Genomic DNA, 144,179 nt, shown 5'->3' on the forward strand with positions numbered 1-144,179 from the left:
TAGAAGAAAGAAAACAGACAACTGGAAGGAGATGATGAAAAATGGGCTAAGGGAGGAGGAAGATGTAAAAGGTGGGAAATTAATTGGAAAATCCACTTGGGGCTAAGAGAGAGGCTGAAGAAGATATAGGAGGACACAAGTGTAGGAAGGTTAGTGTGAAATACAGCTAGTTCTGGGTACAGGCACCAATAACGGGGCTTTGACATCTGGCTCTGAGTCTCACAGGTGACAGGAAGAAACACCTGGAGGAGTGTGGACACCTCCAGAGAGGCTGGAAAATGTCTGAGCTCTTTGTGGTCTCTATGGAAAAAGACACAGGGGAAAATAGAGCAGGGAAGGTATGGAGGGGGGTCCCTTCTCGGACATGCCCCAGAGATCAAGCCTGGACAGGTGCTGCAGGAGTTCCTGCTTTTTCCTGAGGGGCTTCAGGGTTTCTGGCAGGACTGAGAAGCCCAGGTCAGGGATGTGGTTCAAGCAGTGAGCAGGGCAAACTCAGGTGGCTCCTCCAGAACATCCCCCTGCCCAGACACACACCTCCCCTACATCCCTCTTTGCACCACCCTGCTGCTCTCAGCCCATGGTCCAGCACCGCAGGGCTACCTGAGCAGGAAGCCAAAGGGCTGCAACCTGTGCTGCTCTGCACCCCTACATGGCACACAGATATTTGGGAGCCAGAGGACTGAGGAGACTTCTGAGCTTGTCCAGAAGCTCAGAAGGGTGGCTGTTCCCTCAGATCCAGCCCCACAGTGACAGCACGTGATGCTCCCTTTCTACCAGGTTTTAAACCAGATCCACACAGACAAAACTGGGAGCACTGTTTTGACCTCTCCTCCTATCCCTGTCCTCTCCCCTGCACTGAGAATATTTTGGCCAGGGTCTTAGCAGCAGAAGGACATGCCCCCCACTGCTTCTCCCTTTGCTGAAATACTAACCAGCACACCACTTCGGCAAGGAGACAAATGCCTCAGGTTCAGAAAACACATTTTGGACTTTTAAGAAGAGTGAAATGAGGCAGCTGCCCATTGTGGGCAATTTAGCTTAATGTGATATTGAATTCAGCTGTTTAATACACCCAGATGCTCCAGCAGTGAGTGTATAAAAAACCCTCAACTTCAATAAGTAATGAAGATATGAAGAATTTTTTTCTGTTTGTTTCCTTTTTTAATGAAAATGGCAAACTATTTGCTACTGTATATCTGCATCAGTTATTTAACATGACATCTTGCTGTAGTAATAATCCATCAACATCCAGTATTACATATGGATTCATAAAAGGGTTTATGCTTGTGTTGGTGCTTTTGCTGTCTGCCAAACTAATTATATACATTTTACAATAAATTATACATATTGAGCTGAGAACCTGCTGTGCTAATTGCTCACATTTTTGTAGGGGAAAAATGTGATCATGGAGTGCTTTTTTCATTTTAAGCATATTGAGAACATGGCAGAAGAAGATGCTATATCTTCAGTTTTTCAGAGCTGAAAAATCAATATTTAGCCCTACAATAAGTAAAACAAACAAAAAAATCAGGAAGAGAGAACTGGGGGGAAGCTTTCTCTGGTGTGTTCTTGCCCCTCTGTGTCTTCAGTTGGTGAGGTATGGAAATGCAAACACAATTTCAGTACTGTGGGTGTTCCATGAAGTGAAGACCAAACTTCTACTGTACCAAAAGCTAAGGGCACCTGAAATTCCTCCCCAAATCAGGACCCCACAAAGAAGATGTGAAGGAGCTCTGCATCTGCCTTTCTTGAAGTTCTTTGTTTGCTCTTCAGCAACAGTGATATGTAGTTATGAAATACAGCTTCAGTGTTCACAGAATTTCTGTGAGTAATACTTTAAATATTATTTTACAGTTTATTATATTAAGTCCAGCACTTGCACCAATGGCTTTCAAGTCCTTTTAGGACAGAATCCCCATTCTGCTCCCTACTGAAAAAAATGTAAAAGATCTCTCTTGATTGAAAAGAAAGAGAGGACAGAATTAAAACTCCAGAAAATCTGAACAATGGCACCAAGTAAAGAGGTAGAGCCACATTTCACACTCCCTGAGGAACCTTTCACATCTCAGTCAGTCCAGTCTTCTTGGAAATGACAGAAAACATAGAATGGTTGAGGTTGGAAGTATTCTCTAGAGATCATCTCGTTCACCTGGCACAAGCAGGGCCACCTTGAGCCCATTGCTCAGGACTGTGTCCAGATGCCTTTTGGTCTCCAGGGGACCCAGAGGATTTGCCTGATGGTGGAACAGGGAGCTGGGCACCCAGAACCCCTCGCTGGCAGCAGCACCTCTCCCAGCCCCAGCAGTGAGTACAGGCACTGCCCTGGGCTGCGCCCCCTCTGGCTGCTGCACGGTTACAGCTGTAACACTTTTTGGGTGGTTTCCCATCCGTGGTGCTGCTCCTGCAGCTCTCATTCATGCAGCAGGGCCCTGTGAGATGGGCAGAACATCATCACAAAGGCTCTGTGGTCACTGGTGCCAAGCAGTCACCACACCTGCTGTGTGGAGCACCAGCTGAGGCTGGACCAGAGCAGGCTGCTGAGACAAAAATAAAGCCAAACACTGAGGACAAGTAAATGCCCTAATTTTTTAAGACATGCATTGGAAGGGGTGGTTCATCTTGTACTGCAGCTGTTACCAGGCCAATAAGAAAAGCAAGGAATAAAAGCAAAAACCAAAGACATGGCTAAATCGCTCAAGTTGAAAAAAAAAGAAAAAGAGGACTTTTTAAATGAAGGCATATCAGCTAAAAGAATCCCCAAAGATTAAGAGTAACATTTACTACAAATGTGTAGAATATCCTGGTCCTCAAAACACTATGAGCCCATATCATGTCTTTGATGGAAGAGATTAGAAAAAGACCCATAGCATATACAACAGGGAACAGGAAAGCAGCATTTCCTAAACACTTTAAAAATGTGCACTTTTTTACCCTAGAAAAACAAACTATATGCTGTTCTGATTGATTTATTATCTCAGCATTGCCCTTCGGGCTCAGTGGATATATTAACATTAAGCAGGTAAAGACTTAGGAATAATTTAAAATAGAGTTTACAGCAGCTGCAGATCTGACTGAATTCTGCTGTGAGATGGTGAAAAAGGCAGAAATGCTCTGTTAAACTTAGAGAAAAAGACAGTTGTGTTTAAGTGTGTTAGTGAGAAGAGGCTGAGGCTCACTGTGGCTGTGAATTCTCTGCCAAGCTGGCACATGAACATCATGGTACATTCGGTTTGGTCTCACAGAGAAGGTCCTTCCTCAGAGCCTGACATTCCTTCCCTCTCCAAAGAGCAATGGAGGATTTTTCCCTTTCACCAAGGAGCAGATCAATCAGGAATGAACTTAAATGCATGACACATGTTAAACCCACCAAGTTACATGCACTGTATTTGGTTTTCCTTAAACATTGTTTCTCTGTACTTCCTTGCTAGCCTTCAAAGTATGCCAAGTACTCTGCTCATGCAATATCTGGTTTCAGGCAAAGCAGCATGGCAGTTTGCCTGAGCGGAGAAAATATGCTTGAAGTCGGCATTCACAGGCGGCTTCAACATCCTAAGGAAAATGTTTTGTTTTTGTAGCCTGAAAGTATGTCACAAACATGAATAGAATTATACACTCGCTCTCCCTCACCCTCAATCCTCTTTACCTGAGGAAAAAATTATACACTTCCAATTACAGGGCCAGTTAAAATCAATACAAAGGTGGGAGAAAACAGATCATTTTTCTTATGGAAGTAACTGTTTTCATTAATTTTTCATTAGTCCTGCTTTTGTGGTGCTATCCATCACTGAAGAAGCTGGTATGCAGTAGATTACATTTAGGTTATCTTACATGCTTCCAGGATTTAGTAGATATTGCCCGATAAAGCTGTGAGCTTTATGGCTTTAACTTACATCTATCAATAATGCATCAGAAGAGAATTTTTCTGCAGAACAGCCGTCCCTGATCCAAGCAGCTTTCTCTGGAATAGCTGCACTGGTTACAGCAGAGATGATAGCACAGCTTTTACTCATCTAAAGGCTTCAACTGTGAGAAAGATGAGTGGATGCTTAAGGAGGAAGATAATCCATGAGGGTTTGAGCCCTAGTTTCCCACTGTTGTAATTTTTATTGTGGAGCATTTGAAGCTGAGAGCCAGCTGTGCCTTGCCCCATCTCAACAACCACACCTGGAAAACATTCCTGCCATCCTGGCATGCAGCAGGATTTTGTTGTGACCACTGTATGAATAAACAAGGCTCTTTCACAAGTTGCACTGGTTCCTTCTCCCATTTTATTGCCTGAGTTCTGTATTAAGGAATATAAACATAAACAGAAAATGATAGTTCCTGTTGAAGAGCTGAGGCAGAGAAAGGAAATTAAATATGCCATCAGTTGACTTCACTTAAAACATGTAAGGTAAAGGAAATTTTATTTCATTTATTTATTTTTCTCTCACTTTGGAAAGAATTAGAAAAAGAAATCAGAAGGTGTGTCAAGCCTAACCTGGTTGTAATGCTAACATTTTAAGCTCATTCAAACATCCCAGCAATGCCTTCTATGTGCTTGTATAGCTTCAAACTCTCAGCTTAAAAAAATAAATGTGTCACAGTTCCTCCTTGATTTCCAACTCTTTCTGTACTGCAAGAGGGCTTGTGGAAAAGAGGGATTCCAGATGTGCAGCTTGGGACCCAAGTGAGTGGCAGTCAAGCTTCTTCAGCCTCCCCAGCTGCAAGGTGAGTTTATTGCTGCCTTCTTCCCTTAGAAGTAGAGAGATGCTTAATTGAAGCTCTGTACAATGCTTTGAAGAGACCAAGAGCTGCATTAGGGCCAAAGTTATTACACTTGAGCTGCCCAGGCACAGCCCCCAGCAGAAGAAAAACAAGCCTCCTGAGCTGCAGAAAGTGAGGGAAAGAAATGCACAGCTGCTTTTGGTTTTAATGTAAGCCACCCAGAACTGAAGTATTTATTCAGAAGCAGCAGGGATTAGTGAAATTATGGCTCCAGATCTTCAGAACAAGCATCCGTGCTCTGCTTGTTTTGCCTTTTGTTTTTGCAATTTCTTGGCAGTTAATCAAATGAAGTATCAAACATCCACTGCTGAGCCTCACTGAGCCCTCTGGTTTGACCTGCAGTCAGAAAGAATGCAGTACATTAATTTAGGGGACTTCACCATATGCAGTTTTTGCTTTAAGTCAATGTCACCCTGTCTTTTAGACTGCATCCTAATAGTAAGGAGGCAAGGCCAGCCATCCCATGCTTCACATTTTCCTCAGGAAAATTAATAACAACACTGACAAGCTACATAACAGAAGCCACAAGACCATTTAGGGTTGTAGATGAGATCATTTATCAGTCCAAACTCCAGAGCACAGAGACAAATGTCCCTCTCTCCATCTCTCCTCAGACCAGCAAGCTAGAGCTGTGCTCTGAGGACCACAGGACAGGGATCAATGGGCTGGGCCGTGGCACCAGCACTCCATGCTCCCCAAGAAGCACAAATCCAGCCTGCGCATTCTGGCAACAGCCTCTCCAGAGAGAACTCATGTATATGGGGCTTTAATGAGGCTGAGAGAAAAGAGTCTCATCAACCCATACTTCCTCTGACCTGCAGAGGAAAATACTGTATTTTTAGAAGCAACAGAGATGACACACTATTGCTGTGGATGCAATGGCACTGACAGCCCATGGCCACACTGCACCCCTTGGGCTTCTGACTGGGGTGTGAGGCAAGTTCACCATGAGTATGGAGGGTAGAAGATGAGATCTGGCCCATAATCTCCAGCATCACCTGAAAAATATTACACCCTATTATTTTAGGGACACAGGACTCCTATTGGATCCCTAGTCAAAAAAAGTGAAACAAACAAACAAACAAAAACCAAAGCAGACAAACACTCCTCCCAAAAACACAACAACAAAAAACCAAACCAAAACAAAACTCCAAAACAGATTCAAGGAGAAGTGGGCTTTTCTCCATGTGTCAGATGACATTTCCATTTCTGGAAATGGAGCCCTTACTTATGCAAACAGAAGATGCTTCAGCAGGCTAGCACTAGGGTTTCCCCACTGCATCAATGCTAACATCCTGGTTACCAGATAGCTGAGCTAGCCCAGCTTACAGGAGGATGAACTTGTGTACTATGTGCCTGCATTTTTTCTTTTTAAGAGGAGTTAGGGCTATGATTTTAGCAGTTTCAGCCTCAAATAGAGGACCCCTTTGCTAAGTCAGTTTTGGGGTCTTCAAAAAAACACATCAATGGGGCAGCAGCCAAAGCCAACACTGGGACCTGGTGCAACATATTGATTTTTGGTGGTGGTGATCCCTCCAGACCCTCAAGAAATAATAAACCATTCAAACCAAAATCTGAGAAAAAGCAACTGGTCTACAGACCCTAAGGATATCTTGGTTTCACTTCCACTGTAAATAAACCTCAGGCAGCTTGAATGCCGACGTACAAATACCAGTTGTCCATAGAAATAATTCATAATATAGAATTCTGCAGTGAAGTAATGACAGATGGAAATAAATGTTTTTATTTCTCTGAAAAACTGACCACTGGTAAATAAAAATGCTTTTCTCACCCCCTAAAATCCAACCTTTCTCCCCCCCAACTCATGCAATGGAAACATTAAAGAAAAATTCATTTGACAAGTCATTTGGATGTCAGTAAAAACCCTGTAATTAGTATAGAAATCAATTTTTAAAGCTTGCTGCAAAAAATTATGCTTATGAACAAAATGTTTGACTTCAAATTGAATTCAGTGCCTGTTCAGCATAAAGGAAAATAATTGAATGGGTGGCTCAACTTTCATGTTTTTGGAGTTTACTAAGTTTTCCCCATTGGTTTTCGTTATGCATTTTAGTGAGCATCATAAAACAATGTGTCAACTTGCTGTGCCAGTCAATCACTGAGATGATCAGCTTCCTTCTGTAGACGTATGGCAACAGAGAGGAGAATCCTTCATTGGGTCAGACTGCTTGGCTAATACCTACCTGAAGACAGAATAAATTAGTAGCACCTATTTATCTGTACTGCTTCTGGAAAGAGAGATTAACCCAGTGACAAAGCAGGACTTCACTTTCTCCAGCACAGAGTAAATTGGCTCAGTCTCCAATGGGACACTCAGTTTTAAGGTTCACCCAAGCATGCCAGGATCCATACTTACATTATGCAGCTGTTTGGTACATTCAGGGGAAGAACTACACCCTGAATCAATGGCTGTTGCAGAAATCCAACATTCTCATTACCCAAAGAAAAGGTGAGGACTAAATTCCTCTGCCTGTGTCTCACTGTGGGAAGGGGAGTTGGTGCCATCTGCAATCTCTGCACGTCTGCAGGAGTTCTCCTGGCAGCTGCTTAACCAACTTGCTGAAGTACCACGTTGGCAGCTACCACTCACTGCAGTTCTGCCTCTTGTTATTAAATACACCAATGGCATAAAATGGACTCAACACTTTCTAATAAAAAATTAGATCAATTTAGATGTCAAAATCACTAACCTCCAGAGACAAGCTGACAGTAATCTGGTCCTTCTTGGTTCCCCCCCACTCCCCCCACATACCTGGAGAAATTGCTCATTTGTTTGTTGATCAGTTTTTCTAAAGAACATTTTAAAAACACATGATTATAAACCTCATTTGCAAACAGGACTAATCTCATTTGCTCTCTAAAAATCTACAGCCAGTTTATTCCTGCATACATTTTTCATCAGCCATTACTTTGAATAATCATGACCTCTTTCTCCATGACCACATTGTAACTGCAGAGACATTTACATTCAGGGTCTCAGAGTGATTTTTGACTCCATCAACAACAAAAGCAGGCTTGGTGAAAGAATGCCCAGCCAGCTGAGGATTTGGAAGGAGCACAGTGGTATCTTTAAGGTCATTGACTTGGACAGGTACACGCTGAGCAAGCAAAACCACCAGCAGAGCACAACTTGTTGGCTTTGGGAATCAGATGTTGGAGAGCATCAGAGGCAAAGCTCCTGTGCAGAGGCTGCAGGCAGTGTGGGCCCTGCCAGCACTGGGGGGACACCTTTGGGGCTGCTGATGCAGCAGGCTTGCAGAGCCTGCTTGCCAAGGAGCAGGAAAAGGAGCTGCACTCCCCCCAGCTCCAGCCTGCACAGCAGTCTCTGAAGAATCACATCACCTTGCACTGGGACCCATGGACTCTCAAACCCATGGGGACCAGCATCTTTTTGGACATCACAAATTTCATCACTTCCAATGGTTTGAAGATCTGTTAAAAATATTTATTTCCCTGGGTTTTAGCTTTCCAACTTCTATGCAGACTAACAACCAAATTGTGGGCAGTAAGAGCAAGCATTTGTTTATTTTGTAAGAGGACTTCTTGCTGCTAATTGAAAACAAGCATTTTCAATGAGGCAGCTGTTTCAGTACTGTGAATAGACAGATCAGCATCACATTGAAGATCTAATAACCCACTAATGAACCTTAATTTTTAGAGGCCCCTCCCTTCCCCATTTTCACACTTCAGTAATTCCAAACCATTGATATGTGCTGCCAGTTATTTAAAGATGTCCTCAGACATATTTTAATAAAACCCAGAAAAAAATGTAACTTTTTTTTTTTTTTAGTTAGACTATATTGGAAACCTTGTTACATGTATCTAACAGTTTCTCTGTTTCTTTTCTTAAATAAATAGCAAAGTGTCACCAAAATGAATGGAATGCCAGCACCATTGTGTTGATAGAAATTTCCACACTAGGATGAACACAGAGTCATATTCTGTAACAGTGCATAAAAAGAGACTTTGGAGGAAAGGCGGGGGTTGCTGGTGCATCAACCCATGAGCAGTCTGTGCAGTGGCATCGGGATGTGGTGCCTCTGCAAAACCTCACAGGCCTGGAGCCTGTGCCTGCAGAGGTGGCCCCAGTGAGACTCTGCAAGAGAGAAGCTGGCAGGGCTGCCAATGCAGAACGTGGAATTACTGCCTGCTACCAAGGGACACAGCCGATGGTAACACAAGGGGCTGGCCATGTCACTCTCTGACAGAACAGCTTGAAAAGAGGGAAATGAGCAACCTGAAAACCCAACAGGCTGACTAACACTCAGCAAGGCAAGGGCTTGGAGAGTCAAAGCCACCAACTCCCTAATCAAGAGGGAATGATGCAAGAGGGAATGATTCACTGTTACACTGAAGGTTACAGAACCAGGTGTCATTTTTTCATGGGTTTCCCTGGGCTGAGCTGGTGTTATTTTCACGTCTGACCAACAGTTTCTCTTCCAGCTGGGACAGTGCTGAAGGAACAGCAGCCATGTGCAGCACACCAGAAGATCCCTCAACAGCCTCTGCTGCCTTAAACTCACTCCACCCTGCGCAGGCAGCTCTGCCTGCCCACTGCCTTGCCCCTCTACACGCTGGAGTGCAGTGTAATCCCACCTCTCTGCTTCTGTTGGCTTAAACCAGACCCTTGTTATTTTAAACAGGAGTTTATTGTATTTAATACATTATAAAATTTGAAAAAATTGTAGGAAAGCAGCAGATTCAAACCAGAGCATCTCTACCAAATATTAATTATTCTGGCCCCCTTTGAAAAACACAAAACAAAACAACAAAAAAACTCATTCAAAAGAAAAGTTAACCTTTCACATCTGTGAGGGCTGACAAAAAGTGTGCGACTTCTGTACAAACTACATTTAAAATTTCAGCTTTCCAATGCAATGGATGGTCATCTCCTGAACACCTGCCCATCCACCTCTAAAAAAGACAGACATAAACCTCCATATGCAAATAAAGTTGACTCAAGGTGTGTACACATTAAAAAGTGGATGGCTGTTTGGCAATGAAAATGGGTGAAGAACAGTCCATGAATCCCCCCCTGGCAATGGCTTGTACACCATTAAGTTGGGCCCGGAAGGGCCTGGGACACTTAATGGCCATCACAGCACCAACCTCATCTACCACATTCTGTCATTGCATTTCCTACCCTTTGACATATACATACATATATATATGTACAGACATACATATACATACATATTTTTTTATGTGTGTGTGTGTGTGTGTTTTCTTTTATACCTTGAGGTTATTATTATTATTATCACTACTATTCCAAGTGTTCCCATATGAATTCAGGTGTGGTCTCTATATTTGATATAAATGTGTCTTTTATTCAATTTTAGTTCCAGGACTTGTTTGGAGTCCAAACTGCACATGAAATGTCCCCCTTTTTGTTTTTCCTCTTTGTTTTTCTTTCTTTTTTTTTTTTTTTTTTTTTTGCATAAAGAAACATGTCCATTTTAGTCCAGAGGCTCTTGCTTTATTCGAATGACAGAGGGTGCACGAGATGTCCTTCTGAGTTCTCGTCTCAGTACGTATTCACTGAATTGGGAAGAGTCCACCCCACCTCCACATGAGCCAACAATCTCAAACCCTCTTTGCTGTAACCTCTCAAGTACCTGCAAAAAAGAGGAAACAAACACCAATGTGTAAGTAAATTAACAGACTATTTGCTGTCTGATGATAATAACTGCTGTTTTCAAATGGATTCAACTAGGGGGAAAAAAAGTGGTTACATAGCTTAACTGTACTGGATTGATTTCTGCTGACTATGGCCACTGAGCAGTGAAAAAGAAAAATGAAGAAAAATTTATTTTATTTTTTTAGTATTGTCAACAAATCCAATCTTCTGGCCACAGAAACAGGACTAGAAAAACATATTCTCTGCTTTACAGAATTTACAACACAAAAGGGCAAACACATGATTGCACAGCAGATGCTGAGCAAACACCACAATGAAATGGTGACAGTGTAGATAACAACAGTCATAATTTCAGAAAACCTACCATGATATTTACTAGAGACTTAAAAACCAACTCTTTGTTACTTCTATCATCATCTAGACATGTTCTGGGCATCCTTTGCCTCACCTGAGAAGGTAACTTCCTGGGGTTTACCAGGGTCAGCATGACAGCTGCCAAACCCAAGGAAGGGGCTGATGCTCCTGGACCTCAGAGGATGTGGGACCCTCTACTCAGCATGACCAGACCTCACAAGGGCTGTGCTGGAATCAGGTGCCTACCATGGCTTCCCCAGCTGTTTCACCAGTTGTCAAATTGGCTTGCATGCATGCTGGGACAACACTGGCAAGTAGAATGGCAGAAGACTGCAAAGGACTAGGGCAGGGGAAGAAGCAAGCTGAGGTTTAAAAATGCTTCAAAGAAGACATGCCATGTCTTTACATTAAATGCTTCAGGTTGGCAAATGTCTTTCCAAAGTACTAGAACATGGCTAATTGCACAGCAGTCATAAAAAAAAGGAAGGGATAGGAAAAGAGACCTGGAAACAGTGGTCAAAACGTGAGTGATCTTTAGCTTTTAACAATATATGCCAAAATCCCCTGCTCAAATGTGTCAGTGCAAGCCACTGGAAAAAAGAACATGAGAACTTGGGTCCTGAGAAAAACTGTGGTGGAAACAGCTCTGGAAACTAGCTCAGCCTTGGACAATCCATTGGTCTGTACCTCACCCTTCAGGTCTATTGGCAGTCTCCCATTTTTATTAGTACTGGGAGATACTTATTCCTTCCATTATCAATGTGGGATCATTACACAAGCTTGTACATATTTTGCCACTCTGACTGTACATATTTTGAAGCCTGTATATATTTTGCCACTCCAACTCAGGTTTTTCACATCAATAAATATGCTTTGTAATTCTTATTTGTGCAACAAAAGTGTAAGCATTAGAATAAGTGACAAAGTGTTGAAGGACACAACTGCCTTGATAACTATCCTATGATATAGGATATGATATCCTATGATATGTATCCTATGATATAGCTAAGCAGCCATCCTTGAAACTTCTTTTCAGCTGTAATCTGACATCTAAGGCTGTCCTAAATTTGCATTAATCTCTATGACAAACAATTTTGATGTTTCAGCATGACAGTCAAGGCCAGTAAGAGACAACTGTCCAAGCATAACATGGGTTAGATAGGTCTAGATAGGTCTATCTGGACCCTTGTGTTAAGTGCTAGCACAAGCACAGTGTCTGGCCAGCCTTCAGTGTGCCTCAGTGCTTCATCTGGAGAAAAAGAGGCTAGAAGGTCAGGGGTGACCTTCTAAAACTACCTGAAAGGAGGCTGTAGCAAGGTGGTGTCAGGCTCTTCTACCAGGAAACCAGCAACAGGTCAAGAAGAAATGGCCTCAAGATGCACCAGGGGGCATTCAGGTTGGGTTGGACATCAGAAAGAATTTCTTCACTATGAGGGTGGTTCAGCATTGGAATAGACTACCCAGGGCAGTGGTGGAGTCACCATGCCTGGAAATATTCAAGAAATGACTGGATATGGCACTTAACGCTGTGGTTTAGTTGACGTGGTGGTGTTTGATCAAAGGCTGAATTTGTTGATCTTGGAGATCTTTTCCAGTCTTAATGACTCTCTGATTCTCTACCTGGACATTGGGACCTGGCAGATGAAAAGATGCCAAGCTCAGCTTGCAAGCCTGTTCTGTAAAAGAATTCACACATGAGCCTGCAGCATTTAGGAGGTGTGTTTAAACCAAACAGCATCGATTGTGCCATTGATGATTTCACATGGGAAGTGCTGGCTATGCTGGGTGTGCTAACTAGGGGCAGGCAGGTGTCTGAGGTTGGTTGCTTTTAACCAACAAAGGATAAAAACATAAATCTAATGCTCAAGTTGATTATAATTATTCCAGGAATTACCTGCATTTGTCTCCCAGATTTTTTCTTATCCATTTCATAACATCTACTGATTTTAGACATTACTACATTGCATCATAGAATACTTTGGGTTGAAAGGAGCCTTTAAAGATCATCAAGTTCAACCCCTCTGCAGTGAGCAGGGATATCTTTAACTAAATCAGGCTGCTCAGAGCCCTGTCCAGCCTGATCCTTGAATATTCCCATGGATGGGACATCCACCACCTCTCTGGGCAACCTGTTCCAGTGTTTCACCACCCTCACAGAAAAATTTTCCTCCTTTTATCTAGTAAAAATCGACCTTATTTTAGTTTAAATCATTATCCTTTGTCCTGTCAATTGCAACAGGACTCTACTATGCTATGAAAAAATCAGGAAAAAACACTGGAATTGAAAGTGAAGGGTTTTCCCTATGATCAGAGAAAATTCTAACACTACTGTAGTTTGTTTGCAAAGAGATTTGAATTGATACATGAATTAAATGGAGATACATGAATTAAATGGATTAAATGGTGACACATTAATTAAATGGAGAAAGACAACTCGACACACAGAAGTTAAGTAACTTGCTTAAAGCCTCCAGCTGATTCTGCTCACCAAAACGCTCCAGTGACATGGAACAGGGTCAGTCCACTGGCACCTGGCCAGCATCTCCCTTTCAAAAACTGCAGGTGTGATGTCCTACCTGAACTGAGTTGAGGTGACAGTATCCGTTCAGCGGGAAGCGGATGACGTGTGTGGAGTCGTGGTTCCAGCCGGCGTTGACAGAATTACACATCACATCCCCGATCTCCGGGAACACCTCCTCTATCAATGACTTATCTCCACTCAGTGTAATCCTCTCGCCGAGATCTGGGGCCACTCGCACCACCAGGCACTCGCAGGACTTTGAGAAGCGGCCGCTCTCCCGGTCCTGTTTCCACCGTTCCATCTCTCCTAGCATGGGCTGAAGCTGGAAATACTTTGCTTCTTCATATAGCAAGCTGTAGTCCTGAAAGACACACACATTCAGAGAGGCATTGCTAATGTGGTGCTTAAGGTAGATGGATATTTAGGCTGCTTTAGGAACCCCACTGGACAGAGCTCCTCAAGACTTTGTAGGAGGGTGCAATAAAGTAACAGTGCAAGCAGAAAATAACCATTAGCTCTCGGGGGCCTCTGTGGTCACAATGACCCTGAGATGTGTTAGAGAGTCTCTTCTCCCAGCCCGGCAGTTGAAGAAGGAGTCAGGATTCTTCTGTTCTGGTTCTCAAGGTTGTTTATTATTTCTTATCTATAACATTCTTTCTCTGACCCGCTGAGGTCTGTCTGGCAGGTCGGGCTGAGGCACACTGACTGCCTTCAGAGGCGGTGTTATCTTTTATACTAAAAACTACATGTCCATTATTTACAATAATTTCCCAATACCTATCACCTATGTTAGACAGTGTGTTTCTACTCTAAACCAATCTAAAAGTGCAACATCACCCAGAAGATGGAAGCTAAGAAGAAGAAGAAGGAAGAAGGACAAGGCACGGCCAAATCCCTCCATCTTGGATTCTGAACCCACATTCTAAAAACTCAAAATTCTACATTTTCACCCTGTGATGAATTCACTAACATTCTATTCAAACTCTTGTGGCTTGTACATCTTCATACAAAGTTGGTAATTGTTTTTTCCAAGGGCTAAAATCGAAGGCACAGGTGTTTTTGACTCCTTGCCAAGGTCTCCGAGCCCCCTGTCAGGGTCTCAAGTCCTCCAGGGCAGCCAGAGAAATTTCCCGGGTTCCAACAATCAGCTACTTGGAACACGATGAGTATAGCAGCACTTGCAAAAGTAAGGCTATGCTTGCTTAACTCCCTTCTGTAAAAAAAAAAACCAACAAAATCCTACTTTTCCCCATATTTCATCCCCACAGTGATGTCATATAATAATGATCTCATTGAACAGATGGAACAGAATTCAATCAGGATTCAGAAAATTCATCATTAGGATCCATTGTGTCTTACAGCAATACTAGCAGGCATTATAACAGGTATAAGAATGTAAATGAGGAAGCCTGCAATGTTTGTTAGTGTAAAATGATTCAGATATTTGCATAATGTTTGCACATATTAGTGCATTTTAAAAATTAAGTATTTTTTAATACTTCTCTGTTTTGCCACTAGTATTGTTTACTACATCATCTCAAATGCCAGAGCAGAGGGAATGCATTTCTAGGCATAGCCACTGCAGAAGTAATTTAGAACTGATGATGTGGAATCTGCCTACTGCCATTTTTTAAATCTAAAAAACATTTTAAAAAAAATCTTGTTTTTCTAGGTGTGAGAGCATAAAACCATTTGGAAAATATTTATACAGAGAAAAGAGATACATGAGAATTAGGGATGAGAGAGAAAGAGAATGACAAGAGAAGCCTGCTAACAGTCAATATGGTCCTGAATTTGAACTAGAAACCAAATACTTGATGAGGACACCTAAATCATGGTAAAAATACTGCTTACATTTATTGTGTAACAAAAAAGTAATGTAACCCATATATTTCTAAGAAACAAGAAACACTGCTCATTTTAATCACTGTTTTTTTTGTACACCTTAAAGCATAACTGGGGAGGACACCCCTTTGAACATCACAGTTGGGTGAACTTGCCAGGAATTACATTTTTAATTTCAACACAGCTACAGTATATTTATGTGTTTAAAAAGCTCTACATATGTAATTTCTTAATATTGCATGAAAGGTGGCTTTTCCTTTTTCTGTATTTCTGATTACCTGCAGGAGAAGTGCCAAGAGCAGCACAAAGCCAGACCAAGGCTTCAAAAGAAGGAAATGATGCTTATCTGTTTGCTCCAAACTCCCACATTATTCAGGGAGATCTGCCCTTGTCACTATGGGAGCAGCAAGGATGTGTCTACAGCAGATGATTCCAAGCTTGCTGAAATACAGCTCTTGAACTCAGCCTCACACTTGTTATGCCCAAATGTCTGAAAAACTGTCTCAGCTACGAGGGGAAAAGGAGTGAATACCAGAGTGAACTGCTCCATCCCTGCCTCATCACCCATCACCTCTCCTGTTCCATCCCAACTGCTGCATTTCCTGCAGTGAACCAGGTGCACTGATGTGTGGTCATTAAGTGAAGGTAAGGATCTGTTCTGATTGAAGACACCACATATACACCCTCATACCTACTACATAAACATCACATGGATTCTGAAGCTCTGCCTCTGTAGGCTTTTTCTGACATTGAACCTACCACTAATTCAATTTGTTACTAAAACAAAAAAAAAAAAAGCAGACTCTTTATTAAAGTTTAAATAATAAACATAGAACGATTCATTCCTGACTTCTCTAAAACTCCAAAATTAAACTTGCAGTATGCATTCAAGAGTCTGAGGGAGAAAACAGTCTATGACTTAATGCCCAAATATTACCATGTGTGCAGTTTATTTTGTCAATATTGTGATTCACACACCATTTTCTGAATTTCAGTGTGGGAGTGAAAACTGGAACTGCTGCGATCACTGGGGAAGCATAAAAATGGATGAGAGGACAAATAATTAGTAAAGCTCATGAGCAGTCAGTTGCAGATTGTCACTTCTGTTTCCATGAGTATGGTACAACATTTAATTTCCCTGGGTCAAATCTGGCAAGGTTGCTTTATTACCACTATAGCCAGCAGGAGAAAGTTTAATATTGATGCCACTCTAGGAGAGGAAGACACCACTTTAGCAACCCCATTCTTACTTGAAGAGTAAGCCCTGCAAGTCAACCTTCCCTATCCAGGGCTCTGTTTTGACTACACACCAGATAGCTTTACCAAGGTACTTGCAAAACATCCAAGTCCCTTGAAATCTCACCTTGAAATCATCAGGAATGAGGAGTTTTGATGTCCTTAAGAAATTCAAGATATATCTGAACATCTGCCCATCTCTGTCGATGAAATAATGCTGCTTGAGACTGTCGAGGACAATGGGCTCTGTGCCATCGAAAAGCCGGCCAATTCTGGAGAGGAAACAAGAGACAAGGAGCACAGTCAGACCAAGCTCAGCTCAAGAGCTGCTCAAATAGTTCAGCACTACAAAACCCTCCCATGCAAACTTCACTGAAGCAGCTCTGTGGCTTTGTTTCATTAGAAAAAGGCTGATTTCAAACCACTGTGTAAGCCACATATTTTCCAGCATAGCCTCATTAAGTTCCAAGCAGCACAGCTGAGGAGGTGGAAGGGAAGAAGCCAGGCCAGAAGCCTCTCCCACCCACCTCAATGCCCCAGTCTGTATCTCATAAAATGACAATCCCTCAATTATTTTGGACACCTCTTTTGATAGTCCCCTTCAGCACAGCCCATTCCCTCTAGATGCTCCAACGCCCTGGACTGACTCATTCTGCTTTATAGAGCACTGCATAGGGAACTTGATTTAGTTTGGACTTAGTTTGGAAACTGTACCTGGGGAATAGTTTGGTTTGGTTCTTTGCTTGGTTTTCACTTGTTTTTAAACTCAGGTCACTTTTTGGATACCATCTACTGCAACCAACATTAATTAGGGCAGGCACAGCTGACGTGCAGCACATTGTGGTAACATAAAGATGAGGGTACAAAGTTGATAACATTTCAATGTGAGGTAATGCTTGAATGTAAAAGTTAAGTGCTTGTGGCAGGTATCAAGCAGAACACTCAAATAATACAGAAAAATGTCTCAGCTTTTAGACACCACCCACTGACCACCAGAACCACGCAGCCACCTAGAGAGCCTCTGCTTGGCAACAGGTCTTGCAACATCAACCACTGAGTACACATGCATTTCTGGATGTGGGCCTCCCAAACCAGCTTTAGTTAGAGCAATAGGAAGGGCTGAAAAAGCCAAACAAAACCCTCAAAGTGACACCAAATAAATGTTTTGTTACTGCACTGGGGCATTTGCAAAACACTCCTGAGTCACTGGTGGTTTCCCAATGAAATGAGCAGGAGTGACTGGCAGGTCTGATTTTGTGTGCCTGTTCATATGTCTGTATGTGCAATGTGGAAATGCTTTTTGGCAACAAACAGTCATGGCACACTGTTTTTGTTATGTTTTAAAAGCAGTGCATAAACAACAAACCCCCACTACCAGCAATAAAAAAAAAAAAAGCCACCAAATACTCAGAGGTGCACAAAGCACCCCAGGCTGAGAGATGCCCCATCCAGTGGCCACCAGAAGGGGATGTCCAGAAGCGATTCAAAAGGCAAAAGACAGAAGTGGGCTCCCAAAGAGGGGGAGGCAGCAGGGCTTGCAGCAGGGTCTCAGGGAACTGCAGAGGGGCAGGGCTCCAGGCAACCATACACTGTGTTGCATCAACAGCCAAATATCCTCCCTTTGAAAATGGCACAGGCAACCCAAATTGAGTTTGGAACAACGTCTGTGCCTGGAGCAGGTATATATATAAGTTGTGAACCGAATACAAATCTCATCTATAGCTTCTCACCAGCTGGGAGGAGATCAGAAAACAAATAAAACTCCATTAACCCCAGCTGGCCATTTACAGTTCTGTAATAAATGCATGAATCAATTCAAGTTGCATGAAATCTGTAACATATAATGAATGAAATATATTTTGCATCATGAGCAGGTACAGAACAATTTTTTTTCAAAGCCATCCCTTGAACTATTTGAGCTTTCTTCCTCAAAGACTTGTTACTGCCTGCCCTGCTGCTCAAAAGCTGTGACAGCCCATATAACACAGGCTCCTGTTCATGTGGTGTATGAGCCACATTTTATGTCTAATATGGAAGTACTCAGCATTTAGAATTAATTTTCCCTTATACTCAAGCATGTCATCTTCAAATTTATCACGGAATTCACACACAAAACATGTATTTGGCCAAGTCAGTCATTACTGAAATGTATAATTGTAATTGGTTTCTGCAGCATTTTCCTAGTTCTAAATTACTTATATAATTACATATTTTAAACCTCTAGGCTTTTTGTCTCCATTTTATTAATTGTTTAGAGAAGAGCAAGATAGTATCAGAGGATGGAGCCTTCAGACAAAACCTCATAATGCTGAGGAGAGTGCTCAGCCACTGGGAGTGCTACCTGGGACCTGAATGGCTTTGGGAATGGACTGGAAGTGTTAACAGAAAGTGCTGCCTCAATGCTCTGCTGCTCTGCAGCAGCAACAGCAGCAGCAGCAGCAAAATCCCAGGAACTGCAAAGTCCCAATTCTCTCCTGACTCCCCTCCCAGGATCAATCTGCAATATATTTTCACATATTAAAACAGCTTTGGAAGGGTAGACCCCCAGCAGAGAGACTTCTGTAAAGAAAATTAATTTTTTTTTCCTTTTCAGATGGAAAAATGTAGATTCCAGCACCCTTCATGTGGCCTTCAGGGAAAAACCTGAGGTACTACTATGGGATCCAAATCTGGTGACATGGTCCTGCTCCTAATCTGCATTTGCTACACCCAATCAGGAGAGGAGAGTGGGCTATGCCAGGATCTGGGGAACAACCAGCATCCTCACTTTCCAGCATCCTCACCAGGAACTCTTGTGTTCCTAGGGGCACAGTGGGAAGCACTCTCTCATGCCTCACTTTGTCACCTCCTCTGTACAAAACAATTTGCTCACCATCCTCCCTGCCACCCAAAGCTTTAGTGGGTCTCACACTGGGATTATACATGCTTAAGAGACACCACCTTGCTAGCACAAGAAGGGACTGGTAAGTCATTATAATTTCACTTCCCAAGAAAACCTGAAAGATGTTTTTCCCCATCTCCTTCTTGACAATGATGACTGGCAAGGACACCTTTCTGTTTTAAATGACAAATATGTAACAGCTGAATGGAGTTTCGAGACAGGAGAGCACTTTGAAGGAGGCTTGCAAAATAAGATGATAATTATATGCAGAATTAGCCAAATATCAAGGGTAAAGGATAAGAAACTTCAGTCCATTTACAAGAAAATGTGCTTCTGAAATATTTAATTAAAACTAACAGGCTGGAATTTTCCATATATCAGGAAAATTAACGTCCCATGGGTTGAAAGTGTGACCTCCAATGGGTAATAATTAATGTCTGTGGCTTTAAGTATCATATTCCACTGTCAGAAATCGAATGCTTCAAGGGTTGAAAATATAACCAGTGGAAAACCCTGCCTCCATGTGAGAATTTGGTTTTACTTAAAGGACACAAACTAGGTATAGCTACAAGCCCTTGTTTACTGGAGAAAAAACAACAGGGAATGGAAAATATCATTGTTTTAATTCCATAAAATATTACAGGGATGGATCTTTCTTCCCACAAATCAGCACTCCTGTAACAACATTTCTATACCAAAAAGCTAGCATTAGAAGATGATTTGCTTGCAGGATTTCTCAAATTCTTCAGAAAAAAGTCCTATTTGTCAAGTACAAAAATATACTGTCTGCAGCAGAACTGTATACATAGTGTGTTTATAGCCTTGATCTCTCATTGTATAAATATTTAAATATATTATTATTATACACATAAAGAGAAAAGACTTCACTTTAGTATATTCTGCCTCAGCTGGATATGTGGGAAAGCAGCAATAATTAGGAACAAGATGGCCAGTAGTAATTAAACAAGTCAGTTATTGCAAAATTCTCTTAATGCCAAAAAAAAAATGACAGAGTTCTACAGAGTGTTTTAATGGCTTCACTGGACAGAGCTAAAATTCTTCATTTCTGTAATCAAAAGGATCCAAGGAACATGGAAAACCTGCAAGCCTTGATGTTTACAAACATGCAGAATATTACATTACTTTCAAACTAAGGTAGAAATAAACATTTCTTCTCTGAGAAAATACAGGTTTCTTATAATTGAATATATTCAGTATATAATTTCTTATATTAACATCTTTATCAAAAGACACTACAAACTAACTGAAAATATTTTGCAATACACTACTTTCAACAGTTCTGAGCTGCCAGAGTCCCATGCTTCCCACATCTTTCATGGAACAAGAAAAAGGGAGGAAAAGTGGTGAGAAGTCCTTTTTTTAACCCATCAGAGGGGGCTGTGCAGCAGGAGGAGCAGCAGTGATGCCCTGGAACCTGCAATCCCACACTAATGGCAAGGCAAGTAACTGCCTGGATTTCACTGAGGGAGGATATTCAGCAGCTAGCAAAGAGCAAAATACTCATGAAAACACATCTCTTTCCCTCCAATAATGAATCACATGACGAAGTAAATGTATTTTATTTGAAATCTTACTCATCTGGTTGGAGCCACTGCAGCAGAGTGATTAGGAGTTTGGTCCTTAAAAGTTAAGTGCATGTTTTATTATCACATCATTATATTTATGTGGCTAATGGGAATGCTTATTTAACACTCTGGAGTGTGTGGAGAGTGAGCTGTAACAAGCTTCTACTTTTCTTTTCCCCTGCAACTTTTTAGTTTGAGCCATCCTTATTAATTTATTTTCATTTTCTTTTACTGAGTGCTCAAAGGCAATTTGCATAAGAGTCCATTATAAATGAGATCTGTTTAATGGTATGCTCATCTCATGGCCATTTAATTTTACTTCCTTGTATGTCTAAATTATATAATTTTGCACTGTCCCCTAGCAGCTAGTACAGTTGAAGTGGTCTCCATGCCAGTGAGAAATGTTATCCTACCCAAGTGGAGAATTATGAGGTTTCTATTCTTTTTTTTTTTTCAGAGAACCACTTTGACAGTATCAACCTGCTTTTCTTTTTTGAATAACTCACATAATTTGTATCCACAGAGACTGAATACGTAGCAACCTTTATAATTCTGCATAACAAAAGTTGGCTCATAAACATAACAGAATACATTTGCAATTTTCAGAAACATATATTACAAAAACCACACTTTAACCAAATACCCTGTTGTAATCTCTTGCTCTCAGTGCTATTATAATTCGTTCTTATCTTTTTCTTCTTACATTTAATTTAAGGTTTCATGTCCATGAGTCTCAGGAATTTCTTGGCACATACAGTTCCTACATTATGAGAAGATGGATTAATACAAATAATTATAAAGCAAAGGTAACAGGAAAAATGCATTAAAACCTAAAAGCTCATTAAATCTTCTACAGAAAAAGTATTTATATAGGAGCCAAAATTACAGAGAAGAATGTACGGGAAGAGGTATTTAAACACCAGTTCTTACAAGATGTAAAAAAAAAAAGTTACAAAGTTACATGGCATTTTAAACAACAGATAAATGCCAAATACTGAGTAAAAGGATGTCAGACCTTTGTAGAAATATTTGCTAAAGATTAAGGAACTGAATCATTTACATGAAGAAGATTTCAAACATCTTAAGATTATTACTTCAGCATGACAGTAAAAGAAAAGGTAGGGGCAAACTCAGAGGGCTCATAAGGCATTTAGAAGGAAGTGAGATAGATAAAAAGTGGTGAATAATCTTAAAGGCAGAGCAAAGCATGCGAGGAGCAGATGGGAAGGATCTGAAATGATGAGTGACATGGTATCATCAGGGAACACACTAGAGACAAAAAAACCCCAAACAACTAAGAAAAAAGAGAGAAACATGGGATTTGCTACAACCTGCCTGATCAGAGGGAGCATCAGGAGCAAAGATGAAAACCAATCAGACATATTACAAAATGAACTAATAGCTGCTGGATCTAATCCAGATGGACAGACTGACACATTAACTGGAAAAGTATGAATTGCACAACATGGTGTAGTCATGTTACAGGAATGCTACTGACACGAGAGCAAACTACGTCCTTCTACGCCACAGATGAGCATGGAGAATGAGAGACAGGTATTGAAACAACAGCAGAACAAACTGCAAACACAGGGGTGCATTAAAAAATGGATGGCCAAGGCTCCACAAGTCAGTAGAAGCTCCCTAACCTCTGTTTGCCTGAAAAGGAAATTTTTCCAAAATAAACTAAAAGCTGTATTTTCCCTGCTAAAGAGGTGACCTAGCCACCTAGGAGTTTCACACCAGAACTAATGATTACACCATGAAATAGAGCTAATACAGCAACTCCCCTGGTGTACAGAACATACTGGTTGACAGTCAGTCACCTTGGTGGGTGTAGGGTGCCTGAATGTTCCACAGAAGCCAGTCCAAAAATGCAGTCTCTGTCACTGGCTTCCCTTGGGATGTTCAAACCCTCATTCCCAAACCATGGAATCAGGACCATCATCTGCCCAGACACAAATGGCGCTGGTAGAAATGCTGACATTTTAGAACAAAAAGGAGTAAATAGTTGGGATGAGATGTTGAGAGCTGTTGACTCATGACCAGAGAACAGTATTTGCAGGCAGATGGAAACCATCTCCCACATTGCAAGATGGCAACAAGGGTGAGGCCAGGAAAGCACTACTATCCCAGACCATGGATGGGCCAGGGAGTTTCTGTTTACCATATTCCTTCTCTCTCTGCTCTGGTGTACCAGGGAGATGCAGAACTGATAAGAGGAACAGGCTGAAACCCTAATCTGCATTTTTTCACACAAGGCTGGGCAGGTAAGTGTTTTAAAAGCAATTTCAACACCAAGTCATCCAAACCTCCTGGATCTTTAGATTGCCTTACAGGCTTCAGATGTGGCTGAGAGGGGTCTAGCCACTGCTCACCAGTTGTTCTCCCACCCCAAACCAGAATCTTTACCCCACAAAACCCATCACTTTTAAGAAAGTGAGGTTCCTCCATCTGACAGACACTGAAGTTGCTGACACTTCCCAAGACATGTATGGACCATTCACTTAAGAGCTGGACTCAATGATCCTTGTGGATCCATTTCAATTCAGAATATCCTCTGACTGAACACATCCTTAATCCTCACAGTTTTGCTTGTCTTCAGATACCAAACACACCTTCAAGTCCTTTTGCTACCATACAGATATGTCTCCAGAAATCTTAAGCCTTGCAATCCCCAAACTGGGGGATTGCTTGGCTGTTTCTTCAGTCAAGCCACAGAATGGTGCCACAGCCCTTCTCTTCCTCTAGGACTTTGAGACACTTCTGGGACCAGCCAGCACCCTGAGTGACACACCTGCCAAATCTTGGAGACTCAGAGCAGGGCAGGAGGCTGCAGATACCTGCCATCATCCCTCTCATCACAGGGGGCAATTTGCTCGAGGTATTTGTGAGGACATCAGGCAATAAGGAGCTACACACATGGGCTTCCCTGCACACCCAGAGACCATAGCCACAGCACCAGGATTTTAGCCTTTTAAAATGCCGTCTCTACTTTTCTTTCTTTTTAGGCTTGTGCATGCACTGGATATACTGAAGAACAGTCTACAAGCCTTTAAGCCCCACATCTCCTAAAGCGTTTGGTATCTTGCAAATAAGTCCTTAAAAACTTTCTAGTTTTCCAGAGCATATCAAAACCACTTTTCCTAAAATCACTTAAACCAATGAAATGTTAAATCAATTATTCATGCAAATACTTTTGCCATCTCTGTTTTTTGTAACCAACTTTTCTTGGCAATGATAACATTTCACAGAAAAATTAACAAACACTCTCTTTGCTTGCCAAGATGATTTTACTAAGCTTGAATCCGATTTCATTGAGGTATGTTATTTGTTTTATCTTGAGGGAAGCTGCCTATTAAGTTAGTAGCAACCGTGTCCTTTTGCTTATGATATGGTTATTACTGAGCTATCAGGAGTACCTTTAAGTTATTAGGGTGCAATGGCAAATTAAGTACTTTGCGTCATAATTAGCTAATAACTTTTGAATTATATTTTAATCATGTTTAAGATGGTCAGGTTGGCTGTGGGTGCAGATAATGGAGGATAGGAGCAGAACAGGAGTGTTTATCATTCAATACCAAAAGCCAGAAAGTAGGTAAACTGGTGGATGCACAACATCCCAAAGGCCATGATAATCTATATATTCAGAACACTGAGCTCCTTCACAGGCAGCAAAATAAAAAAGTAGAACTTGTGTCTTAGGATCACATTTAAGTAAAAAGCAAAAAATATATCAGTTTCAACTCAGCCTCCAACTGAGGCTGTCAAGTTGTTTTTTTTTTTTTTTTTTTTTTTTTTTAATAAAATGATGGTTAACAATACCCATCCTCAAATCCCTGTTGATAAACCTGTTCATGCAGACTCCACAAAGAGAGGACACCATTAAAGCAGCTTGGAAAAAACTACCAGAGCCATTTCCCTTTCAAAACTCATGATAAAGAAAAACCAAACAACCAACAAAAAACCTTCTCAGAATAGGGGAAATCCTTTGATGTATTCCTTTGTACATCAAGTTTGCCCCTCAGCTTTCATGAATTTCATTCAAACCACTACTTGTTCTCAGTATTTCCTCTGTATCCTTGAGAAGACTCAGCATCAAAATTCCACATACGAATCACTGGAAATCAGGAAACACTCCAAGTTTCTCCATGAAATTCCTTAGAAAAGTAATGGCAAAAGAAGTTCTGGATCCAAACCCAATAGAGATCCCACTACAGCATGTATATGCTTTGTAGAATCAGTAAGGTGTTGCTAATTCTGCCCCTTTCCAGGATGTTACTTTGAGAACCTGGCATCACTCTCACATGCCTGGAACCTCTTTCTGTATAAATTACAAACATGGCAATGAAACCATAATGAATTAAGCTTTCCAAGATCTTCACAACTTTGACTACTTAGCCAGAAATCACATCTATGTTGTTTTGTTAACTGCTGCCTTCTCTAAGAGAAAGGACAGCGCGTTTCCATAGACAAGACAAGAACACACTTGCCTTTCCCTTTGCAAGAGTTGCACAAGCTCCTTCTTCATTGCAGCCCATAAAAGCAGGAGACTGCACAATTAACCTCTGTGTGCTCTGTGGGGGATTCTACAGGAATTGCTTCCTGAGAGAGAGAAAGAGGCCACTACTGCATTAAAGCCTAAGTAAAAGCTTCCCATTAATGAATAAAATTCAGAGAGACAAAGCACTTCTAAAACTTTTAGATGTCTGTGTCTTAACTATGTTTGTGCCTGTGTCCCCAGGAAACACCACCCTCCAGAGACCAGAATGAAGGAATGAAGTATTCCCAAACATCCTCACTCTTCTGCTTTCAATAAATACCCATGAAAGTCACACACAAACTTTGCAACATCCTTTGGAAGCATGGTTCACGCAGAGGACAACAATTTGCTGCTGTTAGCTTGTGCAGCAGAAGCCTGTAAAACACATTACCAGGTCCCAACCCTGCTGCTGAGCTAGGGCTTGGACTATCAGGTGACAAATTTGCCAGGGAAGGTGGAAAAGATGTTCAGTCTGCTTTTTAAAATCCCTACACAAATAGACAAAGGAAAAAAAAAACGCATGTGAAAAGAACACTGTTAAGGTAGTCAAAACAAGCTTCACAAGTTAAGGTATGTCAGATATTAGAGATGCTCCTGCAAGTCACATTTGCAAACCTCCCTTTGTGTGAAGGATTTTAGACTTTAGATTTTAATGATCCAGTCTTTCTCACAGCACCCTGAACTTGGCACCCAAGCCAGGTAGAAGCCAGGGTTCTACAGCCTAGCAGGCTGCTGCCCATGGGACCCCTGCTTTATCTGCTGGAGCTCTAATGGATGAGGAAGGGACTGCAGGAAGGGAAAATGGGTAAAGTAGATGGGGGCTGACCTAGAAAAATGGACTCTGTCCAAGCATGTGCCAGATTTCCTCTGTGATGCTACCAGTAAGCACACCTGCCTTAATTTTTAAGCTCCTTTGAGTGAAGCAAGAAGGGACCAGACTAAGGAACGTTGTGAAGAAAGCACACAAGAATGACTCTTCAGAACAGGACTCAAGTAACAGGTAGAAAATACAGCCCAAGGGACACATGCTGAACTCAGGAGGAACAGGAGATGCTGATGACATGTTTAGTAAATAAGCAACACATCTCTCTGCACAGAGGCAGGCAAATGTATTGCAGATATAATATTATTACACATATACTATGAAAACTGCAAAGGTTACCCTGGCTGTCCAAATAAGGCTCTTTTCCTATAAAGCTTACTTTAATTGCAATGAGAGAAGCTGCAAGGCCATCTACCAATAGCACATTTATTATACTTCAAATATTAGTGTTTTCCCTTGCTTACTTAGCCCACCTGCTCAGAGATTTCTCTCCCTAGACAGAAAGCATTACTTTTAGACTAACATCCTAGATTACAAATTCTTCTAGAAGGGCAATCCATATAGCATAAAAGCATACACAACAGAGGCAAGGAAGAAGGGGGTGTTATGAGCACAGAATTAAATATGGGAAACACAGGACCATACACTGCTCTTTTCTTGATTAACTCACATCCAGTACAATTACATTGCTGTGATTCCTCATGTGGACACATACAAGTGTCTACATAGAGAAACGTGTTTATACCCGTACAACTCATTCCCATGCATTTCCATGTTTAATCGCTTCCATGCTAGAGGTTGCAGTGATTTATGCACTTCAGTAACTAGAAAAATCACACCATTAACCAAATCAGTTCATACAGAACCTGTGTGCTAATCAGTTAAGAGGACAGGAAAGTCCACCTAAAACATCTTAGACAGTGGCTCTGAGCAATAAATAATGCTTATTGCACAGGTTAGAAATGCCAAAGCCACACCTGAACATTTTGCTGGTGGTGGGGTGATAAAAAAACACACAGATAACATTATTTCCATTGACAAACTTTACATATACAAAACAGTGGCTTTATTGTTTATTAAATTAGAGGCTGCCATGGTGTAATCATCCCTGCAGCCATACCAAACCCAACAGTAGGTCAGATGCAATCCTGTGGAGGAGGCAGAAAGAGGAGAAAGGAAGAGAAGTGAGACACAGCACAGAAGCAATACAGCCCCATAAACTAGTGGTGCAAGGAATAATTAATCCATGGATGTGAAAACAGATGCCGTAACTGTAGAAAGCAAAATCTGCAAAAATACCACATGACAAAATAAAGGTTACAACACGGTTCCTTTAATAAACAACATCCAGGATGTGATTCAGCTGCCTGTTGCCACTTGAGATACTCTAGGGCATCCCAAAGTGCTGGGTGATGGCACAGGGACACTACTGCAGGCTTGTGCCCTGCTGGAGCAGCCACAGAGTCCAAGCAGAAACTGCACAGGCATTAGCTTCCCATGTCAAAGTGAGTGTATCCCACTCACAAAAATGACCAGAAACTAACTGTACCAAATTAAACAAAATCTAACATTCTTCCTAGACACTCATTTCAATTCTTAAAAAGTCAGGCTCTATTAAATAAAAAATTAAAAATTTATATGATATTAAATTCAGAGCAAAAGTCTGTAGTGCTCCTAAATTGTACAGGAATTTGCAACATTTTAAATTTAAGAGTTCTTTTACCCAGCAGGTCAGGTTACTCTCACACAGAGGAGCTGACTGGTCCTAGCTTACTCCTGAGCTACAGCTGCACTACAGGAATACAGGAATACAGAGGAGTGACATCCAAAGTCAAATTTAGGAGCCCTGCTTCCTAAATGCAGGCAGTCAGCCTCAAGTGTTTCAGCAGGGTGTTGAGGTGAGCTGACTGTAGAATCAAGCTACAGCCCAAGGACAGACAGACACTGCCGTGGAGGGCAGCCCACCCACACGGGGCTGGCTCTCATGCACGCACACCTTGTGCACCACCGCAGCAGTGATCATGCACCCCAAAGATTGCAACAGCTCTGTCATGCAGCTATTAACAAATGCTGAATGCAGGTGGGAAATGGTCTGTGGAGAAACACTCAAACAAGCTTAACTCCATCAGTCTGGAGGATTTACAGCAGTGAGGATGTATGTCCTACATCCGTTGTGATCTTCCTGGTGGAAACCAGCACAACCCAACAGTGAAAATCTTCCTGGCGTGGTTCCACGCTGCTAGTAAACAAGAAGATGCCTATTAAGCTGAGCACTGCTTTTGAACTAATAGAAATATGCTGCTGATGAAGCAGACTACTGCTTGAGTTTGTAGGTTTTCATTATTTCATTCACTTAACTGTGAGGCTTTTCTCTAAAAAGAGGAAAATATAGCTACACTTGGAACAATGGAAGCAAAAAAAGAACCATTTCCTAAGGGTCTCTCCATACTGCATCTGCCCTTTTCCCCAGATGCTAGTAACACCACACAACCCTCTTATCAATAAATTAAGTTGCAGCTTGCACTAATACTGAAAAAAAAAAAAACTGATCAAGAATGAACAGGGTTGCGTATACCAAAAGACAAGGATTTCCTTAACAACAAGAAGAAAAAACAGCTAAGAATTTACTGAGAAAAATACTGAATTTCAAACCTACAGTTTTTTAGAACAATGCAAGTTCCAATACAGACATTTTTGGGAACAAAAAACTGTTCCAGAAAATTCTCCTCCCCTCTGTTGACAATCAAACACCTTACAACCACCTTGCATTATTCCCTCCACATGTGTACTACTTAGTTAATACCAATGCTTTTTGCTCTGTATGTGAATGTAATAAAATTTTAATTTCGCAGAAATCCAGGTGTCTTGGTAGATTTCTGATTTTTTTTTCTCTTTCCTCTCCCCAAGGCATAGATATAAATTGTTTTCTGCTATCTTTACAGGAGATCTACAGAACCACGTTATCGAAAGTTGCAGAAGACTGAAAATAGTTTAGAGTAATCAAGAGCTGCACTGTTTCATCAAAGCCCCATCTCTCCAAAAGCCACTGGTGTTGCAACAAACAGTTTGGGGCTATAGTTTGATTTTGATTATTTTCCATTACCTTCCTAAAAACCTCCTCTTTTCGTGGCAGGCAAAAGCCAATTAGCACCATGAAAGGAAGAAGTCTGGAGAAAGATAATGTGTTAAAACAACCAACTTTAACTAGGAAGTCAGACCATCAAATTAAATATTGCTAACCACCCTATGCACAAGAGTCTGTATTTATTTGTTTTAACCTCACAGTCAGTGATGGAAGTTGTTAGTACAGTTCTTGCCCCCTCACTTTTGCACAGCTTTTCTTCCCTCAGTGTATACCACAAGATGACTACCCACAAGTAATGACAGGAGGCAAAATGGACCTGGGCTGCCCAGTTGTCCAGCAGAAGGCAGAACCTGCTGCTGAGCACCATGATGGGTTTTAACAGGAGGGAGAAGGCACCTGAGGTCAGACTGGGCTCTTGTATCACCACTGGTACTGCAGCAGCACATTCAACAAGAGCAGCAAGAGCACAGGGCTCATTTGCTTGCAGCTGCCCCTCGAATCAGATGCTTTCCCCAAGCCCTACTGCTCAGCAGCTGTGCCCACTCCATCCCTGAATCCTGCAGCCCACCCAGAGCTCCAGCCACAGTGGGTGCAGGCACATAATCCATCTCTGCTGCCTCTAATTGCCACCAAGCACCATCCGTGTGCTTTGATGTCAGAAGACCTCTGGCAGAGATCTGCCCCAGGGATTTATGCTGCAGTGAAGAACAAGTCTGACACACTCACAGGGGTAACACAAAGGCAGCAACAGCTTTGCAGGGATCCCTGAGAAGTGTTTACAAAGAACTGAGCCTCACAACAGATGACAAAACTCTGCTTCAAGAGTTGGTTGATCTTCGAGGAAAATCCTCTTCTAAACAAATACTGAGGGGCACAGAAACAGCCAGCATGTGACTGTGGACAGCAGCTCAGGCTACTTTGCAGGACTGAAGTCAGACACAGCATGTTTGCACCTCATGGTCTGTGAACACAGGCAAAATTAAATTCCACGTCTAATTTTGGGAGCACATCACTGGCTTATTATTTATTAGAAATAGAAATTCAGACATGACAAAGAAGGAGCTTCACCTCAGCTCTGAAGCAGGGAGAGCTGACAGCAGCACATACTTGCTGGCTGAAGCATGTGGAGTCAATTCAGAGCAGGGGCATCAACTCCCTCCACACTACCTGCCCTACCACTGCCAATATTTTGTTACTACGGCAGAATAATATTAGGACATCAGTGAGGAAAATAAACTCTGTTATGATGGATGTGCATTTAGTCAGCAACATGCTACAACAAACTTGACCTTTATTAGGACTAGATTTCACTGACTGCTTTTTTGGGACCTCACTCCATTTATTTTGTTCTGTCTACAACCTCGGCACTTTCCAACTGATAAAACTTTCATCACCTTCCCCAGTGGAAGCACACTGCAAAGAAAAATATTCTGGCAGGCAAGGTCAAGGGACAGAACCCTTTCTGTGGTCCTTCATAGCAACAGAAAGGATTATTTGAAGAAATACTCCCAGAAGAGCTGCAGATGAGCTGTCCCAATGTGAAACAGCCTAGCACAGCCCAGCAGAATTTCTGCAGGCTCAGGTTCAGGTTTGCAGATCAACATGACTCATTTTTCCTGTCTGAATAGGAACTGCACTGCCAGCTTTACGTTTTTACACGGTACCAAACCTGTTATAAGTTCTTCATCACTTCCAGGGCCATTCATGTTTATCATGGTTCCAGGATTTCATTAATAAACAAAAGGAAGAAGGGCTTATGCCTCTGATTGAACTACTTTGCATTTTAATAGGAAATAATAAACTGACACACATGGAAACTAAACACAATTGAAAGTTGCACCCATACCAGTTGTTTCTATTTTAAAACCAGCGCTTTATGCCTTGTAATGATAGCAGACAGCAGCAACTTCCAATAGCATCTTTTTCATCCTTCATTTTGTTGAGCCTACCCAAGAGAGAAGCATGAAACATACCTGATTAGGGCTTTTATTTCTATTTCCCAAGAGGGGAATTAAACGCTCACCTAGAATCAGACCTCTGTGGTCTGGAGAGCAGCATCCATTCAGCTACACCATTAATCCAAAGTGGAAGTGGGAAAGTGCAATTGTAGCTCTGCTGATGAGTTTATCGAGGTTAGCTACTAAGCAAGAGAAGGCCAGTATGAGAGGCATGGCCCAAGGCCCAGCTTTATGAGACTGCAATATTAGAACTGGGAAAATGAGAATGTCTGATGAAAAGTGGAGCCTCCAAATATGCTTTAGCTACAGAAAAGCAGCAGTTTTTCTCCTTTCCCATAAGCTCTTCCAAAGGGGAAATAAGCAGGCAGGTATCCTTCCTGCCACTGTTTTGACAGCTTGTATCTGCCTAGAATAACATTTGTCACCACTTCCCTACACATGCAACGATGGACACTGGGCTTTTCTCTGTGGCAGCATGATGGAGCCAGAGTGGCTCCCTATGGCATTACTGCAGCAGGGCTGGAAGCTGCCATGAGCAGAGCACCACCCTCATCAGGTTTTGAAAGGCCAGAGGGAAGATTATCACTCAGGGGAGCTCATACACAGGAGAAGCCAGTAAAGCAAAATTAAGCCTTAATATTCTGCAAAGGATAAGGACATTGTTTTTGAAAATGTTAGCAAGGCACGAGAAAAACGTATTTAAAAGTCAGCCACTGGCACATCAGGAATCAATTGTGCTGGGCAGCAAAATATTCAGAAAAAATATAAGATGAATATAAATATAGCTTACATGTTTGAAAGTAACCATTAACTGCTTTTCACATGCTTTATGGCAACTTCAATCCTGTGCAGCTGTAGCCACAGCACTTGGAGAAAAAGCAAAACATCTCATTGTTTCAAACAAACATGAGCAGTTTCATGTGACAAGCTCCAAGTATAAAATGAAAAAAATATTTCTAAAACTCCCACATTACACCACTAGTAAACTAGAATTTCATAGCAAAAGTGAATAAACAATAGATTTTGAGGCTGGAGAAATTACCATCCTGGTGATATCTAATCTCTCCCCAGAAGTCAAGAATTAAGACTAAACCCTTCCAACATAGATATAGCCTGAAATTCTATGTTAGAAGTATGTCCAATTGCATTTGGCAATCCTTAGCCAAGAGAGAGGCTGAGTATAATTGGATGAATATTTGAAGTGCTTCATTATTCATGTAGGAAGGCTAGGTAAAAAGTGTTTTGTAGTCCCAAGACACTGGAGGGTGTGTGTTATTGGGTAATAACCAATTAGGAATGTTGACAGCGCTCTGCCTTTGGGATCACCCTGGCCAACAAAGCACCTGGGTGTATGTTGTTGTGCAAAGGCACACACCCACTGCCTACTGCTCAGTTTATTTAAGCTAGCCTTTCACCAAAGGAAATGGAGGACACCCCAAAGGATGTGTGTTTGACAGCTCAGTTACATTCAGAAATAGTGCTTCTTTGTTGTTCTGTCTTCCAAAAAACACCTTTATATAGTATTTCTGAAAATAGTATTTCTGAATTACTGATGCTACTGGTTATTGAAAACAAATTCCAGTTCTTCTGTTTTACTGCTTATAATCCAGCAAAAGAGCAATATTCTTACTATTTCCAGTAAGCAAACACTGATGGCAAAAGATTGGCTCCTACCCCTGTAATCTGGTAAAAAACTCCACTGTGCTGCTATAAATACTTCAAACTCAGAGCAACAGAAATCAATGATTTTCCTTTCATGCTAGTCTAAGAAAAACATATGAATCATTAGTACAGACATGCAAAGATTTTTAAAACTTCAGCATTTAAAAACTAACAGTCCTGACACTTGCTCACAAGAACCAGAAATCCAACACCAATTGAGGTAATGATAGAGCAGTTCAACCCTATCACTACTTCCCACCACAAGGCTAGAAGGTAGTCATGGTACAAACACTGGTTTTTATTTGGTCCTTTATTTTCTTTATCATTGTAATGAAAAGAAAAAAAAAAACCCTGCAAATTTATGTTCTCATTGAAAGCAAAGACATTACCATACAAGCCACCTAAAAGGACTTTCTTACCACAAAAGAAACACTCAAAACTTTTCCTGAAAGATTTGCTTTTCAAATATGCAAAATTCAGTACGTTATAAGGAGGAACACATCAGTTTTTCTGCAGCTCTCATTTTCTGGCTTGTATCACATTTAGCCTGTCCTGTGGCACTGAGAGTACCTGCAGCATTTTCTCTGAAATCCCCCGAATGCCCCCTCACCCTCTCCCCCATGTATCACCAGGACGATGATGTTTTGATGAAGCATCAAGCACGGGCCCTCGAGATAATGGATTCAGTGGGATACACTTAAAAGATCATTTTTCTCTTTTGTATTGACTGCTTGCACTGCTCTAAGACAGGAAGGGCTTTCATTTTTTATGTAAGCTGCAAGACCCCGAGGGTCCTCTAAACTGTTTAAGAGGGATCAATTTTCAGATGGGTAGAAGGGGCCCAGCAGACCATCACAGTTTGGAGCACCTTCTTCCCCTCCTATCACTGACAAGTTTGGGCAAACCTAAAACCAGCTCCCAGCTGAGCCACTCTGGCATGGCAGAGCTTCCCACTGTTTGGGATTTGTGGTTAGCACTCGAACAGAACTATAATTTATAGTGTGCATGGAACAAAATAGGAAAAAAAGTTTCACAGAAGCAAAATAATCACAGGGGCTGACAGAGAAAAACAGCAATAGAGCTGCTAAGCAAAGCAGTGCTTGGCACTGGCGTAGGGGCAGGAAACCATTACCCCATGACACAGGTTTAATGCAGTGACATTGCTGCAATTACACCCAGGCAACCTAACAAAACAAATTTATTGTACGGCACAAAATATTTCCAATTCAACATTGCAACATTTATTTTTTAATTGCAGAACAAAGAACAACTTTTGGGGTGTGGAAGGACATAATCCATCATTTGCTCTGAAGTGACACACTTATGGCAAATGCTGCATATTATAACTTTCTATGCCACAATAAGCAACTACAAGCAATTTCTTAGGCAAGGAATGCAAAGGGTTTGGGTGTGGTTCTGTGAGATACTGCTTATCCCTCCATCTCCCTCTGTGTCAGCAGGGAGCCAAAGGCAAGCCACATGTTGCTGCACTGGGACTTCAATCACTCCTGTTTTGCATGTGTCACACAGCTTGTGACAGCCTTTCACCTGCAACACGCCTCATGTGGAAAGAGTTTTTACCGTTCAAATATGGCCTGAACGAGAACTTAAAATACAATTTTTAATTAAAAGGAATGGGATGTTAATAGGTCACTTAAAGAACAATTATGTCTACCATTTGATTGACAGGCTTCTCACATTTTATCAAGAAAACCCCATTGTGGTCTAGGAGGTAGAATTTATCTTTCTAAATTGCTAAACTGCAGAAGCATATCCCATTGCATTTAACACTGCTTTGTGCAACTGTCTCACCTTCTAAACACACCCTTTCATCTTTCTGTTACTCTCCCCCTTTACCTCTTTTAATCCTTTGCAAACAGAAAGTTTTTGATTCACAGAAACTGAATTGCCAGTGTTGCTCTCCATCACCAAATGCCTGTTCTGCAAAATGCAGCAGCGTGAAGACATTGCAAAGATAGGTCTTCAGTAATTAGCTTGGGTACCAGACGTGGCACAGCTGAGTTTGCTGGAAGCAGGAAAAACGAGTCCAGGTGGAGCGTCGCGCTATATTGCTTTGAGCACCTGAGCTACCCAAGTGTCTGCACACACGGCGCTGCACGGAGGAAGGACTGGATAGCAAAGTGACTGTGAGCCCACTGCTCTCCTAAAGGCATGTCCCTACAAAGCAGTCCACAAGTAGCAGCTACAAGGTCAGCTTATAATGCTTTCAAACGGTTACAGAAGCCCATTGGTTCTCAGCAGGCAGAAAGTGCCTTGAAAATGCCTAGAAAAGTGCCCACATTTTCTGCAGAGAGCTGCAGCTGTGCTGGAAGAGTCCTACAGACCCAAGGTAATGCACACATCAGGGCTAGAAACCAGTTATTTGATTACTGATTTAAAGACTCAGTGAAAGGAATCAATGTGAATGAGTCTCAGAGACACCCCTGAACTGATGTCACTAAGAGCAAAAGCAGTATCTGAGATATCCTTAAAACATGCTGGTTGCTTACCTACTCTAAGACAGCTCACTATTAACAAGAGCCAGAAAACCATACATGTGTGGGGGGAAAAGGACAAGTAAGCCAGCAATGTGCTTTGATCTGGTCAGGTAAAGATCACTTGGGACCTCTGTGAGCTCTGACTCCTTCCAACAGAAATAAAAAAGTGTGTATAAAAAAGAAATTAAGACAAAGCAATGAGGGACTTCAGTTGACAGAAGTAGGGCCAATGCTCAGAGCAGAACAGGGACAGAAAAAAAGATACTGAAAGGCAAGAGTCAGACATCAACATCTTGCATGGTGTAGACAAAGGCAAAAAAAAAGGTTGAGAACAAAAGACAAAAGGAGAATAAAGCTTGCCAGATGACACTTGTCTGGTTATGATATTTGAATAAATTGCAGACTGGTTGAGTTAGAGGAAAAGTTCACATAACAGGAACTGGTGACATTCCCTTGGCCAACACGGCATTTGTGCCTTATTTGCATTTAAATGACTGCAGATAACCATTCAGTCCTGAGCAGTTTTCACCATTTCCTATGCAACCTCTGCAAATACATCCCCAAATGGCAAGCATACTTGTATACATGAAACCCAGCCAGAAGGCTGATCATCACCAGAAAGAAGTAAGCCAGAAGTTGGAATCTATATCCTAAAGCTTCAAACACACCCAAGAGGTGGCCGGGTGTTGACGGCAAAACTGGAAGCCAAATGTATTTGCTTCTGCAATTATGTATGTACTAGATGCCAATTTGCTTAGCAACTACATTGCAATTTATGAAAGACCAATGAAGTACAAACAGTTTATGTGGGAGCAGAATGAAAACCTTGTGCTAACATACTCCTTGCCATCAGGAACCTGTACCTGCTGTAAGTACAGCAAAAGGCAAAACAAACCACCGAACCTCATGATCATGGCTCAAACCTGGGCCCTATGAGAAGTGACCAATAAGCAGAATACTTCAGTGCTACCTCAGTTTCTAATGGGATTTTTTCTTATTAGGTCTGCGAGACCCAGAGACTCAGAAAATTGTTTTATCTTCCCAGGTATTGGTCAGGCAGAGTGAGAAATACTGCTTGGGTGCCTTCAGTCTAGCTTGTGAAACCATGCTATTGGGCAGAAAAATACAAAAGTTGTAAGGTTCCCATCCACAAATTTCCATCCACCAAGGATTCCAAGCAGCCTTTGCAATCAAATGATTTCTCAAAGCACAGGCCCTTAAACTAGTTATTGACAACCTCCCCTCTGCTGGACTTACAGGCTGATCCAATCCCTACAAACCCACACAAGCCAACTGGCAAAAGAATGCCTACACTGATTATATGGCTATGGATTTTCTTCTTTCCCCTCAAGAAAAAAATGATTGTTACTTCTGAGGATTACTAGCCTCAGAAATAAGGAGCTGAAGTTTTTAGCTTTCTAACACTCCTGAATGTAGACACTTATTCCTCTGAACATATTTCCTTATTCACTGTCATAGCCAGGCAGCCAGAACAAGCATGTAACAAACCCCTGTAGCATCAAGTCTGCACATCTACTTTCCCTGGCTCTGCATATATGCAAAGAGCTCTCCAACAATCCACTATCTTGATTTTACTGTCATTTTACAGATTTAAGTGCAAAAGCATTGAACAAGTACAGGACACTGCTTTTTACCCTACAAGTAAATACACATAAGCTCACTTTTACTGACATTTAGAACAAGAAGACAGACACCAATTTGTGGCCCCTTTCAGTGATGACTCACCAGCAGTTACTGACCACATGATGTGAGAACCTGCTAATCTGATGGTGCCATTTCTTTCACCAGTCACCAGCCACAAGCAACAGCAGCAACTTGCTGACCTTGCAAATTAAACGTTTTACAGGACTACAATTTGAAAAATATTTACTTCTACTGAGGCAACAGTGATGACTGACCTGTGGTGATCATTAATTGAGGCAAAATGAGGTCAATATATACCCTAAGTTCAATATACATACCTAGAGCTACAATTAATCTTGGTTCAGCCAGGACCAGAAAATACCCCTCCGAGCTCTTTATTGACAGATGTGTGTTGCAAGAGAGCTCTCTTTAAAATATCAGTTGTGCAAATTCTCTGAATTTCTTTAAATAGGCATGAACCACAGTATCATTCACAATTCTGTCTCCATTTTCTTTCCAAGTCTGTGTATGTGGTTACACCAACCAACACAACTGTACTGCCTGACTGTGTTCAGTCTGGTCCTCATGAATCAACAGTTAATTTTTTATTAATACATGTTACTGATGATACCAACATCATCAACCTCTATCTCAGTTACTGGATCTATAAATATTTATGCTTAGAGATAGTAATCTTTTACACTTTCAATCATCATCCCAAAGCACTCTACAAATTGCTTTTTTGTTAACCTTGGTAGGAAGCAAGTGAAGCTCAAAGTTAAATCAGTTATCTTGGGTCACAGAACAGGTCAGTGAGAGTCAATGTATTTCCCTATCCCAAGCCCTCACTTTTCCTTGCCACAAGACCATGCAGCAATCAAGTGATGAAATATAAAAGGTGAATAACGAGATGAGTTAGACAGGATAGATAACAAAGACTGAACTGACCCTCTGCCAACTTCTTCTGCCTCTTTCCCTCCTGCCAGGAATGTTACAAAACATTAAAAAGCTGTGACCTGGACCATTCATTCTAATACAGCAGACAAAGCTGGTTACAGCAATACTGAAAACTTTCACAGAAGGTTGCTCTTTCACAGAAGCTTGCCCTTGATGTTGCTATTCTAGAAAGCTACAGATAGAGATGTTCCTCTCAGGAAGATAAATCCAAATAAGGAAGGTGAAAATAAAGATGCAGTAACACCCACTCTCTCATTTTTCCTTTAAAAACCCAAATCACCAAATGCTCATTAGTTAGAAAATTTTGTATTTCTTCAAATTTAGCACAACTTAGAGCAGTTTGAGAAGTACTTTCCAAGGTCAGCACGAAACTTGTGACAGGGCTGCTTTCATGGAGCTGCTACAGAGGGAGGCCCATGCAAAGTGCAGAGCACCCTCACCTCAGCAGGTCTCCTACAGCATGGTGCTTCAGTTTGCAGGAGTTTGAGCTAAGGGCCATGTCAGTTTGTTTTGGACCTGAGGACTGATAGCAGAAACTGCCAAGCAGTGCTCTTCTTCCAAGCAGTGCTGCCTGATTCACAGCACAGCCTTGGAACTCTACCTACACAAATTGTGAAGGATAAGTCTTTCTTGCAAACTGTCAAAAAAAGGCCAAGGACAGTCTGGGCATTCTCCTAAGTAATTCTGTGCTCTTGATGCAAAAGAAACCCTTACCAATAAAAAAAAAAAATGCCAGTGTCCTAACTGGATCCAAGTGTGTGAAATTTAATTTCCCTGAGGGCTGAGAGTGAAGATTGGGTAAGAAAACTGGGACACGAATGGATTGGTTCATATGAAAACCTGAAATTGCCCTGGGCAGAAATATGGAAGGATTGTGAAATACTGTATAAGAAGAATCCATCTTCATATGCAGGGAGCAACTCAAGATGGGAGATGTAGCAACACAAACAGATACTCCAAAAGGTTCTACAGAGTTATATACAAGGTTTTAAGTGATTTTTTTCCCATTCTGTGGTGGGAATATGTGATGTGGCAATCCAATGCCATGGCATTATGCAAATATTTGTACCAGATGACTTGGACAGACCTAATTAAAAGTTCAGATGCTTTGAACATACAAGATATACAATACTGCTGATATTGCTGATATCAGAGATATCAGACAGCTGATGCTTGTATGATCAAAGTTCAACATCTTCCCATTCAGCTCGGATATTCAGTTGAGGTTGTCTCAGCCTGGTACACAATAACTTCTGGTAGATGCCATGCAGACAGCATTTAGGCTGAGAGATGTAGGAATGCTGACTCCAAGCAAAGGGCTCGATCCTGCTGCAAGATGATCATGCACTGGAAGGAGAGTAGGCTGCTTGGGTTAAAGTATCAGAGCTAACCAGCCAGTGCTTCCTCTCCTATAATCATAAACCTAATACCTCAACCTGTTCTCCTCAAGCTTTTTGGTGACCACAGGGAACAATGGCACTGCATGCATGTGCCTGAGCTCTTGGGGGAGAAAAGCTCCTTTAGCAGACCCTCGTCTTGGATCCTTCTTTCCTGGAATAATTTTTTCCCTGGGCTGTGGAAAAAAAACCCTTTATTTTCAAAAACCAAGCAATTTTTTAAAAAAAATTTGTACACCCAAATCTTTAGCAGATAGCTGACTGTTGCCAGATACCAACCTGAAGATCTGGTAACTTCAAGTAAACCAAAGGTTGTACAATCTGTGCAGGGCTGAATGCACCAAGGTCTATGGTCTCAGTGGAGAGAGCTACATAGATGGCTGCATACCTGCTCCCTCCTCACACTTAAAAAAAAAATTGCAATTTATTTCAGCAGAGAGACCTCACATTAGGTCTTCTTGGTAGACAGGCTGATTCAAACTTAGGCTTCTTCCCAAAGCCTAAGTCTGGCAAATTGTATTACTGAGCTTCATGAGACCATGTTTGAAGCATTTGAGTTTTCCTTGTGAAAACAATAGGTTCTCCCTAGTCTAGATTATAACTGGGCTCTTTGAAATTATATGCTACTAGATTTTAAAATTAATTTTGAGAGCTTTTTTAAGCATTATTTTAGCTTCAGAATTTATAATTCTATGATTACTCAATTCAAACCATCCATTAGATAAGCTGCTTGTCTGTCAGATTGCTTCACTGAATCAGCTTTTGCCCAAAACATAGATTGGTTCTGATTCTTTGGCTTCTTCAAGCACAAGAGCATTTGAGAGAAACCCACAATTGTCTTTCCAAAGCAAAGAGCAGGGATCCAGCAACAGTAGCAAGACACTTTTACAGTCACACCAAGGTTTCTTTGGAGGGATGAAAAGGCATCTGTCAGTAGGCATTTTACATGTCAAGGCACAAACCAGGCTGGGGAACCTAACAGAAGAATTATGGAAAATGATCCCTTCAAGCTACAAGTCTTTACCTGATATCATTTAAGAAACTCTTTTTCTCTTTTTTAAAGTACTCTTTCCAATTCGTACTCTACTGTCCAAGAAGAAGAAAACAGCGAGGTACTAGATGAGGGCTATTGACTCCAAAAGGAGAAGGAAGAGTGCACTTGCTCCAAAGCAGAGACTGCTCCATCAGAATAGGTCTCCCTCACACCAGCAAGTCAGAGTGACTCCAGAGCTGCTGGTTTGAATATCACCCTTTCAATCTCACAAAGAAAGATGACTCTGGTACCTGGCCCACAGATGAAAGGTTCATTTTAGGCTTCTGGCCCTTAGACTACATGTAATACGAGTCAGAAACCTAATGACTTTCATGTCTCAACCTGTTACATGCTGGAGCCTGTAACTGATGCTTTGACTCATCCCTGGAGCAGTGCTCTTTCAGGCAAGATAATCAAGACCTTATTTTTCATAGACAATACTTCATATAACAGTAAGTCTCAGGAGGTTTCAACTGGCCCAAAAATATCTATGAGACCTTCCTTAGTTTTGATATCATTCACACATGTGATATTGGCAGAAAAAGAAACATACAAGCAATGTTGACAAAAACCTTGTGAGTAATGAAGTTAGAGTCTAGCTAGATATGGAACTGACCAGGTCAGGCTTCAAGAAACAATTTGTATTAATGTCTAAATATTACTGGGTAATTTTTACCTAGCACTCACTCTATATAAGTATGTACAGATATATATACACACGTATATACATCCCAGCCCTCCACTGGAAAAAAACCTCCTGGCAAAATCTCAGACAAAACCCAAACAACTATATCATGATTACAGGCATATTGCTTCATGTCATTGTCTTGACATTCAAACGAGTATAGTAATTGCTCTTTTGAAGCTGCTAATGTTAAAAAAAATCTCTCAAGTTCTGGAAGTGGCTGGGAATTCCAGGTTCTAACAGCTACACTGGAAATATTCACTCATCAAGAGGTTCAAAAGACACTGTCAGAACTGAAACACAAACACATGTCAGAACGACTTGAAGCAGAATGACTATAACTCAGAGTTTGGGTTTTCTTTAAATTATGTTTGAAGAGCTTTTAAAATGTTTAATTTATTAAACTGGCTTTGATACTACAGGCATAGCTTTCACTTTCAAGTGCTACAATGGCTCAATTGAGCACAGAATACATTAAGCTTAAATTCCACTGCCACCAGACACATTTTTGAATGACATTTTAGTGTTTCTTCACTTGAAGTAATACACTCTCTCTGTGAATTTGACATGAAAACAGAAGCAGCAGCCTCTCATTCTGCGCACACAACAGTGTCAGACACCATCACTGCTCCAACAACCAAAAAACCCACGAAGTCATCACAACTACTAGGAGCTGAACACAAGAAACTTCTAAAAAAAACCCCAAAAGAACAGATTTGGTTTTCTAAGAACAGCTCAAATTTTCCCAGACATTTCTTCAATCTCTCCTGGCAGACCCAGGCTCTGGCATGGCTTCTTTTGCTCCCCTCTGCCGGGTTTCCCTGAGGAGACTATCTCAAGAAAGGCCATGTGCCTCGCTGTGTGTAGGGCTCTCTTCCTCCAGCCCTGTCAGGAGCACTGCTTCAGCCCACCCAACACTGTGAGCTGGCAATGCAGAGGCAGCAGCATCAAGTGAAACCCAGGCTTTGAACCAAGTCACATCCCATGAAGTGGGCTTTGTGCCCTTTGAAAAGGTGGGTCAGAGCTGTGGGATCAAGAAACTGAAAATCTCCCCCCTCAGACTGGAGAGAACACAATGGGAGCACTGCCTGCCCTCTGGAGCAGGACTGGGCAGCAAAGGGCAAGGTATAGATTCATACTGTGGACACAATGACTTCTTGCTGTCTCATGACCAACCCTTAGAGTTACAGTACCACTGCACTGCTTGTCTGCCAGCACCACCAGGCAATGCCCACACACACTGCTAAATGCACTCTAGATTTCTCAGAGATGCACTCTTGTTTTAGCTACTCTACAGGCACCCTTTGCTCACATATGCAGCAGTTCTCTGACTGCTTAATACCAGTGAGCTACCAGAGTCACAAATACTTCATTCAAAAGGTATATGAGAGTTAAGAGCCCAATTATTTGAAAAGTCCTAAAAGTATTCAGTTAATACTGTCCTGGAGTTTATTTCATTCAACCTTGCCTTTGCCTCAAGTGACACATCTGAGATGGCGTGTTGACAGCACAGGAGAGCGGTTACTGTTCCAAAAGAAACAAAACAAATACTCCAACACCCCCACCATTGGGATTAAATGCAGTATCACTACAGTTTTTGTATGTAACAAACCACAGCATGGGTGCCCTGGCACAAACCCAGAATCCTAGGTAGTAGAAAGTAAGTGCTCTTTTCTCCTAGCTTTGTTTTAGTACACACACATCAGGATTTGCAGAAGTGCCATTTGTCAGGAACACAGTGGAGCAGGGAAACAAAAGTCAGTCTCTAACTGCCTACTAACAAAGAAAGCTAATTTAATTTTGAAACAAAAGCAGCTAAATTCATCATTCTGAGACAGCCCCAGGACGTCCAAGCACGAAAAGAAAGAAAAGGAGTTTGCCAAAGACATGCAGAAGAAGCTTTTTAAAGTTACCTGGAATCGGGATATTTTGTAAGCGTGGCCAAGCTGCTGGTATACATGTGCCCACCCACATCAATGTGAACTGGTGCGTTGGATTTTGTGAGCTGTGCTGGAGTGGGGATGCCTTGATTGTTCAATGGAGATGCAGGGGATCTAGTAATCAGAGGTCTTGACATATTGGGCCGACTGTCCTGTGAAAAGATAGACCTGGGTTAATGATCTCCTTAAAAACCTTACAGAAACCCCCAGTCTTGAATCAATAGGACTGTCTCATAGCCTCAGATTATGACTTTTATCTTAGTAAAGCACAGACAAATATTCGGCAGTTTTTAAAATGAATCCAGCTCCGAGAGTTTGAAATGGCTACATTTTAAATGAGTGGGGCAAAACGCACTGATAGAACCCACAAAGAAGAAATCACATTCAAAACCAAGTTTTTCCTGAACACTATTCGCGACACTCAATCCATACCAACAAAAAGGGTCATTCTTATTTTTAAGAGCTGATGAAAGCACTGACAGAAAGAGGTACAGACAAAAAGACTGAGAACAATATTTTTCTCAACTGAGACAACCCCAGGTAGACTTTCTGTTCCTTCCCAACCAAGCCTTCCGTCACTGCCGTACCACCAGAACAGGAATACAAACCCTCAACTCCTCCATCCTGCACACTCTTCTCTTGAATTCCCAATTCACATAGCACAGGAACAGAAGCAGAAACACCTGGACTAGTCAACTGCTCATGGACTGCAGACCACTGGACATCGACAGCCTTTGAGAAAGACATTTTCCATTTAAAAGTTATACGTATGGCGACAGCTGCCCCGGCGTGCCGCGCATAGGCTGCAGGTCTGAGCGGCTCCCCGGGCTGAGCGCGGAGCGGGAGCCGATGCTCCGCGGATGAAGCCAACTTTGGGAGCGCTGCAGCAGCGCGGAGCGGAGCCGATGCTCCGCTGATGAAGCCAACTTTGAGCCGCGGCAATGGGAGCGCAGCAGCAGCGCGGAGCGGAGCCGATGCTCCGCTGATGAACCAACTTTGGGAGCGCTGCAGCAGCGGCGCGGAGCGAGCGGCGGCCGCCTGCGCGCTGCGGGCGGGGCAGGGAAGGGCAGGGCAGGGCAGGGCGGTGAGCTGGAGCCAGGAAGGCAGGCGGCAGGCAAAGTTGGGATTAAAATAGAAATGCGTTCTCGAGAGCGGTTTTGAGACAACGCCGCTTTCGACTGAAGGACAGATCCACGCGGGGTGGAATCTTATAGGGATGCCCTGAGAACTAAAAGCCCTTGCAAATGACCGAGTTTTACATTTAAAAGGTAAGCAAAGCAGCGAAAAGTCAGATACACTTCATCACAAAACTCCCTTTGTTCTTTCAACACCGTCTTTCAGCTGCACAGAGTAATGTATTCCTTGTAAACATCTCCTCGGAGCCAGGCAGCAAACCTCAGCAAAGCGGAGCGCGGCCATCAGAGAGAGTCACGGGGCGCTCGGACCAGCCAAGTCCGCCGTCCCCAAAAACCAGCGTTTCTCCATTTTTCATGGCTGCTCAAGGGCTCAAATCACAAAGGCAACGTGAGCCAGGTAATCGTCTGGCTGAAATGATTTACAGGCCAGCGTTGCACGATAAATCCGAATAGTGTGTAACAAAAGGCATCTATAAACCACAAGGTACTTAACTAATTTTCTTTCATACACAAAAGCAAGCTTCGGTCTAATACTGATAAAAACTAAGGGAATGGAGAAAAACATCTAGTTTAGATGTTGGGGGAGAGGGAAGGGTTGGGTTTCTTCTCTTTCTTTATAAGCAGAAGTTAATATAAATCTGCAGAAATACCAGGCTTAATCACTAAAATTGCTGGAGGAGGTGCCTGCAGCGCAAAGAAGACAAGTCCAGACAAAATAAGGTACACACGCTATGCAAAACTAATGTCTGCTATAAATGCTATGTGGTACAACCACCACCCAAGATGCTACTGATCTGCAGAGCGGTATTTAGTAAAATAATGAAGAAAAAATTAAAAACAACAACTACAAAGGTGAAAGTAAGAAGTCAAGGACTGATACAAACTAGGGGTGGGGGGAGCATGCATTGGACGATTAGCAGGAGGAAAGCAGCAGGTCTGAGGAACACATTCCAGTACTTAAAAGCAGACAGTTTGGCAAAAATAAAGATAACATTATCAATGCAAGTTGAGACTAAAACAAAAACCAAATTCTGTAACTTGTACGAGACGGACACCAGCATGTCCCTTCACAGGATCCTCTCTGGCAGAAAAAACATAGCTCTCTTGCAATTTAGCACAGTGCAGCACCACCGAGTCTGTCACAGTTTTTCAATTGGACACATTCTCCTGTATACCCTGCCTGGGGCTGCTGGAGAGAAAATGAACAGATTTGCAGGGTTAATATTGTAGTTAGGCTGGAACCTCATTCAGTGTAGCTGTGATAGCACTGGCTGCACAAAACAGTAGAAGAATGTGTAGTATAAACATCACTGCCAGGATGGGAGATAGGTTGGAGGACCGTGGGCATTTTAAAAGGCAAAAGTATCCACAAAGCATAAGAAAAGGGAACCAGTTTCCAAACCCAAGTCATAACCAAGTTGCCATTTACATAGTTTACCTACCAAAACTCCCAAGAAATAAAAATGCTTTATAGTAAAACCTTTTGCTCTTTTATTTCATCCTCCTCCTTTTCAACGTTTCCCCTTCAAGTTACCTGTGTTTATTGTGTCTCATGAAACAAAGTCCTTCTTCTCAGTGGCTGATATTAAGTACAATAATGCTAACCTTGCTCCAGTCTTAGCCCACAAAGCACATTTCCCTGCATAAAAACATTCAGTATAATTTTGGAGATACTTTGAAATTAAACAATTGTATTTCTACTGCAGTTGCCCCAGAGAAACTAAAGCAAAAATGGGATTCAGAGAAGCAAGTCCATGAAAAATTCCCATTTTTTCAATGTGGCACAACTCAATAGAACTGTCAGAGCACAGAAGATCACCATCCAATGGGTACAGCATTTAACAGATCAGAGTTATATAACTGCATTAGTTAAATCACTGTATTGTTCAGCTATGGAAAGGATAACACAGGGGCAAACAGTCTCTGAAGAAATACATGGCTTGGGTTGGATTATTGCAAACGTGGAAATGAACAAGCTTTGGTTAAATGTAATTAAAACAAAGCACTGCTGGTAAGCTAAGTTTCCACCACCTAATGTGATTACAAATACAATTCCTTAGCAAGAATTACAGGTGGAGAGAAAGGAGTCAGAGAAATTAAAACTCAGTGGGCTCCAGCAAGCTATCTGGAACAGCTGACAATGAAAATAATCAAAAAGCCCTTCAGAAGCCTTTCCTGGTGTCAGGCAGGTGAGACATGAACCCAGGAACGGGTTCAGAGCTCAGCCACGGCTGTTCCCACACAGGAGATCACAGAAGTTGTTGTCTGCCTTGGGAACTGCATCAGCTTTGTTCATGAGTGGGGCACAAACCATGGCCACCACCTGCACTGCCTGGATGGGCAGTGACCCTCCTGACCTGTCAACAGGCTGACCCTTCATAGCTTTCCTTCTCAAACATTTTATTATTTATCCTACAAAAAAAAAAAATTAAGTAAAACAGAAAATACAGCTTTATAGGAGTTCCATGGACCAAAATACTTCAAATACCCTGTAAAGCATTTATCATTATTAATATCCAGATAATTTCCTCCCCCTCCAACTTTCCAAAAAAATTAGTTCCCACTTTCACTCAGAATGAGTGAAACTATGTAATCAAAAATGCCAAAATCTGTGCGCTAGGCAGGCTAAAGGCCATTAGGTTGTCTAAAACTTTTCAGTTTTGGTTTAGCACACAAAAGCACTGCTCTTAGGACAGTTTGGGGCTCCTCTACTTCCTTGTTGATACTTGAAGGAGTCTTTCCACAACAAGCAGCTCACAGGCACAGGTCTTTAGAGTATATCTGAATCTGCTTCACATTTTCTGCTCTAGGCAAGCCCTCCTGTAGGCTCGACAAAAGCAAAAGCAGCCGTACTTTAGCTGCTCCTCCTGGGATTTACAAAAATCTGTATAATTTAGAAGCCTTCCTACCAAAGGGGGGCAAGGATCATGGAGAAGAGCTTACAAACCCCTCCTCCCCTCCCTGCCTTTTCTCCTACACCATCTTCTCCCCAGCTCCTCTCAAGAACATTGTTAAAGAGTAAGCCTTTACACCTGGGTTGAAACAAACCATAGTAGCTGCAGGGCTGAGATGTGCACTCATGCAACTGGTCTTCCAAATGACAATAACACAGGAACCATGTCAATGTTCTGGCAGCAAGTGGAAGGAATAGGAGATATCTGAAGAACATGAGTCACTACAATGTGCTAAGTGTACAAAAATCAAAGAGATGGGAGGCTTACTCCTCCCCTCAAAATATTAGCATTGGTGTCCTAAGTGTTATTTACACTCTGTGGTCTCAAGTAAAGTCATCCTGGTTCCCTTCTTAAGACAGAAACCTTGACAAAAACCATGCCACCACAAGACAAGCCAAGCTCAGGCACAGAAGGACCGACATTCAAGTACAAACTGTCTGCTTGACTCACCAGACTGTGAGGATCATTTTATTTTGCAGGTCAAGACACTGCTGGCTGGAATTATTTTAGCCAATGTCTTCCCTGTAAGCCAGCCCAGCTCAACCAGAAGTGTATATGCTACTCAGTAGCAAATATATTCCCTGTCAAAGCCCCAGCAGTTATTATTGCTGAAAGAAAAGAAATCAAAACTCAAATTTACACATTTCTAACTCCCTTGGACTTTTTGAGGGAGGTGAGGGCAAGCTTATCTCTTCTAGACATTAGAGCGAAAAATCATGCAGTAGTTTATCCTAAAGTATCAAGTCAGTCTGTGTTCATTATCCTTTTTACACCACAGAGAGACATGAGACAGATGCTTCTCCTCACAAAAGCTTGGTGCCCAGGAACAACTGCAAACAGCAGTTAACACATCCACATCAGCCACCTCCAGCAGAAGAGTCTGCACACATATATCCCACTGTATGGGGAATGAATCCAAAAGCAAACAAACTTCAGAAGCTGGTGTCAAATCCCTTCTCCTCCAGAACAGAGCAGAAATCACTCAAGTGTCAGGGACATCTGTGTGCCTGCACTCTGAAATAAACAGCAGGCTGATGCTCTGGGGTGCCTGTGGGATGGGGGAAAGTGCAGCTTGAGAACTTCATCCAAACCAGGAACATTAGGACCGCTCTTGGATTTGGCTCCTGCACAAGTGTCCCCGTTTTGAAGATGCACTTTTTCAAAACAAACATTTCATTAAAGATTAAAAAAATAATCATCATCAGGTCTCACCACAATGCTTGGACAAGTACCCCCCCACCTTTTTTTGAATTCAGCAAAAAGAGTTGCCACAACAAAGAGGCTGGAGAAAGCATTTATTCAACATAAACAATATCAGTATAGTACAAACAGCGCTTCTGGAAGGTATAGCAAGCAGGCAGAGATACAAAGCTACATGTCCAAGAAACCCAGGTTTCTGGAAGGGGAAAATCCCATCCTGGGTACCTCTATGGGCTGGTGATGTCCTCACACCAAATTCTCTAGCTGTGGCTCTGGTACTCAGCATCTACAGATGACACCAACTGTGCTGACCCCTCAGACAGAGCCCTGCAAGGTGGTCAGAGATGACCAAGTGCCCCACACAGAGCATGCAAACTGCATTTTGATCTCAAGGTGTGCATGCCATCATGGCACTTTCTCTTCACCTTCATTCTGAAGAGCCCAGTGGCACAAAGAAATTGCTCAGATCTTTGTCAAAAAGTCTTTACATGTAATCACATCCATCCTTTGCTTCTGCTTCTTCACCCTGACACCAATGGTTGGTAGCTCCCTGAGGACATGGTTGGGCTTTACTGCTGCCACTGGGCCTGCAAAACAAAGAAACAGCCCATTGTTTTCCCCAGCAAAAATATGCCGATTGCACTGTCATGTTTTGCCTTTCATCAATATAATACAACTGCCCTTTCTCTCACAGCTGCAAGGTTTAGGATTGCTGACTCTGAACATTAGGAATTATAAGACAAAGCTCCAGAACAATTGTGTTTGAGCGTCACACGAGAAACAGGCCCAAAACACAATCAGCTGCAATTCAATGCCACAGTAAGCTAAGACACCAGGTCCACTGAGACTCAATAGTAGTGCTAGATTTATTATTCTAAATCTCTAAAGCTTCATTTTAAACCCTGAATGTCTGTCAATATACAACAGAAGGTCAAATTATCCTATGCAAGACTGTCAAATACAATGGAGAGCTTGAAAAGCAGGAAGGTTTTCTGGATATGCTGAGCCACTGAATTGCAGAAGATCTACTATGCCAAGCAGCTGCTCACTCCTCACACCACAAGTGCCATGCTTGGGGCACTCAGTATTATTTGCAGAAATACATGCAGCAATGCACTTTAGAAAGGTGGGTGTCACAAGGCCACTTGAGAGAGGGGACAGAGATACCCAGAAGGGTCAGTCCCTCATAGCCAGAGTGTGGGGTATAGTTCATTGTGAAACAAAAACCTAGGCTGAAACTCTTTCCTGAAGGTGTCAGGAACAGTATTGGGCTGTCCTCTCTGTATCCTGAAATAGTCCAAATGCAGATCAAGCCTACAAAGGTGATAAACACACCTCTGGTCACACCAGAGTGGCCACAGCAGTGGAGACTGGAGCACTTACCTGATGGGACAGTTTTAACTGGTACATTCTCCTTGTCCCAGAGTCACTGTCCCTGGAGTGGAGCACTGATCTGGCCCCTCAAGATGGGGGTCCCTTGCAGCACATCCCAAATTCTGGCTGCTTTCAGCCTTCTCCTCCTGGAGATGCTGGCACTGCAGAGCACATACACACACTAAGTGCTGCAAACGCTGGAGTGATGTGGTGGCATTTCCTTGGGAAAATGAGCCTTGCTGGGATTTCAGAGCTGACCAGGACCTAGAATAAATGACACAGGTGCAGAGAACCAAATGCAAGGCAAAGGGCTGAAGGAAGTGAGGTATTTGTTTGTGCTTGGTGGAGAAAGCTGCCTACCTGGAGATGCAGGACAGTTAAAAACCACCCTTGGACAAGAGCTTGGAGGCACCTTGATAATTCCAGAGCTCAGGAGCCAAGTCTATAGCACACAACTAGCTGGAGCAGAACAGCTCTAACCACACTTTCATCAGAAACTCGTCATTGAGCCCTTAAGAAAAATCTTTAAGTGGAGAAAAAGAATTCATGGATAATGGCAGAAGTCAAATGAGGGCCTATGCCTACACCAGTACAACAGTAATGGTGAGTTCAAAAACCTGGCAAGGTTTACAGAGACAGGATATATCTTCTCAAGTGCTTAAGAAGTTCTCAGAAAACCTCCCTAAGCCTCGAAACTGCAGACAAAAGTTTAATACCTCCCTCAAAATATAAGTTTGCACTCTTTATGGAAGATTAACTCAGCCCCTTGCTTGTTTGGGTGAGTAGTGCTGAGGTCAGCCCAAATGTTGTCATTTATTACATCTCTGTTCTTCTGCACTGCCTACCCATTTCTTCCTTGGGTCAAGCACAGCCCTTCTGTAGGAGGTGGCAGATGTGCACACTTGCTGTGCTTGGGTCAAGCAAGTGGCAAACATGGCCAGCACAGAATCTGACTGAAGCCGCTAACAGAAGCAGGATCTTTGGAATACATCCAACCCAGTGTATTATTAAAAAAAAACAAACGAAACTTGGGGGTCTAGCCCAGATTCACTACCTCCAAACACAAACACTTTGGCTTTCACCACGGAAGGAGAACTTCTACAGCCTTAGAGGTGCCGATTCAATTCTCACTCAGCAAAAGCGCCCATTTAATTTACAAGTAAAACCGGATTTGAAAGCTGCTCCCAGTAAGTGCACAGCACACCACTGCCCACCTGACACTCTAATCACAGGGTGTTCACCCCAGGATGCAGCAGGCAAAAACATCCCCTAACCATGCTGGAGGACACAGTGTTTAGATGCAGGAGGACATGGGACCAAAGGTAACAGACTTGCCATGATGTTGCTAAGGGTGTCCTATGATACAGACAGACTGGACAGCTGACATTTCAGGCCACTTGCTCCACCAAGGGCTTGTCTGTTCTGCACCAGCATCTACCCAAATTAGCAATGAAACCAAGTTAGGAGTGACCAAACGAAAGTGTAACTCCTGAGCTGGAACGCCTGAGCTGGACATGACCAGTTCAAAATATTTCATGAGGTACACAATGCAGTGTAGTGTACACAATGCAGTGCTTCAGTCACCTTCACTCAAACTTCTTTATTCTCACTTGCAAGAGGGGACAAGTATCCCATCAGATACTGCAGAAACAAGCCAGTAAGCATGAAGTGCTCCCTTGTCTGAGCACGGAATGATTGCAGTCATTGTGGACACTTAAAAAAAAAAAATAAGGAAACACTATTAAAAGATGAGCAGTCCCTGGGAAAGGCTTCCAGGTCTGAAGAGCCTTCAGCAGCCTGGCAGCCCTGCCCACAACACTACAGCTAGATACTAAAGTCTTTGCTTCTGCTGCCCTGAGGACAGTTTCATTTACTTTCCTTTAAACCTGGAAAATAGGTCGCTTTTCTTCTCGTACCTCTATCAAACCTCAGGTAGCAGAGAAAACGTGAATTTATTTGTACTCCATAGGAAAGCAAGCACACACAAAGGGAGCTCCACCTTTTACAAAGGGCAGAGATGACAGACTACTTCCCCACCATACAAGGCTTCACTCATTCCAGTGAGAAGCATAGATCCAAATATCTAGGACCACTTCATCCCTGCTGCAAGAGGTTTGCCATGCCAGCTACTTTGCAGATAGCATACATAAATGCTCTGGGGCTCCATTCAGAGTCTACAGCTCCTCCCTGCAAGAGACAGCCACTCAGTCAGCTCTCCCCAGTCCCAGGGAATAGCCCAGCACAGAGCACTCAACACCTCCCAGTGCTTCTGAGAGGGATGCAGCATCTGCCAGCTCATCTCCTGCACCACTGAAGGCAGGAATGTGACAGCCACCTTCACCACACTTACATGGGGTTTGGGCCAGGAACAGCTATGGGAATGAACAGGGGAACTCTGAACACTGGAATCCATCTTTCAACTGTTCCCAAGTAGACTGCTTGCAGCTTGAGATTTATTAATAATGTAATTTTTAGTCAGACTTTTCACTCAAGCGCTGTTGCCTTTTATCCACTTCTAGCAGGCACTCTACACATATTTTGCAAGAGTCTTCACATCAGGAAAAGGGAGAAACAACAACAAACACTCCCTCCTGGGTTTAGAAGGAAAGGACTTCTCTCTGCCAGAACCATGCTGGTGTATTTGAATGCAAAGTCAAACAAATCCTCACAAATGGTGCTAAGATTTGAGTGGGAAAGAAACCAAGTGGTTACGTCTTCTTGGACCAAATTTGCTATCTGTCCAATAATCTCTGGTGAGAAGTAACACTAAAAAACAAGCATTGTTAAAATCTGTTTTGTTTGCAAGGTAAGATCCTATCAGCAGTACATGAATAAAGATTAATGTCTTGAATTGCAGTCGTATCTGAAGATTTCAAAGACCCATAAAAATGTAGACTTCAGTGGGATAACTGGAAGATTGTCATGAATTGTCAGAATTTGAGAAATGGGTTTTTCTTCTTTAGATTTGACTCACAAACTGAACAAAAAGAAGCCTGTACTGCCTTATTTGAAGTCAGTTTACACTCCAGTTTGAATAGCACCTGCCCTTGGGTATGTTCCAGAAGAACATCTACCTTTCCACAAAGGGAGGCTAACACCCATTGTAAAACTTCCAGAGGCACATTAGATGTCTGTTCTCCCCCCAGCGATTTCACCCTTAGAAGTAGAAGGAACGCTGCCAGTTACAGCCTGTGCTGAGGAAACATGAGTTATAATTTTACCCTGGGAAAATTGCTGAACTGGGAGCTTCTGGTGTGGCATAGGTCTTGCCTTCGCAATCCAATGGTTCTTTTGATTCAGAGAGGCTTTGAAAGGGTGGTGATGAAAAACATAGCCTCTCCCTTTGAATCAGCCAGCCGCCTGCTTTCCTTTGCACTTTTAAATTTGGTTTATTAATTTGCCTAGGAGCAGAAAGAAATAGCACTGACCCATCTAGAGAAGATATCTACTTCAGACTGAACATGAAAACAAAAAACCACCCCCACCTGTGTACTATCTGAAGAATTTTGTATCTAGAATTACTTTTACCACGCTTAAGAAAAATACAAGAAAGTCTTTATTAAGGTCTCCTGGCCATATTAGGAGGAAAAGGTAAGGGACAAAATAGAAGGATCTGATAAAACCACATCTTTGAAATGCTGTAAGACGCAAGAGCTTTAAGCACTCTCCAGATGTTTCTTGAAGCAACTAGTAATAAAATATTCTCAGCTGGAATTGCAATTTTGAAGACATTGAGTCCATTTGGTAATTATGGCAGTAGCCAGTAAAACAGATAGCTTCATCTATAACCTGACTGCAGGAAAAAGTGCTTTGAAGCCACACATTTGTAATTATCTAATTTATTATAAAGATGTAAACAGAACCACAATTTTGAAAATCACAGCTCAGTCTCATAGAGCATTAGAAATAAGGTGTGAAATTGTAATATTAAATTATACATTCCTCACTCTGGGATCAATGAAACACCATGAGGAAAAAACCCTGACCTTCAGGACCCCTGTGTCACTCAGTTTTCTTTCTTGCTTTTTCATCTACTCCCCTTCCAACAAGTCTCTGAAGCTGAACTTAGCAAAGCAACGCCCCAGTCTCACTAAAATGATAATTTATCAAAACCCCACTAGAGGGACAGGGACTGCCAAGAGGGAGAACAGTGCAAGGAAAGGGTGAGAGTTGAACTGACTGAGATGACAGGCTTTTTGGAAGTTCTTGTCAGGATGGACTGCAATAGGGAGCGTTTACCCTCCTCTCCCATGCTTTTCCAGGGCTTGCTGGGAATTTTTCCTCTCCTCTTGTAACTCCCATTAAAATTATCAGCCTACAGATTTCATAACAAGCAGGAGAATGAAAAACCCCAAACATTATCGTGAGAGAAATCATATTATGATTAACTATTTCAAAATGCCTGTGGGTTACTTAATACCTTGGGACAGGCAGCATAACACCAGAAGGGTGTCACTGTATGGGGGCAGGAAACAGCCCCCTGCTAAAAATATGCAAGAGGCAGCACTCAGCAATGGGGGCTTCTCCCCAGAGCTCTGGGAATGGGCTATGCACGTGGCACATGAAACCTGCACTCAAACCCATTGGTGACCCAGACACTTCTCTATCCCCGCCCTACTCTAAAATCTGTCCACCTTTGGATTTTAAATCCCTTACAGAAGCAGGTATGTTTCTGGATGGCTGGTAGGGAGATGCTGAAGTCCCAAACTAAGCTAAATACAGCTGTGAGTAAATTCAAAAGGCTCCTTCAATGCAGTATCACATGAAGGTTTTTTATTTCACTTTGCCTCTTTTCTGGTGTTTGGAGTTTTCTTAAATGCTGAAAATGTATTCAGGGAGGAACAGAGAAAGTCATATGCCCACCATTCCCTATGAGGGTCAAGCAGCAATTCTGTTTTTTTAGTGTGAAGGGCAGGATTCAAGGAAAGGAGAACACAGGAGTCTGCTCTGGCAGGCAAAAAGAGTGCTTGGCAACACAACGACCATATGGCACATGAACAAAGCATATTTTAGATCTGGTTCATTTGATTCCATTATATGTAAAAGATACTCTAAGATCCATGGCTAAGAAATACAATTTTGGTTATTGTTTTCAGACCCGTAGGGATTTCCCCAAGTAGTCCTTGTAGCTTATATGATAAAAACATCCATTTGGCAGCTAATTTTAGCATTTTTTACCCACAGGGGTGATTAACCCCAAATCTATATAACCCTGTGCTATATGCTAACAGCAGCCATCATTGCCTCTGCCAACTTCATGAAGCAGCAATCCACTATTTGGTTGTGGACAAACAGTCTCTGCTAAATAGCTCGGCAAACTCTTAATTTTATATTAAAAGGCTTTTACTTGATCCAACACCAAATCAGACCATGCATACAACCTCAGAAGAGTGGATGAAATCTATGTTATATACAATATGCACTCCTTTGGATGGCATAGCCTGCTTCTAAATCTGTGCTAATACCTCTCTGGTCATTACTAAAACACAAAACGTCAGTGGCTGGGCAGCAAAAGGACCTGAAAATGTTTAAAGAAGCAGCAAAACCCATGCTGATCAATCAAAGATAAATGTCTGTCTTGTTTTCTCTAGCTACTAGCTTTTATTGCCTCTAATGTACAAGACATGTCAATAAAACTGAAAATAAAAACACATTGGCATACACCAATAGTCCCCCTATCTATGTCATTGCACAGAGAAGATTCACATCCTTTGATGATTCCAAGGGACATCTCAAACTTAAACCAGCAAACAGCAGCTTCACCAAGAAAACAAAAGATAAACATAATAAAGATACATTATTTTCAAAACACACAGAAGTTAAGTGAGACAACCCTGGACATAGGCTGTCACTTGCCACAGCTGGACCAGCCACCAAGGGGCAACAGGCATTTGTCTATGAAATAAATGTCTCTTCTGTCAGGCTGCCCTGTTACAGGGCTCTCAGAGAAGCTGGCAGCGGCCAAAAGGCTCAGCTCAGCTCACTTAAACTGCTGTTGAGGCAGTAAGTTTTAGATTAACTTACCCTCATTCAGAATAATAGGTGAAGAAATCTTTTGTTGTGTTTGTAGGGAAGCAGGGGAAGACTTCATTTAACCAAAGCTAGAGGAAAGAAACTCACTGAATATTTTGAGTGGTAATAACCAGTAAGACCATGCTGATCAGGGGCCTCTCTAGGACGAAACAGAGTTTTGAACCTATCTTCTGCAATACAGAAAAAACAACCTTAAAGAAGGATGAAGACTAAAAGATTGGGGACAAAAAAGATTAAAAAAAAATAATTAAAAGAACAGTTTTGAGTATCAAAAGTATGAAAGGGGTCAGGTGCAGAAAACCATCAACTATGATGAAATAATTTTTTAAAACCATTTGCAAGAAACCGACCACATTGCAATAGGGACCTGAAAAGTGGAAGAAACATTCACAAGAGGAAAAGTTGACAGGGACAACTGTACATGGCAACACATCCAGAGTCTTTAAAAAACCAATCTCAGATAAAGTATGGGAGATAACTGCAAAGGATTTTGTCTGGAACCAGGTAAATTTGAGGGAAACATCAGGAAGGTCTTACAGCTTGGGTCTCACTTCTTGCTAGCCTCCCACTCAGGAGCAGTGGAGGAAACCATCAGCTCTCTCCCTGGTGTGGAAAAGAAGGAAAGCAGAGGCTGAAGCACTAGCTTTCCTGAAAAGGGTAAGGACAGAGTGCAACAGAGACAGAAGCACATGTTGGGAGTGGGAAACCAAAGAATCCCCTTTTGAAACAACAAAGCCCTTCTAGGAAAAGGAAAGAGCAGACAGAAGAAGGAGAAGGCGTTAAATTGCCAAGAGTGGGGGAGAAAAAATAAAACCAAAAGCAAACTCCTCCCAAATGCCAAACATTTCAGTTCATAGGTCTCTCCTCCAGAAAAAATATTTGAGAAGCCTGGCTTCAAGAACAGAAGATTTGTAATGTCAGAAATAAAGGAGCATTTGAAACAAACAGGAAGGGTTTCAGGAGTCTTGTGGTGATCACCCAGTAGAGCATAAGAGAACTTAACTTCAGTAACAATCCTAAAGTTGTAGATTGTCTCAGCTATCTTCCATCCCATTACAAATACAGCAAACTAGACACTTGATTTCTGATGAACACCATCTTAGAGTTGAAGAACCAAAAGGGAATAGCTTGAGGAGAGGTTTATCCGTGGGGAAAGGAGCTAGAGTGGAAGGATGAATGGCTAGATTTTGTTTTTCAGCATTAAAAACAGACCTCATGATTTCCACCCACACTGCCTTGCACAACGAACAGAACTTCAATCCAGAAATCAACAACAGGTGAGGGTATGTGTGTGCCTTATTCCACATATTTGAAAAGCAGCATGGAATGAGGTGTGGCAAGTGGAATTCCTAACTCCAGCCCTGGCCAGGAAAGATGGCTGGATGCCAACCATGCCATGAAGATCTTGTCATCTAAAATTCAAGTAAGTCCTGAGGTGCCCAACACTTTCTCACACTGAGGTGTGCCACAGACACAGAAAAAAATTATATCAGACTCACAGGGTTTGATAGCCACAGGAGTCAAGCCACATGCTTGCTTCAACAAAACCTCTTAACCCATCTCCCAGTGATGAGCCTTACAAAGTGCTCAGCATCAAGCGGCTTCACCGAGAATAACACAGTCCTGCCAACAGCAGCCTCACTCGACCAGAAGCAAGTCTGGAAGTTTCTATGATGCTGACACTGTGGAATCCAGGAATAAGGATGGAGCTTCACCTCGTGAGGGCACAGTGAAGCAAGCCAGGAGGTTCATCTAGGACTGAGAAACCCAGGAGAAATGTGAATGCATGGCTGAGCTTAAGCAGTAACAGTTACATTATAAATGGTTTTAAACACAACAAAGGAATGGAAGATAAGCAGACAAACTCTAATACTCATATGCAAATTAGAATCAATGATGATGATTGATTTTTAGAAAGGTTCTAATGATACAATGCCAAATAATTCTTCCCACTTTCAGCCTGACACCATTTAGTATGTATTTAATTCAAAAAAACCCTGAGTATGGTTTTTTCTTCTCCCCCATTTTCCATGCTGACGCTTGTTTGCATTACATCTATTTTGAGCTAAATTAAATAGGAGAAGCAGAGTTTTGATTCAGTAGTAGTAATAAATGGGGTTAGCCTGGCATTGATCTGTGTAAAGGGGCCAAAGCTAGGACTGCCAGAAGCAAAACATGGTCAGTGAACTCTACAGCACAAAGAGTGACCCTGAAGCTGAATTCCTAGCCCTGATTACAACAGAAAGAGACTTGCTTTCCTGAACAAAGAGTATTTCAGGCAGCAGATTAGCAACAGAAAGTCTACTTGCAATGGCAGTCAGAGGAAACTGACCAAAATTAAGGACCACAGCAGACTGGAGGATTTTTAAAAGCCTCTGAACAGTCCAAAACAAATGCCTGCCTTACTCTGCATTTCTTGTATACCATCATCAAGTCCAAATGCTGAAGAAACAATATTTTTCTTTTGCATGTCAGTTAAATAGCTTTAAGTTAGTAAAGTGTGCAGCAGGGAAGATGAGCCAAAATCTTGTTAAGGATAGCATGCCAAAAAAGTTCCCTTGAAGACTAAGAACATTTATCTTTCAGCCCTACAGAAAGGGCAATCACATTTACTCTAAGAGGAAAGGCCCTTTTTATAAATCACGCTTTAAATTCAGCCAGCAAATTTGTACAGAAGGAGAATTTCACAATCCTTAGGAAACACGGATCAAATTTGCTCGCTCTCTGGGCGTTTGTGCTGTTGTGCAATGCAGAACAGGGAGAGCACAGCAGTAAATCTGGCCTCATGACTACCAAGTTTAATCACAGTGTATCTACGATGGAGAACAAAGTGCCTCTTATTCCCACTGCACTGCGATCCCACCAGACCTCAAGCCAGGCAGGGTCGGCTCAGGCCAGCTTTTGGCCAGAGGCTGGCAGAGCACTGGAATCAGCCATTCCGAGGTTGAAGCAAGCTCACGTCTCACTTCCAGGGAGGCCAATGCACACAGGAGAAGCACACAAGGTGTTGGGTACACAGTCATCCCTAGCAGCACCTTCAGCCACTGCTCCCAGTGCTTCAGCAGGTCTGCTGGCTATTCACAGGTCCTGCACGCTGTGAGAAGCTGGAAGAAGCACAGCCCTGCCAAGTGATCCAAGGCTGCTGAGCAGTAAGGCTTCTTTTATCCTCATTTTTTAACCCAGGACATCTGGGTGGCATGGTGCAGCATGGCCAGAGCTCACCCGTGCTGGAAATCCTGAGGCAGGGCTAATGCCCAGCAGTGCAGCCCAACTCCTCATGCTGGCTTCACCAGGAGCAGTGGGGATCTCAGCCCCCAGGGCAGTGAGAGAAACAGAGGAGCATTCATTATCACTGCCTTGTCTTTCAACCTATTTTTTTCCATATTTTACATGAGCATTTCCTTAAAGGCAAAGATCACAAAACATTGAGCCATGTCAAATCCTTATGTATAAGCTATTAAAGGTCTTCAGCCTCTTTTCCCTGCATCAAGTCCCATTATGGGATTTTTGCTTGTTTCTTTACCAAGCAGAAAGAGGCAAGGTGGAGACCCACAGAGGAAAGGGGGGAGGGTTTAAAGAGTCTGCTGGCATGCTGACAGCCTGCAAAAAAATAAGTCAGAAATCTGGAAGACAGCACCTTGGTTTTTTTAATGCTGCTTGTTTGGTTCGCCACTTTTATTAGGGGTTGATTACATCCCTCTCTTGAGTTTTGCGGTGGCTGCAATGTCAGAGTGTGGGACGTGGTTGTCATGACTGGGAACTTGCTGACTGATTTACAAGAACATACAAACCCACATAACCAGAAGATTTTTATTATTCACTCATGTTCTGAATGTTCCTTTCACCTTTCATTGAATAAATCTTGAGAAAGTGAAGATTTATTTCCAGTTTTAAGTTCAGCTTCCCTTTTGGAGAAGGGTGCCTAAGCATAATATACCTTTGCTATAGAAAAATCACCCCACAATATTCCTCTGAACGGCTTGAGGTCAATATACCTACATTGGTAACAGCATCTTAAAATTAGGTTGTCATTTTAACTGTTTAGTGGGCATTGAGCCATCTCAAATAGATCAGTTCATTATTAAAAGTGGCAATTATTGTAAATTATACTCTTCTAAGAGCAGCTATCTAAGCTTTAAATATGTTATGATACCTCCCTGACCATTGCCTTTAAATGAGGATAGCTGAGGGCTCAGACATCATCATGCAGCAAATAGCTGTGCAATTTCGGACAACTCTTTTTTAACCACTCCTCTCCCCAGGGCTACCACCCCCATAGCACAGCTGGCAAAACAGACTACATGACCCTGCCTCCTCTGCTCCAGTTCACAGAATAAACGTGGCAACTCAAGTTACCAGTGACAGTGATAGCACCCAAAAAACCTGAATCCCTCAACTGAGGTTTGTTGTAGCTGCTGAAATGCAGGCACACAGTTCCTTTTGCTGACTCCACAAGGGAGCAAAAGCCTTCCACAAAGGAGGAGGGCAGCCGAGGGCAGCAATATCAAGCTAAGATTTGCCAGGGCTTGTCTGTCAGAGGACAAAGTTTTGCATTTTAACCACTTTTGGCACATTCCACATTCGGTATTTTCAGGAGCTTTCTAGGATGTTTATGAAACAACTGCAGGATAGGCAAGTAAATTGATGGCAGCACAAAGAATGCCTTCCCACATTCTTCTCCCATGCTCTTACCATTGAAGTAAATGAAGATGTAGTTTATGTTTCTGTAATTACAGTTTGTTAAAAGGAGAACAGGTAAGGAGCCCATGAGCCTGGCCTCTGCTTTGAATACCACAGCAATGTAGATTTTACTGAATAAAAAGACCAGTCAAAACATTACTCAGAGAAGATCTACACTCTGATGCCATCCAGCATAATCTGCAATAGTCACATTAATAAAACCAATCAATTAGAAATTATTCTTATGAGAGCTATTTTAACATAAGTCAAGTTTCAGTCATCTCATATTTACTGAAAGGATACTACTACACATTTGCTCTATGACATTTCTGTAGCATACATCATCAGCTGTTTGCTTTTAATCCTGCATTTCCCCCATTAAATACTTACAGCATTTATACAGCTTCGTAAAACTCCAGTACAAAAGAATAAGCCACCAGAACTTCTCCCCATACATTACTTACCAACTTAACTATGTAACACAATGTGAAAGGTTTATGCACACCAGCTGGATCTCATTACAGCTAAGTTTCTGTCTTTTTAAAGTGTACTTTATCTGGAATGCTGAAGTCCCTTAGAATTTCACTTAAAAATACTGAGCTGGCCTACACACTCTACTGCAGGATGCTAACTCAGTAAAGAGGTTCACAAATCAAACCTGTTGACACTTATTTCTGGAGTTTAAAATGCATCAGGTTCAATTCAAATATCTGAAGCCAAATGAACACCCCAGCTTAATTCGGCCTTCCCCTCCTAAGCATCACTACCACTAGAGATGCTACTCTTCATACAATAAGAAAACCAGCAAGAAAAGTAAGAAAGGAAGAGTTTCAAGATAGCATTGGTATCACCTCCCTACTGATTGGTACTGAGGCTCAGAGGTACATCAGCTTTATATAGCAAGATACATCTAAAAAGCAGGAATCTGAGCTGTGATGAATTCAGTAGGAAGACGATCAAAGGGTTTGCTAAATAGGCAGATGAACCAAAGAAAGCTTGTCAAACACTTTGGTATTACCAGTTGAGAGACTCCTGTTCAATCGTGAGGCAAGAATTGCGGTTTAATAAAAGCATAGAACAAAACCAAGCATAAAAAAAATCATGTGCAGTGATTTTATTTTTGTTGTATATTTGACTGTAATTACTGTCTTAAGTACTTTAATTGCCTGGCATCTCCTCAAGTGCCTTGCCTGTGGGGAGGGGAGGCAGGGCAGTTTACAGTTTGTTATTAATAAATGAAGTACAAACAAGTTTACCTTGTCTGTAATCAACATTCCCATCAAAACAGTTGGAGAGGAAAAGGTAAAGGAGTCCATACATCCCACAGGCCCAATGTGACTCTGTTAATATCTGCTTCTTAATGGTTAATGTGCTTCTGACATGTCACACCTCAGAGGGAGAAGTGGCAAACATCTTTATAACACCCACATGAAAAGCATCACCTATCTGTTCCATTTCTGTTCTCTTCTACAGACATCTGCTCTTGGTCACTGATGTGGGGATGGGGAATGGGGACGGGCCCCATATGACCCTCCTTGCATGTATTCAAGGTGAGAAAATAGGGTATGCAAGCAAATCTGTAGGGCCATTTGCAATAGTGCTTGAATGACACACATCCAGCCCTTCTTCACTGGAAATTTTTTTTTTCCTGGAGTGGAAATGGAGTGGAGGGAAACAAGAATAAATGATGAGAAGCAGCTCACACAAGATAAAATAAAATATAATTGTCTGCTTCATTAAAAAATTATTAGAGACAAGATGACATAAGTAAAAGTCAGTGAGTTATATGAAAAAGATGGTGAAGCCAGGAGGATGGAGAAGCAAACTGCTATTTGTCACAATTAGTGAAAGACAGAGTGTAGAAATTTGGCCATTAGTCTTGTTTTTCCACTGAAATTGGTATAGGAGTCTGCTGCTTTGAGGTAACATCACATCAACAGCCTAGCAGACCACCCAGGCAAAAAGTGCACCACTGGCAGAGCAAGTTTTCTCTCGTGGCTGTCACCCTGTCCTGCCAGTCAGGAGCTCACCTCTGGGGCAAGAGCAACTCTTCACCACCCAGGCTGCCAACAGCAGGCACAACCAGCATGAGCTCATGACAACCAACATGCAAGGATACTTGCACACTAAGACCCAGGCTGAGACTGCTAATTTTCTCACAAGTCACCAAAAAATGTGCTTTAGGAACAGCTAACACACTTTCCATTTTTACAGATGGGGACCTTTTCCCCCACGCCCCCTTTTTCTGACTCTTTCACTAGTGCAGCCAGAATAACATCTCTGCCATCTATCCTGTATCCTGCTTACAGCCTTCCATTTGCTGGTACAGCATCCCCAACATTGTCATTTCCTGTGTCTTGAAACACGACTTACTTTGGTGGCACTGTCCCACTGGCATGCAGGCAGCACACTTGCTGCTCCAGGGAGCCTTGATGTTGTGGTGGCCACTTTTCTCCATAGTTAAACACAATTTTCAAGTCACAAAATGGCCAGCATATTTGACAGTTTCTCCAAAGCACATTCCTTATACAACTGTGCTCAAAGCATCCTCCTATCATTGTTAAAAAAGCAGATATTGCTGATCAGATGAACACTTCCCCTTGAATAAGTTTCTTATAAAATGCACGATCATGTATCTTGATATAGCTGCATATATAAAGCATGAAAGCAGACCCTGTAAATATTGATTTGAGCCTCCTACTCATGCAGATGCATAGGCAGAAACTTGATAGAAGAGATCATAAAAGTTTAAAATATATTTATGAAAAAAGTGGAGTACAGTATGATAGCAGCTTAACTTCTTCTCAAGAATGTGATGCTGAAAGCTAGCACCCAGCCATCTACCTACCAACAAGAAATTCCTGACTTCTCAGAGCTGTGACACCATGTGTTTCCTTAGGGGGAAAAAAAAAAAAAAGTGTTTTGATCAAGCACACCACCGAGGCATTAAAGGTTGTCATGTAACATGAACTGACTGCACAAGAGAAATTCAGGCATTAACATACAGAGAATAGACTAGCATGCATAAGTCACTTTGGATGCAGACAGCTATTCATGCAAATAATTCAACAATCCTAGTATTCCACTAGGAAACTGTGAGTCAGATAAACATGGGAAAAACAAGACACTCCAATTGTCTCCCCTTGACCCCATTCACTTCCTGGGTGCCCTCCCACCAGAGAGTGGAGCTGCTCTCCCTGCTTGGCTTCATCCAGGTGGGATGAAGCTGTCTTTGAAAGCAGGAACCCACCAGGGTTCTTCTCAGGAATTTTATGAAGTAGCTTAAGGATTAAGAGAGTTTATGACTAGCTTCAACAGTGCTCTGATCAAAACCATGCTTTCCCAACTTCCTCAGTGAGCTTTAATAAGATGTGAATGAGAAATTGATCCGGACACTTTAGTTTACAAGGAGTATTTCAAGTAGCTTGAGGAAACTACTTTATTGTCCATTAGGCATAAAACCAAACACAATGCTTACAGGCCATTTTACCACCGTGCTGACAGCAGATTTCTTTCAGAATACATACCCAAGAACCAAGGCTTACTCCAATACAAAACTCTACAGGAAACCAAGATTTAAATATCACATTTTTGAAGGTTAAGGAAAAAAACCCTTTAGATTTTAGTTCCCCTAAGGGGTAATAATACAACACACTTCATTTAAGTCCCACTCACTTTTTTTTAACTCACTCTAAAGTTGAAGAAAACTCAGATTTCCCTCTTTGCCCCTTAATTGTTCTTTTATATTTTCCTCTAGCTTTTCTACTTTAAAGAAAAATATGCATAGTTCTTCTTTGCCATCTCTCTGGGTCCACCTTTTCCTTGATCAGATTTTGTTTCAGTGCACCTACTAAATTTGTTATTTAGCATTAGGAAAGAAGGATGTTTTCCCACCTAATTTCTTCCTCCAATTTTACCCCTCTCCAAACAGAGATATTATTTTTTGATCCCTGAATCCATTAACTAATCCAGGAGAAGCACACTGGCATACAGAAGTTAATCTAGTTCCCCAAATGATATGCTGCAGCAAGATAGTTGGTAAGGTAATCTCACCCTACCTTTCCTCTCCTTATTTTCCATTTCAACCTATTACTTCCATCTCTTTCTTCTCACAAAGTAATCATGCTCTGCCTTCAAAATCCTGCTACTCAGTTATTTAACCTTTCTGGCCTCCTGATAGGTTGGAAGGCTCCTTTCCCTTCTAAAATCTAATCCCTTCAGATAAAATAAATAACAGCTCTTTCAGACCACTATCATTAATGCTAAAGACAATGAAAGCTTTTCAGGGTGGGGCTTTTTTTGGAGCTTTTTTACAAAGATTGGGGTGAGGGGGAAGATATTTAATTTTTCCTTCTAGCATTAGTTCCCTTTTTGGGAGGAGAGCCTGAGAAGACCTACAGAACCCTGAGCCACTGCTCCAGAGGCAGAGCTCCTGTGGCTGGAGCCTGAACCAGCTCCCTGCAGGAGGGACAGGCCATGGAGGGCACTGCCAGCCCCTGTGCCAGGCCAGGGGCAGCTGCTGACAGGGTTAGGGGAGCTGGGTAGCTCTGGCAGCTCTGCTGCTGGTAATCTACACAGAACAATGCCACCACACCAGAGCATTTCACAGCAACTAGGTTGGTAAGATCACAAGCCCCTAGCAAAAGAAGTGTCCAGTCAAATCAGTCCAGCACTTTACAGAAATAAAAATGCCTTAATAAGTTAAAATAGTCAGCTGAGTTACCAAGCAGGAAGAGGAGGAGTGTGTTTTGCTGTTTTAGCAAAAATTTGGACATGAGCCTTCTATATTTAAAAAAAAAAAGAAAAAAAAAATCTCATCTATTATATTTTTTTCCTGGAAAGATACAGATTTGACCTGATGCCTTTGTATCTCTCACCGATTAAAACAACATACACAAGCTTCTGAATATTTACATGGCAATCACAGTTACTACCATATCATTATCCTGTACTGCAAATCTAGCCTACTATTACATTCATGATCCTGATTATATCCACTGGCAGTCTGGAAGTGAATATACTGAGACTGAGAAAAACTGAGTGGTTAAAATTCTACTTTAGCACAAGAAGGAGAGATCTTTTCTTAATGAATTACCACAATAAACTCTGAAGTCTTGAATTATCCTCCTCTGTACCATGGGAATAATTTTGCCAGTTACACAGTAGTGTAGTGCTACTTCCATACATCAATACAATGCATTAGCAACTCAACTAATACTATATTTAGTATTGAGTCACTGTACATTCTACATGCTGTGCCCATTTTGACACATTTGTACTTTCTAGTTTGAATAAACATTATTTTCCTTAGCTTTTTTAAAATTCCTCACTTTTGATACTTTCCAATGCCTAAACCTGAACAGAACAGCTTGTATCTTAGAGTACTTTCAGTGGAAACAACAAAAAAAAATTTGTATTCGAGTGCATTTCAAAAGTAACACACGAAAAGTCTCACGGAAAAGGTAACTTACAAAGACTTCTAAGAGATAAAACCAGTAATAAGGTTACTTTGAAAGTGTGTCAAATACCCCAAAAGGAAGGCAAAGCTACAAAGTTCTGAAAGGACATAGAAGTTATTTTTGCTTTTCAAAAATCAAACTGTAACTGTGTTACACATACTGCTCTGGATTGGCAGCAGCTTCAGAAAGCCGATTTTGCAGCAATTTGAGGCTGACACCAAACCCACGTTAGTCCCATTCTGCCTATTTTATTTTCAAACAGCACTTGAGGAGGAAAAAAAGCAGATTCAAAGACTGAGGAATTTTGCATTGCCATCCTTGCTTAGGAATATGACTTTTTCAAGTGTTTGTGCTGGGGAAAAAAAAAATCATAATCATATTCTTACCAGATCCAGTCAGTTCTAGAGAACTTAAGTTTTCCTCACATGGTTTCATGGACCACAAAGATTTGCCTTATCTGTTCTTCCTCAAAGAACAATTACTTTTCCCCTCCTAAGTCAGTCAGTCACTGATAGTGTGTGTTTTCAGAGAAAGTGTTTTGGTTTTTTTCCCCATGAAACTGTATTTTCAAAGAGATAATCAGCAAGATACATACTTCAGCATTACTAAATTAAGAGACAAGAGAAAATAAACCAAAAAGCTCAACAGGTCATTCTGAACTGCTGATCAGTCAAACTGCACAAGCTTAGAGCATCTTATTATTTCCCCCATCCCTTAAAAAGCATTAAGAATCCCTTAAGAACTTGAGCAAAATGTGAATCCGGTATGGCAACAATCTAGGAGAGCTTGCAGAAACTAGTGTATCATGGCAAGAAAGACATTTCCTAAACTCAAGATGGAAACTAGTACTGATCAACTTGATAAAAACCTACAAAAAGCATCACCACAAACAGCCAGCATCACTGTCATATCTGAGATAAGGAGGAATAGCATGCAAACTTTTTTTGTGACTAGCCAGTGCTGCTAGTTACAAAATCATTAGAAACACAGGGAAACCCTCAAAAAGGCAATCAGTTGAAGCAGGCTCCCTCTTTATCTGAATTTCAAACAGTTTGTACTACAGCCATAGGATTCTGTTAGGACATCTGTGCTCCCATTTACACTTTCCAACTTGTCAACCCAACTCTCAGCTAGGTCCTCCCAATTTGGCATCAAAACTAGATGGGTTAATTACAGCACTTCAGAAGACTCACATTCTTCTGAATGGGGCGATTTCAATACAAGGGAAAGAATTTATCAGGCATGTCACAGGTGAAACAGCTAGCCCTTGTTAAGAAGGAAGGAAGGAAGCTATTTAAGTCAACTTCATCTCCCTTGCTTTCTCCTCTTCCCCATATTTCAGACAAAAGATCAAGAAGAGTCTCAAGCCATCCCCAATAGAAATGAAGCGAGGATGGCAACATGAGCGGATTTCCCCTTCTCTTTCATGCTAAACCCGCACACCCACGCTCCCACCCCCACACTGGCCAGACACACCACACGCTTCTGCTGCTATTTCTCCAGGGCAGCTTCCAACCAGAGGATGCTCAATAATTAACCACTGGTGCTACTGAGCCCAAGAGTTTCAATGCTGTCCCTTGGTGTGCACTGCAGACACATCAGCACCCATGAAACAAGAGCTCTCACCAGCAAGGTGAGGACAAGCTCCCCATCCTTGCCACCCTGCATCACAGTAAGGGCTCAGTATGACCAAACTGGACTTGAATGACTCAAAGCCAAGGCATCAGACACTGGATACTGCCCTTACTGCAGACCGACCTCCCTCTGCCACTTTTGAAGCCTCCTAGAACCTACAGAGAAAAATCAACAGCAGCAGAAGAAGCAGCTAAAAATATCACTGTGGTGAGTAAAAGCTCAGGATTCAGCTGAAGGGTGTTGAGAAATCACTCTTGAAATTTTTCCAGCAATCTCTAATTTTGAATAAACATAAGCAGACACACGCACACACGAAAGGCTTAAAAGAAGGTGTTTTAGGAATTTATGCATTACATTTCTGACAGGCTGACACAGAAGTACTAACAGAGTACACACAGGTGCCAATTTGTAGGGGAGCCTGAGAGCTGTGGCTCCTTCATTAGCACTACCATGCAGAAGAGTCTCAACTACACAGGTTCCTCTTCCTCTCACTCCTGATATCAAAAGCCAAACTAAAACGAACAACAGCATCATCAAACCTGGTCCTGGTCCCAAGAGACTTTGAGGAGGAGAGTGAGAAGTGAACACTGTGGTAGAGTTAAGCTCAGCTCAGAAATCACCCCAGCACCTCCACAAGACTTTTTGGATAAGGAAGCAGAAAAAGGAAAGCCAAAATTCAGCTTCACACCTTGCCTCCTGTAAGGAGTTTTCTGCTCTCTTCCCTTTACACAGACAAATGGTCCAGCCTGTGTTACCTGAACAGCACCTACCAAACAACCTCCCTTCCACCACGAGCTATCCCCACTACCAAAAAAGCTCCACTCAGTCCTCATCTCCCGTGTCCACCTTGGGGAAGGACTTGTTTCCTACAGCTGGTGACACTGTTTGAAGAGAAGTGATTACCTCTCTCCAGAAGTCACACACTAATGCATTATATCCAGACTACATGACCTATTTTAAGTACCAAGAACACTGCAAACCACATCAGAACACTCAGGCTAGGATTTGAAGCAAGTCAGAAGTCTCAAGGAGGTGCTAGCTCAGAACTGTGCTATATGGAGCAGATGTGTCCTAAACATACAGTGAAAAAAAAAAAATCCATACATTGGTAAAGTGAATGGGACTTTAAAATGTCATTCAATTTCCATTTCATTAAACTGATCTGTCCTAGCTACAGAAGTGTACCGGTGCACACAATAGGTGACCTTATCAATTAACTAAGAATTTATTGGAAATGTTTATAATACATTTGTGCACTACAATTTTGATTATTTTTGAAACTAGAAGTTGCATTAAGAACACATCAAAGATAGTTGTTCTCATTGGGGATTAAGTCCTTAGCAAGTTTGAGGGTTTTCAGATCAACTAAAATTGGCTGAATGCAAAGCATGTAAAATTTCTAAAAGCCCAGAAAAGCCATTTTTCCTGGTTGATAATCCCCAAAAAACAACCAGAACAGAATTCAATTGTACATGTTCCAATGTTACTTTCAGATCAAGGTATTATGAGAAGTTCCAATCCCTTCCTTATTCCCCATTCTAATGCCTAGAAGAATCTGAAAGCATTCCCCGGAAACATGATTATATATTTTTACTGTCTCAACACTAATAAATCTCTTCCACATCAGATAAAATGCAGTTACCAACACTTGTCCCTGGAATCCAAAATATGATAAAAAAATTATCTTGCACATACATATTTGGCTACATGCCTTTAACAATTTCCTTCTGAAAAGAAGGGTGCATTTGTTGCTTCAGAAATAGAAAAGCAAAATAATAAGAAAGGACACGGGGAAAAAGATGAACAGAAGGGTTTCGAAAGTGACTGAAAATCTACAACATCTCTAATTAGGTTCCAGCTTCCAACACAATAGTGGGGGTACCATGGCCTGTTATCAAGTTTATAGCCAAGGGCACAAGACAATACAACCCCACATTCAATTTAATTACAGCCTATGGCTTTTGCAGTAGTGGTATGTTTCAAAGGGTTTAAGCACTCATTTATTTCTACACCATACATGAAATAAGGCAGCTCCCTGTCACACAGACTCACCAATTAGACTGAGCAGTTTCTGATCTCTTGCTCTCTAGAAACAGAGCAGTGGGCAATGGGAAATCTTTTACAGGATAATCACAGAATACTTTTTATGTAAAAAAAAAAAAATCAGCTCTCTGCTGCCTTTAAGCTTGTGCGTTTTTATCTTTGATGTGCACAGAGTACCAACATAGTCATTTCAGATTCTACAGGATGTAAAAGAGTGTCAAAATACAGCAGCACCTTCAGTGATGTTGTTTTCTTTTCTCCTGATTGTATCACAAAAGTCATATTCATTTGAGCTACAAGGGACTGGTCACCTCTTGCTTTCCAGCCATCGCTGAAGGTTGGACAAAGCAAGTTCTCCGACCAGCTCATGTGGTGCAACTAAATAAAATTAGTGTAACTTCTAAAAAGGAAAAATATTTTGAAAAATTAAGTGATAGTAAAAATCACCAGCTGAAATAGTTGCACAATTTAATACCTCCAACATATCATATGCCAATGCAACCAAGAGGACCTACAAAGAGAGTATTGGACCTTTAGTTCCACAGCCACCATTCTGAATGCATGTATCAAAACACCATTCTTGGATCTGCTCTGAAATACTCTCCCAAGTCACCTACAATCAACTCCCTAACAGTTCATTCAACATGGACCAATCTCAGCCAAGGAAAGAAAAAACAGTTCCCTTCATTCCTTTCAGTGCATGTACTGCCCCCAAAGCTGTATATAAGATTACTACGCCTAATCTCTATTCTGCTTGTCTTGTACTCATCTTGGGAAACACTCAATGCCTAACAAGCTTCATCTTCATTATAAGGAATGTAGCCTGGGATATCCTACTTCCTTAAAAAGAAAAACCCTATCTCTCTTCAACAATCTTTAGAAGCACTCAGTTACAAACAACACTGACTTCCGCCCGAAAGAGCCATAGCCAGGATTCCTGCATTTCACTAAGGAGATTGATAAGAAAGCTTTGGGGACCAAACTTGATACCACTACTACCTTATCCCCCTGCCCTCCAAGGATTTCATAGCAATTTTGATGAGTATTAGGTATAATAGTCCCTTCCACAGATCTACTTTCCAGATCTGTAACTCAGCAGAAGAGCAAAAACCTTCCTCATTAAAAAATCTGTGAGTAACAAAGTAACAACAAACAGCAGCCTCAAGTTAGATACAATTTCTTAAACCATAGATTAAACTTTCTTTAACCCTTACCTTCTACGACTTTAACCTCAATGCTTCTTTTAAAAAAGAAAATTAGAAAATTGTGGATTTTCTTGCAACCTGGGATAATCCAGTAATCAAAGAGAAGAGCACTAACTCTGCAGTAGGGCAGCCAGCACAGCACTAACCTCTGAAACATGATCAATAGCAGTACTGTCACAAGAACTAACAAGGTCTTTAGCAGCCATCAGTCTTAATAGCCACTGTACTTCAAGCCCTTAAGATAGGGATATTGCTGCATCTATTACCCCGATAGAAATAAAGCCTAGCATCCTTACACCACTATCCTAAGCGTCCTTCCCTGAAGCTACCTGATGAGTTCTTCTGCCCTGCACATTGGGGAAGCACCTACCAACGATTCTGGTCAGAGCTCTAGAGATACTTGCACAAAACACAAGTCAATTTTGTGGCCATTTAAGGAATGTGCAAGGACGTTCCCAGATCAGATTCTTATCTGCTTCCTCCAAAATCCAAAACTAAAAGGGGTTAGACTTGTTAGCTACTTTTGATTTGCTCCCAGTTGTGCCTACTGTCTACTCATATTCCTCATGTGCTATTGTTCTGCCTTCTTTTGCAAAACCTGCAGCCAGAACTAGATTTCTGGTTCAGGTCAAAGTAAGCCCTTCAAAGAGAATGTAAGGCAATGAAAAGGCATGTGTCAGATCAAAAGACAGCAAAAAGGGCAACTCTGAATTTAAAGCAGAAGGAAAAAAAAAAAAAAAAAGACATTTCAGGATTCCCCAAAACAGCTACAACAAACGCACATGGCTCAGGTTTTAATGACCAAGCTTTTGGTAGATATCTTAAAAGCTAATAAATTCTTCACAAACAGGCCAGAGAAACACAACCAAGTCACAGAACAAATGTAACCAAAGCATTTGCAAGTGACAGGCAACTCTCCTCCCCCCTGGCAGAGGCCAAACTATTTTCCTACACCTATTTTTGGGTATTACTACTGTAGTAAGTTCAGCATGTACCACATCTATAAAACCCAAAAGCTACCACCACATTGTAGCATCAAAAGTTCAAGCTTTAGCTATTGTTCATCTTTCAGCAACATGGGAGATGAACAACAGCCAAATTACATCTCTCTGTCATCAACTTGAACTGAAGTACTGCTGTCAGTGGCAGGAAAATTGCTACACTTCAGAGCAAATAAGAGCTGAAAAGAAAGTTGTGCCATGATGGCAGTGCTGTATGCTTAAAATATACTATAAATGCTGCTCTTATGGTTAAAACCTAAAGCAACAGTTGGATCAAGATGAACATTTAATGTACCTTTCCTGAGCTCTGGAGGAGGCTCCTACCAACTCAGTGTTGAAAAGACAAATTGGGGCTAAACGAAAAATGGGAGCTACAACACAAAAGCATAAAATCAACATTCTTGCTCAGACAGTCAATGCAAATTGAAGACATCCCATTTAGTACTTTCATATTCCACACTTTGCTAAATGCTATTAAAAAAAAATCAAAACTCACAGTATAAGGAATATATGCTAAGATACCCACACATTATGCCACCACTTTTCACCAGAGTATTGCACAAATCCATGAGTTCCACAATCTGTCCCCTGGAAGACTAATTACAAAGACAACCAATAAACCACAAACTTATGACCTTCATGTTTTCAAGGAATCAGTAATATTTGTCAACAGTGGAATTTAGTGTCATGGTACTTGATGAGATATATTCAGTAAAAAGGCCTAGAAACTCTTTGTTTATAATTAAGCAATAACGATTGAGGGCCAGGGCATTTCCTGGGGATTAATGACTGGGCTGGGAGAGCCAATGGCTTGAGGCAATGCCTTGGGCCATTAACCTCAGCCAGTCATTAATTTCCCCAGGAAATGCCCTGGACCTCGATTAGTGTAAGTATCATAAAAGGTAGCTAGGGAGAAAAAGTTTAGCATTAACAGTCTCCCAAGGAAATCCATTCCCCAACCAGTATTTTTTCATTTTGTCACATCCCAGAAGTGCATAAGTTAAAACTGACACAAGAAAAATTGGTGATGAAAATGGGAAAAAAAAAAAGAAAAGAGAGAGACGCTTTTTTTTTCTATTATAGATTTACATTAATGAGGTTTGTAGCAAAGGCAAGATTCAGCTACAAAAGTGAGTGGGCACCTTGTTTAACTCATGAAATTATGAATGGAGGTGAACATTTCCATATAATTACTGATAAAACTCACATTGTCTAGTTCTATTACCCTTGCTGATTGCTCATTTTCTTTCTTGATACACTTAGGAAGACAGCATATGCCTGTGTACTCTATTTTAGCTATTTCTCCCTTTCTCCCCACAGCCCACTGCTAATGAGAATTACAGCTCCGAACGCTTCCCGTAGGAAGCTCAGCTTTGCACCAAACACTACAGCAGCTGGATTTCTCCTCGCCTAAGCTTTCTGCAAGTGTGAAGGGATTTGTGGGCCAGGGTAGAGTTCTCTAGTCTGACACCTGAAAGTACCAAGACGCCTCATGTAACAGGTTAAAGACACACACACTTCATGACCACTGACTGCTCTGCTCAGCTCCCTCTTCCCCTTCCCAGACGCACGTGCAGTGCTCCTCCTCAAAAGCTGAACTGTGCCCCAAGTTTCGAAATTGCTTTCAAGATCGTTAAAAGCAAGGGGAAGAGGAACCCAGGGTTAAATACAGCGAGGAGCATTAGCTTTTACCTGAAATAATGAGCTAGAACAAAAACATTATCTGCACATAATCAAGCCTCTAAGCCATTCAGAGACACCAGATACACACAGCAGGGGATCAAGCTACAGTACTCCACTGAAGTGGTCCAAAAAAAGCCTCCCTGAAAGAAAGGAGAGGTCACAGGTATCTTAAAGAACATAGATGCTTATGCAGGCATTCGCTGGGAGCCCTGCCCTCCCCTTCCCCACCCCAATTAGCCTTCAGGCTGGTTGATTAGTTGGCAAACTCTTTGAAAGGGTCAGTCTGTCCAGAACTGGTATTTCCACTCGGGAAACAGCTCAGGCATGTCATATACCTGTGCCTGCCCAGCGCCGCGCTCCCTGGCTGACGGCTGCGATCCCTGTTATTACTTGACACAAGAATGTCAGAGGGCTTTTGTAATCATGTAGGGCAGCCAGCAGTAAAGTTCTTGCCCGAAACGCGGTATTTTATGGGGCACAACGTAACTGCGTACGCTTTACAGATTTACTTAGAATGGCTTCCAAACTTCAAGCCAATTGCAGAGGTGCAGCGAGGCTTTAATTGAAGTAATTTAGCTCCGGCGCTCAAACACCCGAGAGGAAAGTACTTTTGGAGGGGATTGGGGGCAGGCACCAGCACGTGCTGGCACACGGCACAGGGGGCTCTGCAAGGCACACATCAAGGCACAGCTCAACAGCGTTTTCGACAGCACCGTTTTACCTTAACCAAACACATCTAATGAATTTGGGCTCATTCCACGGCTAAGCTGCGCCTAAACCCGTTTAATTGTGCTCTTACTGTATATTTCGCCACTATGGTAACTAAGGCAAGTAAAGCCAATTTGCCTTAAAAAAAAAAAAAAAAGGATCACTGCCAGGAAACAGAGCTATTTTAAATAAACAAATACAAGATGAATGCAATTGCCATATTAACCCTCTTGTTAACTTCTGAAGTTTAAAATTACACCCTCATTACTAGTGTGTAATTGAGTATTCTCCCGGCTGTTTCTTGCATTTGAGGTTATTCAAATAGTTCATTAGCACATCAAGAACACCACACACACTAACGATACCTGATGCCCCTATCTACTATTCTGGCCCGACTGACTTTCGACTTTCCTAAGTCACATCTCCCGCAAAAAGAGAAATAAAAAAGGGGGGAAATAATTAAAAAGGAGGAAAGGGAAAGCCCATAGGGCTGAGCGGTCGGTGCTGCCACTGAGGGGGAGCATGGCAGCACCCAGGCACAGTGAGTGGCCACTGGACCAGTGGCAGGGCATGAAGAGACTGAGGGGGGCAAGTAAGTTGGATAACTCGCGTCCGGGCTCTTGGGGTGCCTGAAGAGTGAGCGTGACCCAAGAGCCACCCCAAAGCTGGCAGTGTGCCTGAGTGCCCAGCCTTGGCGCAAGAAAGGAGGGGGGCAGTGCAGACTATGTGGGGCAGGGTGAGGGGCTGCCATTTTTTTGGGTTTTTTTCCTTTTTCTTTTTCCGGTTACCTGTGTGGGGGTAACAATAGCAGGTGAAACTACTGTGGGTGAGGTGGTGCTTCTGTGCCCATTTGCTTCGGGGAGGAGGTGAGGCAAGGGGTCATGTTTCACTGAGACCACCACCACGGCGGGCGCAGCGGCATCCAGGGGCTCGGCGGGGCGGCGGCAGAGTCTTTTTGGGGAGGCAGAGGGCCCACAGGCATCGCCGCCGGCCGCAGCCCCTGCCGGGAACACGGCCTCGTAGAGCGCCCGCTTGGCCGGGGCCACTGCGGCCGCTTCTGCTTTCACCGGCGCAGCGTCACCGTCTTTGGGCAGCACATAGGGGTTGGCAGCGGGCGGCCGCGGCCGAGGCCCACCATTGAGGGCGGCAGGGGTGTAGCAGCCCCCGCCAGCGGGGTGGTGGAGGAGGTGGTGGTGGTGGGGAGGGGGGTGGTGGTGCTGGGGTGGCTGCAGTCCTCCCAGCTTGGTGCCAATGCCAGCGATACTGTTGAGGGTGGCAATGGAGACGGCACCAATGCAGTGGTTTGTGTAGGTCTTGGAGAGCTTGGCCGCCTTGGAGAGCATCTGCATGCGGGTACCCAGGAGGTTCTTCCCGATGGCCTTGTTCTCGTACCAGGTGATGTCGCCCTCGCTGCAGTGGTCCCGCGGGCGCTGGAAGAAGGCCTTGCAGAGGGGGTTGCGCTTGGAGAGGTACTTGACAAAGCTGGCGTAGGGGCAGAACTCTGTGCCAGTCTCATACATGCGAGGCAGGTTCTCCTCGTCGCTGCTCTCCGCCCGCTTCTTGCTCCAGGAGGACGAGCGCGACTTGTGGTAGGGCCCCAGCGCCTTGAAGTAGACGAACTTGCGTCCGTCCTCGTCCACGGCCAGCCCAAACGAGTCCTCCTCCAGCTCCCGCTGGTTCTCCCGGCCGCGGGTGCAGAAGTACATGCAGGTCTCAAACCAGACCTTGTTGAGGAGCCCGAAGGGGCTCTGGGTGCTGAAGACGCTGCACGTGTAGAGCTTGCGGAGGTCGGCGCGGGTAATGGCCTGCTTCTGCACCACCGGCCCGGCGCCCTGCTCCTCCAGCTTGCGGATGACAGCGGCCAGGGTGAGGTTGGCGGCGCGCAGCTCGGGGTCCTTGGTGAGGTCGAGGGTGCGGCAGTAGGGCGGCTCGTTGAGGTAGCGGTTGAGGGAGCTGCGGATGCTGATGAGGGAGGACTTGGAGTAGAGCTGCCCGCTCTTGGAGCGCGCCTCGGCGTAGAAGGAGCGCAGGACCCGGCAGAGCGCCCCCTTGTCCATGGTCTCGAAGTCGGGGCTCTGCGCCTTCTCGCTCAGGTACTCGCGAAAGATGCGCACGGCGTAGCGGGTGGCCAGCCGCGTGTTCTCGCTCAGCCGCGCCCGCTCCGGCCGCTGCAGCAGCAGGGCCGCCTCCAGCTCCGCGTCCTCCGCCGCCCCCCCGGGGCCGCCGCCGCCGCCGACCCCCGGGGCAGCCGCCGCGGCGCCCCCCGGGGCAGCCCCGACGCCGCTGCTGCCGCCGCCCGGCGTACGGCCCGGGGCGGGCGGCAGCGGCTCCGTCTCCTCCTCGCCGTCCCACTCCAGACCCATCTCCTCTTCCTCCTCCTCCTCGTCCAGCAGCAGCCCCCCATCGGCTCCGTCCTCCTCCTCCTCGTCCCCCGTTATCTGCACCTCCTGGATCTCATCCTCCTCCTCGCCCTCCTCCTCCTCGCCGGCGCTGCAGTAGCGGTGCGGGCGGGGGGCGACGCCGCGGCCGGACGGCCGGTCCCCCGCATTGTTCCCGCCGCCTCCGCCGCGTCCGCCGCCCCCTCCGCCGCCGCCGCTCCACTCTCCGCCGCCGCCGCCGCTGCCAGGCATTCTCGCCATATTGCCGTCTCCCTGCCAGTCCTCGGGCAGGGCGCATGCGCTATATTGGACCGCAGCGCTGGAGCGCTTTTGTGTTTTAATGACCTTCAGCTACCGGGAGGCAAAGCCGGGCTCTTAAAGGGGCCGCGCTCCCACTGGCGGCGGCGGGGAAGGGGCGGGAGAGGCTGGCATGGATGGGGAGGAGGCTGAGCCGCGCTGAGGGGGTACCGCGGGGAAGGGAGCGCTACTTACCGCGCCCGCCGCTCACCTCGGGTCCGTCCCGTCGAGCAACGCTGACGGGCGCCGGGAGCGGGGGGGGACCCGCCGGGCAGGTGCGCTCCGGCCCGGAGGCTCCCCCGCCACCCGTCCCACCTCCCCATCCCCAAAAAAGAAAGCACTCCGCATGTGGAGCAGCTCTTTCGGTAGGGACGGACCGCCACCGAGCTGCTACGACGCCTCGCACCTCCTCATTCCACAGTAACTTAAACACAGACCAAAAAGGAAAAAAAAAAAAAAAAAAAAAGAAACCCTGCAAAGCGAAGAAAAGAAAAACCAAACAAAAACCCAAACGAAACCCAAACCCCCCCACACAAAAGGCTCGGGCTGTGCCTGTCCGCAGCACGGCTCAGACCTCGATAGGATGCTGCCGGGGAGCGGGCGGAGGACCCGGCCCCGTTCCCCGCCTGCCGTGCTGCCGCGACATCGCCTGCCGCCGACCTCGCACCTTTAATCGGGCGCCCGGATTTCGGTCGAGGGGCTCGGGAGGAGACGGACGCTCGGGGCATTGCATCCGTGCGGCTTGCAGTCCGCCCAGGAACAGCCAGTCGGTCGCCGCGGCGCTCGCTTGGCTGGCGGGAGCCCCGGCGAGGTTGGCTGCGGAGAGGGAGCAATAAGGGTTCGGGGGCTGACGGGCGCTCCGGGCCGCCCTCCTGCTCCTGCGGGGGCTGCAGACCTTAGGGCAGCCGGAGGGGCCTCGGCCCCCCCGTGCCGCCGCTGCCTCCCAGCGCGCCCGCCGCGCTCTTCCTCCGCTACCCTCTTCCGCGACGGACCAAAACCCGAGGGGGCTCCCGCCACCGCGCCGGGGTGCGGAGCCGCCGGACCCAACACCACCCGACACTTTGCGGGTGTTTTCGCAGAGGGGAGCCCCGGAGCGGCGCAGCGCGGGCGGGGGGCGCGGAGCCCGGCTCAGCCCTGCCCCCGCCGCCCGCGCCCCCCGCCCGGCTCTGCCCCGGGAAGGCGACTGGCTGCACGCTGCCTTCCTTACCCTTCCTGCCCGGGAAGGGTCCTGGGCCGGGCTGGGCTCGGGCAGGAACGAGGGCATGAGCCTACCGCGGGGAGAGGGAGCCTGTCCTGCTCGGGACGGGAGGGGACGAGAGGGGTCCCCGCTGGTAGCACCCCAACTTTCCAAACTAAAGTACCCCACACAACTCCCCGTGCTATTTAGCCGGACCATTTCTTTTATTCGGTACGATGAAATAAATATTCATTGCGACTGCTGGCTACACCTGAAATTATAGCCCTAATTGCAGAGCTGTTGGCCTGAGTTACCACATTTGCTGCTTACTCATCCGTAAGAATTGCTCAGCGCCGGGCCCCAGCCGTGGTGGTTCCCTCTGGGGGGGCTCGGTGCCCGCCGGTGCTGGGCGGTGCCGAGCCCCGCGGCCGCTCCCCCGGGGCAGGGACCGACGGCCACGGACGGGGCGGCCCGGACAGCCCCAGCCCCCGCCGTCCCGGGAAACGTGGGATGCCAAAGAAGGGATGTGCAAATTGTTGAGCAAATTAGGCCAATTCGAAATAAATAAGCGCTGCGGGAAGAGAGCCTGCCACTCCCGGGAAATAATTGAAGAGAAACCCGGCACTGTTATATTGATGTAAGCCTGGAGTAATTACACGGAGGTCAAAGTTGTTGCACGCACTACAGAAGTTGTGCTCACTCTGTAGTTTGAGAGCGGATTATGTTCCCTCTCAGGTCGATGGCACATATATAAAATGCTGCATTTTTTCCCTATGCACGTTAGAGGATATAAATAAGGATTTTTTTTCCTTTCCTTGTCATGCTCTATCTGTAACCTAATCCTGAAACAAAGTCTCAAAGACCGTCCCATGAGATGGACCAAATGCTGAAACAGATAGCTAAAACAAACAGTACCTTGTTGTGGTTAAAAGCTAAATTCCCCAGACAAGCTCTTTTAGGAGCTATTACAACCCACCCTAGAAGACAGAGAACTGCAGGGCTTGCAGCATAAACTTTTTTTACAGACATTATTTTTCTTTATTCTTCCTGTAAATGCTAAAAACTACGTGATCGGCATTGACCTTTGATTCTGTTTTACGATCGTGGAAGACACTTTTTTTTTTAAGACCTTTTCAGAGCCATATGAGTGCAAAAGGTAATTGAATATTTTTTTTAACTTTAAAAAAGATGAACATGAGGTTGACAGCTTCTGTACTTGGATGTTCATTTAATCACCATTTTCTGATTACGGGAGGTGAACTATGTTGACAGACTTGCAGATGAATATGCAGCCCAGTATACGAAGAGTAAGTTTAAAGGACATAAAGAACTTGCAGTGAGGTTGGAGGGGAAAAATGTATACGGAGCATCCGTATTACACACATCAACTGGAAGCACCTCAGCAGCCAGGGGGAATTTAGAGAGTAGCAAGTGAGGTGTTCAGAGTGCTGCAGGTGCCCATAACTGGGAAGACACATGCATAAGTTATATACTTATATATAGGTATATAATTTATACCTATATATATAGGTATAATCTCTATGCAAATAGGTAAGTTAATCATATACATATATGTTAATTTACCTATCTATGTTCCTAAAAATAGCATTTAGCCTAGTCAGTTGTATTCCAGAAGTTTAAATCCTATTGTTCAAGCTCTCCAGTTAGATAAGGTAATCGAACTGCATTCCAAAACTGACAGAGTTGCACAAGGTTGTCTAATGTGAGCTGGCATATAACATTAAACTTACATCCACTCCACCCTCCACGTCACTAATCAGAGGTTTATCCTGCTGAGAGCTCCGTGCAGGCAGAGACAGCATTCTACATTCTCCCCTAGGACTCAAGGTTTGAGGCTGATTATCAAATAGGTCCTGTCCGCACTTGGAGAATACATTTTATTACTGCTGTCAGTAAAGATGTGATACCCACAGAACACTAATCATGGACTGGCCTCACTAAGGATTATCCTTACGAGTACTTGGAGATCAGTTCGTATAGCACGGAATGAGCATGCCAGTTTAAAAACCAAAACAACCTCCTCCATGAGTCAGTTGGTTCATAATAAAGGTAGTGCTTGTTACCACATTAGCAAATAGTTTCAGGTCTTTCTTCACTTCTTTTTAAAGCTGCTCTTGCCCCTGGCCTCGCCCCTGGCAAGCAGAGAGCTTGCTAGAGGAGTGTTCTTTGACAATCGGCTATTGTGCTAAAGCTTTCCACAGCCCAATTCTCCTTCAGACTAACAAAGTCTACTTCTCCCGTAGCCTCTGTAAGTGGTTATTTCATTACAGCCACCTAAACCTTCATGCTTTGGTGAGTCTTGGTAGGTGTTTCATCATGAGGCTTCACGAGGAACTAAACTGGAATACCCCAAAACCCAACAAGCAAAGAAAAACCATCGGGTCCGTTTGCTTCTTAGGATCCTGTCTAGGCATCTAGAAAAGTTTATTTTAAAAACACTGCTTAAAACAAGCTTGTGGGTTAACCCTAATGCTGGCCACTGAGATGAGAGACTACATTTTGTTCGTCATGAGAAAGAGACCAGTGTGTTACAAGAGTTGTCTGCTGACTATTTCTGTACTACTTCATGAGATATGAGCCACAAGGATACCAGGGAAGGGGTTGCAGGAGCCCACACATGGTCCCACCCAGCAAATGGTACAAGCAGATAACTCACAGAAATAACGACCAGGGAAAGGCTGGGGAAGGGGCAGGGGCAGATAAACACCCAGCAGGAAAACCTTTCCTGCTGACAAATGGTACAAGCAGATAACTCACAGAGATAACGACCAGGGAAAAGCTGGGGAAGGGGCAGGGGCAGATAAACAGTCTGCAAGGCAGGATATTTGCTTGCTTAAGCTTAATAGGGCACATATTGCGTTAATCATAAGATCTTGGTAATTTTCCACGGAGAAGTCACCAAATAAGGACATAGGGTGAAGAAGACAGAGCTGAGGAAGACTCTGCAGCCTTCATCACCGACCACCAGGAGACAGAAGGATGACCCCCTAGCAACAACCAGCGCAGGCGCAGAGTACTCCGAGATGAGGTGGACTCCTGAAGGATGGAGAGGATAAAAGGACTGAATCAGAAACTAGCTGGGCGGCAGTTGGTGGAGCGGAAACTCCCCTGTCGCCCAGCGCTGAGCCTTTGCTTACGTAGTATTAACTGCTTCAATAATTAATAAATTCTTTGATTGGAAATTACTCGTTTTGAGTCAATTTTATAACAGCCACCAGGCATTTTTTAAAGAAAATAACTTTTTGTCCACATACACTTTTACTGTTAAATACAATAAACATTTTTAAATGTCGTAATACGTTTTCTAAACACAAGATGTTTTCACTGTAGGGGCAGGCTATGTGGAAATTGGTATGAGAAATCCATATTGACACTACAGAACTAGAAGGCAAATAACACTTGGGACTCTTGGAAAATTCACTTAGGGAAAAAGCATGTCCTAGAAATCCTTCTCCCACCCAGAAACATGCAGTTTTGAGATAAGCTTTTTTAGCATTTCAGAACTGTCACTTCAAATGCTAATTCCGTTTTTATTTTACTCTTTTATTTTTGTATATGATATTTCTAGTTGTTTCATTACTTCTTCATACTAGGGACAGCTAATGCTAACATGTAGTGTGCTATAACAGATTTTAAATCTCCTTTATTTAAATTCTTTTCCTTTATTTTTTTTTAGCATCTCCCATCTGCGTGGCAATGAAACAGCTTCATATAACTCAACAAAGGAGACATTGATTTAGTAAAGTGAGGATGTATCCATCAGCACTAAGTTGCAGCTGTTCTTAATGGATTTTAAAATACAAAAGCTATTTCACCTCTTGGATTGTCATATTATGAAATGTTAGTAGTAGTTGCACATATCAAAGCATCAGCTACCAGCCAAACCTTGTGAAAGGTGAAGGCAGCATCAAGCCAGCCCCCTTGTGAAGCTCCCCAATGCCAATTGAAAGCCTATTTCCCCAGTATGCTCCTATTTTATTTTTTCCCCCCTGCAGGTATTTGCTGTTACTCACTCACAGCTTTTTTGTTTGTTTGTTTGTTTGTTTTTATCCTTTTGCAAAAGCAATATTTCTGCTACTGAGATCCCGATTTGTTTCCCAATTGCTTTGTTTTCAAAATAAACCAGAGAAAACTCAAGCCATCATCTTTGTAAAAGCATACATTCGGTGCTTGGCAAACTAAAAGGCAAGACTTTGCAAATCACCTTTATTTTCAGTGTCAAGCAGCTGGAGCACTTTTGCTTCCAAAAATATGGAAGAGCTATGTTGTCAGACAGCTTGGAGAGAGGCAGGTAATAAATTGCATTGTGCTGCATAAAGGTTTTAAGGGTCTTTTAAAATGTGCTGGAGGTAAGTTGCCAGGAGATATATTAATGCTTTTATTTAGCTGTATTTCAGTTTGTGTTTGTCTTTGCTTCTCTGGTGTTGAGGCACTTGAAACAAATTGGCTGGTCTGTGTGGCACAGTGGTAGCTGGTTAAAGTTGCTGTAGTGGTTGTCTGATCATTTCTGTGAACTACTGACACCAAGCAACCTGGTGTGTTAGTGGCACAAAGTTTGCTCTCCATGGAGGCAGAAAGAGCTCTTTCTATCCAGGCTGATAACTGGTTAGTTTTTATTCCTTCTCAACTGAGTCCATACATTCTACATGAAGGTGAGGGAAATTTAGAAGGACATAGCCAGTAACTCAAGAAAGGAAGCTCCAAAGAGAGGGATCCCTGTGAAACCACAAAGTTTACAGGTGTTGTAGGTCTAAATACAAGTTTTTACTTCATACAGTGTTTTAAGTACTATGTAATAGAGCATAACTTTATGCTGTATTGGATATGGAGTTCTTGAAATCCTATTTTCTGATCATAATCTTCCAGTAAAAGTTTATTTTGAACTATGAGTTCTGTCTGGAAGTCACACTGGGCTGAATGAGGTCTACAAATGCAGGGAGGGACAACTGATTATATGATAACAAGAACTGGCTAAGAAAATTCCTTAAACATTCCTTTGGGAAAAAAGGGAAAGAACCCCAAAACCTCGAATCCAAACAAGAGACTCTGAAGAAGTGCACTTTCCCACTTGTTTCTGTACCATATGGATTTTATCTTGGCTCCTTTCACCATCCCCATTGCATGACCCAAAGCTTCTGTGTTGCCATGAGGTGTGCTGAGCACTGATTCCTGCACAGGACCAGAGGTAGAGCTTTATACCCCGTGGAACTTATTCATACCAGGCTTTTCTCAGAGCATGGGGTCCCCAAGGGACAGGACAACAGCTGGCCTACAGCCCAGCATGGAAAAGGGAATCTTCTTTTGACCGTCGACTAGTGGCTTTAAAGCCTCTTTATAGAATGAATTCACTGTCAATATACTTTTGTTTTGATTTAGTGACTGAAATAAACTGATTATTCCCCTTTTCCACCAGTATTATGTCTGTGTCATCATGAATTTGGAAATTCCCTTTCAGGTATTTATGTAGCAAAAACCCCAGTACCAATGGTCTGTCTTCTTGGATTTTCTCTTCTCAATTGAGTTATCTCAGCTGGGTTGACACAAACCCAATTTAAGCAACTTTAGAATTGTGTGAGTTCAAAGGAAGCCCACAGAGGGTGTATACACACTGTTAAACAGTGTCAGAGCCCTGCTCAGGCTGTCACCCAGACCCACCTTTCCACTGCTGTTGAATTTTAAGTTATACTAACTTGTAAAGCAGCATTCAAGTAGAAGGGAATAAATTCATAGGTCATATGAAAGAAGAGTGCTGGGATAAAAAAAGTATTGCAGTGTTTACTGCCAGACCCTATCACCTCCTTTATCAGCATGGCTTAATTCATACCAAGAAAAAAATGGTAGAAAGTGTGGCAGAATATTTAAAAATAAGGGGAGTCCTTTATGCAAAACCACTTGCATTAATTAAATGTTCCCACTGTATCGGTCTTCAAATGAAACCGGGGGTAAAGCCTCAGGATACTGTCAGGACTTTCATTTGAGGTTTAAAGCCAGAGGCCATAAAGGACCTTATAGGTCTTTTTGCAGTTTGCACCTGCATTTTGCTGCATTTTAAGTTATAGAGAGTAAAGCCTGGAAAAGTAGAAAACCTGAAATGATTCAGAGAAAGCAAAAAGAAAATTGATAAAAGTTTAGTGAAAAAAGACTGGATGTATTGGATATACCTCTCCTTTTTCCAGCATCAGGTAATAAAACAGATTAAAAATACCTTCTAGCATCTGGTAAGCATCAGTATTCTGTAAGAATTTGGCATTAAAAACACCCCAACAAACCACTTCTGCAACTGTTGAGAATGCTTAACTGCAAAGCTTTTTTGTCCAGCCCTGAATTGTACTGTGCTTTGAATAGCCTTGCTTTTTCTGTTTATGGAAGGTTAAGCTGGGTGTGAATCAGTTTTCTTATTTGAAGATCAAGGCAAAAACTCAATTTCTTTTTACAGAACAAAAGGTATCATCAAACAAAATAGTCTAAAAAATCCTAGAGCCAAGACTTTGCATATTCATCAATTACACAACTACAAGCAGGTAGTTATTTGCTAGTAAAGACTCTGCTTTTAGTAGAAATGAGCATTGTTAAAATAAGCAAGAGAAAAATTACAAACTCTTCCTTTGCCTTGGACAAAACAAGGTCACATTTGCAATTTGCAGTGCTTGATCTCTCCCTTAGCAATCTTGGCAAAGGTTTATCGAGTTATTCTGAGTAATTTCCTTCAAGTTATGAGTGTGTCACTTGGTCTGTTACGGACCTGTTCCTTCAGTTTACTCTGCTGTTTACCTGTGAATTGTCACACTTGTTCTTGCAGATCAGTGTTAAAAGGAAAAAAAAATAAAGCAGTGTTTAAAATCAAAGCTTCAGTGTGGAAGGATATAAAGTGTGAAATCCAGACCCTTTGCTTTCATTCTGGCTTTAGTGATCATAGAAACCTGCTGTAGGGCAGGACTAATCTGCCAGAAAATTATTATTGAGCCCTGGTAACTCAGATATATGTGCAGACTTGAAAACGTTGTTCTTTGTGCCAACTCCAGGTCCTTCAAGAACCTCATACGGTATCCTACACCTGGCTCAGAAATACGCCGTAAAGAGGAGGAGGTTTGTTAATTCCCAAGCAGCTGTGAACAATTTAATCTCTTTGCAAACAGCCCATCATCCTATTCCAATTGTGAGTTTCTTGGGGGATGGAGAGTTTGAAGAGCTGCTGAGAGATAATAGGGTCTTTCTTTCAAGGCCATTCCTATGGATTTGGCCTCAACAGTAGCATCTTGATGGCAGGGTTGCCAAATCTCAGAGCCTCTCGATACTTGGTTGGAGTTTCCTCCTCCATATGCTGGAATCGAGAGAGGTTTAAAATTAGTCTTTGGCAGACAACTTTGAAAGCTTGAATTATGTAAATACTTGGAAATACTTGGAAATCAGGAGGCAAGCCACAGTTTTGCAATTTTAGGAAGAAGAAATCCCTGTGATTTTAAGATATGATTAAGATTTTATTCTGAATGCTGGTGGTTGGAACTCCTGGGATTTCCCAGATAAAATTGCCTCTGAGAACTGAGCTGATAACTTGAATTGGTTTTCTGGACATGTCTCTAAATTACTAACTTCTTTGCCTCACATAATTTCTTAATCAAAAAATCACCATCCAAATCCTACACACAAGCCATTTTTGCTACCTCTTTGGCAATATGCGTAGAAGAGTCAGAGAATCACAAAGAACTACTTCAAGAAGCTCATACCCAGATTTCTTTGAGTTCTCAGAACCATGAACTTTTTTTGTTCTGATTATCAGAAGGTCTCTGCACTCAAAAATGGTTGTAGAGGTATTTAAGCCAGCTGTACTTTTAAACAGGCTCGCACCTGATACGGTTTCCATGGGAGCCGCTTGGTCCTTAGCCATTTGCAAACATGGCTGCTTATGTAGATAATTAAATTAGACTTAGTGAACACAGTGTTCTTCTGAACAGCTGACCTTTGCTCTTTCTGGCACACCATAGTAGAGAGAAGGGAAATACAGTCTTTCTATGGTTTACATTTTCTGTACAACATTTTTCTTTTCCTTAAGACTAGCTAGATGTGACTTTCTGGATACTTTACCAAAATCTCCTACTATTTCAGCAATTACCCTTGGATCATTCTGCACAACTCCAGACAGAGCATTTAATCAATTTAGTTCCTCTGTTTTCACTGGAGTTCCCAAATTTTCAACATTTTCCTTTGTCCAGCAAGATACATTGGGGTTGACTTACACTAAAATGTTTCATAATATTCTCTAAGAGCTAGTTTTATTCAATCAGAAAGTATTGGAGTTTAAGTACTTAGGAATGTCAGTCATATCTAAAGGGTAGAGGCAGAATTCTAGGAGCTTTGTTTGTAAAGCTAAATAGATCAAAGTATCTGGAACAATTTTTAACATTTTTTGGGCACGCACTGTATTTCAAAGGAAGTTGTAGAAGAATTTTGTTAACCCATTGGTTCAAATGAGTTTGTCAGATCCCATATCGAGAGGGACAGGATTTTGGCTACTGAATTCCAGTTTGGCCACTGGTGCCTGGGCTAATTAGGGATGGGTAGAGAGAACCCCACATGCAGCTGAATAAACTAGAAAAATCCTGATGTCCTACTGAGGTCAGCAGCACTAATTAGCATCCACACACAGGAAATCTGTTTGAACCTGCCTGCTTTGCTTCCTGGCTTTGATCACATCCATACTCATACAGGAAAATGATTCTGAAGCTATATCATGCCAGAAGCACATGGTGGGATGCTCATGGGCCAGCCTGTCCACCCAGGACTTGTACAATCACTCTCACTTACTGGGGTTGCTGAAATTCTGTTGTATGGAGGACACAAACCCAGAGGCCTTTTGGCTGCTCAGCAGAATGAGTCCAACCCTTGCAGGGGTCCCTGTCTGCCTGGCTCTTGAGCTCTATGAAGTCCAAGAAGCCTGGTACTATTCTAGGAAGTCATGTTGAGAATTCCAGCTCCCTGCAGTAGTACCAGACACACACAGAAGCTACAAACTGCCTCTACATTGGGGAATTTTGCCAGATCTCCATTTCTTTATACTTTCTGTCCATGAACTCTGAGGTTTCATGAAGCTTCTCCCTAGTACCATGGACAAATGCCATTACCTCCCTTCTCTGTGCTGCTCAAAAGCCCACCTGAGGTGTAGGCTGCTGAATTCTGGTTTTGTTCATGCTCTCTCAAGGACTGCTCCATCTCTTAAGCTTTCTCTAGAGCTGGGTGACAGTTGATAAAACAACAAATATACCTAAGTCCAATACTTTCTCAGTATTTTTGGTTAAATTAGTGGAGTAATATCTGAAAGCTTATAGTGTGTTATCTGCTGGTCAACAGAACAATTTTGATATTAAGAAATAAGAAAAGTTTTCACCATTTAAAAGGTTCAGAAATGTAAAGCAACATTTTCCAGCATAATTTGAATGTAAGCACTGTGGTATTTGTATTAGGCAAGACTCCTCCACACAATACATCAGTAATAATACATTTTTAATGAAAAGTGGCAAATATTGGCCCTACAACAGTAGTTTCTCAAAGTCCTATGCATAAATGATTATTTTAATAGGCAAGCTATCACTTGCCTGTATGAAAATGTATCCTTCATTTTAACTTCAGAGAGAGAATCATTCCTCTCAATTTCTTCTGCTTTGCAGAAAGGACATGAAACAAACAGGAAATGTTGTGAATGTTCTACAACTTCAGCTGGAATAAAAAAAAATAAACCAAAGGAACAAACCACTTCAGCTGAAAACCGACTAATATAAATAAGGAAACAATCAAAAACAGTTAATAAAACTTCTGGTTTGGATGACACAATTGTTTTACACAGTGCTAAAAGAGTGTATCTCTCAAGTGTGTGTAACATGTTGCCAAACCACAGAATAGTATGCAGAAATGAGCAGGGATTTTCTATTGGCATAAGAAGTTTGAAGACACTTGGCTGGATAATGAAGATCAAACTTCTATCATGTGGAAATTACCTATTGCTTATAAAGCACCTATTACCTAATCCTGCGAAGTACTTCAAGAAACACTCCAAAAGCAAGAAAAGAGAATCTAAGACCACTGGTTGCACCTGTCTCTTTGCATCCAGCCACGAAGAACATCCTTCTGTTCTGGGCTGACACTGCCTGGGTTGACTCTGTTGAATCTGCCAACAGAATAAGGCTTAGCAAATAGACTGGGGAAAGGAGAATTCTGTCTCAGCTGTTTGCAGTCATCTGAGAGCTTCTGGTGATCCATGCCACTCTGTGCTCACTGCAAAATGCATACACCTTGGGGGAAAATATTAGTAATCTGGGCACAAGAGCTAAAAACTTTCCGGTAGAATAATCTGAATCACAGATTTGGCTTGGTTTCCTCATGGACGAAATAGAAAGTCCCCTTGCTCTGTGAAATCAACCATCATTCAACTATTATATTTTTAAAGGACATTCTCAGTAAACTGCAAAGATGCCAAGACCGCTGCTGTGCCCTAATGATATATGTGAGGCCTTAATGTTGATACAGAGCTCAGGGTCATGAAGATTTTCTAGGAGAGAGCAAGAACTCTAGAAAATCTACCATCACATTAGTAAAATTAACAATGTTGAGGGGAACTCTTCTTGGACTCATGACAACCAGTCTGACCCATTATAACTTAAAAGTCATAACAGAGAGAAGTAAAATTTCACCATGGACATTCCTCTCGAGTAAAGACCTCCCCCTGCCAAAAAAACCACCCCAAACAAACCCCACAGAAATCCAGACCAAACAGATGGCTCTTTTCTCCATTAGCATCCTGTCTTGCTCCTTTTGAACCACTGCTACTGCTGTATCAGAGAACATTTGATACGGGGATATCAGGGTTGGGCTGGGTTAACCAAGATGGAACAACAATGAACTACAGGAAAAGGTGGAGGGCTGGAGCTGTAACACAAAAGGACATTAAATAGTTCTGAAATTACTCCCACTCAGGTTGTGCTTTCCTCTAACAATCTCTGTGTGCCCTCTAAATTTGTTGGCAGTTAGCCAAACCTTTAGAGCTCTAACACCATCCTATTGTCAAACTGTCTACAATTCTCCAAAATTTTGCTGAGAGGAGCATTTAACAGAGAAAGATATGGTCTGGTTGCCTGCAGTTCTTCCCATCAGCAGACACAGTGGATAGAAAGAGTCACTGTAGGAGCATTCCTGTAGCCCTGATCCACTGATGTTCCTTTGGCACACGCAGGCATATTCATGAGCTCTATATCCAAAACAGGTGAATTATTCTCAGCAGCAAAATTAAATTTGAACTCTTGTCCTAGTAAAGGGCAGGAGTGGACAAGGTTCAGGGCAAGAACATATTTGACACAGAAAAGGGAGAGGACATGTAACTGAGGCATAAAAGGATGCTGCAGAACCAGATTTCCTTCATCCCTTCATCCCACAGCTGACAAGAGGTGGGATTTGCCTCTTTTCCCTCCCAGCAGTGACTCTCCCTTGGTGAAGGTAGCAGCAAGACCAAGTCTCATCTTCTAGGGCTCTGGCACAGATGACATAGACTTGGGACCAGTGCTGATTTGTTCCTCAAGGCAATCTGCTGCCCTCAGCAGCTTCTGTGTTGCTAGAGCCTCAGGTCAGCTCTGTTCAAAACCTCCAGCAACCTTCTCTCAAGACAAGCTCCTGCAATCACAGGTGAAGCCTGAGTAAATTCGCTGTATCTGCAGAGGCAAGTGAGGATTTCTCCTGGGACACCTGGTAAGGACTCCTGGTATGGATTGCAAGATATGTGCCAAGCAGCACATATCTTGCAATTACCTTCATTAGACAGAACCACCTGGCCACAAAGGTGGCTGAAAGTGAACAAAAATTCTGTTTTAAGGCACACCAAGAGTTCTCTCATTTGCCATTTTCACAACTCTCAAAGGGGTACAAAATGTAATAGTTTCTCTTTGTTCGCTCCAGTTGAAATAAACTAGAAATTTAATTTTGATGCCACTGTCAACAGTCCAGTCTTGAGCTGGTAAATCTGGCTGATAATTATTCTTGACCTGGGACTCTTCTTTCTTATGCTTCTAAGATTAAGTCCTCAGTTTTTCCCCTTTTCCTTGTGCATCATATCCAGGTAACTGAAATGCTACACACAGTCCCAGCTTGGACAATGCTTCCCCTCCTCATTCATCCTCCACTCTCTCCAAATCATGTCATGCTTTCTCCCATGCCCTTTCCCTCACCACCTGCTCTTCCTTTGGGAATGAACAAAATCACATACCCATCTGCCTTAACTGTTTCCTACATTTCTGCTAGGAGAGATTGGAAAGATGAAAGACAGGGAAAAGTGGTGCAGAAAATACACTGAACTGATATGTGAAGCTACACTGAATATGCCTTCTACAATCTCCTCCTTCTGCTTTATCTCTTCTCCTTTGCAATCCTGGAGGAAAACAGGAGGAAATAAAACACTGCATGGCTGTCACCTTCAAAGCAGGAGAAAAGAAAAACCCCTTCCTCTCTGAGCTGTGATTACATCTCATGATAGATGACTTCCCACACTTGTCTGGGAGAATCCCTGGCTGCTCTCTTGTTCCTATGGGCCCACACAAACAGCTGAACAAACAGCAGTAATATCTGTGGGAAAGACAGAATGATTCTACTCCTCTTTCTCTAAATTTCTTCATTTTTCTACAACCCTGCCTGCCTCCTCAGGAGGTTCCAGCCCCTCACTTTGGCACATGGTGCCCAACGATTGTAATGCTCTACTCGAGGTGGCAACAAGCACTGCAGTCCTGCCAGGACTGTTGTCCCTAGCCATGTGTGGGGGAATCCATCTGCTTTCAGCCAGCCACGTGTCCTTGCTGGTGTTTGGGTAAAACAGTGCCCAGATCTTGCTAATCTCTGGGATTCATGACGACATGATGTTCCAAAACAAAGCATGAAGAAAGTGATGAAACCTGGGTTATTTCTTAAACAGTGTGTTTGGGCGTAGTCACTTAACTTCTGGGTTTGAGTTTTCAGGATGCAATAATTTTCAAGTCCTGTTCTACCTTTCCTTTCTCTTACTGCCTTATCCATTTATCCTCCACTTCAAACATAAAGGCTAAGTATTCTTCATCCCAAACATAAAGGATGATTGTTCTTCCCCTTTTAAATCCAGGAATCTCTTTAATCCTAGATGTGAGACAATGGGAAACATACTAGGAGGTGAGAGGAGAGGCTTGGCAACACAAGAGAGAATGCACTAAACCAGTTATTTATTTTCCAACCATTAAACTCCACACCCCAGAGTTACTGGTCTTTATGGCAGCCTGGTCAAATAGAAAAAGACACAGAAGGGCAGAGGAGAAAGGTCCTATGTTTCCAAACTGATGCATGGACAAGGTGCCAAATGATTGCATTTCATTCATTTGCCACAAACTGGGTTAGCTTTGAGCTTGAAGGAGAGAGAATTGCAGGTTTTTAAGTACTGCTTCTGGGTCTGGCATCAACATTTCTGTTGCCATAATGAGTCAGACATCAGAGGCAATACACATGAAAGGATGCAGGCCAATGCCTAGGCAAACAGAAGTGGGAAAGTAGAACTGAAAAATAAGTGCACACGTCAGGGAAGAAGGACTCCATCCTCACAAAACTTCTGAAATTATATTCTCAATTTCCTTTATTTCATCAAAAAAATTCACTTCAAAATAAACCCACTACCACCACCACCACCAATACAAAAACCCCTCTAGAATTCTGGGCAAAGTTAATTTGCCAGAGGCAGAGTTTGTTCTGTTAATGGCCATTTGCCATGTACCAATGCCACAGTCCCCAAATGCTCTTGCACATTTCCCATCAGGCAAGCACACACACGATTAAGAACATTTGAGCAGTCATCCTTAGAACTGTGAAAAACATTAATCCTTAAATGAAGGGAAATCAGTCTTCTGAGCCACAGAAACCATGGCCTCAGATGCTCCTTCCCTTTGCCTTTAGCGAGGGCTCCTGAAGGGCTGCTGGATGATAAGGGGTAGATAACTGGCTCTGGCAACAGACTATGGGTGGGAAGGGCATTGATAGAAAACATTTCAAGCTCTGATTTGCACCCTTACTTGGGGGCTTCATTGGGAGCTCAGGGCAGTCCAAAGACACATATTTGGCACTTTTCAGCTGTCAAGTAATTCTTCCTCAATTGCTCTCTTATGCCTCACATTTCCATTGTCTTTTCTTCCTCCTTTCTTTTTCGGACCATCCCTTCTTCTCTGACCCCTAGGTATCATCATTACCTAGAGAGTCAATATGCGTTGCTTGGTGCTCTTCTTTACTATTCCTTGTTCTCTCCAACACTTTATCAAACATAAATGTCACAAAGAAAATATTTATTCCAAGAAGTTCTAGTGATCTGCTAATCAACTAGTACAAAATATCAACTACAGAACTCTAGAAGATCTCCCATGTCCCTTTCTGTCCTCTGTTACTAGGCTTCCTTTATTATATCAGGACTTGTCTGTTGACAGTTTTAATAATGTGACCAATTAATGGGGAAGTTTTCATTTTATTTTGACCAACAATTGTACTGATAGAGACTCATCACTGTTAGCACAGTTGCACTGATGTGAAGATACAAGTGGGCATCACCTCCTTGATTTTGGTTAGATGACAGAAACCGATTTCCATCTTGGGAATCAGAGCTGCAAAATTTTGTCTTGCAAAATTATGCAACATATAAAACCTCCACTAAAGCACACAGAATTCAATAACCATGTATATAACCCCCTGGTACCTCGATTGCTACAGTGTTAGATGGTGTTGATGCAACACAAGCCAAAATGGTGAGGTCACTGCTCCAAGAGGAACACGGTAATGAGGCCCAATATCCACAAAGAACTTGCACTCACATGTCATTGTTCTGGAGTCAGTTAATGAATAACATGGATTAGCTCCTTGTGCGTTATGGACATAATATCAAAAATGTAGACATGCACAGAGACACGGCAGGGATTTTGGAATAGATTCTATTCTTTAGAGTTGGAAAACAAAGGTCTTATAGAATATTAAAAATGTGTTGATTTCCTGACTCTGCTGCCAAGAATCAGCCACCATTTTACATGTAGTGCCTTGGTATTTCAGGCCATGCCTGCCTTGTGTGATCCCACACGTGTACTGAAAATAAAGAGAATGTGATAAGGCAGCAGAAACATGATTGAGCTTTGATCTGAAAAGGGATCCTGACTCTCTTATGCTGCTGAGAGTTTTTGGGCACCAAAGAGAATATGGTAAGTCTGCTCAGCAAACTAGAGGTGTGACATTAATACAAGTTACCCAACACTAGAGCCTTCCATGCAGCCACAGCTAAAATAAATCTGTTTCCCCACTAATTAGCTTAAAGCCAGCATAGCTATGTTGCTTCTCCTACTGCCACATTTTCTTTTGCACTTAATGATCTAATCACATCCTCCTTTTTCTACAGGGCCTTTGCCTCATTCAGTGCCCAGGATGGATGCGACTCATTGAATAGGCATCTGTAGTCCGACAGTTTGTCTCAGATTTGCCTGGAGCTGAAGATACATCCTTTGATTATATCCCTGGCTCTGCTGCAAAGTTTCTGTGTTAGGGTACTGGTCTAGCAACTTAAACCAAATAAAGTGGGCACAAAAACCCTCTACTTTTTTTGCTGTGGGTGTCTGACTGTAATGACTTGAGACCTCATTTGTGAAAGAGCTAAGCGCTCATTACATGCAACTGGGGCAGAATGCTGCAAAATGCTAAATACTCTGAAAAATAGAGACACTCAGAGGTTCAAAATTAAAATTAGTAATAGTGTTATCCATGATCTCCCTGGATTCCCTTTCCTGTATCCAAAATACTTCTTCCAGCATAGGGACAGTGTGACAGAAACAAGTACATATCTGGGAAATTATAGTTTTGAGGTTTCAAATCCCCATTAGGACAAAAGGAAAACCATTCTCCGGTCTGAAGGGTGGACCTCTGTCTCATACAGGTTCCAGGTGTTTAGGGTCTCCTATGGAGTTGTTCAAATCAGCAGACTTTTGGTACTTCTTGATCATTTGTCCACTCAGTTTACCCAAGGCTTTGCCCTTCATGATTTAATCAAAACTGAAAAATTCCTGCAAAAAACTTCAGTTTTGACAGACCTTTTCTTGTCAGATGACTGTTTTGTACATATTTCTTGTCTGAACTGCTGAGAGGATGGCAGGTCTCTGGGATGAGTGTGCCAGTCCCACTGAACAAGTTTTTGTTTGCAAGAGTTGTTGCTCTGGGAGAATTCAAACTAGGCTTGCAAAGGCACGTCCGGAGCTCATCTGAACTCTTCTGTATCAACTACAGATGCTCCACAGTTGCAGGGGAGCTCTCCTGGCTCAGGACATCATGCCAAGCTACAGACACAGAGGGTGACCAATTTCCTTGGTAAGCCCAGTAACTCTGGGCCGTCCATCCAACCTCAAGGCCCTCAGGTTTGCCCAGGAGGTGACACTGCTTCAGGCTTCAAGTGGTCAATGGATACAACGTTACATAAACCATTTGAATGAAGCTGGCACCTTTGTAAATGTCAAAGCTTCATACCTTCTTCACATACATACATCCCTGTCCACACCACATCTGAATCTCTTCATCTCTAAGGAGAAGACTTTATGTGTCTCAGAAGAGAGATTACCTATCCTTCAAGGCTGATGTCCAAGGGCAGCCAGGAGCCTCCTAAGCAGCCCTATTTACTACAAAGCAGGTGTATTCAAAGCTGTTCCAAGGAGAGGAGACACTCATCTCATCTCTCTTGGACTCCAGCCAGGTATTTCTACCTCCTTTCCCAGCAAACTTTCCCACTTTCAGAAGACAACAAAATTTAGGAAAGACATCTAAAAGAGATGGAAAGATTTCAGGAGGCTGTGGCAGCAGCTACAGCCTTTGCTGTCTGTGTTCTTTGCACACCACCTCTAAAAGGGATCAGTGCAACCTGGCATTTCAATGATATTACTGGGGGAGCAGTTCTTTTCTGCAGCATGCTACAGCTTCTTGTGCAGCCTCAAATTTGGGATCATTTTGACATCTGGTCTGTGGCACTCATCCATCTGTTGTAACTGAGTAGGTGTTGGGTGGGGTTGACAGGAGAGACTTGTTTAAGTGCTTGTTTTCATTCTGTAGAGGAATGGCAGAGCCAGCTCAGTAATTAATTAAGTGCTCATCTTAAAAAAAAAAAAAAAAAGAAAAAGCGTGTTTTTTAATTTTTTAATATTTTAAAGAAATGGTGAATAAGGCAGCTGGCACTTCTCACTGCTGAAATGTGGGGACATTGTTCCCATTTCTGCTTGGTTCAATTTGTTTTAGGATGCCTTCCTCATTGGGCTGGCACTCTGGTTTCTATTCCTGACTCGGCCAATTGCCTCCTGGCTGAATTTGGATAGGTCACTCCATCTTCTGTGCAGCAGTTACCCTCTCTGGAAAATGCGTTCAAAAGTAAAACACCTATTTTTTATAAACTTTGAAATCTGCTGTTAAAAAATGCAACAGGATAGGTGGCCAATATCATTACTAACATTATATTAATTTGGAGTTTTTCTATTCAAATAATTATAATTTTTATGATGACTTTGCTGTCATCTGCTCATAGCAAAAGAAAGTTCTGAGCACAGTGAAAACAAACCCACAACTTCTATGGCTGACTCTCTGTGTCTTTTGGGAACTTGTTTCTCTCATTTCCCTCAGAACAGAACACAAAAATACATCTCCTTGTTTAACCGTCTGCTCATAATCTTCCCACCATTCACAAATGCATGGTGCACTGAGCAGCCACATCCTTCCCTGTGAGTGGCTAGGGAAGGTTCCACCTGCTCTGTTTTAACTTCTGGACACACCTTGGTGTTCATTTCTTTGCCTTAGGACAGTGACTCCTGCTGTTCTGCTGTAGTTGTGCTTTGTATTCAGCAACCAGTTTTACCCTACTCTGTGATCAGTTTATGGATTGAAGAAGTTATTGATAACACTTGAAAATATTCAGTGTTACATCTAGTTGCAAATGTACTAGATAACCAAGGGAATAGGGGAACTCCCTATGCATAGCTAAATATAGCAATTATTGTCCAACATGTCTAATCCTGTGAGGTTCTGACCACCTCCACAAAACCCTGGCACAGGCAGGGATACTTGGAGCAGCTTGCAAATTGCTATTTTGTGACTGGCAGATATGAATGCCACATTCAGTAATCCCAGAATACACAAAGATGTGCACCAAGCTGTGGAGATTACACAGTCTGTGCTTGTGAACAGAAAACTGTGCAATGTGACTTTTCACTTTCCTCCTTGCCCTTCTCCTGGACACACAGCAAGAGGTGTTAGCCCAGGAGTCTCTGTAGGAGAGCTTGTGGGAAGGCATTGGATATTGAATGTTTTGTGTTTTCTGGTGGCCTCTAAAGCCTGGAATCTCAGTGCTCTCAGAACTTAGCAACTTTGCACCTAAAATTATCAGTCCTGTTATAAAAAACAAAAGTCAAATCCTGGGCTTTCAAATGTAGCTTCTTCTGAAATACTCTGTTAGAGAAGATCAGAAGCATCCACTGGGGACACTGATTAGGAAGAACAAAATGCAATCTCTTTTTTTCTTTTTTGTTTTGTTTTCTTTTGTTTTAGATAATAAAAAAAAATTCAGTGTTGGTAATATCATCCTGAAGGTATCTACCATTTTACCTGTAATGGTACTCTTTGCCAGGGAAAGGTGGAGGAATTAAATGGATTTTATTTGTAGATCAGGTTAGGCAGAGAGGTTTCATACGATTATTTCTTAGCTTGCAGACTAAAGCATGTACTGTATGTTGGAACTAAATTCCGTTTCTCTGCTGTGATTTGTGTCATAAGTTTCTTCTCTAAATTATTTCCCTCTCTGTAATTTCCTCTGGTGACTCCTGGACCCTGAAGTGCCACTAGCTGCAAAATTACAGATAGGAGTATTTTGAATTTCAGTGATTCACAAGAAATTCATAATCCTAACATCCCACAAATACTGTATTTGGTGTGAGATGAAAGGAACTTATTCACTGCTTTAATCATGTCCTATTCATTTCTATAAATGAGGATTTCTCTTTATTCAAGCATCTCTCCATTTCTTTCTTGCCCACTCCAGGACTGACAAAATGTCAAATAACTCATAACATACTGAACACTTTTTGCAGCAGAACATGATCACTGCAGGAGTAAGGGAAGGAAAATGCACAAGAGCAGTGAAAGGAACCTTTGGATTACAAAATTTAGTAATTTTTATGGGAAAACAATGTGATGGCTACAGTAAAATTCTCTTTAAAACTGGATCACATCTTTGTTGTAAGGCACTAAGTCCCATTTTTGCAGAGCCTTCTCTCCTGTCTCTCTCCTGAGGACCAACCCCAGGTGAACCTCACTGTGCCATTCCATGCTGAGCTCAATGATATTTGCTGTCAGTTATAGAATCTTCAAATTGTAGAATAGTTTGGATTGGAAGGGACCATTAAAGGTCATCTACTCCATCCTGCACCATGGAGTTTCCATTTAGTATCAAAATATAATTCCTCTTATCAGCTCTATACTTTCTGGCCTTATGTTTCCTTTTGCATTTCTGATATTTGTGAGATCATTGCCCTAGCTGGTTCAGTATGCAAAGCAGGGAAGTAAACATGGAAATAAACATGGAAATAGGCAGGAGTGATGCTGCAGCCAGTTCTAGCCAAGAATTAAAAAACCCTGAGTCTTCAAGGAATAACACTGGGGTTTTCTTTTTTTACAAACTAACACTGCTACACAAAAAAATTCCTAATATTGTGGTGGAGCAAAATGAAAGACTGAATTTATTTTCCCAACTGTATTGATTATATAATTTACTTTCATTATATGTTCCATCTCCTCTCCTAACAAACAAGCTCTTTTGGTGCATTTTGGGTCCATTCTGTGTTTAACTCTTGCTCAGCAGGGTGACCAGACCAGCTCACTTGGGTGAGGAGCCTGCCTGTGTTGAGGGAATCCCTCTCACTGCCCTCCAGGTTCTGGTGCTGCCTGGAGCCTCTCCAGCTTTGCCTTCAGGGGACTGAGCACCGGTCTGCCCTTCCACTGCTGCTCTGCTCTTACATGACAAAGAAAGAGGTTTAAGAGCTTTTTCATAACCTGAGAGTGTTTTCAGAGAACACAAAATATTTCCTCTTGTATTTGGTACTTACAGTGTTGGCAAAGCAATAAAATTAATGTCACTTTTCTCTTTATCTCAGTTTATTTGGGTCCCCAAGTTTTTCAGAGTCATCTCTCCCTGGATGACCAAGGGGCCAGATAATTTTCCCAATGTTATTATATTTATATGTCCCACCTTATTGTTCTGATAATTCATCAAAGTATTCTACTGGCTTCCTTGCCAGGATTGCATTTTTCATTCCTAAAACAGTTCCTTTGTTTTGTAAAACCAATCTAGGGCAGAATTTCACATCTCACTTCATGATTTAGATTTTCTTAACAACATCTTCTGAAATAAATTATCAAAGACTTTCTGAAATTTCCTAAAACTTTATATTAAATGGTTCTGCATAATCAACGAGAAAGTCAAGATTTTTTTAGGAAATTATAAAAGGCATGTTTCACTGTTACTGGATCAGCCATACTTAGCATTAAGCAGATTTTTTAGTTTGCTAACATATACTTCAACATTTCTTTCTTTTTCATTTGGTTGAGATGATCTTGATCTTAAAGTAAAATACATGCAATGTTCTATTGCTTTGGTATAGCAGAATAGCCTATTTGTAAGGGGAACTTGCATGATTTTGTGAACAGCTATCAGTCTTGATTGATGCCATCTGCTCTGGGAGGTTTGTTACTTTAGCATGTCAATCCTGCAGTTTCTCTTCTGATACCTCAGTGTTTGACAGGCATCCATCTACAGTAATTAAATAGAATATCTAGAGACTGACTGCATTTTCAATTGGTAAAGACTGATGGGAGGATGTAATGTAGTCTCTACAATTGTATCTTGTAATTTTTAACTGCCCCTTTGATCCAGCAAATTCACTAATTCTGTTTTAGATATTTTAATTTCTCATTTGTTTGTAGAAGTGTGTCTCTTTACATTTGAAATATCCTCTCAGTTCTCCTTCATTTTCCCTTGCCAGTTTACGTTCCTGTCTTTTGGGTTAGCCAGGGCTAGATTTCCTTTTCCTGAAGGTTACCTGTTTGGTTCATCATGCTGTGTTTGTTTTTTCTAGCCTTCCTGCTTCCTTTTTGGTTTCAGGGTATGCATACCTTCTGTGATGCAATTATGGTAAGCTTAAGTAGTTCCATGTTGAGGGTAAATATTGTAATGCCTCCACTTCTGACTCCTTCTCTGCACTTCTGTCCAACTCTCTCCTCCCTCCAAATGCAAAAAATTTAAAGGATTATATTTTAATATCAGTGCAGTTTAAGTGCTATATTGTTATTAGGCTTCTATCTGCACCCGAGGAGGCTTTATACGATGTTCTGTATTTCCTGTCTTTCACCAGGCTGGGGGGGGGTAATTGTGTAGTAGCTTCTTTATTTAGGACTGGCCCAGACCCAAGTCTCTACACTTCTAGAAATTGCATGAAGTGCAGTTGTGACACAAACAAGCAACAAATACGATTTCAAATAAAGGTCCTGCCAAGGCGCTTTGAAGGGAAATGATGAATTCAGATTGCTCAGACCATTTGATGCTGGAGCAGGCTTCAGTGAGTTCAAGGGCACTAGCAGGGTTTTGGAAAAAAGCTGAGTGTGTTATCAGGCTGGTGGTCTCTAGAAAGGTAAGAGCTGCTTTGTTTTTTTTTTTACACAATGATCCTGTTTAACCATGTTTGCTAAACAAGTAGCTGGGAAAAAAGAATAAGAAAAATCCTGGTTTAAGACCAAGAGACACACATGCTTTGTTTTAGCATCTCTCTGCCATGGTAGGACAAACTGCTTTAATCAGTTTCAAAAACCATGCACAGCTCTGGAACCCAGAGGAAAAATAGAGGCATTTAAAGGAAAATGCCCGGAGCACTGAGAAGGGGAGGAAAGGGAGGAAAGAAGTGACATCTTGCCTTCTGCTCACTCATTGACTGGAGGAATATGATCTGTACAGGGAGGAAAAATTAGGGAAGGATCAGGCAAAGCTCTGACTATGAACAAATGGTTTGCACGTAGAGCCTGGCTATGAGTGACACCAGATGACTGGACTGCAAAGATGCAACCAAATCCACACAGGACAAGCTTAGACTGGGGAACCTGGGAGTGCTCCAAGTCTGGATGAGTTGGATCCAGTTCCATTCCAGTTCCCTTCCCTGTGGGTGAGCATGGAAGCCAGGGGGGAGCTGTGCATCCTTCAAGCCCCATCATTGCCAGTTTGGGCATCTCAGGAGCACAGCAGGGCATAAATGTCACTGCACATGGTGGAGGCCACTTCAGAGAGAGTGTCACCAGCTTCAGAAGAGTGTCATCGACTTCAGCATGGTGGAGTGGGCCCTATTTGGCTGTGGCTGACTGAAATGAATAGGAGAAGTCTCTTTCCTGACGTAATTGCAGGACTGACACCTTTACAGAGAATAAGCAGCAATCTCCAGCTTTATATTAAGTCCTCTGTGGCCATGGCAGTAAGACAACATTACATTCACTGGGATTCAGCTTTGAAAGGAGTTGCATAAAAGAAAACAACAGCACCACCATACTTTTTAGAAGAAAACTAAAGAAGAATTTTTTTTTTTTGAAACTGACCCTTGGCAGCCTGTTTAAAAGAGCTTGAAACTATCTGAACTACACAAGAAGGAAAAAAAAAAAAAAAGAAGAAGGAAAACATGCCCACAAGGGCTGAAAAATCACTTCAGTAATAGATGGCTTTTAACTTTACATCAGAAAATGTTTGGCAGGCATAATTTTAAAGTGTTAGGAAAATGTGTGTGATGACTGTTTGGGTGAAAGAGCAAATGTAGTCCACAGTGAGATTTATCAAATGTTCACATAAGCAATCAGAATCTGGCAGGGCCAGCCGCCCGTGGAGAGGGGCAAAGAGGATCACAGCTCTAAACTTTGAAAATTTAATGAAGCCCACTGACTTCTCACAGGAAGTTTTTTTTGAGCATGTTCATGTGTCATGGGAATGCTAGTGAGCAGAAGGCTATGACAAAATGCCAGCTATAAGGCATAAGGGAAACAAAGCACTCCAAACCCCACCAAAATCCAAACCAACCTTTTTCTTTTTTTAAAGCTGCAAATATTCTTGATGTCTCAAACCCTTGAGCATCCTTATGTGTTATCCTTAATCACACAAACAAACCTATCGACCTGAATGGGGTTATCAGGAGTCTTCCAGGATTGGTCTCTTTTCACAGAGACCACAAGAGCACCAAATTTCCTGGGGCTTCCATAGGAACATGTACAGAGGCTTGAGCTCCAGTGGAAGGAGCAGACAGTGCTGTCTGGGGGATTCATGAAAGCAGGAGCTGACTATATGTTTACAAAGGGAAAGAGGGACATCAAGGCAAAAAAAAAAAAAAAAAAAAAAAAAAAAAAAAGGAGCTATGGGGCTAGGGGGGAAACAAGCAGACAAAAAATGCAGTATAAAAAACAATGTAGTTTTCCTTAGTTTTATGCTACAAATGTCAAAGCAGCTTGCCTTTGTCATTTTGCTGGAATAGCATCCTATCAAAGTGTATTTTTCCAGCATCTTTTGTAGCACAAGAAGATTTTAAAAGAAAGGTTTTATAGTTCAGACACCTCATAGATCTCCCCTCCCACTGCTTGACACATGACCTTTTTGCAGTGAGCGATGACACCTGGGAAGGTGTGTGCTGGGGAGATTCCTTGGAGTGTGGGGCTGTGACAGCCCCATGTACACCCATCCAGAGTGCTCCTGGCTCCTGTGTGCCAGAAATGAGGCACCAAATGACACACCCAGGCAATAAGGTGTCCAGACCTGATGTGGGCTTTTGGAGAGTGACAGAGGTGCTAAAAATATGTAACAGCCAGGCCCTGCTGTAAACGTCAGAGGAGGGAACCAGATGGGTGAGTCTTATGCTCCTTGTAAGAGCCTTGACAGGTTGTGGGTAATTAGTTTGTGTAGACTGGAGGCAAGCCAGCAATACCTTGGTCTAGATCCCACACGTGGGAAGTATGAGTGGGAGTTGGGTGTACCTTGTGTCTCCCAGGAACAGGCTGTGTCCTACATGTAAAAAGTCAGAATTTCATCCTGTTTTTCACTTTCGTCAGAACTGTGCTGACTTTCCAAATCCCCAAGGATACATGAAAGTCATATGTCTGTTTGGCCCAAATTGCTAGCAACTCATACTTTCCATATGAAGCTCACCATAAAATAACAAAAAAGAAATTACTTAATTGAATATGTTTGGAACCTAATATCAGAGGAGTGTAACAAATAGGAAACAGTCAAGCACCATACAATCAAAGAGTTAGGGAGAAGTTACAAATTTCAACACACATGCAGCTGCCTTGCGGAAAAACAACCAAAACCATTACATTTAACATGGCCATGCATATATAATAATTTCCATCTAGACATGGAGAAACACTTAACATATTTTGCTTGAGATTTCCCTGTTGTATTTTCTGGAACTAAAAGGGAAACTGTGAAACTCTGCAGCCAAGTGATTAGTCTAAGGTCATAGGGCAGGAGATCTGGAAGAAGAAATTTGGAGTCTCGGTAATGTACTTTAACCACAATACCATTCTTCAGTCTCTTTCACACTGATGACTTTGGAACTAGCTTTAAAAGATCCAGTGAGAAGCAAGATGGGAGTGATAGATAGCTACACTAGATAGCCAAAGGCAACAAAAAAGATTAGAGACATGTGGGGGTATTTCTAAACAAAAAGATTAAAACCAGAACTATTTCATTTAGAAAGGAAAACAGTAAAAGATGATGGAATTGAGGTATATAAAATAATGAATGGTGTGAAGGAGAAATCAGATGCCCTTCATAAAACAAGAGGGCACCTAATGGAATTAAAAAAAGGCATTAGCTTATAAATGAATAAGGATATCACTCCACAGCTTATCTCTCAGCAACCTGTGGAACTCTCAGTTGCAGGACATTGATGCAAGTACTTGAGGAAGACTAAGGAAAAAAGGAAAGACTGTATGCAGCCAGTAATAAACACAGATTTCTGAGTTAAAGAAAATGCCTCTTCAAAGCCACAGTTTTCCCTGAAAGAACCACCTCTCTCCCTGAGAAAGAGCTAACAGTTTTATTCCTGACCAGAGTTCTTCCCAAAGAGGAATGCTCCTGCCTACTGGTTTCTCAGGACATCTCTTCCTTGAAAAAGCATTACCAAGCCTCAGAAATAAAGTTTTCTGCTAATAGCAAAAACCACGTCCTCATTTTGCCTCCAGGAATCCCAAGCTATTTTTGTACCACAGAGGCCACTGTAAGGAAAAGCTGGAGGATATGGAAGCTTGCACTTTCTCATTTTGTCTCTCAGCTCACATCTGCAGCCATCTTGAACTCCACTGCTTCTTTCCCCCTTCTCCAGAGCCAAGCTGCAGATCCATGCAAGATTTCACCTGGACCTCATCTCTTGAATGCCTAGAATAAACACATTGGCCTTTTGTTTGTCCACACAGGCAGGAGTCCTACCTGCTCTCCCTTTTGACTATGTTTGAATTCCTCCCTTGGACTTGCACCAGTCTTCAAGGCTCTCCCTAACTTCCTTGCATCTGTGAGCCCCCTTTGATAACCAGGGTATAAATTGTCCTCTGCCCACTTAGTCAGCTCTTTTCTCATTTTCTCCTGTAAGGGTCTCCATGCCTTCACCTACAGCCACCAGCTGGGACAGCTGCCCTGCTGTCCATCACTCTGGGCCCTCTCCCATACAGATGTTAAGCCTGTCAACCCCCTTTCCTGCCGTCCCACTTAGAGCAGAACAGGCTGCTGTAGATAAATGGTGTCACACCTGCCTGTTAGTGGCAAGCCAGGAGTGTGTGTTTACCTTGTGTGAGTGGTCCTTAGCGCATGGATTATCTCTCTTTAGTGTTTAGAAAGGATTGGGTGTAATGGGTACATAATGGGCTGCAGAAATGATAACGATCTGTGAATTATTCAGCACCGGTCCCCTGTGCTGAACGGCCCATCAGCCTCTGTTAGGGCAACTTCATTAAACCTCTTGGTGAGTCTTGCCTTGTTTAGAAAGCATCCTGGGGAGACCGGCATAAGTATTTTAGCTACAGACCCACATTTCATTCCATTCCATTCCATTCCATTCCATTCCATTCCATTCCATTCCATTCCATTCCATTCCATTCCACTCCCTAGGTCCTGGCGAACCTGGCGCTCCTCCCTCCTTCCCTTGACATCTCTGTGATCATGCTGATGGACCTGTATTCACCTCGTAAGCATCTCTTCCACCTAATGCCGCCGCCAAGTACAGTTCACGGAGGGAAACAAAGCTGTTTTAAGGCAAAGCGCTCTTAGGAAGCAAACTTTCAGCTGCTCCGGCTTGGCTTCCACCAGTAATTCGGAGTTATATTCAACACCTGCCCTCTCCTTTCCCTGCTCTCCTGGCAACACTGATGGCAGCAGATATTATTAATTGTGGAATACCTGCAGTGCTCTGCTGCAGGAGGGGAGATGGTCCTGCCCCACCAGGATTTACGGACTGGGCATGAAAGCAAATTAGCGTGCTGAAAGTTGGCTGGGTGACTGGATGATGGAGAGGATGTTTTGAAGTAAAGTTTGTAAGAGAGTGAGAAAAAGAAAAATGGGCTTTTTGCTCATGTTTCTTTGCTGAATCTCCTCTCTTATAGAATGTGCTAAAAATAAAGTGAGTGCCACTAAAGAAATCATAGGAAAACTGCAAGCATTAAAGGTCTAATGAGGAAAAAATTGAATAACTATAGAAATAGTTTTGCAGCTGGAATGAAAATAAACTAAGGATCCTATGTGAAGAGCAAATCAGAAATTCCTCCCATTGACAAAACTTATACAAAAATTTCACTGATTATAAAAATAGATATTGATTTATTTTTTTCTGTGAAAAATTCTGTGTTTTAAATATGTTTCTGTCACTTGGTGTTTTTCAATTTTCTACCTAAGGAACATTCAAAATAAATAGTGGTTTTCGGGTATGGAAATTGATTGTTGACGCATGTATCTATATACACACAGACACATATATATAAATGTGTATATTCTTTAAAAAAGCTAACTATTTGGCCCATTGACAGAAATGTTGATGAAAAAACTTAGTCAATCATAGCCTATTGGTCACAACTAAGGTCACTGAGGTACCTTTTCGGAAATATTCTCCAAGTAGCCCAGGTTTTAAAGCCATGCACAAAACAGAGTGTTACTAAATTTAAGGTCTCACTTTAAATGCTACATCTTCTAGATAGTGCATCCCAAAGTGTTCTGGGAAACTATTGCCTAAACAATTGCCCAGTTTATATGCACATTTATTGTTATTTAGCTTGAACAGCTACTTCTCTCCTCTCTGGGATTCACTACCTGTGTGACTTGACAGGGAATTTTCATATCACTTTGCAGACTACACATTCCTAAAAGGACATTCAAGCCTCTTCCAATCTCCTTTCAAAAGACAGACTGCCCATTCCCCAGTCAGCCTTCTAGCCGTGGTTCCAGCTCAAGCTCACTCTTCTCAAAGATGAATGCTTGGAGATTCACATTGTGCTATAGATTAGGTTTCACCCATGATTTATGCAGAAATACTAACATTTCCTCATGTCTGCTGGAGATATTTTGCCTGAGCCAACCTCCCATCATTTCTACCCGATCCAATCATGATGTGGCTTCAGAGATCACCTGTGAGAACTAAAATCTGACAGGTGAAGTCTGACAAAGCCCAGTACAGCAGTTCTGTTCCCACAGCAGCAGCCTGTTAGACAGCGGCAACCACAATCACAGAGTCAGAAGTGGGATGCACATGCCTGTGGCTCTGTCCTGCAAATCACCCCGAACTATGCCAGGGAAAATAAGGGAAAACCCATAGATGCCTATCCTGAACCTGAGGTCTGAGGCAGAACTGAGTCATAAACGCTGGCTGAGGGGGAACAACCACAGATGTAAAGGTCTTGTCTGAGAATGAGGAGCAGAAAGAGCCATTAACCTGTGTGAGACAGAACTCCTTTTCCTACCATCTTCAAGCAACCCTGCTGTTGAGAGGTGGTTTTTTCAGTTTTGGGTTTTTTTAAAGGCTTTCCCCTGTCCATAAGTGCACTGGGCAAGGAAGACTAGTTGAGTAAAGGCCACTAAATAACTTGTCAGGTTGAGTTGTCCTTTGCCCCAGCAAGCACTCCTAAACTTTGCATCCCTCACCCGCAGACTTCGGCTCCCAACAAACCACCTGCAAAGTCTGCACAAAGCTGCCAACCACATCAAACCCTGACTTCCACCGCCAGTGGGGGAAGGCAGCCAGATGAGGAGCTGTCAGGAAGAGGTTATCAGGTGAGCCATTCACTTCATAAACACGGGATTACAACTGAACTTTCTACAGCATCAGCTTTGGCTCATTTGGATATGGGATGTTGTTCATTTGATTACTGGATTAAGAACATGATTAAAACGCACATTAGAGAACCCAAGATTATTAAAGCTACAGCATACATCATCAATATGGAATGTGCTAATGGCTTTCACTTCTACTTTTTTTTTTGAAGGTGTTATCAGCTAGGAAGATAGTAGCTACTCCCTTCTCCTGCCTAGACATTCTCTAAACATACATACTCAACCTAATTTACCAAAGAAGTAGAGAAAGAAGAGAAGAAATCTCTGCCTGCACGAGTAGTAAAGGTAGGCAAAATAAAAATGAAGATTTACATTTTATATTTGTCTCTTTCTAAAATCAAACTTCTTTCTTTAAAAAAAAAATGTATTTTATGGAAAGCGGGACAACAGAAATCTGTATTTTAACACAGAAAAACAAATTAATGCTTTGTGAAACAACACAGAAGTCAATGGCACTATACCAGAGATGAATTTTACCCAGGCTGTAAAAAGAAAACATAAATGCAACACAGACCAACAGAAAAGATTCCATTTAGAGTAAGAATTATGTTTCTGTCAGAAAAAAACCAACAACTAACTAAATTTATTTCCTGGAAGGAGATCCAACTTGGCTCCGCTGCAACAGCGTAAAAGGATCCAAAATAAGTAACAGCAGGCATCTCTGCTAAAATTTGCTTCTGATCAACATTATTTTTCCTCTGGTACAAGAGAAGAGTTGAACATGTTCTGCAAGTGAGGTACAGTAGTTTACTGCACAGAACATGAGAAAGGAGGCTAAAGCTCTGGCAGTTAAACCTCTGCTCAGCCACAGAGCCAGTACAGGGTCTTAAACAAACCATATGCACTCTGTGGAGTTAATTCCCAACTAAATGCTTTCTATTTCAGACATACATGCTCAAATTGGAGCAGGGGGAGGGGGTGGAATAGTCTTAATTACACCCAAATTCTGTGCCTGCTTCCCCACACATGGCGGGGGGGGGATGTCAGGTCAGACCCTCGCTGCAGCGATGTCAGCAACACTTGAGGGAATGTCAGCTCCCTGAAGTACCAGCATCTTCCTAAATTCATCTGATGACATGAAGGCAGGAACTTTGTATTGTGCTCCAGTGGAGACAGTTTGTATATACCAGCACACATTAATAAATGAAGAGTAAAGTACTACAACCACAATCTGTACATCTGTGTCTGCTTTATGGCATCCTGAAAATATTTCTAAAGTAGTTGGAATACAGAAAGCAGAAATTATCATTCCTTCCCAGCTAGGCTCATGTGAAATGCTTTCTGACTGTGACTGGCAGATTTGGTATTTCGTTAATAGTGGGAGACCCCACTTTGAATAATGTACAAACATTTGTTATGATCAGTGAATATTTCCCTTCACATCGTATTTTCTCCATACATAAACTTACCATAATCCAATAAAGAGCCTATGTGAGCAAGTCTTCTACATGCAGCCTTTCCACTCTGCAGGGGAAAGCCTGGCTGTTTTTTGCAAACAATGTTCATGCAATTTTTCATTTCTGCCTGAGTGAGATCTGCAGTGAATGGAAGTTTTCCTCGTGCAAAATCTTAGGGTGTTCTTAGGGTGTTCCAACATAAAACTGAAGGTTTCATTCAGAGACATGTAGTAAGAAATGCCTCTCAGAATCCTGAGTAAAAAAACCTGCACTAGACATGAGGAAATCGTTCATTTAAAAAAACCCACAATATCAAAACCCAACCAGGGAACTACACTGAGGTGACAAATGAAACTCTAGTGAGGAAAAAAAAAAAGAAGAATAATCAAAAGCCAACTGAGTCCTAAAGTTTCACTGCAATTTGTCTTTCAAAAGTGGATGTACACCAAATACTCCCCCTAAAATCTTACATCTAATTCACTCATGGTCAAAATGGAATTTACATTAAGTCAGTGTTTCTAAGGGACAGAGGAACACATAAGGTCCAGACTTGACTTAAATCCAGAAGAATTCCACTGAAATCAATGGTTACAGCAGTGCAAATCAGCAAGAGATCTAAATCTGTCCTAGCTGATTCCAGATCTATCTTTTATTTGCTATATGGCTTCAGGCAAGTCAGTGACCTTCTTTTTATTTCTCAGTTTCTCCATCCGTAAAATGGTGATAATATTGTTGTAATACATGGAGATTGGGGGGACTAATTAGCTCTCTAACATGGTCTGGATATGGAAATTTCTCGGGATCAATGATTTTTAGTCACCTCCATCATCTTTATTGACTCTTTATAATCCTAATAGTTGGCTTTTTGCTTGCTTGCATGTTTCTCTTAAAAACCACAAGCCATTGCCTGGCATCCTTATTCAAGTTTTACGCTGTTTACTTCCATGGCAGGATTCACATGAAAAAACCGAGTACAAAATTTGGAATTGGCCCCAACAACAAACAGTGAGGCTATTTCAAACAAAACTCATAAATCACGGCATGAAATTAATACCGTTTACGTTCGTTTTTTCAAGAGCGCAGTTTATTAACTGATGCCCAAACAACCTGGGCACAAACAAGAAAGTCGCAAGTCTTTCTTCACCCTTATTTGAACAAAGCACGCTGCGCTGGCATTTGAAGGGACAGCCGGTTTTGTTCAAACAGTTAAAGCGGGGAAAAATAAATAACGAAGAACAACCCAACCTGAAAACACCCTCACGTCTGACAGCTCTGAGAGGGACCTCTAGCGTGTGCTAGAACATTTTGTGTTGTGCTTCGGGCGCAATTAATACACCAAAATCACCGCAGTCATTTTGAATAGGCAAAGGGAAGTTTCGCCAAGTGCCTCCGATCCGCGGGGCCTGCATCCTTCCGCGGGCCGAGCATCCTTCCGCGGGCGCTGCCGAACCCCACCCGCAACTATTAAATTGACACTTTTTTTTTCTTTTTTCCTTTTTTTTTTCTTTCTTTCTTTCTTTTTGTTTTTTTTTTTCCCCGCCGCACTCGGCGTGCGCAAGGACCCAACTTCCCCGGTCACACCGGAGTTTCCCCATCCCCACGCCCGCAGCGCCCAGCCCCCTTCCTTCCACGGCCCCCGGGAGCTCGGGGGCAGCTGAAGCTGGAAAGTTGCGTTCCAGGCCCAGCTTTTCCTCCGGGCTCGTGACCGGGAACAACAATTACGGGAGCCACCACCCGCACCGCGCCCCCCCCGCGCACCGGGCGCTGCCTGCGGGCACCGGGCGGTGCGGCGCGGCCCCTTCCCTTCCCTTCCGTCCCCTTCCCTTCGCGGCCGGGGAGCAGCAGCCCCCGCCGCCCAGAGAGGGAAGCGTTTCGCCCATCTTTAATTCCCCCGAACAGTCCGAGCACGCTCGGTGCCCGCGGGGCGCGCTCACATAAACTTGTACCGCGCTGATTGGAAACAGGCGGCGGGCGGCTTGCTTTCTTCTCCCTTTTTCTTTTTTTTTTTTTAATTTTTTTTTTCTTTTTTAGCCGGCGGACCCGGCTCCCTGATCCGGGCCGGCGTCGCACACAGGGGACGGGGCAGCGCTGTGGGTCCCGGGGGACACCCGCGGTCCCGGCGCGGAGGGAGAACCGCGGGGCCGCCCTTCCCTCCGCCGCCCCGGCAACAAAGGGCGCCGCGGGGGGCTCCGGAGGGGGCGCGGGCACGGGGGAAGGTGCCTCCCGCTCCCGCACAGACACACACACACACACACAATGGCGGCCCCCTCCTGCAGCCCGGCGAGAACAATGCCAGGCGCGCAGCCCCAGCGCGGAAACACTACTCACGTTTAAATTAAGCACATGCCCCCACCGTCCCTCCCTCCCCCCGCCCCGCACACACCGCCGCCGCCGCCCGAGTCCCCCCATCGCAGCGGCGGGGAAAGGAGGCGCCCCCCGCGCGGCCCCCTCCCTCCCTCCCTCCTTCCGTCCTCCCCTCCTTCCCCGCTCCCGCCGCTCGCCGCCCGCCTCCCCGCGGCGCTGCGCGGGGGCGCGGGTTGCGCGGGGGAGCGCGGCGGGCGAGGCGGCCGCGCCGCGTCCCCGCGCGGGGTGCGAGCGCCCGGCACATGCGTGGAAGCGAGAGGCGCCCGAGTCCCTCCGCACCCTCCGCTGCAAACAACAACAATCCCGAGCAGCCCTTACCTGGAACATCGGAGCCGCCAAAGTGTCCCTTTTTTTTTTTTTTTTTTTCCTCTCCCCCCCTTCCTTTTTTTTTTTTTTTTTTTTTCTTTCCCCCCTTCTTTCTCCCCTTTCCCCCCACAACTCACACTTCCGATATTTCTCTCTCCCGGCAGCGGTCTGCTCTCCTCGCTACACCAGAGAGAAATGCAATAGCTTGGCTAAGGTAGACAGAGCAAAATACAGAGAATAGTTGCTCCAGGGCTTTGAAACCCCTCAAGGCAAGGATCAGGATACAATTAGCTCATGTCTCTACCTCCAGTCTGAATCAATCTCCGAAATAAAAGTTAAATTAAATTAACTGATCACACGGGCATAAAATTGATCTCCTTCGAAACGTGCATATAGAAAGATATATATATATATATCTCGCGTGTATATTTTTTCGGATTTTTTTTGTGGAAAAAACAGTCTCATTTCAGCCTACAACTTGCTTTTTACTCTCCTCTTGCACAGAAAAGCTGATTTTAATCGTTGTGATTAGTTTTGATGTAACGTTTCCGCGGGCGATTTCTGCAAATGGATGGAGTGTTTCTTTGCCAGAAGAGGGAAAAGCAGCAGATGATGATAATTATAAGGATTGTTGGTTGTTTCTTTCTTCCTTTCTGTCTCTCTCTTTCTTTTTATTTGTATTTAGCTCTGTCTCTTCACTTTCTCGAGTTGACCTGACATTGCCATTGCACTAAGGTCGCACAACTTGTTGATTAGGATCACCTCCCGTTTTGATCGAGGGATATGGGATAATTTGGCAGTGGAGCAACACATTTTCTGTTCCCTTGGCTATGTAACTTCCCAAATGACGTGTATAAAAATAAGCACATGGAGTCTGCTTTGCCCCAGTCGAGTCTGAATCAATGCCTGGGGGTGATACACAAACTCATTTCAAATGTTCAACCATGCAGAATTGCAAAAAGATTGAAGGAGTTGCACTGCATTTTTAAAATTTTTCTATATGTGTCTATCTATATTTATTTTTTTTTAAGCCGCAAAATTAAAATAAAACAAATCCGTGTAAGCAAATCCTGGAATTTACCACTTAGGTTCATGTGACATCTTTCCAAACGCTACTAACTTTCCTTCTCCAATTACCCAATTACAATGGAGCCTTGCCTTTTTAATTTTCTTTACCCTGCAGTTTGCCGCTGCCTTCTCCTGAAGACAACGAAACCATAAATAGACGAATAATTTACAAATCCTATTCTTGGTCACTTTTCCCTTATTCTACCTTTCTTCGCCTCCCACGCCACTGTGTATTGCTTTGTTCAAAGCCTCTGCGCAGAGAAGCTGTATTAATTTGTTGTTGTTCCTGTTGGAGTGGACTATTTTGTCATAAACCCACGGGTCACCTCCCATTAGTGTCACATCCTCGCTGTATACTTTTGTGAAACGGTATGTTTCTAAGCACTTCACAGTCCATTAATTCAGGGACTTTACTGACATTTCTTAGGAGAAAGACCAGGCTACGAGGCCAAAGCTGCCCAGTAAAGCCCCTGAATGGAACCAGACTTGTCCAGAGAATATCTGCAATTAGCTGTTTATGATAAGTTTTTAGTATTTTAGAGAAAGTAATGCAAAATATAACAATCGTCTTTTCTCCTACGGCAGCTGCTGCAGCCTAAGGAATGACTAATTCTCTTGCTTAAAAACGCATCCAACCCAATGCATTCTTTTTGGTTTTCCTCTTTTCTTTAAGTGATAAGCCTAATAACATGGTAGGACTTCCCATGGAGGAATCTCGCACCATTTGCGAATGCTTTGTCATTCTGTTGTAACGAGAACAAATAGGTTAATTAACCAGGAATGGCTGACAGAAATTAAAAGGAAAAGCTAGAGTAATCGCACGCTTACGTGCCCCAAGAAACGTGGCTTCATCTTCAAATCCTATTTTTAATATTCTTCCAAAAACTAGCAGCGCACGAGAGGGAAAACTCCCCTCAGCCATATGCCCCTTCCCCAGCTGGGTTTGTATGAAACAGGATCATTGCAACCCTTACTAATGTTAGGCAGCTTGAGCGCAGTGATTTTTAAAGTACTTAAAGCTGGTTCAACAATTTAAAGGTTCTCATGGTTTGTCAGTTCACAGTAAAGAAAAATTTCAGTTTTCCATCCAGATGAAATAAAACCTTACATAAAGTCCAGTACACCTGTGTCATGACCCAACTTTATTTCTGTATTACAATGTGTCAACACACACACAAAAAAAATTATGGCCTGTATATGTGACTTTTAAATGCTTCACTGCACTTCTCTTTCTAATAAATAAATAAAGCCATGCCAGCAGCCTGGCACTCATTAGCGACCTGCATAATACAGAGAAAAATAATCAGTAAAGGAACAAACTTTAATTTCAAGCTAGCAAATGGCTATTATGGTGAAAGGGGAAGAAAAATAGCAATATAGCATCCTTTAAAAATATGAAAAATATCCTTGTATAGTTATTTTACCTGCAGCAAGGAGTTTATCAAATGATGTCAGCCCTAGATAAGAAAAGGTATATTTTCTCACGAAGTAAAAAATCATATTATTTTTTACCTTAAGGAGGCTCATTTGGTAAAACTTTCGTCTCCAAGACAGAAAATCATGGGCTGAAGTGGGATAGGGTAAATGCCCACAGGGGCAGCTGCAAGCCCTTTTGGGTAGATATTGCTGCCTCAGTTTGCCCACTATCATATCAAGATGGGACTGCAGCATGGTTCTTCCCTCTACACGGGGATACAAAATATGAGCACATGAGTAAAATGGAGATTTACTCAAAGTCGATATTAACTGCTCCACTGAAGTACTATCTGCATCTCTTTTCACATGCAAATTAATCGTTTCCATAGTAAGTCCCCGGAAGAGGAGAGAGACCCTGGCTCTGGTTATTCTTCTCACAGTTTGCAGTATCCTCAGCCTTCACTGTCTAAAATCAGGCCTGAGTTTACTATTGATGAGGCCAAACTCTGATCTAGGGATGTATTTTGACATTGGTAGTGTTCACAAGATATTAATATAACCCATATGGGCTGCCACATATATCTAAATAAGATAGCAGTGTTTACCTTTATTAACTCCTGGGAGGTAATTTGCATACAAAGGAGAACACATTAAACCAAATTCTGTTCCATTTTACTTGGAGTTATCTTTTTTTAAACAGGTTTATAAAAACTACAACATGTTTGTGCATTATGAATATTTTACTGATGCTGAATAACAACCTTAATGAGCTCAAACTGAGCTCAGTGTTTGACTTCTGAATTTTTCCTCAAATCATCACCTGTTCACAATTAGCCTCTGGAAAACTACAGTAGTTTTTCCATATCATTGTCAATGTTAACAGTTTGGAAAATTGCAGCTTTTGAACAGGCAGGTTTTCCAACGGCTGCAGATCATATGTGTCCACTTGCTAAAGGGCATTATTTCTGATTTAGCTATAATCCTGTCTGGAAACAAGTACTTTGGCTCTTCTCAGGAAAGCCCTCTTGTCAGCTTGACCTTCTCTTAAGAGTTCCATCCTGCAGTTCATGGACTTCATGTGTGCTGCAGTCTTGTTTCAAAAATACTGAGAAGAGCAACTTAGTGTGGAAATATAAAGCTAGCAACTGTTTGCCTGCGCTAGATATTTTGTCAGTGGGTCTTTTTTCCTTTGAGAAAAATAAAAAGGATTTTGCATTGCATTTGAATGGGGGAGATTTATAAACACACTTTTCCAGATTGGTTTTCCCCAAGGAATGCTAAAAATAATGTATCTTTTTCTTTATTACCAGCAATATTTTGATGCAGTATTTGAAGAAATAGATTTTGTTATTTAGCCGTGAAATGGATTGAACAGTGTGAACCCTACCAAACAGTGAAGTAGCCTAAGCAACAACATCACTTCTGCATTTGTGAGAATTCCAGGGTGTTGGATCTTCTATAGGAAGAGAACTGAACTTGAGCAGCAGCAAGTGCTTCTGCCATATTTCTACAATAGTCCTTGTGTACTGCTTGCACTAATGTCCTTTGGCTGCTGGTTAAACAAGACCAAGTTGAACAAAACTACTTCTACATCCCACTACACTTCCTGGTTATGTGGTTGTCCCTGTGTTATGCAATGCAAATCCATACAGAAACAGGAATGGTGGATTTCCTTGTGGATCCCTTAGCTCTGGCCTCATGTCATGACCAGATATAGCAGTTCTGCCTGACAGTCACTCTAAGAGGGGGTGATGGCTCTCTCTGCATCCCAGCACCAAAATCTCTTGTGCTGCAAGCTCCTTCAGTTGTCTGCAAGCTCCAGAGAGTAACATCAGACTTGTTGAGTCGCTGTTTTAAGGTGAAATAGTATCACTAGAATGGGACATGAGGCTAATTTTTTGTAATTTTATCATTGGTTTTATCATTTTATCATGAAAACTCCCAAAGTGAACTCCCTTGTCCAGAAACATAATTTTTTACAGAAGGAGTGTACAAAACTCTTCTTGCTCCCTTGTGAAGCTATGGATAATCTTACAGTCTGGATGGTTAATCAAGGGATCACAGAGTAGTTTCACAGAAAGCCTCTCTTCAGGTTTTGGGGGCTGTTTTGTGAGTGTCTTTTGGAAACCTTTAGTGCTTCTAAATCCCTCTGCCAGCAATGGAGGCTAGAGGTGCTAAAACCTCTAGCAAATCACGACACTTGTGGATAGGTTAAAAAGGTTAGAGTGTTGCCTTTGAGCACGTAGGTTTGAAAATGTGAACTCTACCCTGGTGTCATTGCCTCCCTTGTGCATATGCATTTATAATTAACTTCGGGAAATTCTCTTCATTTCTCTCGTGTTCTCTGCGTCTCTCTTCCCTCCCCAGTTATTCTTTCCCCTGAGAAGCAGCTCCTCTGCTTGCTTGGTGATTGCAGAGGCTTTCTGGGGGGCACAAGAGGATAGTACCACACTTTGTTTCCTACCGTCAGACATTTCTGTACAGAAAACCTGTCTCTGCTGCAAAATAGGTGAGAAAGGACCCATTCTAAACAACTTGTGAGGGCAGAGGCAAGTCAGAGTTCACCTCTGCTCCTGCTGTCTTTGACTGGATTTCCCCAATGCACATTAGAAACCTCTAGCCCTCACTGCAAGCCAGATGGTGTTTTTTTCAGATTAGTCAATTTGTCAATTAGTCTTTTGCAAAAGGATTAATGCACTCTTACAGTTATTGTAAGCTTTTCTGGGCTGGATCATGTGAAATACAGCAGGGTTGAATATGGAAGGAGCCTCAGATGGTCTCACTGTTCAGAGAGACTATGCAGAATTCAGGGCATAACTGATAATGTATCTCATGAGATTGTACAAATTGCTCTAAGATCGTTCCAATTTAACTGCTCAACTCATTCTAATTAAAGACTACACTGAGGAAAAGTGGGTAAAATGTGCTTTTGTGGGTATGTGTGTGTAGGTTGGGGGAGAAGGGAAATCATAAGGAGACAAATAAGCATTTGATTAACTTGTTTTGCTTTTTCATATTTCAATAGCCTATAACAGAAAACATGGCTTCTACAGGTAGTATAATCTGCCTCATTCTCAGTTCATCTAGTCCAGAAACACCCAGTTTTACTTCATGGTCCTATTGCCTGGGCCAGATCTGCTCATGAGAAGCCCTATAATACAATGGAAGTACCTTCAGGGCACCATAGAAATCTATGTTAGTGTATCTCTGTGCATCCTTTGGGTGTCAGAATCTCTCTGCATTCCTACCTATAAAAATGATTCCCTGAGCACACCTATATACACAGACACAATGAGCAGAGGTCTTTGGTGTTGTTAAATAATAAAACACACCAACAACCTTCCCTCGTGGGTTTTTAGCATTAAAACTACCATTCTCAGAAGTGTTACTCAAGTGTACCTTGAAATTTCAGAAAGAAAATTGACATTGATGTTACAGCATTATCTTTCAACAGAGATGTGTTTCTAAACACTCTCCTCCAGAAAATGTGTGATTCAGCATAATATGGAAATACATGAAGATTATTATTTGAAGTATGAATTTCTACCCAAGATACCATCCTACTGAACTGAGGAAATATTTCAGAGTGATACACAATACAGCTGCAAGAGAAACTCAAGCTGTGAAATCTGGATTTGTGTCTATGTTTTGAATAGCCCAAAGTGGCTATCCAAAATCTGGGAGTGGGTATTCAGATCCGGGATTTTCAAGGATCTGGATAAAGAAAAGGGCAGATCACAGAATGTGAACACGGCTGTTGCTTCATTCCATTCTCCAAAACCAGTGTATTCCAAGTCTTTAGACTTAGAAATACTGCTTGTAAGGAGTGACCTGCAGATTTTGTTACAAGATTAGTTTTCTAGAATCATTGTAGAGTAAGTGTATCTTAAAAGGATAAGGATATTTGAAGGAGATACTCACTACCCTTCTGCTAAAGAAGTAGCAAGTGTCTGAAACAATCTATTTCCAAAGCAAAAAACATGTTCTTATTCGTCTTATATTTACGTGTGGCAGAAATTATGTTATGCCTTCAACATTATACATGAACTTTGAAAAACTGGTGTTGCTAGCATCTCCTTTCTTTGTAGAAACAGGAATCTGTAGAAAGCAGTGGAGCTTTTCTGTTTTGAATAATTTGGAGAAATCCACTTTTAAATCAATAATGCTTTTCTCCCAGCCACTTCCTGAAAAGCAACAGTTTTTCACATACTGATTTTATATCACTGTAATTTTCTGGGTTTGCAGAGAATTACAGGACCTGGGCTACTCTGGCCATATTTGATGGATGAATTTATGCAAAGTAGGGAAGTTGCTTAAATGTTAAGTACTGTGTGTCTCCTTCTTGGTTCCATATATAGTGTATATATCCCAGCTGCAGTTATAAAGGTAATTTTCATGTTTTATTAATGTCTCAGTAGCTATTTTTATATAAGAAAAATGTAAATGTATATAGTAGGCGGTGATAGACAACAGTATTTTTGGGGCAATGATAGCAGTCAGGGATATGAGCCTTGTGGCCTCATCACAATCCATATTTGTTAATTTCTTGGTCAAAACCAGTGGCTTTACCAGAAGCTCATCGATATTTTAATCCATGCCCTGCTGGTCCTATCACAGCTGCTAAAGGGGCATGAAGAGACCTACAAGTTAAAGAGGATTTTAGTTGACTGCCTGTGAAAATAAACACAGTCACATCTCCTAAGGCAGAGACTGAAAATGTCTGCCAGGGAAAAATGTCCATCTGGCAAAACTCTCCCTCTGATGCCACAGTCAATGAAAATTGCTGTGCTAGTTCATGCAAAGGCAATACTGCCATACATACCTCCAGGCAACCTTGCTCCATCTAGACCAGCAGAAGACAGATGTTGAGAGAAGTCCCTCCTGCTAGACTGCTCTGGGTTTTTTGTGGCATTTCTTCTAGTCTTCAGCGTTCTGGTGAGCAACAGAACCATGGAGAGTACAGGGGAAAGGGGAGCTCCTAGAAGAGAAAGGATGTGATGATCACCAAATATAAATCCAGAGACAATTCAAGGAAGGTGGCACAAAAGAGGGATCTCAAAAGTAAGAGCACATTAGCAGGAAAGCATTGCTGCCAAGGTGACATCTATGCTAGGAACACTCCCCTAACAGATATAAGCAAACAGTGCTGGCAAGGAGTCAGTGGCTTGATGTAGCTGGCATAGCTGCTGGTGCAAGGAAAGGAGAAGGGCTTGGCCAAGGCAGCTGATTGCCTTCTCCTCTCCCTGCAATCACACTACCTGTGTGCACTGAGAGCTGCTCCAAAGTGAAAAACAACTTACTGCAGATGCACCCACAGTGCCAAAGGTGGCTTATCCCTCTGTGTTCTGAACTTCTCTTTTGCAGGAGAAAATGCTGCTAATGCAGCAGCCACCTTCACTCTTATGACATCAGCCAACAGAGAAAAGTAGTTCCCAAAATGATCAGGAAGGATTACAAATGCTGAGAAAATATTCCTTTGGCTTTGCCTGGTAATTTGATGCCACTTATCAATGGCTTGGCTGTGGCATTGTCTCTTTTGATTTCTCTCTTAGCTTTTGTTTTCAATTTGCCTTTTAAACTCAGTGGTCAGTTAAACCCACACTGATGCCTATGAGTGATCCTCAGTTATTTCTCTTTCAGACATGAAAATGTACTGGTTGTGACTGTGCAGCAAATTGAAGCCAAACTTAAATCAAAGTAAAAGCTATGAGGTCACAGAGAAAACCCTGCCAATGTTTGTTCCCTTATAGTCATCCAAGATAAATTTAATTTGATCATCAGTCATCTCCAAATTCAGGATACACCAAAGCTTTTCAGTTCCTCTCAGGCTTCTCACAGTCCTCTTCAATGGCATGGGACAATGAGTATCAGCAAGTGTCACTCACCCACTGTTTATTTTCCTCTGCCAGCTCACTAGTGCAAACACTCCTTGAGGGAAGTTTTGGTGTCCCCTCTGGGAGCAATTCATTGTCCTTCTGTCTCAACAGCAGCCACACCCAAAAACTGAAGGACCTGGGCAGGTCCTGGGGTCCTTTAATAGCTGTGGAAAGACAGTTTGTGTATGCAGACTTTCCAGGAACAAGTTGAACTAAACTAGGTGGAGTCTGTGGAGTCAAAACTGGGTTCATTTTTCTTCTGGTTTTCATTTTCTGTAGCATGCCTTAGAGTTTATTGGTCATGACTTCCCAAGAAGCTAAGTGTCCCTGCTTCCCTGGGAGTACCCAGTGAATACTATTTCAGCTGCTTTGCAAACATTGACTAACTAATCCAGCAATACCCCTCGAGATAGGAAAACGAGGCAGAGAGATAATATGACTTGCCCAAAGCCACAGAAGGAATAAGTGTCAGGGGTATTATGAACAGGGCATATAGATCAAAGGAAATACAATGAACACTCAGGAGTTCCTGTCTCCCAGTTTGCTTTTTACAACAGAGAACAACACTACTTTTCTACTGTGCAGCTTTTACAGGATTTTTTTAGTAAAGGATCTTGTCAAAAGCTTGAAGGAAATCCAAATAAATCATCTTAACTATACTATATTGGCGTGGATGACATCTGTTTGTGAGAGGAATTTACGTGCTTGCTGGATTTCAGTGAGAAATGATGTTGTAAGATCACAAAGGCACAATCCATTTCTCAAGTAAAGTTAATACAACTTTCCTCTATGGTCTAAGCTATACAGCTGCAGGATTTGTTTTTGTGTATGTGTTTTCAGTCTTTTTAACTAACTTAGTAGCAAAACTTTACTAAGTGAAAGATATAAGTTGCGAACTTTCTTGTAATGAATGTTTGGCTTTCAATCACAGCACTTCAGGGAATGAGGAACCTACAAATGGATGTGTACCACATACCACTCTTCTGGATTTTTTTGACAGTTACTTGGTACTTCAGGGGCTTGAATTTCCCAAGAAAAAAAAAATTTCGTGGCAACAGTACTCCTTGTCAAACTGAACTCAATAGCCAAGTTCCTATAGATTTAAATACCCCAGGTTTGTACTTCTTATTTCTATCTTGATCTCAAATTAATTTTACTGTGGGGATCATATCACAGATCCAAAGTGTAAGTTTGTGGAAACAAGCATACTGCAATTTCATATTACCTTTAGTACTGGCAACAAATATGTTGTGTTATTTTTTTTCAGGTTTTAAAATTTCTTGGCTTATGAGAACTCCTTTAGAGGAATAGTAATACTGAATACTCTTCTGTGTATATCTGTATGTGTGTATAAACACATACATATCTACCTGTGAGCAGCAGAGTCAAAGCTATGCACAAACCTCTCAATTTCCTAATTTTAAAATTATGAGCTATACAATCAATGCTTTATTCAGAATGGCTTTCTCCAACTGAGTTTCGAAAAATATTTTTAAAGAAAGATGGGACAATCAAAAAGACTGCTCAGCAGACTGTGGAGAGAATTGCAGGAAGATGTGTAAACCCCATAGTCCTAAATGTCTGAGCTGGATCACAGACAGCCTGGAGGCTCTCTCGGGGCCCAGGTGCTCATCACCAGCTCAGCCTCTGGGTGCTCCTGGGTGACTGCAGATGGGAGCCACCCCTGCACACAGTGGGATCACCAGTGATGGGAGTGACATGTTTCCTGATCACTATTTGGAGATAATCTCAACTTTTCAAAGGGTGTTTTCTAAATTTGCCTTGCTGGATTCTGCAGAGTAGTGACAATTGATTGCTTTTTACTGATTTTTTTGGAATGAAAATGCCAATAGGATCCTCCTTAGAGAGACTCCTCACAATACCTGAATGTTGTGCTCAGTGTTGGGCTCCTGACTACAAGACATTGAGGTGCTGGAGTGTGTGCAGAGAGGGGCAATGGAGCTGGTGGAGAGTTTAGAGCACCACTCTGGTGAGGAACAGCTGAGGGAAGTGGGGTGTCTGGAGAAAACGTGATTCGAAAAGGGAGACCTTATCTTAAGTTGCACCAAGGGAGGATTAGATTGGATATTAGGAAAAATTTCTTCACCAAAAGGGTTGCCAAACACTGGAACAGGTTGTCCAGGGAAGCAGTTGAATCACCATCCCTGGAGGTATTTAAGACATATGTAGATGTGGCACTTAGGGTTTAGTGGTGGACTTGCATAATTTGTTGGACTCAATGATCTTAAAGGTCTTTTCCAACCAAAATTATTCTATTCCATGATTCTGCAATAGCAGCAAGTTCATTCACTGGTTTTAAGACTTTTATTTTGCCCTTCAGCCCTGCTTATTCTTTTGCACTCTTTGCACAAGTGCAATGATACTTAGCACATGTTTAAATGCTATGATGAGCTGGGGCCTAAACCCTCCATACTGCACTGGTCATTGCACTGATTCAGGTGGCAATTAAAATTTGCTGTTTGGAAAAAGGAGTTCTTTTTGACATTATTGTTAGGATGGACATTAATTTGAGCATACTTGTTACTGTATGACTTGACAGAAATGCATGTTTTATTCCTCCAGCACAAAGTGAAAATAAACAGCAGCAAAAGGGAACCCCCTTGCTTGTGGGGATGCTGGTGCTTCCAGAATGTCTGGGTCATTGTATCTCAGAAAAATGCTACTTCCTAGCCAGTCATACAAAATAAGCTGTCAGTAGGTAAAATAGTTGCTGTCCTTGCCATGCTGAATTCTGCAGGTAATTCTGTACCAGTCTGCCTTTGCCTGCATGGAAAACATTCCTTCTAATGTCACTTGCTACATCATTTGAGCATAATGTTTGTAACACACCTGGATTCATACATCTCTTAGCTATGATGTTTAAATAAACACAGTCCCTCCCTACATGTTTGGTGTTTGTTTTTTCTTTGTTTTTTTTTTTTCTTTTTTTTTTGTTTGTTTGTTTGTTTGTGTTTGTTTGGTTTTTTTGGAGTCTGTTTTAATTTTTTTTTTCAATTTCCTAATGCCTGGTTATACCCTGTGCATTCACAGGGTAAACGCCTAAACCCCACAGTTGTATTTAGTTTTGGTTTGCTGAGCTTCATTTCAGATTTCAGAGGACTCTGAAAGGTAGGTGATGTTGTGCCACCCCAGGCACATTTTGGCAGGTGCTGGCACAATTTCCAGGACTCCTGGGGACTGCAGTTCCCCTGCAGGCATGGGCGGGCCTTTCCATTGTTTCTGCCTCACTGGGTTGAGAGCTTAGCAGGCTCACCTTGCTTCCTAATCATGCATTTCTTTGCTTTTCTGCTGTGCTTCCTAGCTGGAGAGTGCTGTTTTTCACTATTTAACTGCGTATCCTGAGTGACAGTCATTTACTCCTTAGGTTTACCTTCTTAACTCCTGCTTAAAAATGACAGGAACTCAAAATATCTGAAAGGTGGACAAACAGATCTGAACTGTGTGGATACAGAGTAAGACAGGTAGGTGAGAGAAGGAAAATTTTGCTCTTCTTGCATGAATTTGATCAATTTGCCGTTTGATTTGTTATTCTGACACCAAAGCCTTTAAGGGAGAAAAGAGGTCTCATCTGATTACACCCAGCTGACTCCAGCAGTGATTCGTTTACTGAGCTGAAATACCTTTAAATTTGGGTAACACCTCCCTTGTGAATGAGATCAATATGCCCAGTGTGAATGTGTAAGTGTTGCTTCATCCCTTGCTGTCACAACTGCATTGATGGCATCTTCCAGGAATCAACAAAATCATCTTAGACTTACCATGAAGATTCACATGGCAGGGAGCTAATGCAGGAAAGGGACAGCAGCCCTGGTTGAACTCCAGGCCAGTGTGTGTCCACAAACACTTTGCTTTCATGGAAATGTATAAATAGTGGTTATATGGTTTTAGATTTTAGGATGGAAAAAAAAAAAGAAAGTAAGATCCAGCTACTTAGTAAATACTTCAGGGTAATGGCAAATGCAGGATACAGCCCTGCAGGATGGAACAGCCTCATGCCTGGCTCGTGTCAATGACAGCACAAGGTTATCAGCACCATCAGCACTATCGCTAAGCACCATCAAACCAATAAAAGCAGGGATTCTTCTCCTGCTCTAAGAAAACAGCTCAGTGCATCTCTGCTGGATGCCTGACACTTTTGATTGCCTGTTTGTCCCATTGCTGCTGATATTGAGACACAAATATTAGTTCTTAATTGAGAGTGATTGTGTGAAAAGACAATGAGAAAATGACTGTCTCATAGTTGTCTCAATGACCACGGACTACAGCACCAGATATGCAGATTTGTGGCTTGCTTCAGAACAGAGGGGCAAGAAAACCAGATTGAAAGTAAAATCTTGTAAACACTATAAAAAATGCAGTTAATATATGCACTGGTTTTAGTTGATCTGAGATCTTTGTTCCAAAGTGAAATAGTTCACAAGAAATTCAATCAAAAGGGTTATGAAACGGCAGAGTTTCCTTAAGCTGCTCCTGCTCTTCTGGGCCAAAACCTCAGAAGGCATCAGCACCCTCTGTAAATGAATCATTCATCATGGAGCCTGCTTTTACTTTTACTTTTGGCATCCCAATAAATAAAATCAATTTAACATTATTTACACAGACACACTGTAAATGAAATAGTCTGATTCATTTAATCTGAAGATCTGGACCATTATTATTTACGTTAAAAAACTCAGTGTAGAAAGAATCCTTACAATTCTTGTCATTTCCCCAAATGAACCTAAATAATGAAGTGCTTGTTGTGAAAAGAAGTACAGAAGAAGGGAAGAACAAGTATCTTGATAATTAGTCTTGTCCCCTTCTCTCCAGCCAGACTATCCTTAACATCCCTTTTTTAGAAGATGCAATATTAAAATCTTCCAAAGCAGCCTGCTCTAATTATCCAGTGGAATTTACTGTACAGAAACTGTGTAGTTTTATAGTGGAATCTACAGTGTGATCATAAACCAGCCTTGCCGTGTCCTAAATTTTATGACACAAAGATTGCTTGAAGGAATAACCCCTTTTGTTTGGCACATTGGAGCCCAGATTGCCATGACTATGGCTCATGTTTTGTTCATGTGTATACATATGTATATATTTTTACTTTCCGCTTCTTTTCATTTCTCTTGGAGCGCTGAGGCTTGTGTATGCACTAGTTTAAAATTTCTGCAGTAGGGGAGCCAAGGAGTTTGCTTTTTATTTTTTTCCCCCCCGTTTGTTCCCTGAACTCTTCTTGCAGTTTAACAAGTCAAATACAAAACACAGGGGGAATAAACATCCACATGACGGTACCATGCGTGATATGGCATCATTGATTGGATATACTGCATTGGAACATCACACAAAAGAGCCTGTAACGAAAAAAAATCAGTTGCCTGAAGCTTTGAGCTTTCAAATTAGGCTAAAGAGGTTCCCCTGATAACCAGCAGTGTTGAAGCTTTCAGTTATTATTTGGCTGCCCTGGTATCAGTAACAGTTTTCAGTTAGAAGAACCCGGAGACCTAACACACTGGTAAGGTAACCCACCTGCCCTCTCAATACTTTGGGATCAAAAAGCCTATCTAAAAATCTCCAGTTTACCAAGCATGACTGGGAGCAAATGCAACTCTCCCTTCTTCAACACTATCTCTGTCTGTGCAGCCTATTTTGCATCAAAAGATCCATTTGAAAGTAGAGATCCCTTAGAGCTAAATATTCTAAACTGACAGAAGAATTTCTAGTGGCACACCAGCCTAGAGCCATATTTTTATGAGGACATCACTTTCTATTTCTAAGCTTCAGTATGCACTCATGCTTCCTCATTGCCAGGAGCCATGCCACATCAAGTTGCCTCCTCCCAGCTTTTATGTTTTTTTTTTCTTTTTTTTTTAAATGGAGTCCAGTTTTCTGCTGAATTTATGGCTATCTCCTTGACAAATTGTCAGACACCTATGTCAATGGGATGGAGGTGTCTTGGTGCAGCACAAGCTGGAAAGGACATCATAGGTGTCATTAAAAAATTTATATGGGACAAGCATTTGTAAGTCTGATTAGTCTTGAAGGTTGGGAGAGATTTAAAAGCACCCCAAAACCCAGACAGGGTATGCAGTATTCAGTCCTTAAGTATAAGCTAGGAACTCGCAACAGACAGGAGCTTTAAGTTTGTGGGGCTGACCCTGAATTGCTTTGCACCTCACAGTGTTGCAGAGGAGGAGGGAAGCTGTGCTGGACCCTTGGCACCAGCAATGCTTTGCAGAGCTGCCCTTGGGTGACAGTCACCTTAGGGCAGGGCTCTGGACTCCTTGGATGTCTTATTCAGCCCTGAGCAGGCTGCTTGAACTTAAATAAACTGCCATGGCTTCAGTGTCTGGCTAGAGCCTGGCGTGTCACACTGCTGGGCTTTAAGAAACAATAATGGGCCTTCCTCAATTTCATGTCATGGGAAAACACTGCTTTTACAGTAATGAAGCTGATTTTTTTCCCCAATGAAAAGGCATCAGGGTTTAGCTGCTCCCACGCAGTGTCAGGGAGTTTAACATTCGCTAAAATATTCTCAAGGACTAGCACAGGATTTCAGTCTTAAAAATTCCACATCCATCAAAGAAGGTAGGAATTTTTATGTCAAAAGAAGAAAGATGTGCTGTTATAAGTCAGCAACTTAAAATGCCTTTATCTATACAGCCTGCAAGACATCTGCAGAACATTCAGCAATTAAATATGCCCCCAGCTGAACAATAATGTTGCTGCTTGGTCTGCATATAAATTAAGAATGAGTTAAGGGTGTGTGTTCAAGATGGGCTCTGTTGCTGTCAATATCCTCTGCCATAAGCTGCCCTTGAAATCACCCTGGCGTCTACTAAGGGCACTTGTAAAGGTCCCAGCCACACATCTCTTCCCCTCTCACCCCAGTAAAAGAGAGTGCAGATCCTTGAAAGAGGGATACGTAGTAATCATTCATCATCTGAGATAGCTCAGATTTTCTCTCAGCCTCCCACAATATGCCTGTTTGGGAGGGACAGAGGAAGAAGAAAAAAAGGCATAATTTATCCAGGAGTAAATTTATCCAGGTCCCTGATTCATGTGAGTACCAAGCAAGGCTGGGAGTGTCTGGTGAAGCTCCCCTCCCACAACAGTACCAGGGTGTTCCCAGGGTGTTCCCAGAGGTGCCACCATACCTGGAGGTTGGTTTTTAGGCTGCTGAACTCTGCAGCTTTCCTTGCTTGGCAGCTTTGACTGGAGGGCCAACAGTCTGTGTTCACTCCCTGTAGCAAATGTCCTGTCCAGCTGTGGTTTGGAGCTCCCAGGTGTGTGTATATCTGTGTGTGTGTGTGTGTGTGTGCTGGAGGGGCTGGAAAAAAACAGCTGGAGAGGCCCTGCTTTTCTTCCACTGCATCATTTCTGAGGGTGACTAGAGGGTGTTGGCACACCTGTCTACCCATCAAGACTTTACAAATATATATTTTCTGTAGTGCCTTCTGTGTAAGGATCCCAAAGTGTTTTCAAGATGTTAAGGTGCTTCTTGAAGCTGCTGTACTGTTGTAGTGAGGCAGACACCCTGGGAAGGAGCTATGGGTGCCCATAGCTCACATGTGGAGCAGCAACAGCTGCAGTTGCTCAAGAGAGAGCAGCTCTTGCTCAGGTCACTGGCCCATATCCTCTGCCAGAAGTCCCCCCTTGCAGGAGCAGAGGGAGTGAGACAGACGCCTGTCTGTGTGTCTGTGGCTCCTGTGGGTGCTGGAGCAATGGTGCACATCCATCCTGGACCCCCAGGAAAGCACAGGGAGATGGATCAGGGAGGGCACTGGCACAAGATGTGACCCTGTGACCCTGCTCAGAGGAGGGACAGGAACGTGCACATCTGCAGCAGCAGGGATGGGTTTGCCAGAGCTCATCGTTCAGGACCCCAAGGCATTATTTCTGCTATGACCTACACCATCCTTATGACTGTAGCACCTTTCTGTTTACATTGAATTGCCTTGAAATTACAACAAAAGATAAAATTAAAAAAAAAAAAATCATTTAGCTTTTGCCCATTGGGCCTTATTGTCCCGCAGAGCAACAGAAGCCACATCTGTACCTGAGAAAGAGAAGCACTGTCTTGCTCATTGCTCCTGGTAGCAGCTTTGTGTGGGTAGTCTGGAGAGCACAAGAAAACATACAGCTACATGGCACAGCACATGGGCCCAGGCACATGTGGGTTTACAGTAAAAAATCCAGTTGGATGACTTTCTTCTGGGCAGAGCTTTCCATGTCACCTCCCAGCAGGAGAAAGCTGCTTATTCTGTACCTGGATTCTAATTTTAACAATACCTTTCTATAAAAGCACTACAGAATATCTGTTTTTTTTCAGCAATCTTGTAACAGCAAACAGGTTATACCTCTCTTTCCTTGTCAGATTTTTTTTTCTTCTTCTTCTTTTTCATTCATTTTTTTGGGCTATTTGAAAAGAAACCCTGAATTTTGCCTGGTACAAATATCACTTGACTTGTTAGAGGTGATATAATGGGGTAAAGAGACTTAAAGTGTGCAGGGAAACCAGCAAGTCTCTATAACAATATGATCCTCTGGGAGAAAGGCACAGAAATATCCAGAAGCAGTAAATATGGTAAGGTATGCATAGGGCAACTCCAGACCATTAGCTAGGGACCCATAATGGAACATTGCCATCTTTAAAGGCATTTTTGCTTCTACAATTTTTATGACAGTTTTATGGCAATTCTGTAACTACTGTACTTCACTGCTTCACAGTGATTCCTTTTTATCTCTTGAGATTTTTCTGAGATGTTAAGATGTAATATATGGAGAGAAGAGCAGTCGTTGCATAGCAAGCTACACATAAAAGAGTCATATAATCAATTGTTCTGATGTCATAAAAGTCACAGTCCACTGATCTGATGTCACTGTGATGGATTGGGAGTTTTAATGCTTCATTTATGGTGTTTAAAAGAAATGTGGGAAGGGGTGGTTATGTCAAAACACATGCCATTCTTAATGTGGCATTAACAGAGCTAAATGGGATGCAGTGATATTTATTTATTTGACCGCAGAAGTGTGAGCCAAGATCAGTGTTAACAGCATAAATGTGACTACTTCTGGGTGCTTTCAGAAACCAGTGGGCAAAAGCCAGGAGCAATGAATATTTACTCCAGCTGAGGATCTCCTCCAATGTTTTAATTAATAATAAGGGAAGTAGGGGCGCAAACTTGACTTTGCCCCAGGTCAGGGGCACATGGCTGTGGTATCTAAAGAGCAGCCTGGGAGGCTGTGGCCGGTGGTGTTGTGGTCTGCTGCTGCTTCCCACGTGCTTTGGCAAAGGAAATACCCCCAGCTTGCCCTTCCCTTGCTTACAGTAACCAGAGGGTGGGGAGAGGAAGAGGCCTGGGGGCTGGAACCAAGGTCTGTGAGTATTGCCATGGACAGAACTGAAGGGACACAGCAGTCACACAGAGGTGGCTCTGCTCCCTTCACTGTGGCCCAAAGCTGGGGATAATGGCTTGAAGGGGAATGTGGCATGCCCCTTATTTTTTAGGTGAGACAGTGCAAGATGGGTCACGTGGGGCCATAAGATCCAAGACATCCATAGGTGACACACTCCTAGGATTTAGGATTGGAAAACTGTCCTGGTTCAGTTTTCAGTGAGGCAATAGGTCACTCAGCAGGGCATGGACTGGTACCATTTTTGTGGTCACTGTGTGGTGAGGAGAGGGAGAATATTACTTTTACAGTGGAGGAGCTTGAGGCTGGCATTTCTCATCCTGGCAGTCAGCCACAGCCCTCTACTAAAACACATCAGGTGGCTGTTTCTGCTCAAACTTTTATTGGGCTGGTCTTGAAAGTGCCACTGACAGGTTTCAGGGTATGTGTGTGCTGGGGCATGGACAGGTCATGAGCCCCAGAAACTGCCCTGGACTCACAGGACTTGGTTTAATTTTGACTCCTGTTAAGAAGCTTTTATTTGCAACTGAGAGAACTGCAGAAATGAAAGTCACTCCTTATCAAAAACCACAGCTGTGAAATCACCATATACATGGGTGTTATGCATGAGAACACTACTACCTCAGTTTGTGATGGGCATGCACCTGGCCAGGTGTATGTCTGGAAAAAAATAAGTCAATCCTGTGCGACATTCTTGCTCATCCTGGCTGCAGTTAAAAGATGATTTTGTGCCATTGCCAGACAGAGAAGTTATCACTCTTCTGCCAGTGCTGTTCTTAGCTCCTCTCTCCCTCCCCTCTCCCCTTTCTCCAGTCTCTCCTCTTTCACTCCTTTGCCCAAAAAGTCTTTTCAGCCTAGGAGTGTCCTTCCTGGCTCAGCACAGCTGGAAACAGTGGCTTTAGAAGCATTTCAAGCAGGGTCTCCAGGGCATAGCAGCCCAGCACTGCAGAGGATTTATGGGTGTGCAGGCAGATTACACTGGGCTTCTCTCTGCAGTGGGACAGCGCCCACTTAGTGCCCAGTGATGGCCAGAAAGGGAACACAAGAGCTCACTAGCAGAGAGGGATCCTCTGACTTCACTTGGAAACCCATTGTGGGTGTTCTGGTCAAAAGCAAAACATTTTATCTTTGTGTTCTTGTGCTTCTGAGGCTTGGGAGCAGGACTTTCACTGCCACCAGGAACCCCTAACAGAACCACTGCCTTGTGCTGGTCTGCATCTTCCCTCTTATCCAGCTTATTTTCTCCTCCTCAAACACAAAGTTGGAAAAGAAGCCAAGGGATCCATTGCAGGGATCTGTACTAGTGTGTATTTTTTTCACCATCATTTTTGAAGTATCATACAGTCCCCTTCCTTCATGTTGAAAGCAGAGTAAGAGAACTCCAATTTCATGCCCTCAGGCCTGAATGAAAGAATAAAAACAACACAACATTTGCATCTGTTTAGCAAGCTCTGTTCTAGAAGTCTCCATGCAGGAAAAAAAATGGGGGGAAAAGCCCCATCATTTCAGATGACGTGGAGCTGTAAGAGAGTACTGGGGAAAGGAAAGGCACAGAAGAAAATGATTGTCATAAATGACCTAAGAATTCATGGCCTTATGATTGCAAACACAAAATCTAAAAAGGTTACATTCTCTTGCTTCTCTGCCTACCCCCGATATCAATGAACATCAGCTAAAGGTGGCTGAAGAACCAATTTCATGCATCTACTGTAGAAGGAAATGAACTGAGCCAAGGGCAAAAATAAAATTATACAAATGTTATTATAGACTAGCCTGCTTCTGTCCTAGTTTAATTCAAATTTCAGTGCTGCAGGCTTTGCTGCTGGCAGTAGCCTTCCTGAATAAATCAACATTTGCTTACATCTAAATTATTAGAGAAACATGTGACTTTGTTTATTGTATAAATTATACGCAAGGTTAAAGCATTAACTGTTCAACGGGCTTTGTGCAGCCACACAATCACTCCCATCCCCCCCAAACCTTTCTCCCCCAACGCTGTTTTGAGGACAAGGCATCCAGGCTGGGCTCGGTGGGGGCTGCCTGGCGGGGGTGCAGCTAAAGGCATCATTTTAGGGCCTTTCCTTTCATTGTGCTGCCCCGGGGGAAATCACTCACTGCCATGCAGAGCACGCAGAGGATGTAAAGCACCCTTGTGCTGACTGGGAAGCTCTTCAGACCTACTTTGCAGCAGTGTTTGTGGGTGTAGGAGGCAATGGGGAGAGAGATGTTCGGTATCTGGGTGTCTCAGGGCCTCTCGCTGGTCAGAGTGACCCCAAGAAATGTTAGAGAGTCTCTTTTCCCAGCCCGGCACTTGAAGAAGGAGTCAGAACTCTTCAGTTCTCCGTTTCAAGGTTGTTTATTGTTCCTTATCTAGAAAATATTTTCTCCTGTCCAGCTGAGGTCCATTCAGCAAGACAGTCCAGGCACTCTGCCTGCCCCCAGGGTGGTGTTACGTCTTTATACTAAAAATTACATATACAATGTTTACAATTACTTTCTAACACCTATCACCTATGTTAGACAGTGAGCTTCTACTCTAAACCAATCTAAAAGTGCCAACATCACAGCAGAAGATGGAGGCCAAGAAGAAGAAGAAGAAGAAGAAGAAGAAGAAGGAGAAAGGCTGGACATGCCCAGATCCCTCCATCTTGCCCCCTGAACTCCCATTCTAGAAACCCAAAAATCTACTTTTTCACCTCATAATAAATTCACCATTATTCTGCTTAACTGTCGTGGCCTGCAGAGCTTCATATAAGGTTGGTAACTTGCTCCATGGGTCATAGTCAAAACCACAGGCGTTTTGGGCTCTGTGCCAGGGTGTCTGAGACCCCTGGCAGGGGTCTTGGCTGCTCAGGACAGCCAGAGGGATGTCCTGGGTTCTGACACTTAGGCACATGCACAGGCAGAAGGAAGGAATCTGCTGCTGCCTTGGGATGGGTGGTGGGGTCCCATCTGCCCCAGCCTGGCTCCACAGCAGGTTCCTGGCTGGAACCACAGCAAGTCAGGGTCTGGGATCACAGCAGCTCTGGGGCTCCAGCAAGCTTGTGCGCCACAATCCCCAGACTCCCTGTGGGTTTTCCAAGCTTCGTGGTGACAGCTGCTGAAGTTCATCTGGGAAGGTGCTCCTTAAGAAAACCAGGCAGCTCTGCTGCCTTCACCACACATGTCCAGCCCTGAAGGAGCCAGGGGCTGCTGGGGCAGCCAGAGCCCCATCCCCTGGCCGCCAGCTCTGAATCTGTGTGGTGACAACTGGTGTGGTCCCTCCCAGCTGGACTCCCTTTCCATAGCTGCTCTCCTTACTGCTCTCCACATAATAGAAGCACTTTGCTTCCCTTGGGAAGAGTCCTGTTGCACAGGTAAGCTCTCTGCAGCAGTCCTAAGCACTGCAGCAGTGTAACTTCCAACTGCAGTATCTGGGATTATTGCTGCAAAGTATGGAAGTTTCCTCTTTTGAAAACAAAGCAAGGAAAAAGCCCAAAGGAGCTCTTCTCCCCCAAGGCCAGTAATGTTTCACAGGCCAGTTGGTGTGGTGCTTTTTGTCACAAGTATGTCACCACACAGCAGCTGCGTAAATCTTTTCCACAAAGGTATCAGATGCCACTAGCTCTAGGATATGGAGTCTAGGATATGGAATCCAAATATATGTCTCCTGGGTTCCTGCCCTGAAATACTATCAGGAGGTCTCTGTGGCCATACTGAACTGAATATTTTGTTTACATTTCATTTACACTTACAAATTAATATATACTTTCAATGCTGTTAAAGGGCCATTGAACAGAGCTGTAGTTTTATATTCAGCAACAGGATGTAATTTCCCTATCAATAAAATTGTTTGTTTTTCTCTGCACTCGATTATTATGGAAATTTCACAGTTTCTCAGCTACAGTAGTGTCTAGTGAAATGAGCAGGCCATTTATGTAGAACTTTTTTCAAGTGTCCTTACTCTTTTCTATTTATGCTAATGTTATTTCATGCTAATAGCAGACTATATTTTGCTTTGATACTATTAAAACCTGGCTAGCTTGAGTAAAAGGAACATTTTTTATGGTGTTTTCTGGAAATGATCTAACACAGTAAAATCATCTCCATTACAAGTGTGGTTTTAGAGGAGACTCTTTCCCTACCCTTCAATCCAAAAAGTGAAAAATCCTTTAGACATAAATTAATTTCACTGGCTCCTTTTCCTATTTTTGTTCTTTGTAAATGATAACTTACTGTGTAATTTAGCTATGCTGCAAGGAGTTCTTCTTCCAAGAGGGATTCGGGAAGCATATATTGTTTATCTCAGCTGTGAACATGAGGTTTACAAATCCCATTACCAAATAATGGGATTGGAATTCCTATTTCAATTTTTATGCATCTTGCAAAAATGTGACCTCCTTCTCCATCCTGAATAGCTGAGATCTTCCTTCTCCATTAGACAGGGCTCTGCACCTGGTTTCCTTCCTGGGTATTGCCACAAAAATAGGTGGGATCTTTAAACATGAGACATTCACTTTCAGCCTGGAATGGAAGCTAAAGAGAACTCCAGCTCCTGTGCCTGAAATTTATGTCAGACCTGTGAGAGGAGACGCACTGAATGAGAAGATTCAGGGCAGAAAATGTAATAAATATTGAGGCATTTCTAATGACAGAGCTACTCTGTCTTCTATAGTGGTTCTGTTTGCCCCTGCCTTCAGAGCCTCCTACCCCAGTGGCACTGAAAAAGTGCTGAGGAAAATGAGTTCAGGTTCCCCATACACACTCCACCAGGAGAAGGTTCCCATGAATCCCATGGCAGTTTTGGGGGAGATGTCAAAATGCAAGCTAACTCCTCCTTGGACTTATGCTGCTGCCTCCGAGCTCAAGCTCTTATCCAGGGATAAAAATCTGGCGCAGCAACGTCTTCCCTGGGTTGGAAAATTTGCCTCATCTGACTGACAAGCCTGGGCACTGAGGTCAGCTGGGAGGCCTGGCTGAACAGAAGGCTGTAATGAAGACATTTTCTCTCTCCTGGCTGACCTCCTACAGCCGACAGATTTGAATAGCCTCTTCTCCAGCTGACAGAATGAAATGCAGGCTAGCAGAGATCAAAAGCACTTACCATTTATCTACCTAGTTATTCATGAGGTCCCTCATCACCATGGTATCTGAAAGCCTCCAGTGAACTGGGGAGAGTTCCCTGGGGCTAAGAGCCTCCAGTGCTTCCTCACAGCAATCAAAATTGCTTCCTGAGGGTTGGTTTGTTTTTTTCCCTTCTTTCTCCTGCTCATAATTTTTATCCATTACTGCAGATCATCATGGGGATTAAAAGGAAGATTGAATCAACTGGGCAAAGGCTTTGACTGAATTTGCATACACTCTCATCCAGCTCCAGTGCTCTAGCTTCTGATCAAAAGATTTATTGTAACAGTAAAAAAGTGGCTGAAGAGAGGAATTAAAAGTTCCCAGCCACAAAGTCCCATCTGAAAGGAAATTAACAGAGACAAGACTACCATTTTAAGGTGAAGACTAAGTGTATTTTACACACTGAAAAGACAAATAAATGCATGGCTGAAATATTTTTACAAAAAGGTACAGAATTTTCTGGTGGGAGTTTTCTCCTTGCAATTTGCACAGTACTTTGACAGTTCATCATGCAAAGCAAATAGCTCAATGCTGTTAAAGAGAAAAAAAGGACAAATATGAAAACAAAAAAGAGCATTTATTCAAAAACATTTCTATAATTTTTGCACTAATCTCATAATTTCTCAAGATCTAATTCATGGTTACTGAAATTTATCTCCGACCATTGCTAAAATTCTGTGGCACAGATTTTTCCAAGCAAAACTCCAGCTTTATACAAAAGCAAATATATATTTTGTGTCTGATATCAAAAACCAAACTACAAGCAGGTTTGGCTATTTACTTTCATCTGTAGCCTGTTTTTATTTCTATAGTCTTCCAATCTAAACTGAAGACTAACCCCAGGACTGCAAAATGGTTGTCAGATAGGACAAACTGATAAACTCTGCCTTGACATTGGTGTTACCCATTTCTTTTAGGACTGAAAGCAAGTTTTTTAATTGATCTTTGCTCTGCTTCCTACTTCCCAGCCTCTTTTTACATCACTCTTGCACTTTCCTGTTGCTGCTATGAGACCAAATCCTTCATTTCTTGAGAGGTGCTGGGATGCTTCAGTGACAAATATCCTGGAGTTTTATTAACAAACGATGAAAAAATTTAGTCATGGGATGCCGGTGTTTTCTTCTTCTGATTCGTATTAAACAATCAGTGATTTATTGAGAGCTTGTTAATTAGTAATGTGGCAAACTTGATGATTAAAAAGAAACCCAAAGCAACAGAGAGGAGAACCTCTACTGGATTATCTTATGAAAAATGAAATCAGGCTGTAAAAACAAGCTAAAAATAAAACTAATGCCTTCCTCATTGACCTCAGGCACTTGCAATTGGATAAAACACTCTTCAGTTTGTTCCCAGCAGTTTTGTGCAGTGTTGCTCTATGATAGGACTGGCAAGTGTATTCTGCTTGGAGGAAGATTCATCTTGGCTGAGTGTGTGGGAATTTTGAGTTCAAGTGAAGCCTTAGAAGAATCATATTTCAGGTGCCTACAAGTTTATAAACACAGGTTCACAGAGAAGTGGTTGCTGCCAGAGAAGTACCTACTTACCCCTTTATTTAAACATCTGAATGTCATGAGCTATGGTACAGGTCATTAATGTGACATGGCAAAAATACTGGTTTAAAATAAATCTGTCCTTTATTGCCCAGGTGACAGGCACCCCTTTATTTTGTAATTTGGCTCTGTTGGAAACTGCAGTAGCAGAGCTCCATTTTGCTGAACCAGCTTGGATTTTTTTTACAGGATTTGCTTTGTCATTATTAATATATTAAACTATTTAAAGTTTACACCAGACTTTAACAGAACAACTGCTGTAAATACATAGTAGTATAAAACTGTACTACAGTATATACTATGTTATAGTAATCTACCATATTACCACACTGTAGTACAAAATTATACATCTGTCAAGGAAATAAATCTAATGTCTGAGGAAATATCCTTTGCTGGTTTATATGATTGTCTTTAGTCACACTGCTATTAGTTAAAAAAATTAAGTATTCCATAGTGAGGCTTCCACTAGCTATTGCTAATTAAACAAATCCAATGTGTAAAAGTTATTGGAATGTATTCTGAGCAATAAGCTCTCCTGCCCACAAGGGATATATAAATTGGGCATGGGGCAGTGCAAAAGGTATTAAGCTCCAGTGTCCTGTGTGTATAAACAGTCTTGATTTTTTGGTTAGGAGCATATCAATGTTCTATCACATGAGAAACCTGGGCTGTGGTGTTAACCTCACCTAGCTGAGAGTTTAGGAGCATCGCAGAGGTGATACTTTCAGCCTTGGAGGGATAATGTATCATACTTGAGCACCTTGTTCACAGCAGTGCTGCAGTCCTGAAATAGGCTATCATCACTTCTCGGAGCTGATGGCTTTCTGCTGCAAGGTAGCAGTGTCACCTAATACTGTGATGTGAGGGGATGAGGGTGTGGAAGGACAGAATTTAATGAGGAACAATACTTTGCAGCAGTGCTTTAAACACCTCAGGCTTGGTGTCCTAGCAAGCTCTGGATAAGTGAGAAAAGGCATAAATAGCTTGGACTTCCACATTTTAAAAAAAAAGTTTATTTAGCTTACAATTATGCAGGGATCATTCAGGGAGCTTTACTTTTTCAGGGAGTATCTGCAGTGGTGGTTTCAATGCCATGCAATTACAGCCAGACCTAAAGCAGGTTTTTGCTTCAGCTGGCACACAAACCTAAACCCTGCCCAGGACAGATGAAACCAAGTGACAGTGCCATGAGACATGTGCCATGAAGTTTCCAGTTCTCTGCTGCCCTCTGTCCAAGGGAATTCAACTTCCTCTCTCATTCCTGGCTGGAGGGAGCCCAAAGGATAAGGATTTTTGGATTGTTCCTCCCCACTTGCTGAGTCCTTCATACAAGGTCAGTTCCAGCTGTTGAAAGGACCAGCTCCTTTTCTGACAACTGCTAGAAAAGGAGTCCCATGACCCACTTGGAACAGGATTCTAGGCAGTGAACCATAAATATATGTTAATTGTGTCTTAGAAGAGATTAAATACCTCAGCACCTGAAACAGGCAAAACTGAAGATACACCCATTTTCCCACAGTTTCATGTCATATTGCATCTGTGTTTTGGCCTCTGTTGTGTGATGCTCTATCTTTTGTCGAGCACTCTGTAGTGTCTTTTGACAGAACCTTTTGTAGTGACTAGACACTCAAAACTTAGCCAATAGCAAATAGCATGACCCTGCCCAAAGAAATTCTAGGTAATTTTTGTGCCTTTAAGATGTGAACTTTGAAGCAGCCCATAAATCCATGTTCAGAAATTGGTTCAGCATTGACAGAGAAGTGTGATACCTGATGTGCCAGTACTGCAAGCTCAGGCATGATGCTGCAGTAACACAAGTGTGGCTTTCAGGCAAGTGACTTCCAGTAGAGAACCATGTCTGGCCCACTGATGTCTCTGTCATTTCAGTGGGAGATTCAGGTGATCAGTCTTAGCTGGCAAAAATGTCAAAATCTGAATCCTAAACATTATGAGAGCAAATGCCTGCATGGCTTTAAAGACTCTGAATTAAGGGCTTGGCATCCCTTTTCCAGAGGCATAAAACTAAAACCAACAGAAGCCAAAAAACTAAAACCAACAGAATACCAAATCTAGACATCTCCATTCTTCTTGTGGCTATGGAGTTTCTGAGATGTCCACAGGAAGGACAGAATACATGTGCAAGAATAGTCTTGTACCTGCTGCTGGTGTGGCAGACTGAATCTCTAGGGGTGTGTTCTTCATGTACTCAACAGCCTTAGATGAAGGTGTTCCTGTCCTAGTTGCTGGAAGATATTACTCCTGCCAGAAGACATGATTCAGTGAGAGTTCCTGAGCAAGGCAGATGAGTGAGGTTACATAGATGAGGAAGGCACTTTTTCTAACTGTCTGGCTTGAAGCAGATAAGGAAGGGCTTGTGTGCCCCTTTCTTGGCAGAGCTGAGGTGACAATGCTTTCTGGTAACCCCCAATTAGGAATGATAGTCTTTGACAGGCACAGCTGTTTGTAGAATCCATGACCTAGTATCAAGACTTCAAGTGTCACTTGAAAATTAGCTAGACAATGGCAAACAACATTTACAGATGGGGAAAATCTGGCACAAAAGGCATTAGAGGGCTTGGCACACAGTACTCTGGCAGCCACAGGGTTGCAGGACTCCTGGCTCACATCTTCCTCCTCCAGTTTCTCCCCACTTCTGCCTTCCAGCATGCCCCAGTGGCAGGGTCAGATGGAGGGGTGATCCAAGGGATGCCCTCCCTGTGATGTCATCCAGTTTGGTCTGTCCAGGAGCAGAGCTCCACACCCCTGATACCAAAGAAAGCACACACACACAGCCTGCAGTTCTGGCTGCCTGCAAAAGCAAGTGCTGGCCTTCAGCCCTGGCAGCTGGAATGCAGAAGTGCAAAGCGAAAGGAACAAAAGCACTGCTTCCTTTCTCTCCTCCTAATCTATACACTCCGTTAGTTAAGATGGCTCAGGATGCTGTCTTTTCTGTGGGTAGTCTGTCATCCTCAAGCTGCTGTAACCTTGATTAAATCCAAGTACTTTAATTAGAGGAGAGCTGTGTCTCTGCATGGTCGTCCCCCACTCTGCAAACAGCGGTAGGAAAGTACAATTACACATAGTGACAGATGGAGAGCACTAACGTAGGTGTTAAACCCGAGTGCAGCTCTCAGCCCAACAGGGCTGGCTCAGCCCCGTGGCTCTTCAGGGAGAATGAGCTGGGGACTTGGAAGCTGACAGAGTGCACGTGTCTTTCATAGTAGGACTTAAAAATTGAAGGCACAACACCTTTCATCTGCTAAGTTTTCCCCGTCTGCTTTTCCATTCCCTTCTGGCCATTCTTGCCAGAGGTGACTCCTGGTTTTCTCATATTTTGGGAAATCAAGCAAAAGAGATTTTCATAAGAGCCTGCTTTGGGCAGTTAAACTAAACAAAATGGAAGATGGTTTTATCATTGAATTTTTCATCTGATTGAAGAGTTGATCTTCAGCTCTCCTCTTTTATAGTATCTTCATTCTGAGTGGATCCTTCACCCTTAGCAAGTCTGAGATCCATGAACTTGAAAAGGACAGAAAGAGGGTGGGAGAGAAAAAATAAGATCAGAGATATTTTTTTAATCTCTTGATCAGCATCATTCGAAGAGAGGCATGTGCAGGAGTTTCCACTGCATTGGCTGCAGCTAATGAGGCTGCAAGGGACTTTTTCTCAGCAGGTGACAAGTCACTTTTGAGTGCTCAGAGTAACATCCCATAGTATTTCCAGACTTAGCTACCTCTTTTGGAAGCTGAACTTGGCAACACTTTAGGATGGCAGCTATGGCACATAGTCCAGTGACTTCCTTCTCATAGATTAAAGGGCTAATGTAGTAAATCTCCCCATAGCTAAACAAGCTGGGTTTTTCTCTAGGATCTTTTGCATCCCCACAAGGAGGATGGGGAGAAGGGTGAGAGCTTTCAGCATCAGAATGGTACAAAGAGTCTTGCTGGTATGAGTACAGCTGTGGAAAACAGAGGGTTTATTGTTTAGCATGCCCACATTTCATGCACAGCCAGGGAAATGCTGATGAAGCAGTCACACCTAGGGGAGAGGGAGGAAAGAGCATTGTTTATTCAGTAGGGATCCTATAGAGACATGGACAAACATTGCTCCTGCTCCTCAAAAGTGCAGCACTGCTCAAAAGGCAACATCTGAGGTCATCTGTTAATAGGATTTATACTACTGAGCAAGCTGTCTAGAGAATACAATAGAAATTAGTTTCAGAGCACCTTTGCTTCCTGATACTTTTGCAATCCAAACAACAAAGTCAAGATTGCTATCTATATTTCTTTGAACACATGAACTTCCATCTCAGATTTGGCCAAGGGTAAATAAATGCCATCCAACTTCACTTTTTTCTTTCAGTCTACTTAAAAATCAGCACTAAGAATTCCTCTTTGACTTTAATAAGGGTAGAAGGGAAGGGGTAGAGGAAGAAGGAAGCAACTTTCTTGTTACTTCAGCCAAACAATTTGCTGCACAGAGCTGTGAGTTATAGGAGGTGGGGAAAGCTGTGGTGATACAGTTTCTGGGATGCAACTCTATCTCATCTCAGGAATTGCCTAAATTGGCTGGAATGCTGCAGCTCCCACATGGGAGCTGGAATCAGGACATTCCTCCTTGCTGTCCCTGCCCTTTTCACTCCCTACAGAAAAATGCTTCCATATAGACCTTTGCTGCACTTAAAGGTCTGCCAAGCACACCTCTGCTTCCTATCTTTTCCCCCTTGGCTTAAGTGCATAAATTCTGGATTTCTCCTTGACTGTGCCGGTGTGTGCTGGAGGGGAGGGGGAGGCACAGAGCACAGAGCCAGCCCTGCTGACTGAGCCCTGGGAATATGGCTGCTCCAGCGGGCAGATACGGGCTTGCTTCCACCAAAAGCTGCACTCAGGGGTTACCTTGCCGTCTGTCTTGTCTGCCTCCAGCTATGTGGCTTCATCTGAAGAACATAAGGCTTGAACCCAAGCCTTGAACCCTTGATCAAGCCAAGATTTACCTCCAGCAGGTAAATCTGCTCTTGGTGGTACAGCTGTGTAAGGAGACCTCCTCACTGACACTGTGTGATTGAGCAGAAATTCTGAGAGGGAATTTAGAGCTGATTTCTCCACCTAGGTGAAAGGAATTGGCGTGCTAGCAGACAGAACAACTTCTGGTCCTGCTGTAGATGTGTTGTTTTTGCTAAAGGACAGAAAAGGTTCCTGGACCACAGGCAGCCTGAAGGCTACGATCCATGAGAAGATGAAGGAGAAGTACAACTTGAAATAAAAATTGCTGGTCATGTCTCTCCAAAAAAAAAAACTTTACTCCAGACAACACAAAAGAGGAGGCTACAAACACAGAAATTCAGTGAGTTTTGAACAATGGGGGAGAGAAAACTAGAGGGCATTAAAGATGATATTCTTAAAAATTTTCTTCAGGGCTCCAGAATTGCAACATCACTGTTGACAAAATTTGTAAGTGATAAACAAAAGTGGGAACAATTACATAGTGATTAAATACCTTGGAAGAATAGGACCATTAAAAAAAAAAATCCATGCTAAAAATACAAGTTGGAGGAGGTGATCTGTGTGGTATGGCAGAGGAGGGAGAGTGCTAAGAAAAGGAGCTGAAAATGAAGATCCTGTGGTACTCAGGAGGTCTACAAAGAGAAGGAACAGTCTTTTGTGAAAGCCTTGTGAGGCCAATACTGGTGTGCTACCTGCAGACCTTGCACTCACCTGGTAAAGGGAAGGTGGGAAGAACAGAAAAGAAGAGCAGTGAAGAGAGTCACAGTGATGGTTGTGCTGTGGTGTATGAGTGAGAGAGAGAAAAAAATTACTGGCTACTGAAGGGCTCTAAATTAGAGCTGATGGCTGGAAGTTGAAACCACAATAATTTACACAGGAAGTAAAGTACAGTTCTCAATACAGAGGGTGAGTAAATGTGAAGTAAAGGGGCCAGGGAATTGATGGGGTTTTGTTTCTCAGTATCTTTAAATCAGCATAAATCAGGGAATAAATTTCTTGAACATATTTTTTTTTTTTTCTTTAAGTTTGATGTATCTTTGATCCTAGATGAGCCATCACAGCTTGTGAGCATAAAGGAATGCTCTGGTTTGTGCTTACTTGGAAAGGCAGTATATCTAGGGTTCAGGGTCTGTTTTGCTCCTAGTAGATTCACACAGACATTTTGATTTGGCAATGGGAAAAAGGATATAGGATAGTTAAAGGACAGAGGATATAACATGATCAAAGCCCAAGTGTCACAAGAATAGCAGTAATTAAAATATCCTGATCTGAGTGTAAGGCAATAGCAGATTTTTCATTCCAAAAGTAATGCTGCTGAAACTTTTAATGCTTGCACACTTCTCCTCAGTTCTACTAAATGTGGGGTACTGAAATCTTTCTGTTTGAGGGAAGGATCACTTTCAATTGCAGGGAGACAATCTCTGCTTCACCAATTTCCTTATGCTCCTTTGAGATGGTGTGGTTTCTAGCACAGGTTTCCTGTGCCAATTCTGCCCAAGTCTGTTGTGATTTTTGATGCTGAAGAAATACCACTGCAGATGATCTTGAAGGTCACATGAAAGCAGGAGAACTGCAAACCAGCATGACTTTGCACCCAACTGAAAGCTGGTTGGGAAGAAAATGGTTGCAAGTGGACAGCCTATGTCCTGCTAGCCTAAACCTCATGGGGAAAAATGTCTTTCTTCATCTAAAAAGTTAGCATTTCTTGCTGGAACTGTGCAAAGAAAAGAAATTAACCTCCCCCCCTTGTGGGATGTGATGTTCTTTTAGCCAATATTACCCTCTTTGTTTATCCACTCCTACACCACAAACCCTGAACATGTGCTACATGTCCTTAGGCACCCATTGGTTAATTTACTTGTGCAGAGTAAGGCAACAAAATTATAATAATAAATTACGAAACATAGTACAACTGGAACAAAGATGCTCTATAAAAATTCTTCCTGCTTTTTTTCCTTGGTATTTCTTTTCAGCCAGAGATATTATATAAAACTACAGGTCAAAGTATGGTCTGTCAGATTAATAAATCTTATGAGAAAAACTAAATAGTTCATTAAAACAAATTAACAAGTTAATAAGAACAGAAATGAGTTAAAATACAATACAATATTATTAATACATCTCAGCTTGTATGTAGAGCCTGTTTAAAGTGAATCAATGTACAATTAATGGGAAGCTGAGCTCAAGTTTTTGTATGATTATGTATAGGGTAGATCATGCAATATCATCTAATCTGCAAGGTGTTTAATCTCTTTAGCACTTCTGAAATGAAACTCAATGTAATCTGGAGTTCAGGGTCCTCAGCTACTGCAGTGATGGGAATTTTAGAAGTAAGAGAAACTGGTAGTCAGAAAATAGCATATCTATTTGTGAGACTACACTCTATAGCCTACCACTGCACTTTCCTCTCTTCATAATTTTTCAGTTTAAATAGAAATATTTGTGTTGGAATGAAACCATCAGAATTCTGGACAAAATAATGACAAAATTAATTGTCACACATTTGTTTTGAATATGTTGTTAGAGCTGTTATAACTGAAGCATTGATTCATGACATTTTCCTCTTTTTGTATTGGGATTTCTGTGGCTGCAAAAAAAAAAAAAAAAAAAGAACAAAGGAGACTGTTACGGAAGAAAAAGCTAAAGCTAAAGGGATTTTGGAGGCCAGGAAAATGAACTACAGCATAACCCTTCTGAGCTTTTTGGATGAGGACAAAAATTGAAGTCCTGCTGAGTGAAACCATTTATGTGCTATCCAGGGAATGATGATTCACTGGGACTTTCTGGACTTGGCATTGAAGAGGCAGGTCTCATCACTCTGAGATTTTTGCACAGCAACACTTTGACATCTTGAAGTAAATACTGTGAGGTTTGTGTGACTTCAGTTGATCATGTGTTTTACATCCTTGTCACATAGGTAAATGATCTGAGAACTCACAGAAATTCCTGATTTAAATAAACATCAAATACCAGGTGGAAAGCCAAGTATTGTCAGTGAGAAAACTGTCATATTTGTCTCTGAAAGAACTTACAGTCCATGCTTGAACTTCTCTTTCGAGATAAGTCTTGCTCTTCTCAGGAGCAAGGCTGGGCTTTTCTATCTCACCAGCGCTGTGCTTCCTGAGGACTTTGCTAAAGGTAGTACTTGGATTTTCTTTTTACTTTGGTGGATGTTGTGGAGATAAAAAGATGTGGTGGCAGCAGGGGGAGTTGAGATTGTTGAGTTTTCACTGCTGCAGAGGAGACCATAACAAGAAGGAAAGTTGAGGCTAAATCTTGATTTCAAAGAAAGAGGGACATTTCCCTCTTCTACCGTAATAAGCAATGACAGCTGCAAAGGCATACCCTGTCTTGCAATGCAATAATTTGTTGCCTTTCCCCTACTCACAAGCACGGCCCTTTCTGGCTGCCTGAAGTTAAATATTGGTGGCCCAGCCTGGGAGACAGCATGGCAGACAACTCTGGACATAGCCTCTAAGAGAAACATGTAGGTCAGCTTGGTGAGTTGTGAGAAACAGGTGGCTCCTGAAAGCAGGCAGGTAGGGGTGGGAAGAGTACAGAGCGGGGCATACAACCATTGGTCCGTGTCACCAACACCTTCTGCACTGGAAAGGCAATATCTCCAGCAGAGCTGACTGTGAGGAAAACCAGGAGCAAGTATTCTCTCTAGAGTAATCTCCCAGCTTCCCTTCCTTGTGTCCACCCTGGTTTTATGAGGTACATCATAAATCAGTGCCAGTAGCTTTGCCACAACAAAGCCCCAGATGCTGCTCTGGGTGAAACCCATCTCTGTAGGGGCTGAAGTCAGAGTGATATCATGTGTCTCCAGTGCCTTGTCTACTTGCTACTCAGGAAGGAATTAAGCTGCCCTCTGGATAGGTGCCCACAAAGGATGTGATAACTCTGCTCTGGACATGCCCTGGTTCTCAGGGTTGACCACATAGAGGGTCAGATGCCTGACTTTTGGATAGCTGAGGAAGTTACTGCCACTTGTTCCCAGTAGCCTGGAGGTTTTTAATACTGCTTCCCACAAAAGTTTTTCACCAAGGACTTGCTCCTCAGCATGCACATTGAGGTGCACTAAATGCAGTAAATGCAATAGTACTTGATTTCCTGTCTAATGCTAAGGTATGATGAGACCAGTTTGAAACTCTCTTTTTGCTACCTCAACAGCAAAACAACAAAACAA

General features: G+C 42.6%; 1 protein-coding gene and 1 long non-coding RNA gene across 17 annotated transcripts; one reads left to right on the forward strand and one right to left on the reverse strand.

Moving 5' to 3' along the window:
* Nucleotides 1-9,415: 9,415 nt before the first annotated feature.
* Nucleotides 9,416-110,803, reverse strand: KCTD1 (potassium channel tetramerization domain containing 1). Of its 16 annotated transcripts, none has more exons than XM_054632833.2 (8): nucleotides 78,365-78,498; nucleotides 77,525-77,673; nucleotides 77,069-77,281; nucleotides 74,971-76,911; nucleotides 43,045-43,223; nucleotides 16,510-16,654; nucleotides 13,357-13,662; nucleotides 9,416-10,403 (listed from the first exon to the last, which is right to left on the reverse strand). In XM_054632833.2, the coding sequence occupies exons 1-8, from the start codon at nucleotides 78,366-78,368 to the stop codon at nucleotides 10,245-10,247; spliced, it is 3,096 nt and encodes a 1,031-aa protein (XP_054488808.2). In that variant the 5' UTR covers nucleotides 78,369-78,498; the 3' UTR covers nucleotides 9,416-10,244. The 16 variants fall into 16 exon arrangements, 14 of the variants coding, with proteins under 14 accessions (XP_054488808.2, XP_054488817.2, XP_054488799.2 ...); XM_054632842.2 differs by lacking the exon at nucleotides 78,365-78,498 and adding an exon at nucleotides 77,753-77,846; XM_054632824.2 differs by lacking the exon at nucleotides 78,365-78,498 and having other exon boundaries at nucleotides 77,525-78,136.
* LOC129120360 (uncharacterized) lies at nucleotides 79,639-81,869 on the forward strand. Its single transcript, XR_013185472.1, has 2 exons — nucleotides 79,639-81,083; nucleotides 81,732-81,869. It is a non-coding gene; the product is annotated as an uncharacterized LOC129120360 (long non-coding RNA).
* Nucleotides 110,804-144,179: the final 33,376 nt, after the last annotated feature.

Source organism: Agelaius phoeniceus, chromosome 1 (assembly GCF_051311805.1).
Source record: "Agelaius phoeniceus isolate bAgePho1 chromosome 1, bAgePho1.hap1, whole genome shotgun sequence".
In the NCBI taxonomy this organism is placed as follows: Eukaryota; Metazoa; Chordata; class Aves; order Passeriformes; family Icteridae; genus Agelaius; species Agelaius phoeniceus.

What these genes read in the sequence shown, in the direction of transcription:
- KCTD1 (XM_054632824.2), bottom strand. Translation starts at nt 78,121, where the DNA reads ATGCCCTCGTTCCTGCCCGAGCCCAGCCCGGCCCAGGACCCTTCCCGG. An exon ending in CTATTGTTACCCCCACACAG is followed by an intron (nt 43,224 to 74,970) that starts GTAACCGGAAAA and finishes ATCTTTTCACAG; the next exon opens with GACAGTCGGCCCAATATGTC. An exon ending in GTCACCTCAACTCAGTTCAG is followed by an intron (nt 10,404 to 13,356) that starts GTAGGACATCAC and finishes TCTTTTTTGCAG; the next exon opens with GTACTTGAGAGGTTACAGCA.